Source organism: Hemiscyllium ocellatum, chromosome 20 (assembly GCF_020745735.1).
Source record: "Hemiscyllium ocellatum isolate sHemOce1 chromosome 20, sHemOce1.pat.X.cur, whole genome shotgun sequence".
Lineage (NCBI taxonomy): Eukaryota > Metazoa > Chordata > Chondrichthyes > Orectolobiformes > Hemiscylliidae > Hemiscyllium > Hemiscyllium ocellatum.
The window spans coordinates 17,128,439-17,238,061 of NC_083420.1; the positions used below are offsets into that span (position 1 = coordinate 17,128,439).

Below are 109,623 nucleotides of genomic sequence, written 5' to 3' on the forward strand. Positions count from 1 at the left end.
ACGGAATGTTGCTGAACAAAGAGACCTTGGAATGCAGGTTCATACCTCCTTATGGGGTTTGGTATGCTTTCATTTATTGGTCAGAGTACAAGAGTTGGGAGGTCACGTTGCGACTGTACAGGACATTGGTTAGGCCACTTTTGGAATATTGTGTGCAATTCTGGTCTCCTTCCTATTGGAAGGATGTTGTGAAACTTGAAAGAGTTCAGAAAAGATTAACAGGGATGTTGCCAGAATTGGAGGATTTGAGCTATAGGGAGAGGTTGAACAGGCTGGGGCTGTTTTCCCTGGAGCGTTGGAGGCTGAGGGGTGACCTTATTGTGTTTATAAAATCATGAGGGACATGAATAGGATAAATAGACAAGGTCTTTTCCCTGAGGTGGGCGAGTCTAGTACTAGAGGGCATAGGTTTAGGGTGAGAGGGGAAAGTTATAAAAGAGACCTAAGGGGCAACTTTTTCATGCAGAGGGTGGTGCGTGTGTGGAATGAGCTGCCAGAGGAAGCTGTGGAGGCTGGTACAATTGAAAATGTGTTGCTGGTTAAAGCACAGCAGGTCAGGCAGCATCCAAGGAATAGGAAATTCGACGTTTCGGACATAAGCCCTTCATCATGCATCTGGATGGTTATAGGAATAGGAAGGGTTTGGAGGGATATGGGCTGGGTGCTGGCAAGTGGGACTAGATTGGGTTGGGATATCTGGTTGGCATGGATGAGTTGGACTGAAGGGTCTGTTTCCGTGCTGTACATCTTTCTGACTCTATGACTCTTAAATTTTTGCCATAAGAAACAAATGCTGAAAATAAGAACGTACAGTACAAATTTGTTGAGTTTATTGATGAATCTTTAACTGTTGTTCAAACAGTAAAACAACCCACCAAACAAATTTACAAGACAACTTTGACTTTATTGCTTGATGATGATGAAGACTCAAGCTCAAGAGCAGCATTTCTATCCTGGATACTGCAAGGAAATAAGTACTTGTTTCACCAGAGAAGCTATCTTCGTTGGCACAAAGTGATGAGAATTCATTTGAAGAATTTAGTAAATGCCACAAATTTTTAATAATCATTGACCTTAATTTTTTCTGGACAGGTCCAGATTGCAGCATGTACGTTTGGAAAAATAGGATACAGGTTCCAACACTGGGGCTGGGACTCAGCAGCTGTCAATCAGATTGGCGCGCAGGCGCGGAGACGGCGAGGCCGGGAGTTGGTGATTGAGGAAGATGCTGACCGGGAAACCGTCAGTCTTCCTTTTAATGGTCAACGGGCAGATCGAAAGTGCTGATGTAAGCATTACTTTTATTTAAAGAAGGAGGGACGTTATTTTCTGGCCTTTGGCCGGTATGATGTAGTTTCTGTCCTGAAACTCACGCTGGAGGTGAATGGGCCTCGGGCCTGGTGGCGACCATCCCCTTGGCAACCAGCCTCCAGTCGGCGGCTCTTTACAATCCGTCTGGCTAGTCCCACAAAGTGTCCTTTGTGAATTGCCAATTTCAATTAACGTCCATTCGTTACTTTGTGAACAGTAACTAACCTACAGTTTTGCTGTAATAAATGCTATACAGAGTTCAAGAGCCTCCCTCAGGGTCAGGGGGAAGCAAAATAATTAGAAGTTCGAACCATTTAGTGTTGTACTTGGTGTATCTGCCAAGTAATTTTTTTTGTTCCTAGGAATAATATCTTAACTGCCACGTTTCATCATCAATGCAGTCACAAATAGACGGTCTACACTCCCCTATCAACCCTGTTCTTGCAGACCTGGTTCCCAGTTAAGTCATTAAATAAAAGAAAAATAATGCAAATTTTGGAATTTCTCTCGCCACCGAGACTACCAGATGTGCTGAGTTTATTCAGAATTTTCTATTTTTATCCCACTTAAACAACACCTTGTTTTCAATCCATCCATATCAGGTCTTGCCCTGTGTAAGTTATTCCTTCCAGTACCACAGCTCTCGTCTCGTAGCTACACTACTGTCATTCTGGTATGTTGAGCATGTCTTATTTTAATAATGTCATCATATGGTCATATATTCAACTGTGTAAGCCCTTAGCTTTGGAATACCCTCCCCATTTTGCCTTTCTTCCTTTTAAAGTCTCCTTCTGTGAACTGATCAAGTTTTGCTTCATACTTGGGATGTTTTGTTACATTAATGTCGCTTTATAAATAGGTTTATAGATTATTAGGTGCAGGTTTTTAAAAATTCATTCATGGGATGTGGACATTATTGGTTGGGCCAGCATTTATGGCCCAACCCTAGATGCCCATGAGAAGGTGGTGATGAGGTGCCTTCGTAGAATCCCTACAGTGTGGAAGCAGGCCATTTGTCAACCCTATCTCTGTAATCCTGCATTTCCTTTCGCTAATTCACCTAACCTACACATCCTGGGACTCTATGGGCAATTTAACATGGCCAATCCACCTAACCTGCACATCTTTGGACTGTGGGAGGAAACTGGAGCACCCAGAGGAAACCCACACAGATATGGGAGAATGTGTAAACACCACACAGACAGTCGCCTGAAGCTGGAATGATATTCATGCTAGACACTGTGCTGCCCTTCTTGAACAGCTGCAGTCCATGTGCAGTAGGTAGACTCCCAATGCCTTTATGGAGGCAGTTCCAGGATTTTGACCTCGCAACAGTAAAGGAACAGTGATAAATTGCCAAGTATGAACGTTGAGTGGCTTGGAGGGAACTTGCAATGGTAGTATTCCCATGTATCTACTGCCCTTAGCCTACCAAATGATCATTGTTGTGAGTTTGCGAGGTGCTATCTAAGGAGCTGTGGTGAATCGAGTGGACTGCTTTGTCTTGGCTGGCCTCAAGTCTCTTGAGCATTGTTGGATCTGTTCAAATATGTTGATGTTCATAGTTGTCCTCTACTGCCTCAGTCACACACTCAATTTTTTGATGTGGAAGTGCTGGTGTTGGACAGGGTGGACACCTGACAAAAGAGCAGTGCTCCGAAAGCTTGTGATTTCAAATAAAGCTGTTGGACTATAACCTAGTGTTGTGTGACTTCTGACTCAATATTTTGATGTGTGTTTGCGTGCCGACAGCAGGACAGATATGCATTCACATTTTGTGGTGAATTGTGTGCTCTCTGTGCTACTGCTGTGGCTTATGTGAGCAATAAGAGAATGGTCAAAGAAAGCGCAGGGCCGATCAGGGATAGCATAGGGAATTTGTGTGTGGAGTCTGAGGAGGTAGGGGAAGCCCTAAATGAATTTTTTGCTTCTGTCTTTACGAAAGAAACAAACTTTGTAGTGAATGAAACCTTGGAAGAGCAGGTATGTATGCTGGAATGGATAGAGATAGAGGAAGCTGATATGCTGAAAATTTTGTCAAACATTAAGATTGACAAGTTGCCAGGCCCGGACCAGATTTGTCCTCGGCTGCTTTGGCAAACGAGAAATGCAATTGATTCGTCACTTGCCAAGATCTTTGCATCCTCGTTCTCCACTGAAGTCGTACCTGAGGACTGGAGAGAGACAAATGTAATTCCTCTCTTCAAGAAAGGAAACCGGGAAATCCCCGGCAAATACAGACCAGTAAGTCTCACATCTGTCGTCTGCAAGGTGTTAGAAAGGATTCTGAGGGATAGGCTTTATGACCATCTGGAAGAGCATGACTTGATTAAATGCAGTCAACACAGCTTTATGAGGGGCAGATCATGCCTCACAAACCTTATTGAGTTCTTTGAGGATGTGACTAGAAAAGTTGATGAGGGTCGAGCTGTGGATGTGGTGTATATGGACTTCAGCAAGGCATTTGATAAGGTTCCCTACGGTAGGCTCATTCAGAAGGTCAGGAGGAATGGGATACAGGGGAACTTAGCTGTCTGGGTACAGAATTGGCTGGCCAACAGAAGACAGCGAGTGGTAGTAGAAGGAAAATATTCTGCCTGGAAGTCTGTGGTGAGTGGTGTTCCACAGGGCTCTGTCCTTGGGCCTCTACTGTTTGTCATTTTTATTGATGACTTGGATGAGGGGATTGGAGGATGGATCAGCAAGTTTGCAGATGACAAGGTTGGAGATGTCGTTGACAGTATAGAGGGCTGTTGCAGGCTGCAGTGGGACATTGACAGGATGCAGAGATGGGTTGAGAGGTGGCACATGGAGTTCAACCTGGATAAATGCAAGGTGTTGCATCTTGGAAGGTCGAATTTGAAAGCTGAGTACAGGATTAAGGATAGGATTCTTGGCAGTGTGGAGGAACATAGAATTTTGGTGTGCAGGTACATAGATCCCTTAAAATGGCCACCCAAGTGGACAGGGTTGTTAAGAAAGCATATGGTGTTTTGGCTTTCATTACCAGGGGGATTGAGTTTAAGAGTCGTGAGATCTTGTTGCAGCTCTATAAAACTTTGGTTAGACCGCATTTGGAATGCTGCGTCCAGTTCTGATCGCCCTATTATAGGAAAAATGTGGATGCTTTGGAGAGGGTTCAGAGGAGGTTTACCGGGATGCTGCCTGGACTGGAGGGCTTATCTTATGAAGAGAGGTTGACTGAGCTCAGACTTTTTTCATTGGAGAAAAGGAGGAGGAGAGGGGACCTAATTAATGTATACAAGATAATGAGAAACATAGGTAGAGTTGATAGCCAGAGACTATTTCCTAGGGCAGAAATGACTAACACGAGGGGTCATAGTTTTAAGTTGGTTGGAGGAAAGTATAGAGGGGATGTCAGAGGTATGTTCTTTACACAGAGAGTTGTGAGAGCATGGAATGCGTTGCCAGCAGCAGTTGTGGAAGCAAGGTCATTGACGACATTTAAGAGACTACTGGACATGCATATGGTCACAGAAATTTGAGGGTGCATACATGAGGATCAGTGGTCGGCGCAACATTGTGGGCTGAAGGGCCTGTTCTGTGCTGTACTGTTCTATGTTCTAATGGACTACAACATGGATTAGTACTTGGGCCCTAGCTGTTCACAAAATATGTCAATGATTTGGAGTTGGGAACCAAATGTTGAAATTTGTGAATGGTACAAAGCAAAGTGGAATGTGTGTTGTGAGACAGCAGCTACAGGAGAATTTGGCTTAGTTAATAGACAAGAACGTAGTCGGTGTAAGATAATGTGGAAAAATGTGAGGTTATATATTTTAGAGGAGAAACTGATGTGGATTGTATTTCTTAAGAGGCAGTATACTTACCTCCTTGTTGATAAGTAATTGAAGGGTAAAATGCAGGTTCAGCAAGCTATTCGAAAGGCTAAAAGAATGTTAGCCTTTATTGCAAGAATATTTGAATACAGGAGTAATTGACTCAATAGTATCAGTACTTAGACTGCACCTGGAGTACAGTAGTTTTGGATTCCTTATCTCAGGAAAGATATTATTGCCATTGCGGAGTGCAGCAAATGTTCACTCGACCTGTTCTTGGATTGGCGAGATTGTCCTATGAGGAGAGCTTGGTTCTGTATTCTCCAGAATGTCAAAGAGTGACAGGTAATCTCATTGAAATTTACAAAACGTTTGAAGGAACAGACGGGTTGGTGCAGGTAAGATGTTTCCCTGACTGGGGAATCTGAAACTAGGAGGCAGCATCCGAGGGGTAGGAGAATTGCGTTTCAGGCATAAGCCCTTCATCAGGAATGGGGGATCTCTAGCATCTGCAGTCCTCACTTTCTCATGAAACTAGGAGGACAGTTTAATGATGAGGCGTTGATGGGGTTCCACTTAGGTCTGGGATGAGAGTTGTGAAACTTTGGAATTCTCTACCATCGAAGGCTGTGGAAGCTTAGTCTTTGAGCGTGTTAGAGATTGATAGATTTCTAATTACCAGTAGTATAGGATTATGGGTATAGGGTTGAGTAAAAGACATTGAAGTGTTTGATAATCCAGGATTATACTGAATGGAAGGATTGGATTGATAGGCTGAACAGCATATTTCTGTTTCTTTTAAATGATAATTCAACCCCTACATTACAGTTTTCCAAGTCAGTAGTTTCCCTCCATTAAATGGTTGTTTCACTTCAAACTATCTATAATTATAAATATAGCACTTGATGTTCATTTGTGTGGCTCATTTTAATTGACCAGTTTAAGGGGCATATCTGCTCTTGGGTTTATTACTGTTTGGTGCCTGGTACTTGCAGAGAGAGGTTGTATAGGCAGAGGACTTCCAAACCCCCAACCACTTCCAATCAAAGGATAAGGGCAGTAGACCCGGGAAACACCACCAACTTCAAGTTCCCTTCCAGGCCATTCGCTGTCCTAACTTGGAAATATATCATTGTTCCTTCAGTGTGATTGAATCAAAGTCACGGAATTCCCTCTTTAGTGGTAATAAGTGTCTCTATGTAGCATTGGTTCAAGAAGGCAGTTCACTACTACCTTCTCAAAGCCAGCTAAGGAGGGGCAATAAATGCTGGTCCAGCTCATGACACTCACATCCAATGAGTGAATTTAATTAAAAAAATGCTGGAGCACATTCCAATTATGTGACTGCCAACAGCTGTTGGCATGAGATTGGTGGAGATTAAAGAAGCAAAAGTAAGGGGACCATTGCAACAATTACTTCAGTTGGAGAGATTAATAGACAGAGGAGAAAATAAGGTCTGTAGATGCTGGAGAGTCAGAGTTGAAAAGTGTGGCACTGAGAAAGCACAGTAGTTCAGGCAGCATTCAAGGAGCAGGAAAGTCAGTGTTTCGGCTATCAGCCCTTCATCAGGAATCAGATTAATGGATGGGTTGAGTATTGGCAGGAGGGACAACATAAGAATGACTTCTTGGTGTGTGTGTGTGTGTGTGTTGGATACAATGATGTAATTTGTTAAGTGTGTAAAACGTCAGGAACAGTTATTTGATACATCTTATTGCTTGAAAATTATTCTTTCTGCTAAAAATGAAGATTCACTGGATTTGAATGAAAGCTTTTTGGGAGAGCCTTCCAGTTTATGCAAAGAATATTTCAGCAATTATAGATTAAGGAAGAGGTTGGTAACATTGAGATTTTTTCATGGTCTCACTGCAGTGACCATTCTATTGTCAAAACTTAGACTCTAAGAAAGAATAGTTATAATGTTGATATGATGAACCTGAGAACAAGATTAGTATTGTTACAAAATGGCCTTGAAGTTAATTCCTTTGACTCAAATGTAAACTCGGGCTATGATTGCCATGTAATTTTTTTTTAGTTAGTAAGTGCATGTTTAGCACTATGTTTTGAATTAGGAGCAAAGTGTAACTTTCAGCTCAGAAATACAAGTTAAGGTTCTACTGGCGTAAACATCGACTTATGGGATCAAGCAGGCAATATGTAATGTGTTGCCACAAATGTGCATGGGAGTTTAAGACACCTTAACACAGACCTCACGAGACTGCAGACCAACGGAAGTGGGTCCTCCTGCATTAACACCTATGCTTAATTTATACTCCATGTTTAAGTTGGCCCCTGTTGAAAGCATATTTTGATTATATTGACTGACTGCACTGATAAATTCTTAAATGATAGTAGCCAGATTGTAACAAAAGTGATTATTCTTCAAATAATATTGAGCCCTTCAGCCTTAAACTGCTGTTTAAACTCAGGAGAAAATTATTTCTAATTATTGTCTCATTACGTGACAGTGAATAAGTCACAATGCCAGACTTTTAACAAAATTTGTATTTCTATTCCTATATTATGGTTTTGTAACTTTTTCCTGGTTGAGAACTTTGATTCTGTTAAAGTGTTCTATGAGATTAAAAATTAAAATCGTGCTTACTGTTAACGGTAGCTATAAAAATATTTATTATAGCTACTTTGAGTCTTTGCTGATTTCAAAATACTTTAAGCTCACTAATGTTAAATGAGAAACTTTAAAACTAAGCATATTATTAGCATTTGGAAAGTTTTGCAATTTTTGTTCAATTTTAATTTGTTTTTTTTTCCCCCCAGTTTCCAGAGTTTGATGAGCTGTATTGCAAATATTCCTATGTATATGGACATGACTGGGCTCCAACAACAGTGAGTATTGATGTTAGTTTGTTGAGTTCATTGTGGTTACAAACATTTCTCCTCCTATAATTAATAAATGACTGCAAGCTTAGTTACTATGACAATCTGAATTATTTTCCAGTGTGATACAGTTTGAATTCTATTCCCTTGGATATTGAGTCATTCCGGAATTACAGCTGCCTTGTAGCATTATTCTTGCATTACAGGAGCTAATTAAAATCATAAATCCAAATGAAATGTCACTTCAATGGTGATGCAAGCATAATGGTTTCTGTCATTATAAACCAGTGAACTTAATGATGGTGCTATATTTGTTAATCCAAATATTTAGAAAAAGATTATTTTTAAATGAAATAAATTGCTTGAAGATTTGTTTTGGAGCTCCCAAGAAGGTGTTTTTAAGGTTTTTGTTACTAAATAAAACTCTGACCAGAGACTGCACTTCTAACCTAACAATTTAAATATATTGTTAACAAGAGTGCAAGGTAGTGTGCTTTTTGTTGATTTTCAACAGTTTCCGTACACCGTGTGTTGTACAAAATGTTCTTTTGTAGAAAATGAATTTTAGAAATGCTGTTTTGAAATAACTGAATGGCTTGAGACACTTTCCTGACATTTATAGTGACTAAATTTCTTATGTCATTTAACTAATGAAATGGCTTAATGCATTGAGGAGAAAATAACATTCAGAAGCATCATAAATCTACACCCTGCAATGCTATCACAAGACTTTCAGTAAAGTGAAATGGTTAATGTGTGAAATTTTCGTGCTGTTTCTTTTGGTCTTTAAGAAATAGAAGTATAATAGATTTGTGTGGTAAACCAAAATTTCCTGCGAATCTTTTTACCATGACAGTGATGCCTATTGAGAAAAACTAAATTTTAGATTGGAATTAGAATAATTTTCTTGTAGATCATTTACGTCCTCTCTTCTTGCCTTGAAGTCTTTCCTAACTTAATAATTCAGCAATTGCCTCACACACTGAAAGCTTTGAAGGAAATTACATTAATACCTATTGTTATTATGAACAGAATTGGCACCTCTGTTCTCTCTCTCTCTCTCTCAGTTGTTCAATCTTATTGGTATCGTCAATAACAGTCAATGAAGAAATTCCCTACTACTTTTTAAATCATCAATCTTTCAGATACAAGCACAAGTAAACAAAAACATCGAGAAATGTTTTAGGGAAAACAGTTTAAAGCAGAATGCTGGTTTAAGTCTGGCTCTGTTTGAAAAGTCATCATTAAATTCATCGTTGCATTAATCTTACACACGGAGATTTCAGGTTTGGCTGTTTGTGATGTAAGTGAACTTGAATTTCACAAATAAATACTTCTTGAAATCAATCATGATGTGAAAGAGTTGTGACAATGTAATGGGGCTATGCCCATGTTATGCTTTGGATTAATTTATTGAAAATTAGTTGTTTTCTCCAGTCATTTGTGCCTTCTAAAATTGCTTGACTAAATGCCTTTAACCCTCTAGAATGTGATAATGCAATGCCAGGTTAATTGTTCGAACAGTCTTATTTAGAGAAGTTAGGTTTTTAGTTTTATTTCTCCTGCAAAAAAACAAAATATATTTGTGTTAATTCTGTTAGGTGTGTACCTGTAATCATTCTGAACTTCAATTTACACTTCATGGCCAATTTGACCAGAACTTAACATTGCTCATTTCTACAGCTGTTTGCACCAGTGTGTAGTTTCTTGATTGTGATCTGCTCATTTGCTGGAAACATGTTCAAAGTGTAGAAATGGGATGTTCACCTGTACCAATTTGCACCAGTGCTAAAATTTGTGTCATAATAAAGATTTCCCCACCACAATTTCATTGCTGATTTCTTCCATTAGCCTCCACACCAATGATTTCTCACTTCATTGATTACAATCTTCATCTCAAATTCTATTATTTTAAAAATAATTATGGAAAAGGGTAGAGCATATCTAAAAGTTGAAGTTCTGAATTGGAGGAAGGCCAATTTTGACAGTATTAGATGAGAACTTGCAAACGTTGATTGGGGCAGATATTTGCAGGAAAGGGACAGTTGGAAAATGGGAAATCTTCAAAAATGACATAATGAGAATCCAGAGGCACTATACTCCAGTTAGGATGATAGACAAGACTGGATGACTCAAGAAATTGAGGTTTTGGTTAAGAAAAAGAAGGAAGCGTATGTCAGGGGTATAGACACAGAACTAAGTGAACCTTAGAGTCTAAAGGCAGTAGGAGTAAACTAAGAGGGAAATCAGGAGGGCAAAAAGGGGACATGAGATAGCTTTGGCAAATAGGGTTAAACAGAATGCAAAGGAATTTTATAAATACATTAAGGACAAAACGGTAACTAGGGAGAGAATAGGATCCTTCAAAGATCAGCAAGGCTGTCTGTCTGTGGAACCACTGGGGATAGGGGAGACACGAAAACAGTATTTTGTACCAGTGTTTATTTGAAGGAGGACATGGACGATATCGAATGTGGGGGAATAGATGGTGACATTTTGAAAAATGTCCATATTACAGAATAGGTGATGCTGGATGTCTTAAAACACGTAAAAGTCAGTAAATCCCCAGGACCTGATCAGGTCTACCCTAGAACCCTGTGGGAAGTAGGGAAGTGATTTTTGGGCCCCTTGCTGAGATGTGTGTACCATTGATAGTCACAGGTGAGATGTGCCAGAAGATTGGAGGTTGGCTAAGGTGGTGGGTGTTGTTGGAGAGAATCCTGAGGGACAGGATTTGCATGCATTTGGAAAGGCACAGACAGATTAAGGATAGTCAACATGGCTTTGTGCATGGGAAATCATGTCTCACAAACTTGATTGAGTTTTTTGAAGAAGTAACCAAGAGAATTGATGAGGGCAGAGCAGTGGATGCGATGTGTATGGACTTCAGTAATGTGTTTGACAAGGTTCCTCATGGTAAACTAGTTAGCAAGGTTAGATCTTATGGAATACAGGGAGAACTAGCCATTGGATACAGAACTGACTTGAAGTAGAAGACAGAGGGTGATACTGGAGGGTTTTTTTCAGACTAGAGGTCTGTGACAGTGGAGTGCCACAAGGATTGGTGCTGGGTCCACTACTTTTCATCATTTATATGAATGATTTGGATGTGAGCACAAGAGGAATTGTTAGTAAATTTGCAGATGACACCAAAATTGGAGGTGTAGTGGACAGCGAAGAAGGTTGCCTCAGACTACAACGGGATCTTGGCCAGATGGGCCAGTGGGTTGAGAATTGGCAGATGGAGTTTAATTTAGATAAATGCGAGGTGTTGCATTTTGGAAAGGCAAATCAGAGCAGGCCTTGTACACCTAATGGTAAGATCTGGGGAGTGTTGCTGAACAAAGATCTTGGAGTACAGGTTCATTTTTCCTTGAAAATGGAGTCACAGGTAGATAGGATAGTGAAGAAAGCATTTAGTATACTTTCTTTCATTGGACAGAGCATCGAGTTGGGAGGTCATGTTGCGGCTTTATAGGATATTGGTTCAGCCACTTTTGAAATAATTGTGTGCAATTCTGGTTCCCCGCTTTCGGAAAGATGTTTGGAAACTTGCGGAGGAATGGGATTATGGGAGATGTAGAAGTTTGGATCAGTAATGGCTTGCTGAAAGAAAACAGAGAATGGTGGTTGATAGGAAATGTTCATCCTGGAGTCCAGTTACTAGTGGTGTACCACAAGGGTCGGTGTTGGGTCCACTACTGTTCGTCATTTTTATAAACGACCTAGATGAGGGCGTAGAAGCGTGGGTTAGTAAATTTGCAGATGATACTAAGGTCAGAGGAGTTGTGGATAGTGCCGAAAGATGTTGTCGGATACAGAGAGGAATAGATAAGCTGCAGAGCTGGGCTGAGAAGTGGCAAATGGAGTTTAATTCGGACAAGTGTGAGATGATTCACTTTGGTCAGAGTAACCGGAATGCAAAGTACTGGGCTAATGGTAAGATTCTTGGTAGTGTAGATGAGCAGAGAGATCTTGGTGTCCAGGTACACAGGCTGTTTTCGTTGGAGAGAAGAAGGTTGAGAGGTGACTTAATACAGACATATAAGATAATCAGAGGGTTAGATAGGGTAGACAGGGAGAGCCTTTTTCCAAGTATGGTGATGGCTAGCACGAGGGGGCATAGCTTTAAATTGAGGGGTAATAGATATAGGACAGATGTCAGAGGTAGTTTCTTTATTCAGAGAGTAGTAAGGATATGGAATGCTTTGCCTGCAATGGTAGTAGATTCACCAACTTTAAGTGCATTTAAGTTGACATTGGACAAGGATATGGACGTACATAGAATAGTGTAGGTAGATGGGCTTCAGATCGGCATGACTGGTTGGCGCAACATCGAGGACCGAAAGGCCTGTACTGCGCTGTAATGTTCTATGTAAGATTTACAAAAGGTATTGCCGGGGTTGGAGAATTTGAGCTACAGAGAGCTACATAGGCTGGGGCTGTTTTCCCTGGAGCATTGGAGGCTGAAGGGTGACCTTGTAGAGGTTTGTAACATCATGAGGGGCATGGATAGGGTTATCAGGGTGGGGGAATCCAGAACTAGAGGCCATCGGTTTAGGGTGAGTGGAAAAATTTAAAAGGGACCGAAGGGGCAACTTTTTCATGCAGAATGTGGTATGTGTGTTGCGCACTGAGCTGTCAGAGGAAATAGAGGCTGGTACAGTTACAACATTTGAAAGGCATCTGGATGGGTACATGAATAATAAGGTTTGAGAGGGATATGGCAAAAGTGAGAACTGCAGATGCTGGAAATCAGAGTTTAGATTAAAGTGGTACTGGAAAAGCACAGCAGATTAGGCAGCATCTGAGGAGCAGGAAAATCGACATTTCGGGCAAAAGCCCTTCATTAGGAATAAGAACAGGAATTGCTGGAGAAACTCAGCAGGTCTGGTAGCATCTATGGAAAGAAAGAAGAGTTAATGTTTAAAGTCAGTGATCTTTCAGAATGTTCACTGGACTAGAAATATTAACCCTGTTTTTTCTCTACAGATACTGCTAGGCCTGCTGAGTTCCTCCACTTGCTATTTTAACATCAGTACAGTGTCAGGACAAACATGGATTCTAGATTTTGTCTGTTCACATGATAATCTGAATGTTAGTTTAAAATTAAACTGCTTTGTTAATTGACTGTGTTTCATTTGGTAAATGAATGTAGTGACGATCCTTTGATATGTTTTGGATTTATAAGGTAGGGTTGTAGTTTCATGGTTAGACATGGGTGGGCATTTGATTCTTGTAAAGCCATTGTTTAAAATGGACATTTCATGTACAGTAAACGTTGTTTGAATCTGTACCCTTGATAAACTGGTAAAATTATATACTGGAAGGTTACTGCATTATCGTGATCTAATGCGATGTCCAAGGAGTCAGTTGAGGGTGTGAGTGAGAAGACGCTTTGGTAAGTTTTACATAAGGCAGAGTTTTCTTATTATTTGTGATATATGCTGTGAATAAACTATAAGTGATGTATAAACCCCCTGTATAATGGTTTTATTTCTTAGTGTGTGTTTTTACATTGATAAAGTGGAACTCTAGATCAACCGGCACACTCCTGGTCCCCTGGGTACCGGTTACGAAGGTAAACTGGCCAAAAATATAAGGGAGGATAATAAAAGCTTTTTTAGGTATGTGAAAGGGGGAAAAAATGGTTAAGACTAAAATAGGGCCCTTGAAGACAGAAACAGGGAATATATTACAGTGAACAAAGAAATGGCAGAAGTGTTGATTTGGTACTTCAGATCTTTATTCACTGGAGAAGACACAAGCAATCTCCCGGAGGTAATAGTGGCTGAAGGACCTGAACTGAAGGGAATTTATATTTGCCAGGAATTGGTTTTGGAGAGACTGTTAGGTCTGAAGGTTGATAAGACCTCGGGTCCTGATGGTCTACATCCCAGGGTACAGAAGGAGGTGGCTCGAGAAATCGTGGATGCGTTGGTGATTATTTTCCAGAGTTCGATAGATTCAGGATCAGTTCCTGCGGATTGGAGGGTGGCTAATGTTATGCCACTTTTTAAGAAAGGTGGGAGAGAGAAAGTAGGAAATTATAGACCAGTTAGTCTGACCTCAGTGGTGGGAAAGATGCTGGAGTCCATTATAAAGGATGAAATTACGACACATCTGGAAAGTAGTAACAGGATAGATCAGAGTTAGCATGGATTTATGAAGAGGCAATCATGCTTGACTAATGTTCTGGAATTTTTTGAGATGTAACTCAGAAGATGGACGAGAGAGATCCAGTCGATGTAGTGTACCTGGACTTTCAGAAAGCTTTTGATAAAGTCCCACATAGGAGGTTAGAGAGCAAACTTAGGGCACATGGTATTGGGAGAAAAGTACTAACTTGGATTGAAATTTGGTTGGATGACCGGAAACAAAGAGTAGTGATAAATGGCTCAATTTCTGAATGGCAGGCAGTGACCAGTGGGATACCGTAGGGATCATTGCTGGGACCGCAGCTTTTTATGATATAGAAGATGGTATTAGTAACAACATTAGCAAATTTGCTGATGATAATAAGCTGGGTGGCAGGGTGAAATGTAAGGAGGATGTTAGGAGATTATAGGGTGACCTGGACTGGTTAGGTGAGTGGTCAGATGCATGGCAGATGCAGTTTAATGTGGATAAATGTATGGTTATCCACTTTGGTGGCAAGAACAGGAAGGCAGATTACTACCTAAATGGAATCAATTTAGGTAAAGGGGCAGTACAAAGAGATCTGGGTGTTCTTGTATACCAGTCATTCAGAGAGTGTTGGCTGTGTGGAATGCACTGCCCCAGAGGGCAGTGGAGACCCAGTCTCTGGATTCATTTAAGAAAGAGTTGGATAGAGCTCTCAAGGATAGTGCAATCAAGGGTTATGAAGATAAGGCAGGAACAGGATACTGATTAAGGATGATCAGCCATGATCATATTGAATGGTGGTGCAGGCTCGAAGGGCAGAATGGCCTACTCCTGCACCTATTGTCTATTAATAAAATTTTTGCTTTACAACTTTCAGTTTCCAAATGTTCTATCTATTGGCCAGGTGCTAATTCTTGTTTGAGTGCTGCTCTGTAATTATTATTGGCAGTTTTCTAATACTCATTCAAATGGACTAATATGCCTGTATATACGTGAAACCTTACAGTAAGTATGGATTCACAAGATACACTTCTAATCCTGCCAGTCCTCACCCAGTACATGTGTGTTTTGTGGCGATCATTCAATAACATTCAGAAATTATTTTTCTTCTTCCTACTCCCCCACAACTAAAGATAGCCTCCGATCAGTAAGCCCTGCACCAACCAGAGATCCTTCCTCATACCTTCTGCAATATATTGCTTAATAGTTTTAACTTTCAAGGATACAACTCTCTTTTCACCACAGAAAATGTTGTTTTCCTTATATTTAAATGATATTTATACAATAAAAAAATAAATTTAGCATAATTTTATATCCCTATGCCCATATTATTTTGAATTTTGAAATGATTTCCATACCTGCCATAGTACACCATACTTGTTCTGGTGCTTTGAGAAATAAAACCAAAATAACAAATGTCCTATTGGAGCTGATTGAATGCCTAATTTCCCATTGCTAAATGATATAGCTTGAAAATCAGGTTAAAGAAAATGAAAATTCCTAATAATACTTTACATAGTACATTCTTCTGCAAATTACAGGTAAAATAGCCCCAGCCAATTCAGCCTCTCCCTATAGCTCAAACCCTCCAACTTTGGCATTGCAAAACTTTTCTGCATCCTTTCAAGTTTAACAACATCTTACCTATAGCAGGGAGACCAGAATTGATCACAGAATTCCAAAAGTGACCTAACCAATATTCTGTGCAGCCGCAACATTACATCCCAACTCCTTTGCAACAACCAATAAAGGCAACTGTACCAAAGACCTTCTTAACTATCCTGTCTACCTGTGACTCCACCTTCAAGGAGCAATGAACCTGCACCCCAAGGTCTTTTTGTTTAGCTACACTGGCCAGGACCTATGATTAAGTGAACAGTCCTGCCCTGATTTGCCTTACCAAAATGCAACATTGCGTTTTATTGAAATTAAACTCCTCTGCCGTTCCTTGGCCCATCTGACCGCAGTTCCGTCGTAAATTTACTAACCATTCCTCCTATTTTCACATCAATATCATTTATATAAATGACAAAAAGCTCCGATCCTTGTAGCACACTGCTGGTCACTGACCTCCAGTCTGAAAAATGACCCTCCATCACCACCTTCTGTCTTTACCTTCAACTAGGTAAAAACAATGACTGCAGATGCTAGAAACCAGATTCTGGATTAGTGGTGCTGGAAAAGCACAACAGTTCAGGCAGCATCCGAGGGGCAGTAAAATCAATGTTTCGGGCAAAAGCCCTTCATCAGGAATACAGGCAGAGTGCCTGAAGGGTGGAGAGATAAATGAGAGGAGGATGGGGGTGGGGAGAAAGTAGCATAGAGTACAGTAGGTGAGTGGGGGTGGGGATGAAGGTGAAAGGTCAGGGAGGAGGGTGGAGTGGATAGGTGGAATAAAAGATAGGCAGGTAGGACAAGTCATGGGGACAGTGCTGAGCTGGAAGTTTGGAACTGGGGTGAGGTGGGGAAAGGGGAAATGAGGAAATTGTTGAAGTCCACATTGATGCCCTGAAGCGTTCCGAAGTGGAAGATGAGGCGTTCTTCCTCCAGGCATCGGGTGATGAGGGAGTGGCGGTGAAGGAGGCCCAGGACCTCCATGTCCTCGGCAGAGTGGGAGGGGGAGTTGAAATGTTGGGCCACAGGATGGTGTGGTTGATTGGTGTGGATGTCCCAGAGATGTTCCCTAAAGCGCTGTGCTAGGAGGCATCCAGTCTCTTCACCTTCATCCCACCCCCATCCACCCATTATACTCTTTGCTACCTTCCCCCGACTTCTCCCTGACCTATCACCTTCATCCCCACCCCCATTCACCTATTGTACTTTATGCTACTTTCTCCCCACCTTCTCCCCACCTCCACCCTACTCCTCTCATTTATCTCTCAACCCATCAGGCACTCTGCCTGTATTCCTGATGAAGGGCTTTTGCCCGAAACATTGATTTTACTGCTCCTCGGATGCTGCCTGAACTGCTATGCTTTTCCAGCACCACTAATCCAGAATCCAGTCTCTACCTTCAAGCCAGTTTTGTATACAAATGGCTAACATTTCCTGGATTCTATGGAATCTAACCTTGCTAACCAGTCTACCATGAAGAACCTTGTCAAATGCGAGCTGAGACCTAATCAACATTTTATATAGTTCCAGCATAAACTCCCTGGAACTGTATAAAAGATCTTAAAGTAGTTAAAAGGCACAGAGTTTATCTGCTAGCCCACTACTTTTCAAGAACTGGTATGCATGCAGACCAATATCCTTTGATCTTCATCTTCAGCAGGTTTGGCAGTACCTGTGGAGAGAAAGCTGATAATGTTTTGGGTCCAATGACCATTTTTCAGAACAGTTCTGATGCTGCCAGACGTATTGAATTTCTCCAGCAGTTTCTGTTTTTCTTTCTGGGATCCAGAGTTGTTTGTTCCACCAGATATTTGGTACTCTTCATGTATTTCCTTGTCCTGCCCAAGTACATCACTGCACACTTATCCAGATTGAATTCCATTTGCCACTATTCAGTCAGTCTATATCATCCACACTATTTACCTCTCCATCTATTTAGTATAATCTGGAAACTTACTGATGCACCCTCCCATATTCATTGAACATATAACATTACAGCCCTCGTGAAACCAATCTGAAGCCTATCTAACCTACACTATTCCACTATCATCCATATACTTATCCAATGACCATTTAAATGCCCTTAAAGTTGGCAAGTCTACCACTGTTGCAGATAGGGCATTCCACATCCTTATTGCTCTCTGAGTAAAGAGCCTACCTCTGACACATGCCCTATATCTGTCACCCTTCATTTTAAAGCTATGTCCCCTCGTGCTAGCCATCGCCATCTGAGGAAAAAGGCTCTCACTGTCCACCCTATCTAATTCTCTGATCATCTTGTAAGTCACCTCTTAACCTTCTTTTCTCAAAGGAAAACAGCCTCAACTCCCTCAGCCTTTCCTCATAAGACCTTCCCTCCATACCAGGCAGCATCCTGGTAAATCTCCTCTGCAACCTTACCAATGCTTCCACGTCCTTCCTATAAGCAGCGACCAGAACTGTACGCAATGCTGCAAGTGTGGCTGCACTAGAGTTTTGTACAGCTGCAACATGACTTCATGGCTGCAAAGCTGAATCTCTCTACCAATAAAAGCTAACACACCCTATGCCGCCTTAACAACCCTATCAATCTGGGTGGCAACTTTCAGGGATCTATGCACATGGACACAGATCTCTGTGCTCATACACACTACCAAAAATCTTACCATTAGCCCAGTACCCTGTATTCTTGCTACTCCTCCAAAGTGAATCAACTCTTATTTCTCTGCAATAAACTTCATTTGCCACCCCTCAGCCCAGCTCTGCAACCTTTCTATGCCCCTCTGTAACTTGCAATATCCTTCCGCACTGTCCATAACTCCTTAGACTTTAGTGTCATCTGCAAATTTACTAATCCATCTTTCTAAGCCTTCCTTCAGGTCATTTATGAAAATGACAAACCGCAGTGGCCCCAAAACAGATTCTTGTGGTACACCATTAGTAACTGAACTCCAGGCTGAATGTTTCCCATCTACCACCACCCTCTGTCTTCTTTCAGCTGATCTAAACCACTAAATCACCCTCAATCCCATGCCTCAGTATTTTCTGCAATAGCCTACCGTAGGGAACCTTGTCAAATGTTTCAACTGAAATCCATACACACCACCTCAACTGCTTTACCCTCATCCACCTGTTTGGTCACCTTCTCAAATACCTCTAAGATTTGTGAAGCATGACCTATCCTTCACAAAACCACGTTGACTATCCCGAATCAAATTATTCCTTTCTAGATGATTATAAGTCCTACCTCTTATAATCCTTTTCAACATTTTACTCTCAACCGAAATAAGGCTCACTGGTCTGTAGTTACCAGGGTTGTCTCTACTCCCCTTCTTGAACAAGGGGACATTCGCTATTCTCCAATTTTCTGTCACTATTCCTGCAGACAATGACAACATAAAGATCAAAGCCAAAGGCTCTGCAATCTCCTCCCTAGCGTCCCAAAGAATCCTAGGATAAATCTCATCCAGCCTGGGGACCTATCCAGAATTGCTAACACTTCCTCCTTATGAACCTCAATTCTATCTAGTCTAATTGCATCTTCGTATTTTCCTCGACAACATTGTCTTCTTTCCTGCATAAATTCTGATGAAAAATATTAATTTAGCACCTCTCTTATCTCTTCAGACTCCACGCATGACTTTCCACTATTCTCCTTGACTGGCCCTAATCTTACTCTAGTTATTCTTCTATTCCTGACATACATCTAGAAAGCTTTAGGGTTTTCCTTGATCCTACCTGCCAAAGACTTCTCATATCTCCTCTTGGCTCTTCTTAGCTAAGTCCTTCCTGGCTAACTTGTAACACTCAACCGCCCTAACTGAGCCTTCATGTTTCATCTTTACATAAACCTCCTTCTTCCTCTTGAAAAGAGATTCAACTTCTTTAGTAAACCACAGCTCCCTCGCTTGATCACTTCCTCCCTGCCTGACAGGTACATACTTATCAAGGACACGCAGTAGCTGTTCCTTGAACAAACTCCATATTTCAATTGTGCCCATCCCCTGCAGTTTCCTTCTCCATTCTATGCATGCTAAATCTTGTCTAATCGCATCATAATTACCTTTTCCCCCAGCTATAACACTTGCCTTGTGGTGTATACCTATCCCTTTCCTTCGCTAAAGTAAATGTAACCGACTAGTAGTCACAATCACCAAAGTGCTGACCTACCTCCAAATCTAATATGCGACCCAGTTCATTATCCAGCATCAAATCCAATGTTGCCTCTTGTTGGCCCACTTACATATGGTGTCAAGAAGCCCTCCTGTACACTTTGGACAAAAACTGACCTATCTAAGGGACTCGAACTACAGTGTTTTCAATCAATATTTGGAAAGTGTAAGTCCCCTATAACAACTACCCTGTTACTTTTGCTCCTATCCAAAATTATCTTTGCAATATTTGCAATACTTTCCTCTACATGTCTGGAACTTCTTGGAGACCTATAGAAAACTCCCAACAGGGTGACCTCTCCTTTCGTGTTCTAACCTCAGCCCACGAGATATCATCAAATGTCCTTTTTGCCACTATAATACTGTCCTTGACTAATAATGCCACACCTCCCCCTCTTTTACCACTTCCCTGTTCTTACTGAAATATCTAAATCTTGGATGTATTGTCTCAGGATAACTGGTGTTCCTCATCATTTACTAGTGGTAGCTGGTCATGTCTTTTGGTGGCTAGAATTATCTTTGCTATTCTTTCCTCTACTTCTCAAGAACTATTCAGAGGTCTAAAGAAAACTCCCAACAGGGTGACCTTTCCTTTCCTCGTTTCTAACCTTAGCCCCCATACTACCTCAGTAGACAAGTCCTCAAACGTCCTTCATGCCATCTTCTCTGTTCTTTCTTAAACGTCTAAATCCCAGAACCTGGGCCAACCATTCCTGTTCCTGCTCTATTTAGGTCTCCGAAAATGGCCACAACATTGAAGTCCCAGGTACGAACCCATAATGAAAGTTCACCCACCTTATTCCGGATGCTCCTGGCATTGAAGTAGACACACTTCAAACCACCTTCCTACCTGCCAATACACTCCTACGATCTTGAAACCTTGTTTGCAGATGACACAACAAGTTGCAGATGACACAAAGATTGGTGTAGTAGAAAGCATAAGGGACTGTCTGAGAATACAGCAGAATACAGAAGACTGGAGAGTTGGGCGGAAAAGTAGCAGATGGCTTTCAATCCAGACAAATGTGAGGTGATGCATTTAGGCAAGTCTAGTTCTAGAGCAAATTATACAATGAATGGAAGAGCCTTGGGAAAGTTGATGAGCAGAGAGATCTGGGACTGTAGGTCCATTGTACCCTGAAGGTTGCTGCACAGATGGATAGAGTGGTCATGGCGGCCTGTAGTATGCTTGCCTTCATTGGATGGGGTATTGAGTATAAGAGCTGGCAAGTCATGTTAAAATTGTACAAGACATTGGTTCTACCGCATTTAAATACTGTGTACAGTTATCCCACTGTCACTACCTTGTTACTTCTACAGTTCTCTGAAATGCGCCTACATACCTGCTCCTCTATTTCTCTCTATTAGTGGGGACCTATGATACATTCCCAGCCATATGATTGCTCCTTTTTTGTTATTTTTTTTAAGCTCTACCTTTATGGCTTCATTTGAGGACCCTTCTAAGATCATTTCTGCTTGCTGCTGTAATTGATTCCCTGATCAATATTATGTCACCTCCTGTCCTGTCTCCGCTTAAGATGATTTCAAATCACAAGATTCTGAGGGGACTTAACATGATTGATTATTCTAAGTTGTTTCTACTCATGGTGTCATCTAAAATCATGGATCAAAGTTTAATAACAAATCATTCATTTCAAATAAAAATGAGAAGCAGGTTTCCTCGAGAGGAGTGAAAACTGAGTAACTGAATTCATTAAAATCTGTGATGGACAGACTCTTAGGGGTATCAGGAGTTATGGGAACCAGGTGTGAAAACGTAGTTAAGATCAACATTACTTATGATCTTTATTGAAAGGTTGAGAGACTGTCTGACATTGTGGCTCCTCATGTTCTTACTTTGCTTGACCAAAGAAAATATAAACAAGTTTGCATGTTGAAGTTGCAAATGAGTAATTGACATTGTTTGAATACCATGTATATGATACTTTACTTTTGCTTTAACATTTTGAAACTAGTAATGATTACTTTTAAGGAATGCAATGTACTTTTAATAAAAAAGTGTTGAAATATATACTACAGTGAAAAATGTTCTCAGTTGTATTTTTGTTATCGCACGTTGGAAAGCAGTTGAGAACCAGTAATGACATGATGTTTGCTAAGCTGCAAAGTTGATTTGCAGACTTTTCCTCCCCTATCTAGGTGACACTTTTTCAGTGCTTTGGATCCTCCTATACGGATCTTCTGGAATTTATTTGGTTCTGTTTCTGCTGCTCCTGGTTGTTCATTGTAGTAGCCGGTGTATCGGGTCTAGATCAATGTGCTTGTTGATGGAGTCCATAATGCCAGCATGACCTAGTCACCATATACCAGCCACTACAATGAATAACTGGAAGCAGCAGAAACGGAACCAAATAGATTCCAGAAGACACATACAGCAACACTTCACAGAAAGCTCCAAAGCACTGAAGGTGTCACCTAGATGGGATGAAACGTCTATAACTCAACTTCCCAGCTTGGTAAACATACCCACAACCACGACACAGCACCCAAACTACAAGTCTTCACACAAATCTTGTACAACATGATGATTACAAGCAAAGGATCCAGTACTATCCATCTGTTACTAAAACAATTAATGTAAGTTGAATTAGTTTTGTTACTGTCTTGTAGTGCAAAGTTCCAAAAATAGATTGTGGACAGATAGGATGCATGTAAAGGGATCACGCGATCAGTCATGGAATTTCAGCAGCTCCTTGGAGGTTTATCTTCAGTAAAATGTGTACTGCTCCTTATTGTAGCAATTGCTATTTTTGTTTTTTTTAGGGTCTAGAGGAAGGGATATCCCAGATCACCTCTAAAAATAGGGATAGCAATCAATGCTTTGTGTGGAACTTTCCAATGGAAATCACATTCAAGAGTACTAACCCATTTGGCTGTAAGTGTTTTTTCTTTATTAAATTCAGGAACCCTTTTAAACAAAATTACTCCGCTTTTTAAAAATCTTAAAATGACAACCTTAAAAACATTAAGAAATAGGAATACCTGCAAAAAAAGCTATTTTTTAAAATCCAGCTATTCAGATAGAATGTGATCCACATCAGGTAAGACTTGAATCAAACCTTTGACCATGATGTGGGGACACTACCACTGTCCTGTAAGACACTCTACTATTTATTTTGGACGTTACGATACTCCTCTGTGACTGACATCCTGATGTGGGATTTTGATCTGGACATTATGGCAGAGATGGAATGCCTTCAATAATGTCACATTTATTGTAGATATTAGTTATCTGAAGCATACACGGTTGCTGAGCACCCATCTTTCCTTCTCTTAAGGGCCACAGATAGTTATAAGTGTGTACGGTGCTGATCTGTTTGGAAATGATGTCGTCCGTGGCTATGGAGGTGTTCATGTTCCCACAACTCCTGGAAGGTGAGTTAGGTCTTTTTTTAAAAAAAAGAATTCATGGTCAGTAGTCCAGCAATTTGGAAGCATAGACCCAGTGAGGGAAATCAGGAGTGCACATAAAATAGTAATAATGGCAACTTCAGTTTGTAGATTCTGATCCCAGACTGAAACCTTTCTTGGTAAATCATATTTGTTTTTTCTGGTTTTAATGAGATGGTCATTCATGAAACACAAACATAAAATGTTGCAGATTCAGGTTTAACAATAAAACAAAGCTTATTACATAGGAGATAAAATAGAATGTCAAACCATGTAACACAAATTTGAAGATTCTGAAGCACACAGTAAAATACTTAATCTTATTAATCTCAAAAACCTTCTTTTTCACTACTCTCATCAGAGAGAATTCCCTTCTCTTTCATATTAATAGGGCTTGATTTAACTGCAGCATCTTGACAATCTGATAGCCTTTTTGTACAACTGAGCTTAGACCTCAGTTTCAAGTAACCTCTTCAGAGTTGGAACTATACACTTATGGTTTGAAAGTGTTAAATAGTTTACCTGTGTTAGTAGTTTAATTTAACTAACCTAAGCTACCTCCCTTTCACAGGAATAACTGTTTTACATATTCAGTTTCAACCAAGATTTCTGCACATTTGCTCCAAACAAACTAAAAAGTTTCCAAAAATTTCTAGAATCTTCTGAAAGCCTTCAATATATCTAAGCTTTTCATTGTGCCTCAGACGATGTGATAAATTCAATTCAAATGTTGCAGATGACATAAAGCTGGGTAGAAGGGTTGACCTGTGAGGAGGATGCAGAAATGGTTGAGTGTATTTTGTTAACGTTGAATGAGTGGGAAACTGCTTGGCAGATGATATAGCATAATGTGGATGTATGTGAGGTTATCCACTTTTTGGTAGCAAAAGTGAGATTTGACAGCCCTTAGACATATGCTGCCTTCATCTGCTGCTGCATATGTTATGTTGGCCTTCATAGTGGGGATGTCATGCTGCAGTTGTTTAGTGCCTTGGTAAGAACACCTCTGGAATACTGTGTGCAGTATTGACTATGGAATGAGTGCAGCATAGTGTTAGAAGGGGTAAATGGGTCTGTGTGGGTTGCACTTGTTGGGCCGAAGGGCCTGCTTCCACACTAAGTAATCTAGTCTAATCCCTCAGCCTCCAATGCTCGAGGGAAAATTGCTCCAGCCTATTTAGCTTTTCCCTATAGCTCAAACCCTCCAACCATGGCAACATCCTTGTAAAGCTTTTCTGAACCCTTTCAAGTTTCACAGCATGCTTCCTATAGCAGGAAGAAGAGAATTGAGCACAGTATTCCAAAACTGGCCTAACCAAAATTCAATGACATCCCAACTCCCGATACTCAATGCACTGACCAATAAAGGGAAGCATACGTACTGCCTGATTTGCCTTGCCAAAATGCAGGACCTTACATTTATCTAAATGAAACTCCATCTACCAGTTCTCAGCCTACTGGTCCGTCTGATGAAGATTCTATTGTACTCTGAGGTAAGCTTCTTGGCTGTCCGCCATAGCTTTAGTTTTATCTACAACCTTTATAACCATTTTCCCACTCATTCAACGTTAACAAAAATACACTCAACCATTTCTGCATCCTCCTCACAGGTCAACCTTTGGTGTTATCTACAACCTTTATAACCATACCCGTGTTCACATCCAAATCATTTATATAAATGGCAAAAAGCTGTGGACCCAGCATCGATCTTTGTGGCATAGCACTGGTCACAAGCCTCCACTCTGAAAAGCGGCCCTCCACCACCACCCTCTTTCTCCTTCCTACCTTTTGAGCTAGTTCAGTATCCAAATGGCTAGTTCTTCCCATATTCCATGTGATCTAATCCCAGCCAAGGACCAATACCAATCCAAACTAGAGACCCAGACGGATACCCAACGACTATGGGAAGAGCTGAATGTCATCACAGGTTCTAGAAGAGACATTGCATGATAGCAGGTGATGACACATACCTCCCAGATAGTCTCAGTGCCCTCTAGGCTTGCTTTGAGCAGAATTTCAGCGAAGGTAACACCTATTCCAACAAGTTCTGACAAACCTATCCCAACTGTTACTGCATTAGAGGTCAGATCAGATTTCCTTCATGTGAATCCAAGGAAAGCGATGGGACCAGAGGGAGTACCCAGCCATGCACGCAGGGCATGCGCAGATCAACTGGCAAAGGTCTTCTCAGACATTAACCTCTCCCTGCAGCAGGCCACTGTCCCTGCCTGTTTCAAGAGGGCCAACATCATCCCTCTCCCTGCAGCATGTCTCAATGACTACCACCCAGTAGCCCTAACTTCAGTGGTCATGAAGTGCTTTGAAAGGTTGGTCATGGTATTAATCAACTCCCGTCCCCCACTATGCCTGACTCACTCCAGTTTGCCTATTGGATCAACAGATCCACGTTAGATGCCATATCACTTGCCCTTCACTCTTCCCTAGAACATCTTGACACCAAGAACAACTACATAAGAATCCTACTCATTGACTACAGTTCAGTCTTCAACACTATTATCCCCTGAAGACTGATTGATTACTAAACTTAGTGATCCCGGACTAAGCCTCAGTCTCTGCAACTGGATCCTCAGTTTCCTGACCCATAAGCCGCAATCAGTGATGACTGGGGACAATAATTTATCCTCACAAATACTCAACATGAAATTCCCTGTGCATACCAGGCCCCTACTGAATTCACTTTATACCCTTGACTCTGTAGCCAAATTAATGCCATTTACAAGTTCATTGATGACACCACCATAGTCAGTTGAATCTCCGATGGCAATGAAACAGACTATAGACGGGAAGTGGAAGGCATGGAAAAATGGTGCATGGAGAACAACCTAGCTCTCAAAGCCAGCAAAACCAAAGAACTCATTATTGACTTTCGGTGGGATGTTACCCATGCCCCCTTACACATTAACAGCACAGAGATGGGATGAGTGGAGAGTGTCAAGCTCCTGGGAGTGGTCATCCACAACAAGCTTTCAAAAACATTCTGTCCGGATGTATCACTACCTGGTATAGCAACTGTACCATTCAAGATCGGAGATGGTTACAGAGACTGGTGAACTTGGCCCAGACAGTCACAAAGGCTAACCACCCGTCTATAGAATCCATCTACCAGGCCCGCTGGCAAGGAAAGGCCGCCAGCATTCTCAAAGATCCATCCCACTCTGGCGATGTTTTTCTACAACCTCGACCATCAGGGAGAAGGTACAGGAGCCTGAACACGCACCAGCCGGTTTCGAAACAGTTTCTACCCTACTCTTGTTAGAATACTGAAGGGACTAACTAACAGTTGCAAAAATAAAAACCCAGGTATAGGCAAATGTTAAAGTTTATCTATTATTTACTTATCTATGCTACTTGACTATGTGATCTGCCTTTATTGCTCACAAGACAAAGTTTTTACCTGTGCCTCAGTACACATGACAATAAATTCAATAATCGGTCTACCATGTGGAATTTTGTTGAACACCGCACTGAAGTCCATTTAGATCACACCCACTGCTCTGCCTTCATCAATCCTCTTCATTACTTCAAAAAACCGAGTATTATATTCACTCGAATTTAGAAGAATGAGGGGACTCTCATAAAAATTTAAATTTTAACAGGCCTAGACAAGGTAAACAGAATATTCTCAGTGACTGGGGAATTAAGACCTAGGTGTCACAGAGTAGACTACAGAGATGAGAAATTTCTTCACCCAGAGAGTGGTGCCATGGAAAACAGTTGAGACAAAAATTGAATGTTTTCAAGGAGATAGGTGTAGTTTTTAATGCCTATGTGGAGAAAATGGGAATGGGCTCCTGACTTGGATAATGAGGTGCAATCATATTGCATGTGGACAGAAAGACTCGTGTTCCTAACGTAAACAAACTCCCATTAGCATCCCCAAACACATACTGACTGCTTTGAGAAAACAATGACCATGGTTACTGAAATATATATAAATTAATCATTAAACTCATGTCCTCACACAAAGCTCATATACCACTAGGTTAAAATTCAATGTTGCAAAATAAATTATCTGGAATAAATATAAATCACATATCCTACATCATAATATAGACTGAGGGCTTTTGCCCGAAATGTAGCTTTTTCTGCTCCTCAGATGCTACCGGACCTGCTGTGCTTTTCCAGCACCACTCTAATCTCGATTCTGATCTCCAGCATCTGCAGTCCTCACTTTCGCTTAAACCTATTCAGTGTTTAGGCTACAGAGGATGAATTCCTGGACTGTGCACACACTGGTTTTTATATCAGTGCATTGAAGAATTAGAATTATCAGAGAAAAGGCTAATAAATAACCTTGCTGTAAAGGCACCTTTGGGAAGCAGTGAACATTTAAATTTACATTATTTGATTTCATTTGTGTTATTGTCGTCACATGTATCTTGTTACAGTGGAAAGTTTTGTTTTGCAGACAGCATAGGCAAGTTATAACAAATAAGAACATACAGATCGTAGGGTAGATTGGACAGAACAAGGCATACACAGAGTTACGACTGCACGGGTGTACAAAAGCAAGATCAACATTAGATTTGAAATTTGACAGGTCCAGTTAGCAGTTTAATAACAGGGAAGAGACTTATTTAATCTGTTGGTATGTGTTTAAGCTTTTGTATGTTCTGCTGATCGAAGCAATTGGAAGAGATTAGAACCAGCGGAGGAATCTTTGATAATGTTGGCTGCCTTCCTGCAGTAACGAGAAGTGTAGATAAAATGTGATTATGGTTCATTCTGAAACAAAAGTCTTTAACCTGAATAAAGGAACCTATGAAAGCATGAGGGCAAGTTGCCTATGGTGGATTGGGAAAATACATTAGAAGACTTGGTGGTAGACAAGCAATGATTAATATTTAAAGAGGTTTTACATGGTCTGCAACAAATATACATTCTTCAAAGACAGAAAAGTTCACAGGAAAGGTAAAATCAACTGTGGCTAAAAAAAAATTGCATTAGATCAAAGCAAATGAATTGTAAAGGTTGCCAGAAGAAGTGGTAAGCCTGAGAATTGGGAGCAATTTAGAATCCAGCAAAGGATGACCAAGAATCTGATAAAGGAAGGAATGAGGGAACACAAATGCAAAGTATGAAAGTGTGAAACTTAGAAGGTACACTGTAAAACATCTCTACGTATATGAAAACAAAACAATATTATCAAGGGTAAATGTGAATTCATTACAGGCAGAGACAGAAGAATTTATAATTGAGAATAGGGAAATGGCAAAAAAACACAATTACTGTTTTATTTTCAGATCAAATACAGAAAACCTCCCATAAGTATTATTGAACTAAGACATAAAAATGAGGAGCTAGAAGAAATTTAATATCAATTAAGAGTGGCTCTCAAAATTATTCACCATAGAGATAATAGATGCATTGGTGGTTATCTTTTAAAATTCTACAGATGTCAGGCAGGAAGCATTTGAGCGAGAGAGCCGTGATTTACTAAAGAAGTTGAATCTCTTGTCAAGAGAAAGAAGGAGTCTTATGCTAAGATGAGGTGTGAAGACTCAGGGCATTTAAGAGTTACAAATTAGCCAGAAAAGGCCCTAAACAGCCAAGAGGGGACACGAGAAGTCTTTGGCAGGTGGGATCAAGGAAAACTCTGAATTTTTCTTTAGGTATGTCAGGAATAAAAGAATGACTAGAGTAAGATTAGGGCCTAAAGTGCAACAATCTTCAGCTGTTTCACAACGAACTACCCTCCATAGTAAGGTCAGAAGTGGGGATATTAGAGGATGATTGCATAATGTTCACCATTCGTGATTCCTCTGATAATGAAGCAATGTCCAAATGCATCAAAATCTGGAGAACATCCAGGCTTGGGCTGAAAAGTGGCAATGACCATCTCAAGTAAACAATCTACTCACTGTCCCTTAATATTAAGTAGCATTACCATTGCTAAATTTCCCAATATCAACCACTGATGAGAAACTGAACAGGACCTGACAGACAAATACAATAGCTACAAGAGTTGTTCAAAGGCTAGATTATACTGTAATAAGGAATTCACTTCCTGACTCCCCAAAGCCTGACCATCTACAAAGCAGAAGTAATGTGATGGAATTCTCTCCAACTTGCCTGAATGAGCAACACCATTTAAGAAGCTTTTCAGTAGCAGCAGTGTGCACTGCATATGAGATGCACTGCAAAAATTTGCCAATGACTGTTAACCAGCATCTTTCAAGCCAACAGTCACCTCCAGCTAGAAGGATAAGGAAGCAGATACCTGGAAACACAATCACCCGCTCTTTTCCCTTCAAGCTCCTCACCATCCTGACTTAGAAATATCTTGATGTTCCTTCACTGTGGCTGGGTCAAAATCCTGGAAATTTCCACCACCCCCCCAAAAAAAATTGAGATTCTGGTCTACCTGCAGCAAGTACACCACAGCACTTCAAGAAAGCAGCTTATCACCACTTCAAAGGCAATAAATATTGTTGGAGTCAGCGACACCCACAAACGAATTAACGCCAAATCCTCAAAAATTAGTATTTTTATTTGAATTGTCAGAAACCTTTTGATAAAGTCCCACATGTGAGATCAATAAATTAGACTATGTAAGATGATACTGGTATGTATTGAGAATTAGTTAACTGACAGAAAACAGTGGAAATAAATTTCTTATTCTCAGGATGGCAGGCTGACACTAGTGGGCTATCACGGAAATCTGTACTGTAGCCACAGCGGTTCACATTCTGTTGAAGACAAAACCTCTGTAGAAGAGTTAAAATTGTGAGGATATAAGGAGGCATCAAATGGATTAGAACTGCATAAGCAGATAGAATATATTTTGAAAAATGCTTAGTTATGGTGTAATCTTGTACATGGGTGTACTTTTAAATATTAGCAATATTCATAGAATAATACAACTTTACAACAAAGCTTAAAATGAAATAAAGCTGCATTGGCAATGTGCTTTTATTTGTAGACATAAAAGAACTATTCCAATGTTTGTCCCAGAGTCTTCATCTAAGCTTCAAAAATTTACAAGGTAATTAAACTTTTGGATATCATTATTTAGTTGTCATCTCCAAACAGAATATTAAAATAATGGTTATTACAAGCTTGCAGAACTTTAAAATGTGAGCAGTTAAGTATATTATCTGATTAAAAGGATTGTGTTAACATTTTTATGCTTGTATTGTCATATCTATTTGACAATTTACAAGCATCTTCATTTTTGATAACAAATTATCAAAAACTTGAGGATTGATTTGTTACCTCCCATCTTTAGAGCTGCATCATTCCTCTCGTCCCTCCCTGGAGTTATTTCCAAACGAACAGTAACAATCACATCGCTGACTGCAGTGCCTCAAGAAAGTGGTCTAACAACATCTTTTGCAGGCAATTTAGAATGGATTAGCAGGAACAGGATACAGATTTGTACGGCATGCAGTGATCATACTGAATGGTAGAGCAGGCACATGGAACGGTTACATAAAAACTGATGCTGTTGGAGCAGCTCTCCATCTCTTGAGCACTCTGTACAATCAGACTGCCTGTCAATGTTTGAATTCAGCAACGTCTTTCCAGTAGTGTTGGAAATTGGTCTTCACAGAATCCCAAATGGACATTCAGAATATGGCAGGGTACTCCTCCACAATAATGGGTAACAACTGGGAGTTCTCTTTTTGCTGGATGACCAGCTTGAAACCTTGTGAGGTGTAAATGAATCTGAGTCCTAAATTAGCATTCAGGCTCCCAAGTAGATCGTAGTACTGCAATTTCTAAAATTCTGGGCCCCTGCATTGTTTCTCAATCTGTGTTTAATGTCAGAACAGTCCTGAGGCAGTACCCCTCTGATCATATTTGGTGATTAAGTTATATAGTTTGTTAAAATTCCACCAATATATTATACTATTTACTTAAATTAGAGAGAGATTGGAAAGCAATTGAAACAAGAAATTGAAAAGACTTGCTACAGGAAGGAATAAATTGGTGTACAGCTGGTGAAGCTGAAGTTTAAGAGGGTAACTAATGCGACCAGAGCTAAAATGTGTGTATGGTTTTGAAATGTGATTCAAGGATAATCTGTTAAAGGTAGCTCAGTACATGACTCAGTAAAATGGGGATAAATTAGGGTCTGGATTGCCAATGACAAACCTGTTTACCTCAATAACAGGTAGTTCCCGGAATTTTAGATTGTGCCGTAAATGCATTAAACCCTTGAGAAGAATAATCCACAAAATGGTCGTTACAACAATCCCAAATGCTGATGTTTAAAGCAGTGCTGATAGTTCCATTTAATCAAATCATGATTGCACAAACATCTGAATTTATTATACAAATGATAGAAATTAAAAATCTGGTGATCTGATTTATAGTTGTTACACCATCTTATAACATTTGATTCCTGCTGTCCATTACTGTGGGAATTATTAAGAACTTTATAACGACGCAGTCATGTTTTAATTCATTATTCCAATGTTGTCTTTCCATAACTAATTATTTTCATGCATTCTTTTATATTCCATTCTAGTTTATCCCCGTCCTTACACTGCTTGGTTTTAATAGCTATCAATTATATTTGGGACATTTGAGGTTCACAAAAGGTGCCGGTCTCAGCCAGGATGTATGCGCTCATGAGACAAGTAAAATTTTAGCAAGTGACATTTTTACTTTCTGCCTTCATAACTAATCAATGCATATTGAGTAACAGCCATGATTTGAAAGAACATGATCGCATCTGCAAATCCATATTGCTTATGTTTCTGGAGGCAGTTTGTGTGGATCTTATCACTTTTAGGGTAATAGAAGCTTGGATGAGAATCCTAACCGAAACTATAATAAAACAACTTCCTGTATTTTGAATCCTAGTTTATTTTTCCCAACAGTAATGCAATAGGGGGTTTGAACATGACTTGCATTGTTATTTCTTTTAAAACCTAATTTTCTAACTCTTAATTTTATTATGGGAATACAAAACATTCTCTAATATTTTTCCAAACTCATTACTCATTTTCGTTTCAATAGTGAATACTGCTAAGCTATTTTATTACAGGGTGTAGCACGTGATTAATTTGGTAAGTCACACATCGGGTTCAATTCTCAATTCAAGCCCAGGTGTGAATGGTCTTTGTGAAATGGCCATCTGAAATAGGTGATTCCTTTGGACTCATGATGCAGTGGTAAAGTCCCTACCTCTGAGTCAGGAGGCCTGCTTTCAAGTCCCACTATTTCAACTACTCAACAGGTTGATTTCTTTAAAACAAACACCATGGACTGTTTCTGTAAGAGGTACTCGGAATTCTATCTGCATGGAAGCTCAGTGAGCTAGCTAAATTAGAGTTTGCAGACCATCTCTATCTAGCTACAATGTAGCAGATATGTTTGAATCAGCGGAAGGAATGTTGTCTTCAGTTTCTGAAGACTGAACTTGCCTTGCATCATTATCAGAGATTATGACACATTATTTTGTTCCTTTTGTTTAGCTGGCTCACAGGAAGGCGCCCAGAATTTACAGATCCTAAAGTGGTTGCACAAGGAGAAGGAAGAGAAGGTTTGAGTCAGAGAATATTTTCAGTTTACATATTACCAGTGAAACTGCTCTGGTGCACAGGGCTAGTAATTTCATATGATTAAATCTGACAAGCAGTGACTTATGAATTCGTTACAGATTAGGGAAAATGATGCCTTTATAGAAAATGATATAGCATGCTGAATATCACAGTACTGGCTCAGATTTTCTTTCCTCACACTGCTTCCACCCTCAAACTGGGGTGAGGTTCACTGCACTTGTTTGCCGCGGTTATGGAACGGGCTTATCAGGCTACAGTTCAGGTTCCAGGGATTTATATGTCCTTACCAGATATACCTGGAACTTTGTGGGAAGCTAGGGTAGAGATTGCTGGACCCTTTATTGAGAGTATGTATCATCAATAGCCATGGATGAGATGCCAGAAGACAAGTGTTGTCATTATTTAAGAAAGGTGATAAGGAAAAGAAAAGAGCTATAAACTGGTGAGCCTGAGGGACACGATTTACATGCATTTGGAAAGGCAAGGACTGGTTAGGGATAGTCAACAAGACTTTGTGCATGGGAAATCATGTCCCTCTAACTTGAGTTTTCTGAGGTGATGACAAAGACTGATGAAGGCAGAGTAGCAGACTTTATCTATATGGGCTTCAGCAGTGATCAGATTTCTTAGACTAGTTAGCAAAGTTAGATGACATGGAATCTTGGGGGGGGGGGGGGAAAGGGGGGCGGGCAGGCTAGCAAACTGGTAACAAAATTGGCATATTGGCATGACTGTAGGAGATGGAGGGTGGTGATGGTGGAGGGTTGTTTTTCCGGTTGGAGACCTGTGACCAGCCGTGTGCTATAAGGATCAATGCTGCATCCACTGCTTTTTGTCAACTATATAAATGATTTGGATGTGAATATAGGAGGCATGGTTGGTAGGTTTGCATGATAACAAAATTGGTAGTGTTGTGGACAGCGAAGGTTATCTTAGAGTACAATAGGACTTGCATCTGCCACTCCTCAGGACACCTGATTATGGTGTTACGTGTAAAAAAGTGAGGTCTGCAGATGCTGGAGATCAGAGCTGAAAATGTGTTGCTGGTTAAAGCACAGCAGGTTAGGCAGCATCCAAGGAACAGGAAATTCGACGTTTCGGGCCAGAGCCTTTCTTCAGGAAGAAGGGCTCTGGCCCGAAACGTCGAATTTCCTGTTCCTTGGATGCTGCCTAACCTGCTGTGCTTTGACCAGCAACACATTTTCAGCTCAAGTGTGGTGTTACATTTGGTAAGACAAACCAGCACAGAACTCACACTTAATGGTAAGTTCCTGGAGGATGTGGCCAGACAAAGACCTGGGTGCAGGTAGCATTTGCTATTATTTGTCTTTATTAGTTATTGGTGCATTGAGTTGGAATGCCATGTTGTGGCTGTAGAGGACATCAGTGAGGCTACTTTTAGAAAACTGCATACATTGCTGGTCACCCTGCTTTTGGAACAATGCTGTTAAACTTCAAAGTGTTCAGAAAAGATTTAAAAGGATGTTGTCAGGAGTGGGAGTTATAGGGAGATCTTAGAGGTTTAGAAAATCATGAGGGGCATAGATACAAGGAAAGGAAAGGTCTTTTTTTTACCAGGGTAGGGGAGTCCAGAACTGGAGTAAACGGAGAGAGGAAAAGATTTAAAAGGGACCTGAGGGGCAACGTCTTCACACTATGTATCATCGATAGCCATGGATGAGGTGCCAGAAAGACAGGTGTTGCCATTATTTAAGAAAGATGATAAGGAAAAGAAAAGAGAGCTATAAACTGGTGAGCCTGAGGGACACGATTTACATGCATTTGGAAAGGCAAGGACTGGTTAGGGATAGTCAACAAGATTTTGTGCATGGGAAATCATGTCTCTCTAACTGGAGTTTTCTGAGGTGATGTAGTGTGTGTATGGCATAAGCTGCCAGTGGAGGTGTGTACAACATTCAAAACTCACCTGGATGGGTACATGAATAAGAAGGGTTTAGAAGGTGATATGGGTCAAATGCTGGCAAATGGGACTAGATCAATTTCTTCAAGTATTTAAGGCATTAGTTAACTGATAGTGACTCCAAGGAAGACATATCAGAACTGTTGTTAAAACATTCAGAGCATTTTCTTCTGCATTTTTATATATTAATTCATTGACTGGGTATGGGTATTGCATTTATTGCCCACCCATAATTGCCCTGAGAGCATTTGAGAATTAATCATATTGCTGTCCGTACATGGTCTGGCCTGCTTGTGATTCCAGACCCACAGCAATGAAGCAGATTGGCTTTTCTGGCAACAGTTTCATAGTTATCATTAGACTCTTAATTCCAGATTTTATTGAATTATTCAAACCCCAAAACATTAACTGGGTGTCTGCATCAACAGTCTAGCAATAATACCAATAGGTCATTGCTAATTCACTCTGTCCATCTCATCTCCACTAATTCCCTTCTTTCCTTGTAGAAATTAAACATGGTAGGAAGTGGGTATTCCTCTGCAAGTAAAACACTTGTTCTTTTTTATAACGAGTACTTCTTTAGATAAAATTATTCCTTCTATGTAATGTTTTCACCTTTTACAGCAATTGTTAATGGAAGCAAATGGAATATTCATTGTCTTCTTTTGCATATTTAGTTACAAGGGTATTGTCACAAGGCTACGTAACCATCTCTTTCAACATCGTCACCAAGGACTTGAAGAAGCTTGGATATGATTCAATCCCTACTAATCAAACATCTGACAATACAGGATTCTAAATGTGTCAGGAAACAAATTTAAATTAATTGTCATTATTCTGAAATGTTTTTAAACTATTGAAGTCTTATGCATTTTCTAAATATGTTACTGTCTATAGTCCACTATTTGCAAAATATCAGGATTAATAGTATTAGCTGCTACACACATTCTCTGATCAGGAAAGCATTAGTTAATTAGTATGGTCCAAGGCCAGTAACAGATCCCATGTGGATCGAGTTATAATACTTTATCTGTGATCTTCCAAAATAGTGATCATCTGAATAGTGAGTATATTCACAACAACTTTTCTGAAGATCAGAGTACTCTGCCTATTCCCAAGCCTACTAGCACTTGATGTCCTTCATAGGATGTGGGTACAGTCTATAATCATTCAATTGTTCTGTCCAACTGCAGTCATGTTGTATTTCATTCTTTACTGATTTGGAGAGAACAAGAAAAAATAAGATTGTCCACTGACCATTTCCATTCTGCATGTTGTTATCTGCAAATGTTGACCTCATTATGAACACATTAGAAAAATCTTCTCCATGCCATAAAGATTTCATCACAATCCCTCAATCTTTTCTGACTTTAGCTTTGGCTCAATAGTAGCATTCTTGTGGATGCCATACCAACCAGGAGGTGATGAAACATCCCATTTCATATCAACATTTTAAAGTGACAAAAAGGACTCCAATGACTTGAAGCACAAATGTCCAACAACACTCACCAATCAAACTTTGTTTCTTGATTTTTGTTTCTGGTATTTAAAAAATGCACTTGATTGAGCATTAAAAATGTTATCAATAATTATATAGTGTTGCATGGTGTATAAGTTAAGCTCTTTTTGGAAATAAATACAACCACAGAATTTGAGTTACTTTCTAATGATTTTACCATTTTAGCCATTATTAGAACTATTCTCAGATTCACACATCTGTCAGTAATGGCAACAGCAGTTAAGACTAAGGGAAAAGAAAATGAGGCTTTGAGCGAGACTGACAATTTTTTTAAAAATTTCAGAACATGGAGAAAACCTTTTGCCTTCTGTGAAAAGTACTCATGTTGAGTGAGATAGCAAAACTGCCAAGTATCATCAATATTAGGAGTCAATTGAATTATTCCAGAGTAGAGTACACCAAGATCTTTATAAATGGTTCATGGTACAATGAGCCCAAAGGGAAGTACAAGGGTTGCACTCAATGTATGATGGTGATTAAGAAGGTGTAGTGAATAACTTTGGTAACCAAATTTTCCCACCGAACCAGAAAGGTTTTCTCTTTCACAGAAATCAGTATTGTGTATACAAATTTCAGTCCAGGTGTAATGCCCAGTAAAGCCCAATGACCGATGATTCATATTGTGAAGGTTCATGACATTATCTAAAAATGTTGCGTGTTAAGAACGGAATGTCAGTTTGTTTTATTTTTAATGTTTAACGCTCTTTGCTGTCTCGAGATCTGTTAATAGGCAAATAAATGGCTGATCAATAAGGTATCCTATGACTTCATCACCCCCCCCCCCCCCAAAAAAAGAGCAGGCCAATTAGAAAGAAAAGATCTGTATAAGTGGTACTGCTAGTGAGCTGTCTCAAAGTTTCAGGCAAAAGTCCAAAGTGGTTTAGAAGTTAGTAAGAGAAAAGGTCAAAAAACAGAAGGTTTTAAAAACGTGTCTGTCAGGAAGCATCCTACAAGGCTGCTGAATGCAGGAGTTTCAGGAATATGTGTTCCTGAAGGTGGAGTAAATGTATTTAAAGATCACATGAAGAGCCTTTAACTAAAGAAATCACTTCAAGTAAACACAGACTGTTTCAGAAAATATGACTATCCTATCAATTTTTTGAGTGGTTTATGAAATTACCATGGCAGGTCACTTTGGTATTATGACAGTACAGGCTGAAATATTTTTTAAAAATCTTTCATTGGCCAGGATTTACATAGTGTAGTCTTTAAATTTTGTCAGCAACTCACCACATTGAGGATGTCTCACATCAAATCATAATAAATTATTTCCTTTGGAGTGCAATCACTATTGTATTTCATTTCCCCAAGCATAACATCTGTTAACGCCACTGTCTAACACTTGCAATTAATGTTCAATTGTCAATACTGCAGTTTTATGTATATAATGTGGCATTACATAATGAAGGTATAACAAATGTGGAATTTGCATAAAATTAGTAACCTTTAGCAATATAAAATATACATTTCTTATGGAAAATAAATGACATATGCAAACCATAGTAACAGATACCAACAATTTAATTTCATCATTTAAGCAACAGGCCCCTGGATCTTTTCTGCTGTTCAAATGGCATAAACAATAAGATTTTGTGTGAATTGCTACAAAACCATTACATAGAAAATAAAATACAGAACATATGTTACAATAGTACAAATGATAAATTATATTATACAGTAATGACAGTTGAGCACAATACCATAAAAAGCAGCCTGCTTCCAGCATCATGAATGAGTTTGGTAGATATACAGAACATAATACACGAGAAAGGTAGGTTACTCACCATGTGCAGTAGTCCTCATTCTTTAAAAGTAGTTATCCATTGCCTTAAAGTAAGCCAAATAACTGGAAAATTAAAACGTTTCAGTCCCTCCACTAAACACTTCAATGAAAGCCTCAATGATTTGCTTGCCTTAGTACTATACAAGTGTGTATTCCCTCTAATTCCTACCAAACAAAATTCTCCATTTTAAAAAAAAAGTGTAAATTTCAAGATAATGGTTTGGTGGTACTTGAAGAATGCATCAGCTCACAGTTAATAATTAGAATTAACAATGAATCCAACCTGTATTACAGCAAACACATACTAAAGTATTAACAATAGCACAAATAGCATGAATTCACTTGCTTGGAGTGTACAGTAACAGGAAGGCCGAAAAATTCATCAGCCAGATTAAATGGATTACTAACTCGTGCTGAATAAAGCGGAATTTTATTTTCAGTATGGAACTCTTTGAAACCAAGGCATGGAGATGAATCCTGCTATCGTGCAGAGGACTATACATGTGGAGTGCTATGTTTTGAAGGAAACCCAACGTTTTCAATTATGTATAAAAAAATAACATTTGCCATGTTATTCAATATATTCATTCAAAAAAGATCTGATATACTTGCATTTGAAGCATTTCAGCTGTTTAGGATTTCAATGTACAAAAGTATTCCAAGGCAGAGACACTAGTTTGCCACCAGGTCTGCAACTAACTTACTGTTTTCAGCTATGTCTTCATTCAGCAATGTGGAGTAGGTCACCCACAAGCACTTTTTTATATTAGGATGATGAACTCAGAGGCAGAATGCTTACATACTTTCTGGATGATGCATGATACATAACTTGAGACCGGAGAGAGAGAGGACGTGGTGAAAATGCACATCACATGCTCATAAAAGTTAAAAAGGTATATTTCCATATATTCTAGAAAGTGTTTTTATTCTTTGTTTTGTGAAATTTCTGCATTATAATTAATGCAAATCAACAGTGTAACTTTTCTGAATATGTGACTTTCATATCATTTTTTAGTAAAACATACTTCTTGATCTCAATTAAAAAGCTCTGCAAGTTGGTGTGAAGGTTTCTTAATAAGAATACAGAGAATGGAATTAAAGTAATTAAAATTAGCACATATTGTATCCAACACCAAAAAACCTCAACAGGAACTATTACAAATGATTTTTATTTGTGAAGGAGTGCAAACAATGAAAACGTACTGATGGCTGAGGTAGTTTTTGTGTGACTTTGTTGCTCAATGTGAGCACAAATCATTTCCTTTCTGCCTTCTGCTGGGGCAATTAAGTCGTTTTCTGGAACCTAGCTCCTATAAACATCTCCATGCAAAGTATTTTGTAGGAGCCTTTTCAGATTCACTAAAGTAGTCGACCACATTGTTCACACTTACCTAGGTTTTCTCCAATATAATCACGTATTTGGTGTAAATATGTAAATTAGCAAAATGTGGATACACAGCTATAAACAAATACACAAGGATGACCTTGGATGTTAAAAGAGCAAAGTAGTCATAGATCATTTGGCTTCTAAAGCATGTTTCACCATTTATAAGGTCATGGCTGATCCGATTATATCCTCAGCTCTACTTTTCTGCTTACCTCTAACTCTATTATGGGTCAAGAATATCTAATCACAGAAATATTATGTTTTGCACTTTGACTAACAAAGAGTTTATTCCTAAATGGGTCCATACCACCCATGAAAATTGCCATGGTCAGCAAATGTAAAATATTGCATTTTGGAGGAACTTTTAGCCTTGGAACTACTTTCCAGGATCTCCTAAAACCTGGTGAGAAACTGGGCAAGAACAATCACTCAAAGAGATCTCTAACTTCATGCTTTGGAGGAATGCATGAAAATGGGTTTGGCTTGATCCATTACAAATAAGTGAGTTACTACAGAAAACAGTCAAAGCTGAAGTAGCAACTGAAAATGACTGAAAAATAAATTAGAACATGTGAAAAAAGAAAGACAAACATGTGGATGTACAGTGTTAGCCTTCAATTCAGTAAGGGCGATTCATGTAGGTTTCAACTGTGTGAGGCCTCTCTTTGATTTTCCAGTTCTATGGCTTACTTAATTCATAATGTGGTAAGGATATTGAATAGTCAGGATGCGCATTTAGAAAGTATTAACTATGCTATTGACCAAATACCTACTGTACAGCTCCCGGTAGTAAAATACATAACTACAGTACATATGAAATTATACAAGTTGCAGATGACAGACTACATTTACACTGATGCAGTTATGTAATAGAATGACAGTAAGTTTTTACAGTACATAATGAAAACAGTTGTTGATACAAATCTTACCAGAAGCTTTGTATAAATTTTAGTGACTAAATGCAAGACTATACAAGTCGCAGATGCACTCTTAACATGCATACTCTTTCATACTTGCTAGAACTTGAAGAACACAAATTCAAAATATCTTGACTCATATAATATAAACATATGGCAGATTGAACAGGGTCACAATCCAAATGAATTTACTTTGCATGAAATATGTACATGGCATTTGTTTGGTATGCAGATCACCACTTTGATTAAAAAATGCATACGTGTGAAAGTAACTTGAGAAGCAATATTTGTATTTAGAAAACTGGAAAATTTAAAGTTATATAATTTCTCTACTTGTATTGACAGTAAGGACATTAGAAATATAAGGTGCACACTGTAGCCTGCATATGCTAAAACTAAAGAAATTAGTTTGACATGAACAATCATTCCACAACCATATTTTAAATAAAAGCAAATAATGCAATTGCTGAAACCTGAAATAAAAAGACCAAATGCTAGAGAGGCTTAGCAGGTCTGGGAGTACTATTGAAAGAGAAACAGAATTGGTGTTTCGAGTCCAACATGGCTAATTCTGTAGTATTCATATTGGACTCAAAACATTAACAGTTTCCCTCTTAACAGATGCTGCCAGTTATGAGTTTCTTCAGCATTTTTGCTTTTTATTCCATACTTTAAAATAGTTACTGTGAGTAGTTTCTTCTTCACAGCCTGTTGCCTCTATCTAAGCAAAACAAAATCAGTCGGATCTCTGCATTTCATTTCAATCTGGATGACAGGTAACAAAAAAAATTACTTCTGAATATAGATCTGAGCAAGCGAGAAAAAAAAAAGCAACAGATTATTTCGATAGCTATCCAATGGGGTGTGAAATCTTCTACGTGCATGTCAAGTGTTACTGGAAGAAATGTGAAGTGGAAATACATTGAACAAGTGTTGATCCTCACCATTATAATTCCAGACTGCTCATTATCCACTACCCTGTAAACCACTCCAAGACATATTTTTATTACTTAATAAATGCTATAAAGATGAAGGCTATTTTTTTTTTCTTATGGAAGTAAACTAATTTGAATGAGTAAACTAAATCCAAGCTTTTCGTTTTCCCTTTAAAACAATACTAATGTGTTGTTGGTCAAGTCTACAAAACTCATTACTTAGCCCACCCCTCAAAAAAAACTCAAACTCTGAAAAACTCTCGGTTGTCCTAACCCACTTGTCTTTGTAAGAGAAAAATCCTTATTCATTAAAAGCAGTGCATGGATTGATCACTGTAGTCAGCCCCTTTTAGTTACTAAAATACCAATCTAGGGCTATTTAATCTTCTCTGCATAGCAATTTATTCTTACATACACATCTGGTCATCCATATATTAAAAAAAACTTATTTTCAAATTTCATTATGAAACTTTATAAACTGCTATGTCCTTTGTGTTGAACCAACATGACACATTTAAAACAACAAATAAACTCTCATGACTGGATTCCTTTTTCTCTTTTTAAAATGTAGAGCTTAATCTTAACTCAACAATGAAGCAAAGATACAATTTGGACCGCACATTTCATGGCACCTGTCAACACAATGTTTTAAAGCAGATAAAAAACACGATTGCAAAATCTTACCAAAATCCCTACACAAAGATTAAAAATAGCATAAAACTTGTAAACTACAACATGGTTGCAAATTACAGACTCTAAAATGTGGCTATTTAACCCTTACATGAAGACTCATCTATTTAAAAAAAGCTGTGCAAAATATACAGGATTAACTGCATATACCAATGTTGAGTCTGAATTAGCTTAATGGTTGCTTTACTTAGTAAAATCTAAAAGAAATAAAACAAAATAAGCACCTAGATTTCAAAATTACACAGATGTACATTTTCTTTTTTAAATTCTATTTTACTAATCTCTACTCAGTTTCATTAACAATGGTGAATACTACAACCTTTCATGTAGACAAGTGTTTTTAAATATTCTAGAGAATAGCCATTGTCATCATTAGCAAATCTTAGATTTCAATAACAGAAAAAGACTAATGCATGCAGCTTTCTTCCACTTAAAAACAATCTCCACCAAGTTACTGTGTAAATGGTTTGTTCATCATTTGCAATGATATTTAATAATCACAATTTTACAAGGAATTTCAATCCTATCAGTACTATTAATACTGAACAATAACTGATACCTTCTGCTTAAATAGAATCTACTGCCAAGAATATTACTTCAAATAGCAATTAAAAGATGCATGCAAGAGTCCAAATTCTAAAGCAATTTTGTGACAGCCTATTCAGAATATAGCATGATTAAAAACGCCTTACTGCTATGAACAGGTGTGTAAAATTATTTTCAATCCATCAGCTAGGAAATCAGGATTTTGTAGGCTTGTTGATATTCTGATTTTGGTTAATTCCATATTTGCTTTTATGATTAGGAAGCAAATTTCTAACTCCTGAAAACAGTCATTGTGGCCTGTCGAACATTCTTTGAAACAGGTCAATAGTCAGGTGACTTGTGAAATATGCAAAACAGTGATTATACCACACAAAACACTATGTTACCTTTGGACAAACTATAATATGCACTTAAGGATTGGAGGATTCATTAGATGTGAATATTAAATCCACAATACTAACGTTCAACTACATGTTCAGTCACCATATGATACCTCCATTGGCAGCAAATAGCTTCTTTAGAAAATAGTGTAAAGTAACCACTGTAGATATACACTTCATGAAAATCAACACAGCAAAACCCAAACTTACTGTGAAGGTTTCCTCACCACAGCCATATTGCAGTCTAAAATACATTTAACTTAGCTAGCCACACTCCTATCTAAGGTTTTTCTCTGTAATGAAGATATTTCCTCTGGTATTTTATAATAGGAAAGGATTAGTCGTAGAGGTCTGGGATGTAGGTGGAGGGATGCCTGTTGATATAAGTGGCTGGGGCATTGTTCCAGCAATGTTCATCCCTGTACCCGTTCGACCAATAACAGGTACTGGAACCATTCCCATTGCCACTGGTGCTGACATCGAGGTGTGTGGCATCGGCTCCATACTGACTGCGGGTAAGCTGCCAAACGTAGTCTGTCCTGAGGCCATCAAAGGACTTGCTCGCATTTGGTTCAGTGTAGGAGGCTGTGGCTGATTAATTTGAAAGGGATTAATCTGAGCGACCTGGACTGGCGCTAGAAAAAGAAAATGAATATCAATAAAATGAATTTAGATTTTAAGACATCCAAACAAAAATAATATTAACTTACAATCTTTGCAAGAATTTCCAATCATTTTCTATCTTTATACTAACAAAATGGTCTCGCTTTTATTTGGCTTTACATTAATAAACAGAATTGCTAAATAACCTATCTTTTCTTGAAGAATTTAACCATTTCTGATTTTTAAATATACTGCAGATTAGAAGTACAAGAAACCCATTTGGGTTATAGTCACTCAAATCAGAATTTCATTTACATTGGTAATGCACTTTTGCATTTGTATTGAACATTGCAAGTTTACGAATTTCAATTCTCATCCACATACTTTGGATTATTTTCCATGCCTGGAAACACAAAGCAGAAGACAGGAAAGTGCAAACATAATTGTTAGAAAACTGGAAGTAGGCAATTTATACATTTAAAGTTAAAAGTTTACTGGGATCCAGTAATATCTACAGTCTGGTTCAGCCTGAGAAAATGGTCAATTATGGAGTAGGGAGAAATTGGTGGAAATAACACTGTTTGTTATGGAAGCCCAAATCCATTTCAGAATAAAACAGCAATCAATGCAAATATCCTTTACTTCAATTTGTCTTGAATGAAAAAAAAACCTGAATCATGTTAATACCCAGATTTAGAGTACATTCAGGATTGTCAGGCACCATAACATTGAGCTGAAAATGTGTTGCTGGTTAAAGCACAGCAGGTCAGGCAGCATCCAAGGAACAGGAAATTCGACGTTTCGGGCCAGAGCCCTTCATCAGGAATGAGGAGAGGGTGCCAGGCAGGCGAAGATAAAAGGTAGGGAGGAGGGACTTGGGGGAGGGGCGATGGAGATGTGATAGGTGGAAGGAGGTCAAGGTGAGGGTGATAGGCTGGAGTGGGGTGGGGCGGAGAGGTCAGGAAGAAGATTGCAGGTTAGGAGGGCAGTGCTGAGTTCAAGGGAATCGACTGAGACAAGGTGGGGGGAGGGGAAATGAGGAAACTGGAGAAATCTGAGTTCATCCCTTGTGGTTGGAGGGTTCCCAGGCGGAAGATGAGGCGCTCCTCCTCCAGCCGTCGTGTTGTTATGTTCTGGCGATGGAGGAGTCCAAGGACCTGCATGTCTTCGGTGGAGTGGGAGGGAGAGTTAAAGTGTTGAGCCACGGGGTGGTTGGGTTGGTTGGTCCGGGTGTCCCAGAGGTGTTCCCTGAAGCGTTCCGCAAGTAGGCAGCCCGTCTCCCCAATATATTGGGGACTCGGGCCGCCTACATGCGGAACGCTTCAGGGAACACCTCTGGGACACCCGGACCAACCAACCCAACCACCCCGTGGCTCAACACTTTAACTCTCCCTCCCACTCCACCGAAGACATGCAGGTCCTTGGACTCCTCCATCGCCAGAACATAACAACACGACAGCTGGAGGAGGAGCGCCTCATCTTCCGCCTGGGAACCCTCCAACCACAAGGGATGAACTCAGATTTCTCCAGTTTCCTCATTTCCCCTCCCCCCACCTTGTCTCAGTCGATTCCCTTGAACTCAGCACTGCCCTCCTAACCTGCAATCTTCTTCCTGACCTCTCCGCCCCACCCCACTCCAGCCTATCACCCTCACCTTGACCTCCTTCCACCTATCACATCTCCATCGCCCCTCCCCCAAGTCCCTCCTCCCTACCTTTTATCTTCGCCTGCCTGGCACCCTCTCCTCATTCCTGAAGAAGGGCTCTGGCCCGAAACGTCGAATTTCCTGTTCCTTGGATGCTGCCTGACCTGCTGTGCTTTAACCAGCAACACATTTTCAGCTCTGATCTCCAGCATCTGCAGACCTCACTTTTTACCATAACATTGAGTGCAAGTTAAAGATTTGAGTCAAGATGGTTCAAATGAGGCGATGGAGAGTTAGAGTAGCCAGGAAGGATTTAAGAGAGTTAAGAAGAGCAAGACTTTAGCAGGTAGAATAAAGGAGAAGCCTAAAGTTTTATATAGATATGTGAGCAATAAAAGGATGACTAAGGTAGGAATAGGCCTGTCAAAAGACAGAAGTGGGAAGTTGTGTGTGGACCCTGTGGAGATTGGAGAGGTGATAAGCGAATATTTCTCATCTGTTTTCACTCAGAAAAAAGAGAATATTATAAAGGAGAAGACTGAGATTCTATTAGACTTGACAGGATTGAGCTAAGTAAGGAGCAGGTGTTTCAATTCTAGAAGGTGTGAAAGTAGATAAGTCCCTTGTGTCTGATGGGATTTTTCCGAGAGTTCTCTGGGAAGCTAGGGAGAAGATGGCCGATCCTTTGGCTTTGATCTTTTGAGTCATCATTGTCTACAGGTTCAGTACCAGACAACTAGAAGATTGCAAATGTTGTGCCCCTGTTCAAGAAGGGAGATAGAGATGATCCAGGTAATTATAGACCAGTGAGCCTTACATCTGTTGTAGCAAAAGTTTTGGAAAGGACTATGAGATAGGATTTATAATAGTCTAGCAAGCAACAATTTGATTGGAAATAGTCAACATGGATCCGTCGAGGGCAGGTCGTGTCTCACGAACCTGAGTTTTTTGAGAAGGTAACCAAGCATGTCGATGAGGGTAAGGCAGTTGACATAGTGTACATGGACTTCAGTAAAAGCCTTTGATAAGGTTCCACATGATAGGCTATTGGATAAAATGCGGAGGCATGGGATTGAAGGTGATTTAGCAGTTTGAATTAGAAACTGGCTTTCTGTAAGAAGACAATGAGTAGTGGTTGATGGAAAATATTCAGCCTGGAGTCCAGTTACTAGTGGTGTGCCACAAGGATCTGTTTTGGGACCATTGCTGTTTGTCATTTTCAGAAACGACTTGGATGCAGGCAGAGGTGGATGTATAAATTTGCAGATGATACTAAAGTCGGAGTGGTGGACAGTGTGGAAGAATATTGCAGGCTACAGGGAGGATTGGATAAACTGCAGAACTGGGCTGAAAGGCGGCAAATGGAGTTCAATTCAGATAAATGATAGGTGATCCACTTTGGGAAGAATAACAGGAAGGCAGAATACTGTGTCAATGGAAAGATTCTTGGTAGTGTGATGTGCAGCAGAATCTTTGTGTCCATGTACGTAGATCCCTGAAAGTTGCCACCCAGGTTGACAGTGCTGTAAAGACGACATACAGTTTGTTAGGTTTTACTGGTAGAGGGATTGGAATCCAGAGCTGTGATGTCATGCTGCAGCTGTACAAAACGCTAGTGCGGCCTCGCTTGAAATATTGTGTACAGTTCTGGTCGCTCCAATACTTGAAGTAGGTGAAAGCATTGGAAAAGGTGCAGAGGAGATTTATCAGGATGTTCCTGGTCTGGAGTGAGGGTCTTATGAGGAAAGGCTGAGTGACTTGTGTCAGTTCTCATTGGAAAGGCGGCGGCTAAGAGGGGATTTAATAGAGACATACAAGATTATCAGAAGATTAGACAGGGTGGACAATGATAGTCTTTTTCCTAGGATGATAATATCAGCTTGCATGAGGGGGCATAGCTGCAAATTGAGGGGTGATCGATTTAAGACAGATGTCAGAGGCAGGTTCTTTACTCAGAGTGGTAAGGGTGTGGAATGTCCTGCCTACCATCGTAGTTAACTCAACCACATAGGGGCATTTAAACAGTCCTTAGATAAACATAGGATGACGTTGGGATAGTGTAGAGTGATGGGCTTACATTAATTCACAGGTTGGCACAACATTGAGGGCCGAAGGGCCTGTTCTGCACTGTATTGTTCTATGTTCTAAGTATAAATGGGTAAGTAGCCTCTGGCGATCTAAAATATATGCTAGGCAAACAGCTTTCATACAATTTAAAAAGCACAAACATCCCATAAGAAAGCAAACAATCCTACCTCCATATTATTCCAGCTTTGTGCTGACATGTGAAATTTTAAACTCTCAAAGCAGCAGAATTAGAGAAATTCAAGAATATCCTTATTAGTGCTCCAATTAATTGAAGCCACAACACATGTGGAAAACATCAACTTCCTAGACACCACAATATTTAAATTGGAACAAGTCAACAGGCACAAGTTAATATTTTTGACACTTCTATGCCCAAAAAGCGATCACCCTAAACATCTTTTGCGAGCTGGTGAGGTTACAGCTAATGCATTTTCAGTGCGCATGCACAAATTGGAATATTTCAATAAGGCATTAACAAACCTGCTTACTGTATCCTGGATTTTAATCTCAAATTTAAATTCAACAATTGACAGCATTCATCATTGTAGGGCCCACTACATTTTCTAAGTACTGTAGTTCTTGAGCTTAAAACTAGCCTTTGCAATTTTTTTTGTCAGGAATTCATTGCCTCAGCAATTTTAGGTTTTCCCAGGTAGTTGGCTTCATTCATTGGTTTGTTTAATGCTGTTTTTTCTTCTTTGCAGCCTCCCTCTTGCCCCTCACAACTCTTGCAGCCTCATCATCCCCTCTTATAACCTTGTCGAAACCCCCCCACCAAACGTCCTACCCGTCTGACACCCTCAACCAGATACAGCCAGGAGAACCCCTGGTTCTGACAAAAAGCCACTACAGCAGAAGGCTCTCCAGACCAGCCAAAATGGCTCTCAGCACCCACCATCCCCTTTAGAGCAACACAAGCCTCAAAAAAGTTATTTCCCTTACACTCTCCTCAGTGTCTACAGATATGCTATGGGTAGAGAATTTATGATTTCTTGATTTGGAAGGAACCAGAGCTGTTGTTGGATAAACATACCAAAATGTGTCTCAGATATGATGGAAAAAGACCAATATTTCTCAATTTGTGTAACAACACTATTGGAAGCCACCATACTGAAATATTGTTGAATGCTGGTATGAACTCTACAAGAACAAAAACGAAATCCTAAGATCTTCTCAAACCTCTCAGAAATAAAAGAAAACAAGCTCTGGATCAAAACCTCAAAACTAGTTTGGCAAAATCTTAAAAATTGTAAGCTGAAGAGCATCACCACTATTCCAGAATCAGTAGCCCAGTTCAATTTGCAAAAACATTTCTGAAATGCATACCTGAAGCCAGGAAAGGATTTGATATACTGGAAGGTTGCACAGGCTTGGATACCAGGGAATCCAGATTCACCAAAGCTGCATTAGGGCCCAGAAAGGACTCTGGTGTTTTTCGAGCTGTTGTTTGCTTTGATGGTGCTGAACTAGGAAGTGCTGAATCAAATAAATCTGGACTAACTGATCCACTGGGTTTAGAATTTTCTTCCAACATGTCACTCTCACCTGAAATAAAATAAAAATTGATCAACTTCAAAATTATAAAAAAACTTCAAGTCAATTATATAGTAGAGGATGCAGAATCATCAAATGCTAGGGTAATTTTTCAATTTTTGTTTTATATATTGCCATTGGTCTGTATATAACACTGCATTTTCACTATAATTCTAAGTTTTCTGCAGGTATTAATAAGGCTGACAAATATTACATGCACTACAAAGTACGGAATCAAACATTTAATCACAATCTACACAATACTTTGCCAGCTTCTATATTTAACTTGTGCTTAGTGATAATGACCATTGATCTTCTAAACGCAGAAACAGCATTTATGGTTGGAAAGCTGTACAGTGTAGACACTTTTTATAGTGAGAAATGCCAAAATTGTTGCCAAAATGCCAAAACAGAACTTCATTGGAGAGATTGTTTCTTAATAGTAGTTATTAAGAATAAAAATGTTCCCTGAACTTCAGCAGTCAAAAATTCCTCAACTTGTACAAAATTTGATATAACATTGATAATAACACTTGGACACCTTTAGCTTGTCATAATTGTAAAGACTGTTTTTTTGATTGATGTTTTTAACTATTGTGGATTGAAATGAGAAGATAGTATTTGAAAGCATAGCTGCAATTTTTAAAGCAAGTAGCCTGACACCCATTAACAACTGCTGAACAAGCAATAACTGAAACTGGAGCTGCAGATGATTTGGAGCCAACGGGGTGTACAGATGTAGCCTGTGCTGGGAACAAAAAGCTGCTGTGTCTATGGATCAGTAATAGTCAATAACAGAGATCTTTTTACCTGCTAAGAATTGAGAGATTTGATTCTTAGTAACTGAACAACTTGGAGCTGGAACAAGAGAGAGAGAAAGACAGACAGGAGAAGTATTCCATTCTTCCCCAGCTTGGGAGCAGTCTCTCCATTCTCTGCAGTCAAAACCTACTGTAAACCTGAAAAAAATTCAGTTTATCTTTGCTGCAACAGTTGCTGTAAGCTGTGACTTTTAACTGAAAGTTGAGAGACTTTTTAATGAGTGAACTAACCATCTTGTGTCTCTTACTAATGGAAACATCAGTGGAAGATAATTGAAGCAACGAGCTGGCAAATACAGAACACAAAGTAATCTCAGCCCGAGAATCTGGGAAAGAAGACTAGTAAGCCATTTTTTCCAGTTTTCCCTTTCTGAATGCCCAAAATGGAGTTGATAAGGGGATAGGGGATCAGAATTTCAATTAGAAATATTATATGGTGACTGTTTAACTGTAACTTAAGTCTAACTACTTATTATAAGTGAGAGTCTTGGATAGTACAGAAATCTGGTCCGTGTTTTCTACTAATTGGAATCTGAAAGTTAGGTAAATTGGGGAATTTTAAGCACTTTAAAAATCTTTAGCCTTTTGGAAGACACTAGTGATTTCCAGTGAGTCGTAATATAATTAGCATTGGAGTATATGAAAACCTTTTAATTCTAGAACAATTGCATAGGAATGTTCAATAGGCTTCAAATGTGTCATTTTTAAGTATGCAAGGAAATATTATACAACTTTAAAAGCAGCAAATATTGCTTATAGATGTAACATTGCATCAAACTATTTACATTATGTTTAAAGTCTGGCATGTAATGAGCACTTGCTTCAGATCCAAGTAATATTACCTATAGAGTTTTAAGAGTCATACAGTACAGAAAAAGACCCTTTGTCCAACTCATCCATGCTAACCAGGTTTCCCAAACTGAACTAATTCCATCTGCCTGTGTTGGGCCCATATCTCTCTAAATCTTTCCTATTCTTGTACCCGTCCAAATGTCTTTTAAATATTGTAATCTAATTTACTTCTGCTGGAGTCCTTCCAAATCAGTGAAATGGAGTGTTCTCCAAAGTGCCGCAAACACGTGTCGTGAAAATTCCGACATCTTGCCCACGCACCCTCTGAATGGTTGTCTTCATTCCTATTCTACTCCAATTAAGAAAAGCTAAACTTGCACCATGATGAACTAACTTTTCTAAATTGCTTAACAAACCTTTATCAATATTTTCTTAAAGGCACTCCCAGAAAAGCCTTAGGGAAGGAAATCTCCATATGCACAACACTATGTTTGGATCTTAAATTTCCTGTAAAATCAAATCAGCAAGGCACTCAGTTATCAGCAAACCACCATAATGTTAAAAAAATTGAAACCAGACAGACCACCTAGAGTTGACTGACATCAGAAATGACAGAAAATCCAGCCCTGTTAATTCTGCAAAGCCCTCCTTAATAACATCGGAGGGCTTCCAGAATTAGGAGAGTTGTTGCAGAGACTGATCAAACGACAGTCAAACATTGCCGTAATCACTAAATCATAACTTAGGTGTCCCACACAAGACCATCACAATCTCTGGGTATTTTCTGTCACACCAGCAAGACAGATCCGCCAGAGCGACAGCGTAGTGGAATACAGATAGGAGGCAGTTTCTTTGTGAGTACGTATTTTTCCACTCAAATGTACTCTGGGTGAGGTAACTTCAATTTTATAGCACCAAGACTCTTGGTCCCTACACTGCTGACCTGAGTTGGCCGAGTCTTTGAGGATGTAACTGCTATGTTGACTCAGCAGCAGGTGGTGAGGAAACAAGAAAGAGGAAAAAAAATCACCAACATCATCCTCATCAATCAGCCGGTCACAAATACAGCTATCTATACTAGTACTGGTAGGAGTGATTACTGCATCACCCTTCTGGAGACAAAGGCCTGTCTTCATACTCAGGATACACTTCATTGTATTGTGTGATCCTGCTATTGGACTAGATGGGATAAATTGCAAACAGATCCAAGAACTCAAAATTGTTTATCTAAGATGCATTGTGGGCCATTAAGCTGTAAAAGTATTTTGTTCAAACACAAACTTTATCCTTACAGCCCAGCATGTTTCATACTCCTCATTACCATTAAGCTGATGGAACAACCCTGATTCAATGAAGACTGCAGGTGGGCATACCAAAAGCGGAGATGATTCACCTCCAACAGCTATAACCAAAAGCAACATCAAGCATACCTAAAAGAGGTTTTATTTGGTGAAGATGCTACTCAGGAGTACAGCAGCATGTGACTGACATAACTGCGAGTTCTCACCTACTGATGAATCAGATTTAGATTCTGCAAACTTTCCTCATCCAGCCATAAATGGTAGTGGATAATTAATCAACAAATAAGAGGTGACTACTCACCAATATTCTCAATCTTCAGTGATGGGACATCTCAGCACTTCAATGCAAAAGCTGAAGCTGAGCAATCACAAACACATTCAACCATAAAAGTGCCAAGGAGATGATGATCCATCTTGTCCCTCTCATGAGGTTGCCAGCATCAGACAGTAGTCAGTCAGTCAATTTGATTCTCTCACATCAAGGAATAGTGGACACCAGAAATCAAGGGAAAGGGAAGCCAACTTCCAGCAATAGTACTGATGACTTTTGCTCCCCAGAGTTAGCCACACTTCTAGCCAAGCTATTCTGGTATAACTCCACAACTAATGTTTACCCAACAAATATGGAAAACTGTTCAGGAGTATCTTGTATGCAAAACATAAGACAAATCCAACATGGCCAATTACTATCCTATTGTCAGCAACTTGATTGAAGGGATTGTTGACAGTACCAGCAAGCAGCACTGTCTCATTAATAACCTACTTAAAAGTGCAGCATCAAGGGCCCCAGTAAAATCAGAATCGATGGGAATCAAGGGTAATCTCTCCACTGGTTGGAATCACAGCAAAGGAAGATGCTTATAGTCGCTGGAGGTCAATCATCTCAGTCCAAGGATATCACTGCAGAAGTTGCCCTGTGACTAGAAATTGAACCAAACCAGCCATATTGTACTGTGACTCCAACCACAGATCAAAGCCTAGGAATTCTGCAGTAAGCCACTCATTTTTTAAGTTGCTAAAACACGTCTATTTATGAAGTACAAGGCATGTTGGAATACTCCCAAGGAGCCTGGATGAGTGCAGCCCCAACATTACTTAAAAGGTTCCACATATTCAGAACAGATAACTCACTCAACTTGCACAGCATCTAACATTGTGAACATTCACCATTTCCAATATGGACACAGCTACAAAAGCTGCAATTCTGGATCAGTGGTGCTGGAAGAGCACAACAGTTCAGGCAGCATCCAACGAGCAGCGAAATCAACGTTTCAGGCAAAAGCCCTTCATCAGGAATAAAGGCAGTGAGCCTGAAGCGCAGAGAGATAAGCTAGGGGAGGGTGAGGGTGGGGAGAGAGTAGCATAGAGTACAATGGGTGAGTGGGGGAGGAGATGAAGGTGATAGGTCAGGGAGGAAGGTGGAGTGGATAAGTAGAAAAGATGATAGGCAGGTAGGACAAGTCATGGGGACAGTGCTGAGCTGGAAGTTTGGAACTAGGATGAGATGGGGGAAGGGGGACTTCAACAGCTTCCTCATTTCCCCTTCATTTCGCTGCTCGTTGGATGCTGCCTGAACTGCTGTTCTCTTCCAGCACCACTGATCCAGAATCTGGTTTCCAGCAACTGCAGTCATTGTTTTTACCTCACAAAAACTGCAAGTTTGTCCAGGTTTCATTTACTTGGGAAATTAAAATTCATGTTCAATGGTTTCTCAATAAGTTTTATTTTACAAGTGTATGTCAAGAACAAATTACTTTGAGGAAAGTGTTTTGGAAATGGTATGCTTGGGATATCTTCTGTGTTCATGTCCAATAATATAAATCACCATATGGGGTTATACACTCTACGAACTACTAGAATTACACACAGCAGGCTTACTTCACTCTCGCACTGAAACAAGAAATTAACATGTTTAAAAAGGGAAAACTGTGCTCGAGACAAGCAAGATAAATATCTTGTTACCTGTTTTTTTTGATGAAGCTCGAAGGTCTTCAAAATCAGCAAAGTCATCCTTTGCTGCACCATTTAATGTGCTAAATGGGTCAAAAGTTGCACTACCTACATTGGAAAGCAACAGAAAAGGGAAACCATAGTAGATATTCATTTAGGATTTACCACAAATAGCAATTCATTGGAGGATTCATTGACCCCACACTATATTAAATTTTGCAAATCATTCCTGAAAATCAATAATTAGAATAGTCAAAATCAACATGCCAACCTCTCTTTACATCCTAAATCTAACCAATTGATTTTCTTTTTAAAATTTTAATTTATCTTTAATAAATGAAAAGATAAAGTATTGATAAAAATTACAATGCAATATGTTGCTGTCAAGTATAAAATTGCTAAGCAAGAAGAGGGATGTGATTTCCATCGAAACATTCACACACATTAGCAGCTGCAGGACGACATTTGGCCCTTTGAGCCCACTCTATCATTTAATAGAATCTTAGCTGATAACCTTCCATCCCCTTGCTTATCCACCTTTATCTAAAAACACTAAAAGTTTCTGCTTTTCCATCATAATTTTAGGAAGAGTTCTAAAGGCTTACGAGCTTGAGAGAGAAAATGTTGCCTCGTCTGTTTTAAATGAGCAACCCCTTATTTTTAAACCCCTTATTCTAGATTCACCCACAATTGGAAACATCCTTTCCACATCTATCTCACTGAAACATACAAGACCCTGACAAGTCTTAATTCAGGTCAGCTCACTCTTCTAAACTCCAGTTAATACATGTTTTGACTTATCCAAACTTTCCTCATGAGACAACTCGTTTCAGCTTTAGCAATCTGCTAAACCTAATAAGTTATAGGAACAGAATTAGACCATTTGGCCAAGAAAGTCTGCTCTGCCATTCAATCATTTCTTTCTTAAACCCATTCTCCTTACTTCTCCCCATAATCTTTGATCCCCTTACTAATCAACAAGGTTCTGAGCTGCTTCCAACACATTTTGTCCTTCCTTAAAATACAGAGGCCAGTGTACACAGTACTCCAGATATGGTCTCACAAGTCTCCTGTATAACAGAAGCATAATGACTTACTTTTAATGTTCTGTTTCGCTCACCAAGAACAATACATTCCATTACCTTTCCTATTACTTGCTATACCTCCATATTAACCTTTTGCAATTCATCCATTGATGCCCAGATCCATCTGAATTTCAGAGTTCTGAAATCTCTCATTTAGAGAATAAGCTCTCTATTTTTCCTGTCAAATGGCAAATTCTATATTTTTTAATATTACACCCCATTTGCTAGATATTTGTAAACTTGCTTACTTATATCCCTTTATAGCTTCCTTATGTCCTTTTCATATTTTAGTTTTCTACCTACTTATCCTTGTCTCATCAGCAAATTTAGCAACCATTCCTTCGGTATATTCATTCAAATAATTTATATAAATTCTATACCAAATTCTTAATGCATTTGAAATAAGACCGAAAAAGACTCAGTTGTGTGTATTTTGGTTTCCTGGTGACTTGGCAATTTTCTATCCAATGTGTTATACAGTACACTGTGAGCCTTTACTTTCCGCAACAACTGTTAACATAGCAACTGATCAAATGCTTTCTGAAATCTAGGTATAGTACAATTTCCTATTATCCACAGCACTAATTGATTAAACAGGGCTTCCCTTTTAAAAACTACGTAGACTCTGATCTGCTTAAATTTTACTAAATGTCTTGCTGCGATGGCTTGAATAAAGCTGCTAACATTGTAAAATTTCAAGCTTAACCTTCAGCCCTGCAAGTTTAAATTGACAATTCTAAAAATTATGTGGATGAGTACAGAAGTTAGATAAATAAATGTAAAGCAGAAAACAATAATGATATACCATCCTTAGATGTCTCTGTAAATAAAGTACATTTGCAAAATATTTAGTTGCATCTATTACTGCATTTTTTTTAAAGAAAGACAAATTCATACAGCTTAATGATATCTTAAAGTATATCAATATGTGCAGCTGGGATTGAATTGAAATATGAAGTTTGTTGCATGGCTAATTTTTAGGTCCTGGACCTACAGATAAATCTGTAGCTGTTTTCCCTTTACAGCAACCACCTCTGAAATTTTCAATTTGTTAGTATTTCTTTGAAAATCAAAAAGAACACCACAAACAGATTTTGTTAAAAGTTGAAATCCTTTCAATTTGGCAGAATGGGTTATATAATAGGGTTGCCAATTGCCCTTCAATTTCTGGACACCAGCTTGAATTTTGCCCAGACTAATACAATAGCATACAACAGCAGAAATAAATCTGCATTCCCTGCATATCCAATAGGTAGCAAATAGCTACTCCCGAGTCAGCACGAATATCTCTCTTTGGAAATTATCAAGTTTTAATCAAATACTCAAAAACGCATTGGTGCAGAGAATACTTTCAAAAGGTATGAAGCCACTTGCAAAATCTTTAGAAAAAAAAGCACAAAACTGTGGATACTGGAAATCAGAAACAAGAAAAATCTCAGAAGGTTAGGCAGCACCTGTGGAGAGAAAGCAGAATTTAGCTTTTGAGTCCAGTGATCCTTCTTAAGAACAAGTATGTTAACTCTGCTTTCTGTTCACAGATACTAAGTTTTTCCAGCAATTTTTGATTTCGCAAAGTCTCTACTTGCATCTTCTTGTGTGATGCCTCTGCTTGGAGTGCATGATACTGACAAACTGGAAAATTATAATTTCATCTTTACAATACACTCACCCAAAACAGAATCAGTTGAAGGACCTGGTCCCCATGGATCAGCTGAAGACCTCAGAACAGCAGAGGTAGTATCTGAAGTCCATGGGTCAACATTTTTAGGAAGTGCCTGTGTGGCAGATAACGTTGGAGCACCCCAAGGATCAACAGTAGCAGTTGACTTGGTATCTAGGAGCAAATAAGACTAAAATCTTAGTAACATTTTAAAAAGAAATATACTTTTAATGCCAATTTCATCAGAATAATCAACTGATCACGGAATCCATGTACATTAAAAACAAACAAAAACAGAAACAAGAGGAGAGTTTCAGCAGATTTGGCAGCATCTGTGGACAGAAAACAGAGTTAACGTTTCTGTTTTGTTTGTTTCAGATCTCCAATTGTTTGTTTTATTTAACTGGTATTTGAAATTGGGTTATCTACAAAGGATGGATATTGTCTGTTTCTGGTCATGCTATTAGAAGAAAACAAATTGATCGCAACCTAAAAGTAACAATTAAATAATTATTTTTAAAAAACATTGTTAAAGATATCTAGTACTGATGAATTACTAAATGCTCATACATTCTGTAGCATAACCCACAATACAGGTTGTGATCACACACAAAGGAAAATATTCTGACATTTGGCTGATAGTTTCTTGTTATTCATTCACTCTTGGAATGTAGGTTTACTGGCTGAGTTGCCCATTCATAGGTGTCCTTGAGAAGATGGTGGTGAGCTGCCTCCACTGATCCAATGCAAATCTATAATGGTGTTGGGGAAGGAGTTCCAGGATTTTGACCCAGCTGACGCCGAACGAATGGTGATATATTTCCAAGTCAGAATAGTGAGCGTCTTGGAGGAGAACATGCACCTGTTGGCCTTATCCTAGTTGGTAGTGGGTTTGCAAGGTGCTGTCTAAGAGAACATGGTGAATTTTCGCATTGCGCCTTGTAAGTACACACTACTAATGATCACCAGTGGTGGAGGGAATGAATGTTAGCAGATGTAATGGTAACAAAGTAGGCTGCTTTGTTCTGGATGGAGTCAAGCTTCTTGAGTATTGTTGGAGCTACATTCATTCAGGCAAGTGAGCAATATTATATCACAATTTTAACTCATGTTTTATAGATGATGGCATAGGTGAGGACTGCAGATGCTGGAAATCAGAGTTTTGATTAGAGTGGTGCTGGAAATGCACAGCAGGTCAGGCAGCATGCAAGGAGTAGGAAAATCAGCCTTTGGGAAGTTAGGATGGAGGTTACTTGCTGCAAGATTCTGAGCTTCTAATTTGCTTGTGCAACTACAATAGGTACATGGTGAGTCCAGTTCGGTTTCTGGTCAATGGTAATGCTAAAGATTTTCATTTGGAAGGGGGATTCGGTGATGATATTCTACTGAATGTCATGGGACAATGGTTTGTTTCTTTCTGGTTGGAGATGGTCACTGCCTAGTACTTTGTCACTTGTTAGACCAAACCTGGATATTGTCCAGGTCTTGTTGCATTTGGACATGGACAACTTCAATATCTGAAGAGTTGCAAATGGTGTTTAGTATTGTACACTTATTAGCGAACATTCCTCATTCTGACTTTATGATGGACGGAGCTGATGAAGCAGCTGATTACAGTTGAGCTGAGGACACTATCTCAGGAACTACTGCATAAGTGTCCTGGAGCTGAGATAAGTGATCTCCAAAAGCCAAAACCATCTTCCCTTGTTCAAATTTGTAGCTCGGGTGCTTGTTGTTGCAGTTCTGTTCGCCGAGCTGGGAATTTGTGTTGCAGACGTTTCGTCCCCTGTTCAGGTGGCATCCTCAGTGCTTGGGAGCCTCCTGTGAAGTGCTTCTGTGATCTTTCCTCCGTCATTTGTAGTGGTTTGAATCTGCCGCTTCCGGTTGTCAGTTCCAGCTGTCCGTTGCAGTGGTCGGTATATTGGGTCCAGGTCGGTGTGCTTATTGATTGAATCTGTGGATGAGTGCAATGCCTCTAGGAATTCCCTGGCTGTTCATCTTCCCTTGTGTCAGGTATTATTCCAACCAGCAAAGAGTTTTCCCCTCTGATCCCATCAGTTCTAGGTTTGATAGGATACACACTGTCAACTATGGCCTACATGTCAAAGGCAGGCACCCTCACCTCCTCTGTCCACATTTAAATTAAGGCTACAGTGAGGTCAGGAGCTGAGTGGCCCTGGTGGAACCCAAACTGAGTATCAGTTTGAGTGAGCATGTTATTGCCCAGTAAGTGTTGCTTGATAAGATTATTGATGACACCTTCCAGAGATGATGAGATGATAATTATTTAGTTAATTTATCTTGCTTTTTGTGTACAAGACATAGCTGGGCAATTTTCTATATTGTCAGGTCGATGCCAGCATTGTTGATTCACTGACAACTTGGCCAGGGTACAGCAAGCTCTGGAACACATATTCAGTACTATTGCCAGAATGATGCCAAAGTCATAGACTTTGTAGATTCCAAAACTCCTAACCATTTGTCGGTATTGTGTGGGGTGGACTGAATTAGTTGAAAATCTGTAATGCTGGGGGCTTATGGTAGAGACAGAGATGAAGCATCCACTCAGCCCATGGCTAAAGATAATTTTTTTTCCCTTCAATGAGAAGTTTTATTGACCCCCACCATTCACGACAACGTTTGGCAGATCTGCAAAGTTTAGGTCTGATTTGTTGGTTACAGAGTCGCTTAGCTTTGTCTATCACTTGCAACTTAAGCTGCTTGGCACACATTTAGTCCTGTTTCATAGCTTCACCAGGTTGTCACCTCATTTTAAGTGTGTCTGGTACAAGTCCTGACACACACTTTGCACTCTTCATTGAACCAGGGTTGATCCCCTGGCTTGATAGTAATGGGAGAATGGAGGATATGAAGGCCGTGAAGTTGTAGATTGAAGTTGTTAGAGTATAATGTGGTTGCTTCTAATGATCTGTAGCACCTCCAGGATGTCAGTGTTGAGTTGCTAGGTCAAATGGAAATCTATCCTATTTGGCATGGTTACAGTGCCACACAAACATACTGGAGAGTATCCCTGATTTGAAGAGTCCTTTTTCTCCATAAGGACTGTGGGGTGGCATGTCTTACTCATACTACACCAGCAGCTGGTAAATCAGTGAGGATGAGGTCAAATATGTTCTATATCTTGTTTAATCCACCACACCTGCTGCAGATCCAGGCTAGCACATTTGACCTTTAGGACTCAACCAGCTTGGTCAGTAGTGATACTGTCAAACCACTGTTGATGGATGACATTGAAGTTCCTCATCCAGGGTACATTCTGCACCTGTATCACAAAGTTTCGTCCTAATCATGTTCAACATGGAGGACAGCTGATTCATCAGCTCAGAGGCGGTGCAATGTGACAATCAGTAGATTTCCTTGCTCATGTTTGACCTGATGCCTTAAGATTTTGCAGGGTTTACAGTCAATGCTGAGGGCTCCTAAGACAATTCCTTCCCGACCGTATGCCACTGTGCCGCCACCTCTACTGCTGCTCAATGGTACAGGTCATATTCAGGCAATATGATAGTTCCGGGTGCTCCAGTTTCCTCCCACAGTCCAAAGATGTGCGGGTCAGGTGAACTGGCCATGCTAAATTGCCCGTAGTGTTAGGTAAGGGGTATGTGTTTGGGTGGGTTGTGCTTCAGCATGTACGTGTGGACTTGTTGGGCCAAAGGGCCTGTTTTCTGTACTGTAAGTAATCTAATCTAATGTTTTTGACATTTTCTGTAAAATAGGATTCTATGAGTCAAACCATTTTTTAAATCGTCTGTGAGCTCTTCTAATTTTGGAACGTTAGTACAACGTTACTAAAGAGTACTTTGTAAGGTTGGCAGTGCTGTGTTTGCCATTGTGATTCCAAGTGCTTTAGTCAGTGTCAGGTGGCCTGTCCATCTATGCTAAGCCATTTCAGAGGGCAGCTAAGAATCAATCACACAGCTGTGGATTTATAGTCACACAGGCCAGACCAAGCAAAACATTTTTTTTCCTTTATTCATTCCTGGGATGAGGGCATAACTAGCTAGTACAACATTAATTGTCCATTCTTAATTGCCCAGTTCAGAGTCAACCAGATTGCTGTGGGTCTGAAGTCACATGTAGGTCAGACTAAGTAAGGATGACAGATTTCCTTCTTAAAGGTCATCAGTGAATCAGATGGGTTTTTTCTGACTATTGACAATGGACTTATGATCAACATTAGACTTAGTTCCAGATTTTTTTTTACTGAATTCAAATTCCACCATCTGCCATGAAGGGATTTGAATCTGGGTCCTCAGAACATTCCCCGAGTTCTGGATGAATAGTCCAGCAATAATATCACTAGGCTATTATTGACAGATTGCTTGGTGAAACAGAAGGGATTTTAATGACAATCGACAATAGTTTCATGGTCATTTGACTTTAAATTCCAGATTTTCAATGAATTCAAATTCTACCAACTGCCATGGCTTCAAATCTGGATCCCCAGATCATTATCTGTGTCTTCTGAGTTACTAGGCCATACGTTTTAAGCCATACTGTATTCTGGTTGCTTGATACCTTATGGAAGATTAGCTATCTCTGCAATTCCAATATGTTAATTTGGGATGATACGTTTCATATTTAAGTATTAAATAACTAAAAGTTATTTGTAGGATAGCCAAAAGTTAGCAATGAAAAACAAAAGGGAAACATTCTGGAATAAAAGTTAACATAATTTGCAAAAAAGGGATTTAGTACCAAAATTTAAATTTATTAGTTAGATTAGAAATTAAAGGACCCGCAATGTTATTTTTACACACAATGCAACGGACAGTACAAGTAATCTTACCAACAGATTGCCATGGATCTGATGCTACTGGACTGCTTGCTTCTCCCCATGGGTCATTTTTTTCTATAGAAACAGGTCGAACAGATACTCCCCACACTACAGGTTTTTGTGTTGCTGCAGTTGGCAAGGGATCCATGAGAGTAACCATGGATGCCTGTTATTTAATTGGGAGAAGGGAAGAAAAGAAGTAAGTTATCCAACAAAAAATACTACAAAAAAATGCCAGAGTGAAATATGAAGCAATTCTGACCTGGGATCTATTCAGGTTGATACATCAGAGTACTTTTAGTAGATTTTTAAGGATTATAAAATGGAATACATTTTTAAGAAGTGTTTCCTCTGTGCACTTACCACTTTTTTGTTCCCAAATATAACTTTAGGTTATGCAATTGATAATCTTAGGCTTGATTTTATCCAGCTGAAAATTCAATTCATTTTCAGATTTAAAGTTGGGTCCTTACTTTCAGGACTGAAATTTATGAACAATGTTTTTTGGGAAGGATGCAAACAGCACAAAAAACTTCCCTTCTGGTATTTCTTCCCTGTACTGTCCACAAGTACAAGAGTGAGCGAACTAATTTCTCCCAATGTCACTTTCAAGTAGCTGCAGAATCTATGCAAGGAGGATAAACTAACTTTTTTTTTGTGTAAAGTCTTCATCATCTGACTTTCCTCTCCCATAACAGCATAATTATGGTGAGACATCAGGAAGTGGAAATATTTCCAACCTCCATGACACAATGACAATCAACACCGTGATCTAGCAGCTGGATCATTTTCTCTTAAGTGTACATTTAAAGTAGACTTCACACCCTTACTGCTAAGTAATTCATTTCATCAGTCTCCAGAAAGGTAAACAACAATTCCGAAAGGACAGTAGCACACATGATTAGCAAAAAATAACATTTTAAGCCAATACTATTACAGTGATATAATATTTTAAAAATGTTTTAATTATATTGGCTACAAAAGTCAACCATATATTCTATTGCCAAAAAAAATTAAAACAGGCCACTGAATCACAAGATACTCTAAATATTTATTACTACTGAATCAAAGTTCCACCTTCCCAATATTAATTCCCAAAATTAATTCAAAGCTAAAACAAACTTACAGGCCTTGAAAACTGATTTAAAAAACCCCTAGAAAATATAAAAAGAACAAAAGCAGGTTGTTGGTCCTAATAGGTCATTGTTAGTGTTTATGTCCATTAGTCTTCTTCACATTTCATTCAATCCCTTTGGAATATGTTCCTATTCTTTCTTCACTTGCTTGCCCACCTTCCCATTAAGTGCATCCTACACTATTCAACTCAACAATGTAACAGCAAGTTAACCACCTTGTGATACTGATGGCTTCCAGATTATATTCAGAAGCAGCAATCATAACTCTCACCTTTTTCTTCTTTGGAGCTGTGCTACCCACTACTACAGCTGAATTTCTGCGGCTCTCCTCCAAGGCCATCTGAAGTCGAAGATCATCACCACGGCGAAGACGATCCTCCTGATGAGAATTACAGTGCAAAGTTATAAAGCATTCCCTTTGTATGCAGTGACAGGTTAATTAGGGTACATATTGACAGATGAATTAATAAGACCAAGGCATGACAGCAACTTCAGAAAACTCAAATCTGCCTAAAGAGAATAAAAGAATAAAAAGACATTTGTCACACAAATTTCAAGACAATATGGGGAAAGAAAAGGGAAAAATTAGAATTTCCAGAGAGACAATCTGAACATATGCAAACAATATCCAAGTTAGATAATCTCCTGTTAAAAGATTATGGGTTGCAAGCGAGAACAATTTGCTCACACAAATTCTGCATTAATTGAGTACATTTCTTTGCTAGTTATCTCAACATGGAATGTATTCAACGTCATGCTACTCAGTTCTAAACCAAATACAGTAACCAGTAAAAGCTACTCGGACAATGAATGTACATATTTTCTCTCAGATCAGAGGCAGTGTTTAGCACTTCACACGCTTCTCTCAGCAGTAGCAATCAAATACAATTGTCTACCTAGGAACTTCCGTGTCACTAGTCATGGGCTCTGTGGGTCTTTACGTGGCTGATGAGCTCAATCCTAGAGTTGCACCTTTGACTACACATTTGGGAGGTGGAATTGGTCCCTGGCCTTGTAATTGTTGCCATTCATTTCTCTAGTTTCTCTTCTGTACTCCCTCTTGCCAATGTATGTTCTCAAAGAATTGTGTCCTTTCACACTGGCGCTTGCAACAAGTCGGCTTCTTCTGAACAAGGTCTTTCAAGTGCTGAAATCTATAATGCATTTCTTGAGGGAAGCCTTGAGGTAGTTTTTGAAATGCTTCCTTTGTGGTCCTCTCATTAGAGTGCGTTCCTGGAAATGCATAAAGATGATCTTCTTTGGCAGTTGGAACTCAAGCATCCTAAGCACATGATCAACCCAGTAAAGTTGGCTTGAATGATCATGGCCTCTATGCTGCTGTCACTGTTGCTTCAAGAATGCTGGCATCAGAGAAGGGCAGACTTCTCAAGATAGGTCAATATTGCATCTAATGTTGGTTACTATTTTGTGAGCTTTACAAGTGAAAATGTACAAAGAATTACAGAGGTCTTGGTGCACAGTGCCTGGAAGAACAAAATTGCTGGGACTATTTTTCTAAACTTGACAATTACATGACCGAGGCATCATAATGAGATCATGTAGAATTAAAATATAATTTGTGTCACTTAAGGCAATTCCTTATGTTGTTATCAAGTGTTGCATCTGGTGCCCCTGAAAACCTTCAATAAATGTACAAATTGGTTTTTGCTCATTAGGAATGCACAGGACTGGTAACATTTTCAGTTTCCTTCACAACAGTATTGATTGTTCAATTCCATTTGCCTTCAAGAAGATGGTAGTCCCCTTCAACTCCATTTTGATTTAGCCCTCTCTATACCTCTCCCTTACCTTTGATGGTTTTCATTGCCCTTAACAAGCTTTGCACGTAAATTATTCAATTATAAACACGGGTGATTTACTGGAGGTGATTAACAGATGAAAAAAAACCACAGATAGTTTGGTGACAGGGCGAAAAAAAAAAGTTGCATCTAACAGCATTCCTAGATGTAAAAAGAGCTGGATTATTTAATGGTTAATAGATTTACAAAGTATTACCGATGATGAAAAATAAAATCATTCACTTGCATGTAAGAGAATTTCAGGATATGAAAAAAAATGGCACCTCTTTGAACCACTTGAATCCATTCAGGTGCACTCATTGTGCTGTTAGGAAAAAAATTTCAGAATTCTGACCCAGTAAGAGTAAAGGGACAATGATACAGTTTCAAATCAAGTTGGTCCTTGGTTTGGAGGGGAACTTGCAGATGATACTCTTCCCGTGATCTGCTGTACTTATCCTCCTAGGTGGTGAACATAAGATACTGGATGAGCTGTTGCAGTGCATCTGTGGGTGTCTTGTATGGTTTCTACTGTATCCTCTAGTAGAGGAAGAAAGCGTTTAAGCTGATTAATTGGAAATCAATAAACAGCTGCTTTGTCCCGAAGTGTCCAGCTTGTGAAAACACAGTTGGAGTGGTCACAATCATCTAGGCAAGTAGAATATTCCATCACACTTGTATCTTGTGGAATGTAGAATGTTTTTGGGGAGTCAGGTTCACAGTTAATTGGCACCAAATTCCTCCCTCTGACCTTCATTTGTAGTCAGCTTATTTGTATGGTTAATCCAGTTAGGTTTCTGGACTCAGTGACGGTAATGCCATTGAACATCAAGGGCAGATAGTTACACCTTCTCTTAAAGGAAATAACATTAATTCCATACAAGTGCCAGATAATGGCCATTTGTCACTTATCAACCAAAATCTGAATTTCATCCAGATCTTGTTGCATTTAGGCAAAAACTATGTTGTATCTCAGGGTACTGGAATGGTATAGAACATAGTGCAATAATCAGAAAACATTCTGACTTCTGTGAAAAAGGAATAACTTCCAACAATAACCATATTCCTTTGTGTCAGGTAGTACTTCAACCCATGGAGAGTTCTGCTCCTGATTTTCGGTGACTATTTTGTTCTTTGATGCCATACCCAGTTAAAATGCAGAAATTATTCTAAACTCTGCTTACGTTCAGCTCTTTTACCAAAGCTGGAATCAGGTCGGGCACTGAGTAGTCCTGCAGAATGAACACGGAGCTCTGATAAATAATTATTGATATATCAGAAGCCCCTCAGAAAACTGTCAATGATACCTTTCATCAGCTTTCCAATGGTCAAAAGCAGATTAATGAGATAGTAATTGTGTGGGTTAGATTTATCTTGCCATTTTTGCTGGACTGGATAGATCTAAGCAATTTTTCAATATAGTAGATGCCAATATTGTAGCTGTACTAGAATTGCTAAGCTAGGAGAATGGATAATTCTGCAGCACAATTCTTCAGTGTATGGCAGTTGCATTGTCAGGATCCATGGCCTTTGTAGTATCCAGCGCTTTCAGCTGTTTTGATAGTAATTGAAGTGAATCAAATTGGACGAATGCTGGGACTTGTGATAGTGGAGATCAAAAGGGTGGCTGAGAAGGATTATTAACTCAACAATTATTTGAACATGGTTGGAAATGTGTCCACCTTGTCTTCTGCATTGAAATATTGGAGGACCCCAATAATCGAAGGGAATGAGGGGGCTAATAATAAACAAGCTAGAAGCTGCAATTTCCATCGACTCTGGTGGGATGCCGCCACCACCAACCTCTCATTCTTCTCCCTTCCCTTGTCAGCATTTCGCAGGGATTGTTCCCTCCTGGACATCCTGGTCCACACCACCTCCAATGCCAATTCTGCCCCATTCCTGATGAAGGGCTTATGCCCGAAACGTCGAATTTCCTGCTCCTTGGATGCTGCCTGACCTGCTGCCCTTTAACCAGCAACACATTTTCAGCAATTCTCCCCCATGCCAACTTTCTATAAAATCACAAGGTGCAACACTTTCCTCTTTATCTTCACACTATCCAAGTCTCCAAACACACCTACCAAGTGAAGCAGCAATTTACCTGCACTTATTCAATCTTGTCGCTGTAGTCACAGTTCACAATGTGGTTTCCTCTACAGTAGGAAGACAAATTGCAGGATAAGTGACTGTTTTCCAAAGCACCTAGCATCCATCCACAAAAATGACCCTGAGTTCCAGTTGCCTGCCACTTCAACACACTGCAGTGTTGCCGAGTCAACATTTTTGTCTTGGGCCTGCTGCAATGCTTATGGGATGTTCAGTGAAAGCTAGAAAAATACAGTGCTCAGTGGTTAACACTGCTGCCTCGCAGCGCCAGAAACCTGGGTTCGATTCCTGCCTCAGGAAGTGGAGTTTGCACATTCTCAGTGTCTGCAGGGTTTCCTCTGGGTGCTCCGGTTTCCTCCCACAGTCCAAAGATGTGCAGGTCAAGTGAATTTGCCATGCTAAATTGCCCATCGCGTTAGGTGCATTAGTCAGGGGTAAATATAAAGTAGGGAAATGTGTCTGGGTAGGTTGTTCTTTGGAGGGTCAGTGTGGACTTGTTGGGCTGCAGGGCCTGTTTCCATACCGTAGGGAATCTAATCTAAACAATCTAAAATAGCACCCAATTTTCTACTTGGCTGCCCTACAGCCTTCAGGGCTCAATACAGAGTTCAATAATTTTAGAACCTGAACATGTCCTGCTTTACCCATCTCCAAATCACAGGCCCTGGCATGACATGAACTGTTTCTAGCACATCTCCCCCAACCTATTTTCATCTACTTATGGTGCCTTTTATCAGCTTTTTTCTTTCTCCTTAACATACGATCATCCAATCTTTTGTCTGCCTGTCATTTTGGTGTCTCTCTGGGCTCCAACTCTCCCTATCCATTCATTATTTCTGCCCTGACCCCTATCTACAGCATATATACCACCTTTTCCTAGCTATCAGTTCTAAAAAGGGTCACTGGACTTAAAAAGTTAACTTTGCTTTCTCTCCACAGATGGTGCCAGACCTGCTGAGTTCCTCCAGAAATTCCTGTTACTGTTGTTGATAATCAAGAGCTAATTGGGTTTAGAATGTTTCTATAAATATGATTTGGAGATGCCGGTGTTGGACTGGGGTGTACAAAGTTAAAAATCACAACACCAGGTTATAGTCCAACATGTTTAATTGGAAGCACACAAACTTTCGGAGCGACGCTCCTTCATCAGGTAATTGTGGAGGGCTCGATCGTAACACAGAACTTATAGCAAAGATTTGCAGTGTGATGTAACTGAAATTATAAATTGAAAAATTGATTGTTTGTTAAGCCTTTCATCTGTTAGAATACAGTAATAGTTTCACTTCTTTCACATGTAAATCACAAAACCCTGCTTTTTAAAGTTGCATTCTCGGGTTAGCTGCTAACAATGGTGATAGCTAGACAATATGTTGAAGGTGTTAGCCCCTTGAGTTCTCTGTCTGTGACCTGATGTTTAGATTGATTCTAATCTAATAAGTGAGATAACAGTTTTACATAAATTCCTGCAGTTTTTGAGCTCAGAGTTCTACATGAATGTATGCAGTTTTTGAGCAAAGTGCAATGTAACTCTGCAATACAAATTCACCCCACAAAATATATGTGTGCATGTGGGTCTTTGTCTGTGTGTGTGTTTGTCTGTCTGGGGTAGGGATTGAGAGTGTGAGAAAGTGTTCACTTCTTTCATGTGTAAATCACTTATTAGATTAGAATCACTCTAAACATCAGGTCATAGACAGAGAACACAGGGGGCTAACACCTTCAACACACCCCCACCGACTCCCACAGCTACCTGTATTACACCTCTTCCCACCCTACCTCTTGCAAAAATGCCATCCCGTATTCCCAATTCCTCCGCCTCCGCCGTATCTGCTCCCAGGAGGACCAGTTCCACTATAGAACACACCAGATGGCCTCCTCCTTTAGAGACCACAATATCCCCTCCCATGTGGTTAAAGATGCCCTCCAACGCATCTCGTCCACATCCCACACCTCCGCCCTCAGACTCCACCCCTCCAACCGTAACAAGGACAGAACACCCCTGGTGCTCACCTTCCACCCTACAAACCTTCGAATCAACCAAATCATCTGCTGACATTTCCACCACCAGGGATATATTTCCCTCCCCACACCTTTCCGCCTTCCGCAAAGACTGTTCCCTCCGTGACTACCTGGTCAGGTCCACAACCCCCTACAACCCACCCTCCCATCCTGGCACCTTCCCCTGCCACCGCAGGAACTGTAAAATCTGCGCCCACACCTCCTCCCTCACCTCTATCCAAGGTCCTAAAAGGAGTCTTCCACATCCAAAGTTTTACCTGCACATCCACTAATATCATTTATTGTATCCGTTGCTCCCGATGCGGTCTCCTCTACATTGGGGAGACTGGGCGCCTCCTAACAGAGTGCTTTAGGGAACATCTCTGGAACACCCGCACCAATAAACCACACCGCCCCATGGCCCAACATTTCAACTCCCCCTCCCACTCTGCCGAGGACATGGAGGTCCTGGGACTCCTTCACCGCCGCTCCCTCACCACCAGACATCTGGAGGAAGAACGCCTCATCTTCTGCCTCGGAATACTTCAACCCCAGGGCATCAATGTGGACTTCAACAGTTTCCTCATTTCCCCTTCCCCCACCTCACCCTAGTTCCAAACTTCCAGCTCAGCAGTGTCCCCATGACTTGTTCTGACTTGTTCTACCTACCTAGCTCCTTTTCCACCTATCCACTCCACCCTCTCCTCCCTGACCTATCACCTTCATTCCCTCCCCCACTTACCCATTGTACTCTATGCTACTTTCTCCCCACCCCCACCCTCCTCTAACTTATCTCTCCACGCTTCAGGCTCACTGCCTTTGTTCCTGATGAAGGGCTTTTGCCCGAAACGTCAATTTCACTGAACTTTGGATGCTGCCTGAACTGCTATGCTCTTCCAGCACCACTGATCCAGAACCTTCAACATATTCTCTAGCTATCACCATTGTTAGCAGCTAACCCTTTAAAAAGGGTTTTGTGATTTACATGTGAAAGAAGTGAAACTATTACTGTATTCTAACAGATGAAAGGCTTAACAAACAATCAATTTTTCAATTTATAATTTCAGTTACATCACACTGCAAATCTTTGCTATAAATTCTGTGTTACGATCGAGCCCTCCACAATCACCTGGTGAAGGAGCGTCGCTCCGAAAGTTTGTGTGTTTCCAATTAAACCTGTTGGACTATAACCTGGTATTGTGTGATTTTTAACTCTAAATATGGCAGCTAGTAATCAATGGGTTGAGTGTTTCATGAAGTATAGGTAACTGAAATAATATGCTGAAATAAGAGTGCACCTAATTTTGTTTAAAATCATTTAAAATTAAAAGAATAAAACTGTTTTAGAATTTAATATTGGTAGCAGGGGATGGTTGAGTCAAAATAAAGTTTTGGGATATAATTACTGAAGAAGGGCTCATGCTCGAAACGTAGATTCTCCTGCTTCTTGGATGCTGCCTGACCTGCTGTGCTTTTCCAGCAACACATTTTCAGCTCTGATCTCCAGCATCTGCAGTCCTCACTTTCTCCTAGAAGATATAATTACTCACCCAGTTTTCTGACAATGAGCCTTATGACAAGTGGAAGAATTAAGTTACAATGTGGGCCTGGTTTACTTATTCACTAAACAGGAAGCAAAATATGGCCTTTACTTGCTTTGGAACAGAAAGACAAGCGCCAAGAAGCAAAAGCTTTTTTTAAAAAAAGAATTGAAACTTGGCCTGAACACAGATGAAGGTTTGGATAGATAGCTAACTTTCAAGGATAAAGTTAATCAAAAAGATGATTTATTCTCTGCCTGATGTGTGTGGTCAGATTTTCACAAATTCAGACAGACTGAAGGTAGTGCTATAGTAGAGTCCATAAAGGAATTTAATAGGTTGTACACGAGACTGCAGAAATTTGATTGGAAACTCTCTATTCATGCTGACATATACATTTTTGGACTGTGCTGAAGTATCAAATATGGACTGACTTTATTTTTACAATATTTAAAAATTTATGCATAAACATACACAAGAACAAGTGTCAAAATCACAAAAAAAATTTCTTAGGAAAGCATTCCTTCCCAGCAACATTCACTGCACAAAGTGGACCATCAGTGATAGGACAGAAAAAGAAGGACACAATGTTATCTAATAGGTGAGAGCAACTATATACAGGTCATAGGCAACTGTATGAAAGGAAAACTTCAAAACAGAAATTAGATAATTTTAAGAAGCAAAGTAAATTTGGGGTGTAGAAAGAAGTGCCTATGGGACAACCAGTCTTATAACCGAGGTGGTTATGCATCAGAAATCACCAACAGAACTTGTAAGGCTAAAGCAAGGCTAGTTGCATGAAGTTTTGAAGAAAAACTTAGATCAAGATACAAAAGTAGATTTAGCAACGACAGGATAGCATTGACATTTTTTTGGCTTCATTTACTATGAGTCCTTGGAAGAGCAGTTCAATTGTGTGTTTCTGTGCTGTACATCTCTAGAACCCTAACTGATATTGAAGCTGCATTTTCACAGTGAAGTCAGCTTAAGAGGAAGGGTTTCTTCATTGTCCAAAAGAGGTACCAAAAGTAGCGGGGATACTCAAAGTTATTTAACTGTATATATGGCCCTAATGATGCCTCTATAGTTTGGTACTTCCAATTAAGGTGTCTCTTACTAAAATTGGGCTGTTTTCAGTTAATAGCATACCCGGTCATGTTTTACTGGCATCATAAGGGGCAGCTTTCAGATATTTTTATGAGACATATAAAATTTTTTTTAAGGTGGGGTAAGGAGTGAATTTAAAGATATCATCTTAAATGGCCTTAAAGCAGAATTTAAATTTGTAAGTCATGGCTTCTGGGAGATTAAGTACATTGGATTGGAAGTCAGGCAGAATGGATCAAATATCACTTTCATCGATAATCTTGTTTAGAACACTCAGGACCTATTGCTATTATTCAAAATAGAGCTTCACAAAAAGATGCACTGGTTTCCAAAACAAAAATAGAAGAATTGCAAAGTCTCATTGGATAGCTGAATTCCCTGGCACCCAAACAACACCACTTGCCAGTTTCTGAAGTATTAGCATTCCATACAACTACAAAAGAAATCCCAAGGCAGAAGATGCTATTCAAACAAACAAGAAAAAAAACAAAATAAATTAGAAACTGAGCAACATGTTTTGAAATTTCCATATTTGGAAGATACCAAAAACAAATTAGATTAAAAAATTGACTTGATAGTAAAGACAAGAGGGTGGTGGAAGATTATTTTTTTGGACTGGAGGCCTGAGACTGGCAGTGTTCCGCAGGGATTGGTTCTGGGTCCACTCTTGTTAGTTATTTATAAAAACAATTTGGATGAGGAGAATTTAGGAGGCACAGCTACTAAGTTTGTGGATGACACCATAATTGGCGGTCTAGTCGACAGTGAAAGTAATTACATTAGATTACTTACAGTGTAGAAACAGGCCCTTCAACCCAAGTTCACACTGACCCTCCGAAGACCAACTTAGCATGGCCAATTCACCTAACTGCACGTCTTTGGACTGTGGAAGGAAACCGGAGCACGCGGAGGAAACCCACGCAGACACGGGGAGAATGTGCAAACTCCACACAGACAGCTGCCCAAGGTGGGAGTTGAACCCGGGTCTCTGGCACTGTGAGGCAGCAGTGCAAACCACTGTGCCACCCCATTGTGATCTTGATCAATTGAGCCGATGGGCTAAGGAGTGTTGATGGAGCTTAATTTGAATAAATGAGAGATATTGCATTTTGGTAAAATAAACAAAGATAGGACTTATACAGTTAATGGTATGGCCTTGGGCATTGTTGTACAGAGACCTAGGGGCTCAGGTATGTAATTCTTTGAAAGTTGCATCACAGGTAGGTAAGGTGATTAAGATGACATTTAGCAGATTATTCTTCATTTTTCAGAATAGTGAGTATAGGAGTTGGGATGTCATGTTGAGATTGTACAGGACATTGGTGAGGCTACTTTTGGGGTACTGTGTACAGTTCTGACTACCCTGCTATTGGAAGGATATTATTAAATTGGAGAGGGTTCAGTAAAGATTTGCCAAGATGTTCCCAGGTCTGGAAGATTCGAGTTATAAGGAGAGGCTAGAAATGATAGGAATTTTTTCACTGCAGCTAGGTTAAGGGGTGACCTTATAGAGGTTTATAAAATCATGAAAGGCACGGATAAGGTGAAGAGCTAAAGGCCTTTTTCCCTAGGGTGGGGGAATTCAAAATTGGGAGGCATACTTTTAAGGTGAAAAGAGACGGATTTGAAAAGGGACCGGAGAAGAACCTTTTTCACAGAGGGTCATTAAATATGTGGAATGAAATGCTAGAGGAAGTGAAAGATGCAGATGCAGTAACAACATTTAAAAGGCACTTGGGCAAGTACATTAATAAGAAAGGTTGAGGAGGATTTGGGCCAAACACAGGCAAGTGGGACTAGTTTAGTTTGTGAAACTTGGTCAGCACGGACGAGTTGGACTGAAGGATCTGTTTCTGTGCTGTTTGACTTATGAATCTATGAAGCTTGTTTTTCATGATGCTTCTTAAGAATCTGACAGATTTGTATAAATGGAGAGTCTTGCAAAGGGAAGTAAATGATGGTTGGGGAGGCAGAAAAGTCAGCAGATCTAGTGAACTAATAGATATGGCATTTTTCTTCAGTGAAAATATTGTGATAAATCCTTTTAAAATGGACTAAGCAGCAATACCAATGTTGCTACCTCTATGGAGTCTGTTCTGCCAGTGGCGCAGGGTCCATCTAGAGATGGTAATGAGGGGTCTAGGAAACCGGATAGAAAGTGAGGACTGCAGATGCTGGAGATCAAAGTCAAGAGTGTGGTGCTGGAAAAGCACAGCAGCTGAGACAGCATCTGAGGAGCAGGAAAAGAGACCTTTTGGGCATAAGCCTTTCATTGGGAATGAGGCTTGTGGGCCATGGGGTTGAGAGATAAATGGGAGGTGGGTGGGGCTAGAGGTAAGGGTAGCTGGGAATTCAACAGGTAGATGAAGGGGAGGGATAAGGTGATAGATCGGAGAGGAGGGTGGAGCGGATAGATAGGAAAGGTGGTGGACAAGTCAAGAGGGCAATGCCGGGTTGGAGGCTGGGGACTGAAATAATGTGGGGGGAGGGAAAATGAGGCAACTGTTGAAATCCACATGTGGTTGCAGGGTCCCAAGGCAGAATATGATTTGTTCTTCCTCCAGGTATCAGGTGGTAAGGGTTTGGCGATGGAGGTGGCCCAGGGCCTGCATGTCTGTGGCAGAGTGGGAGGGGGAGTTGAAGTGTTCAGCCACGGAGCAGTGGGGTTGGTTGGTGCGGGTGTCCCAGAGATGTACTCTGAAACAATCCGCAAGGAGGCAACCTGTCTCCCCAATGGACAGGAGACCACATCGGGTGCAACGATACAGTAATGACATTGGTGGAGGTACAGATAAATCTCTGTCAGATGTGCAACTGTGAATGCCCACTGAGCGCATCTGTGCATACCATGACACTGTCCTGTCCCCCTTAGTCGAAGAATTCCCTACCTACATTTGAAACACCACCCATGCCCTTCACCTCCTCCAAGATTTTCGTTTTCCCAGCCCCCAACACCTCATCTTCACCATAGACATCTAGTCCCTATACACAGCGATCTGCCACAACGAAGGCATCCAAGCCCTCCACTCCTTGACCTATCAATCACCTTTCCCATCTATCTGCTCCACCCTCCTCTCCTATTTATCAGCTACCTTCCCTCTAGCCCCACCTCCACCCATTTATCTCTCAGCACCCCCCGGCCCACAAGCCTCATTCCCGATGAAGGGCTTATGCCCAAAACGTCGACTTCTCCTGCTCCTTGGATGTTGCCTGACCAGCTGTGCTTTTATAGCACCATATTCTTGGCTCTACGAAACTGGATGCAAAATATATTGCAGTGATCAAGTCTATTTCAGGCTGTTGCTTGATTAGTACACAGGACAACTCTTAAATTTCAGTCTTAGACCCCAGATGTTGGTAAGAAAACATTTTCAGGGACAGCTGGGTATGGCATACCATTATCGTCCCTGATCCTAGATTTATGTCGGATATTCTGTGCTATTTTGTTACCTTTTGACATTACTCTTGCAGTTTTATACAACTGAGTAGCTTGCTCAGCCCTTCAGAGGGCAGCTCAAAGCCAAATGCATAGTCTATAATACTGATTGAGGATGATCAACCATGATCATAATGAATGGTGGTGCTGGCTCGAAGGGCAGAATGGCCTTCTCCTGCACCTATTGTCTCCTGTCTATTACATTTATGGGAGTTTGAACTCACGTATGGTCTGGCCAGATAAGGGAGGTAGATTTCTTTCCCAAAATGACATTTGGTTCACCAATGGTTTTCATGACAATGCAATAGTTTCATGATCATCATTACTGAAATTAACTTCTAAATTTAACTAAATGAATTTTTGAAATTAGAAGTTAAATTCCACAAGATGCTGTTATGAGATTTGAATCCCTGTCTCTTCAGGATTAGCCTAGATTAGTTTTAGCTCTGGATTAGTCCAGTAACAGTATGTCTAGAGACCTCACAAAAAAAGTGTTACAATGCTCAAGAAACTTATTTATACTGCTTACTATGATTGGATTGATAAAAGCTTTATCTGTACAAAATGCACTGATGGAACAAAAGTGTATTATGATGTTTATATGCTATGGTTAAAATGCAAGGCTTTCCAACTTAATTAGTTGTGATGCTCACCATGCTGCTTAAGGGGAGTATCAGGTACCAAATTTCATTTACAAGCTCAAATCTTTTCCAGTTTGTTATAGTCAACTAAAGATTATCCTCCTTGTGCACAGGAATAATCATACCACTCCAAGATTAAATGCTTAGGCATATCGTTCCAGCAGCCAACTCATTATCCAAATTTTGCAGATCTGCAGTATTCTGATGATATATCTAGCCTGGCCCACTAATGTAACCTGTACAGCTAGCTGTCACCTGGGCTGGTACTTTTCTCACTCAGCATCAAATAATCCTCCACATCACCATCCTAATAGTCAGCAGGGAAAACTTACCAAGTTGTAAGAGCCAGAAGTTGAGTAAAAGAAAATCCAAAATAAAAATTAAGAATCAGAGGAAGAATGCAAACAAAATGTTATACTCTTCTTTATCTCTTATAGCAAAGATAAAATTGATATCATTTTCCCTCTTTTGGGTGCTGTTGCATTACTGTACTACATGCAACCATGTGAAACAAAGCCTCAACACTTGCTTATTTCATTTCAAAAAGGAAAAGGTTAGTTTATCTTCTCCTGAGATGATGCAAGGGTGTTCATCAGATTTAAAGTTAGGAGATCAACTGAACTAGTCTATATTAAACTGTTCTATGAATTTTTAGAAGACAAATAGATTTTGTAAAGTCTCCAGACTATCAAACTTTAGAGATCCTTTGTTTAAACATAACGCATTCCTTTAAAAATATACAAACTTAATATATCAGATTACAGATATCAACAAGCAATTGCCTATTGTGAACAGATCACAATCTGATTTTGATAAGTAACATACAAGGAACATGGAGCAAACTATTCATAAATGTACCTGTTCTGCTGCTTCCCGACTCATGGCTAAAGCCAACTGCAGCTGAAGTTCTTCTTCTCCACTGGTTTGTGGTCTAGCCTGTTCTAATTCTGATGAAGCTCGTGGAGACGTTGCTAAAACAAAAAAAAAGCATCCATTAAAACTGAAAAGATCAAAAAATGTTTACGCATTCCAACTTTATTTCATGACACCTTCAGAGTCACAAACTGAAGATACTTATAATATCAACAGTATCCACTACAGAGTGTACTAACTGCAACTGGCTACTCTGGCTACTATTAGAGTAAAAATACACCCACTTTCAAGAAAGATGAACACATTTCATAATGTAGCTTAATTCTGACAGGTACATTTGACTTTAAACGAATATCAACTTTCCACATGCACTTTGGTTTTGATAGCAACTTGACTGTTAAGTCTAGTGTTGGCCATTGAAAAATAGAGTAAAGAATAAAGAACATTTAATTTTTTTACTCCATTTCTCAATACACAGATTGCAGACGTTTGGTGGCATGGTTCAAAATTTGCATTTTAAAATTGCTAACAAATACATTTATGAAAATTTAAAAGATGTATTGAACAAACTTCTATCCAACTACAACTCATTTCCCCTCAAATTATTCTCGCACTCTGAATTACAAACTGAAATCCTAGTGAGCACAGCTTTAAAGATTATAGAGGAGCTGAGCAAAACACTGTTAAACAAGGCAGTGTCAGGGACATTAACTTGGCCTACTGTACTCAAGTTTGAGAATAGTGGTGTCAAACATAGCATTAAACTCAGTTATTGAACACTAGTCTTCTCTACATTTCTGTACAATACAAAGTGCTAAAAGGGGTGGTGATTCATCAAAAGTTAGATCTTCCAATCAATACAAGCAGCCATCAAGTGATACAGAAAGCTATTTGAACCAACAAAACTCCACCTCCTCTACTGGCTGACAACCCAAGTCTTCATTGTGAAGGAACCTGCAAGGCTAGGATTGGGCTTCTAAGCCATCTAAAAATCCATAGCCAACACTAATAGCTTACTCCTACCTAACTTTCTGCCAGTAAAGAAGCATTTTCAACAAAGATACTGACTGGCAAAGGTTCAGTCTTAAAACGTTTTTAACAGAAAGAATTCATTCATAATTCAGCCAATTACCAAAAACAGAGATTGAATTATTGTGTGGTTTCTCTGCAGCTGTCTAATACTGGTAGAAATACATTACACTAGTGAATTATCTTTAAGAAAATTTCAAGTTTCTTCACTGATGTAGAAGACTGATGTATCAACTAAAATGCAAGAAATTGGATGTGGGAAATAGTGACAAGTTTTAACCTTATCAGAGAGATTTGGATGGCAAATGAAGAATTGACCACAGAAGCCCACCAAAACTGCAAGAGTCATGGTATTCATTTCAAATTTCCTTCTTGAGCATTTGTATTGGAAGCTAATTAAGCTTAGCAAGAACAGGTGATACCAGGATGTAATGTGAACCAAGATAGAGGCAATTAGGTTTTGGATAAGTTTGAATGTATAAACATTAGATAATAGACGGCTAGAAAAGCAAGTCTAAAAATGAGTAAAGCACAGTAGGGGTTTCAGAGTACGGGAGATGAAGTAGTTACAGAATGGGCAACGTTATACTGGCAGAAACTGGTCATCGCAGTGATGAATAGGACACAAGGAATACAAGCTCAAATCTTATCAGGACACAGCAACTTGCTTCAACTCTAGCATAAGCAGCATGGGAGGTTGCAATCATGACAAACATGTTTATGATAACATGTTGTTCTCACTGTCAAGCTGGAAGGGAGACTGGTTAGCATGGTTAGATCTCATGGAATATAGGGAGAAATAGCCATTTGGATACAGAACTGGCTCAAAGATAGAAGACAGAGGGTGGTGATGGTGGAGGATCGTTTTTCAGACTGGAGGCCTGTGACCACAAGTATCAGTGCTGGGTCCACTACTTTTCATCATTTATAGAAATGATTTGGATGTGAACATAGGAGGCATAGTTACTAAGTTTGCAGATGACACCTAAATTGAAGGTGTAGTGGACAGCGAAGGAGATTACCTCAGATTACAATGTAATCTTGATCAGATGAGACAATGAGCTGAGAAGTGACAGATGGAGTTTAATTTAGATAAATGCAAGGTGCTGCATTTTGGAAAAGCAAATCAGAGCAAGATGTATACACTTAACAGTAAGGTCTTAGAAAATGTTGCTGAACAAAAAGAGACCTTGGAGTACAGGTTCATAGCTCCTTGAGTGTGGAGTCGCAGATAGATAGGATAGTGAAGGCAGTGTTTGGTATGTTTTCCCTTGTTGGTCAGGAGTATTGAGTTGGGAAGTCATGCTGTGGCTGTACAAGACACTGGTGAAGCCACTGTTGGAATACTGTGTGCAAATCTGGTCTCCTTCCTATTGGAAGGATGTTGTAAAACTTGAAAGGGTTCATAAAAAGATTTACAAGGATGTTGCCAGTGTTGGAAGATTTGAGCTAATCGGGAGAATCTGAATTGGCTGGGGCTGTTTTCCCTGGAGCGTCAGTGGCTGAGGGGTGACCTTATAGAGGTTTATAAAATCATAAGGAGCATAGATAGGATAAATAGACAAACTCTTTCTCTGGGGTGGGGGAAGTGCAGAACTATAGGGCATAGGTTTAGCATGAGGGGGAAAGATATAAAAGAGACCTAAGGGGCAACGTTTTCATGCAGAGGGTGGTACATGGATGGAATGAACAGCCAGAGGAAGTGGCAGAGGCTGGTACAATTGCAACATTTAAAAAGCATCTGAATAGGTATATGAATAGGAAGGGTTGAGAGAGATATGGGCCAAGTGCTGGCAAATGGGACTAGATTAGGTTAGGATGTCTGGTTGGCATGGACGAGTTGGACCAAAGATCTGTTTCTATGCTGTACATCTCTATGACTACTGTATTTAATAACATATTGAGCAGCGCAATTTGACAAATTGACAATGAATCAAAAAGTGACAATGAGATTTAAAAAATAATCATCAGAAATCAACTGGCTCTTGGGGAGACTTGATTTGTAAAAGGCTGATTTGACTTCATATATCTGAATATTTGGATAAAATGACAGAGGTGATGAGGCAAATATAGTAGAACCAACTGGATTGTTATATAGATGGTGATATGGACTTGACTAGCCAAATTAACACCCCCTATGATGCAATGAAAGAAAGACAACTGGAACGAGAGTCAAATAATTATCAATGTCCCAATGTCTGGATTTAACTGAGGGTTAACACATACTTAAAAGAAATCAGAGACCTTTTGGGGAACTCTGGAGGAGACACTGCACATTCAGGAAGAGAAGCCATTGCTAGAGATGCTCCAAATTAAAATGAGGTCCATTTTAAACAGTTAAAATTTAACTTATTGGGCGCCCAAATTTGGCTGTATTTCTACCCATCATACCAAACAGATGAGCAGACATTTTTATTAGTTTTAGTTCTTGCAACTGGTCTCTTTAGGAGTTCTAAGGTATGACTTCTGATGTCAGCTGTGTCCATCTTCCCCTCCTCCAACGACCCCCCACCCATCACGCTAATTCAACCTTACGCAAACAAAAGAACACTTACACATTTAATTTTCCAATCATATTTTACATACATGTTCCTCTTTTACTATATTGAATTACAACTGGTAACAATCACATTGCTTCTCGTTGAATTATCCAAGAAACAGAACTATTGAAAGTTTCTCCTTTAATCATCTTTGTTGTCTACCCACCTATTAAAAGAAAATGTGGGAGTGGAGGCAGATTTACTAAAACAATGGGAACATTATATAAAATTAAACATACATAAATCAACAGCAAAGGCTTGAACTATACTGCGTTAGACTAACATTTATTGTATTGTGTGCTGTTTCCATCAGGCACCTAAAAATAATTAAAATTCACAAATGCATACCCCAAGATAAATTTAAATGAAAACTGAACAAAGCTTATGTTTGGGCCTTGCTATTATGAAGGGTTTATTTATTACCATTTTAATGCTAAAGACCATATTCCAACTGTGGTGGTACACTTGTCTCATCCAGATATCTTGAAGAGACATTTCTGGGATCAAACATCTGACAAAGTATAGAATTTCACTTTTTAAAATGTGTAATTGGCAATCTAAGCAAATGTAAGGCAAAATTTCTATATATTATGATATCAAAAAGTCAGCAAAATAGGAATTTGCCTGGAATGTGTTTGAAAACATCTAGAATTCCATTTAAAAAGCAGAAGTTTGCTCGCATATCTATTACATCAGGTTGTAAGATTCCAGATGGACACAAGCTGGTGAAAGGGGCTCATAAATGACAACTGAAATTTAAAGCAGAGAAGTGGCAAACATTATTTTTTTCGCAGGAGGAATGAGGAGAGGTAATACAGACTTAAAGAGTACAATTTTAAACAGAGTCCTGGGACTGTATACAAGGAACCTCAATTATCCGAATATCAGATTATCCGAAGGGGATCTCGAGGTTCCGATAGAAACATTTCGTCAAAAAGCTGTTTCAACCCTGATCGCACCTTTTATTAGACCATAAGACATAGGAGTGGAAGTAAGGCCATTCGGCCCATCGAGTCCACTCTGCCATTCAATCATGGCTGATGGGCATTTCAACTCCACTTACCAGCGTTCTCCCCGTAGCCCTTAATTCCTCGAAACAACAAAAATCTATCAATCTCGACCTTGAAGACATTTAGCGTCCCAGCCTCCACTGCACTCCGTGGCAATGAATTCCACAGGCCCACCACCCTCTGGCTGAAGAAATGTCTCCGCATTTCTGTTCTGAATTGACCCCCTCTAATTCTAAGGCTGTGTCCACAGGTCCTAGTCTCCTCGCCTAACGGAAACAATTTCCTAGCGTCCACCTTTTCCAAGCCATGTATTATCTTGTACGTTTCTATTAAGTCTCCCCTCAATCTTCTAAACTCCAATGAATACAATCCCAGGATCCTCAGCCGTTCCTCATATGTTAGACCTGCCATTCCAGGGATCATCCGTGTGAATCTCCGCTGGACACGTTCCAGTGCCAGTATGTCCTTCCTGAGGTGTGGGGATCAAAACTGGACACAGTACTCCAAATGGGGCCTAACCAGAGCTTTATAAAGTCTCAGTAGCACATCTCTGCTTTTATATTCCAACCCTCTTGAGGTAAGAGACAACATTGCATTCGCTTTCTTAATCACGGACTCAACTTGCATGTTTACCTTTAGAGAATCCTCGACTAGCACTCCCAGATCCCTTTGTGCTTTGGCTTTACTAATTTTCTCACCATTTAGAAAGTAGTCTATGCTTTTATTCTTTTTGCACTTGCTCGCGTTAAATTCCATCAGCCATTTCCTGGACCACTCTCCCAACCTGTCTAGATCCTTCTGTAGCCTCCCCACTTCCTCAGTACTACCTGCCTGTCCACCTAACTTCGTATCATCGGCAAACTTCGCTAGAATGTCCCCAGTCCCCTCATCCAAATCATTAATATATAACGCGAATAGCACCGAACCCTGCGGGACACCGCTCGTCACCGGCTGCCATTCTGAAAAAGAACCCTTTATCCCAACTCTCTGCCTTCTGTTAGGCAGCCAATCCTCAATCCATCCCTGCAGCTCACCTCGAACACCATGGGCCCTCACCTTGCTCAGCAGCCTCCCGTGTGGCACCTTATCAAAGGCCTTTTGAAAGTCTAGATAGACTACATCCACTGGGTTTCCCTGGTTTACAGGTACAACGATTAAAAACAAACTCGGCTCACAGAAATGCTGCCAAGAACAATCCTGGACAGTCCAGGCGCAGTCTCTAAATGACTGACCTCCCTCCCTCTCTCCCCCCACGCTTTCTACGCAGGGGTGAACCCTAAACCCAGTCTTCCCCAAATAATCTCTCCAACATTGTCCTGTACAGGGCAAAGATGGAACCTGTGAAAAAGTTGTGCGTGCGCGCTATTTGGAGAATTACTCCACAAAGTCTTCCTGTTGGTGTACAGTCCGACTGCCCCGGAGAGGTGGGATCAGACGGGCGGTGTGTGTGTGTGGGGGGGGTCAGAGAGTGGGTGGGAATGACAGGGGTGCAGGGTTGGGGCGGATGGAGGTGATTTTGGAAGGGAGATGGGGTTGGGAGTGGACGGGGGTGACGAGGTCTCGCACAGTGTGCTTTTGCCTAGTCTTCTGAACTGGGAGCAAACTTCACAGAAAACTGCAAGCCCCAGAGGAAATCAATTAACCAAATGATTGATTATCTGAACAAAATAGTGCCCGCTCATCATGTTCAAATAATCAAGGTTCCTCTGTACTTTTAGAAAGGAGAATATCACAACCTTTGATTAACTAGAATAATATAAGAGATGTAGTTATGTTATTCTTCATTCATTGGATGTGTGCAATGCTGTCTGGGTCAGCATTTATTACCCATGTAAACAAAACTATGACTTTTTAAAAAAAAAATGAAGAGAGGTTGAGACAGAGATATCAAGTAGTTTGTTCCAGACCAATAAAGTAAACAACTTGAAGTTTTGGGGTTTTTATTAAAGTTGGATCAATAGAAGCGAAACGAAGGAGTGAGGTCAAGCTCCCACAAAACCAGAATTTAAGTTTATCTTTCAGTAGCTGTTGAGATTTGGAAGCTGCTATACATCTCTCCCTGCTGTCGTAAAACACTGAAGTTCTCTCTCTCATGCATGCAGTTTCCTCTGTGTTTTTTCCTCCTAGATGTCTGACACGCAATGTTTCACAAAATCTATTTTACTGAATCTGCCTCCATCAAGGGTACGTTTATAGGATGTTACTATCTTGGACCTGACAATCAGTGGTAGCTAACATATAGCTGTATATTATTAATTTTTCCAATCAAGTTATTCAAATTCTTCTTCCTTTAGTTTGTATTTTAATGCTAATGTAAGAATGAAGTGTATTTTAATTCAAGCCAGGTAGTTTGACCAATCAAATCACAACCAGAACACAAAATCTTACACTTGCCTTTTAAAAATAATAAAAATTTAGGGTCTGGGCTATCTTCTTAATGTATTTTGGGGTGGTTTACTCTGGTCCATAGCACAAACTTATAACTGCCCCCAGAGAAGATGTGGTGGATTGCTGTCTGAAAACGTTGCGGTCCTTGGAGTGTAAGGACATCCATGGTGCTACTTACTTGGTGTAAGTTTAAAAGGTTGACAGTTCATTTTTAGGTATGCTTGGTGCTAGTCCTGGCATGCATTCCTTCACTGAACCAGGATTGATCTTCTGACTACGGGCATTCCAATAGGCGTTGGGATCACAGTGTGAAAGCAGTTCTATGGCTACTAAGGCCCACGGCACCTTTTGAATAACCAGTTTTGACTTGCTAAATCTGTTCTAAATCTCTCCCATTTAGGACAGTGGTAGTACCATATAATACAATGGACAGTATCCTTAATGTGCAGATACTAATTTGTCTCCACATGGACTAAGTGTGCTCACACCTTGTGATTCTGTCATGGACAAACGTACCTCCAGAAAGCAAACCTGCAAGAATAAAGATAAGACTGTTTTTCACTTTTGTGGGGTTCCGTTGTCACCTGCAGTAAGCCAGGTCTAGCACCAATGTCCTTCAGGACTCAACCAACTGCTGCTCAAAAATACATCCAGGAGTACATTTTGCACCTTGCCATCTTTAGTACATGCTTCAAGTCAAGTTCAACATGGAGAGTACTAATTTATCAGCTGGATTGGGGGGGGGGTTAAGAAGTGGAGAGTTAGGTGGTAGTCAGCAGGAGGTACTGGACTCAATGTTGTGGATTCCAGCACAACCCATATACGACTGTCTGCCATAGTGCTGCTATCTCTTCTTAATCTGTCCTGCCAGTGAAACAGGAAACATCTAGGGATGGTAATGCTAGTGTCTGGGACATAGTCATCTTTCAGAATCACAGATTCCAGAAAACATCAGGCTGTTCCTTTACAAGTGCGAGAGACAGCTTTCCCAATCTGGTTTCATTCTTTTGAAACTAGATGATTACAAATGAAACCTCACTCTATTGTGCTGAAATCCTCATAAGTTTTCCAATTGATTTATAATTTGGGAAAATTTGGATATGAATGAGATTTATCTTAGTCATGCTGTTCAAGTAGGGTGCAACATGCACGCTCATTTGAAGTAATCAGCAGATACATCCTGATAATAATCTTGACTCATCACCATCATGTCATTTCCTCAAATAAATCCATTTTTCAAACTGGCTAAATGAAGCTGGTTTGATTTTTCAATTTGCTTGAATCATCTGAATTTTGGTGACAGGTGGCAAACATAGCCAGCATTCAAAAGAAAAGCATAAAATGTACATTTGGTATTTGGCTGCACAGAAGCCTTCAGAGAATATACTGAAAATTTCAAAGATAGGCTTTTCAATTTGCAACCTTAGAAACCAAGAGATCATCAAAATTGCACCTGATTTTCTATTTATAAATTCTGACTCTCACCTGGCAAAGTAACAGCATATTTTTGTCTTGAACCACATCAAGCTGTGAATCTCAACTTCCACATTGTATATTTGTCAAAGCTCACTGCCATGTAACAATGTACAGTAATAGGGTAGGGGAATTGTTCTAGGTGAGTTACTCTTCAGAGGATTGGTGTGGACCTGTTGGGTCAAATGGCCTGCTTCCACACCACAGGGATTCTATGATTTTCTATGATTCCATGAATACTCTCTCAATATTCCCTAAACAACCTTACAGCATAGAGTGTTGTTAACTCCTTTAAAAAGAAAAAAACATTTTGTTTTTCCACAAGCAACATTTTCAAATTTTTAGTGCAGTTGCTGAGAATAATTGCTAATTTTTCATCTTGACCCAAATACTTGATTGTGGGTTGCCAGTTAATGCTTTTTCTTAGATCAAGTCATAGAGTCAGATGCACAGCACAGAAATATCTTCGGTCCAACTCGTCCATGCCAACCAGATATCCCAACTCAATTTATTCCCACTTGCTAGCACCTGGCCCATGTACCTCCAAAACATTCCTATTCATAAAACCATCCAGATGCCTTTTAAAAAGGTTGCTATTGCACTAGCCTCCAAAACTTCCTCTGGCAGCTCATTCCATACACGTAACACCCTCTGCATGAAAAAGTTGCCCCTTGGGTCTCTTTTATATATTTCCCCCTCACCCTAAACCTATGCCCTCTGGAATGCCTTTTTAAACAAATGTATATGACATCTTAGATTTCCAAAATATCTTCTTTCTAATAAAGTTAAAAATCACAAACACCAGGTTACAGTCTAACAGGTTTATTTGGAAACAGTAGCTTCCGGAATGTTTCGCCTTCATCAGGTGGCTATGGAATACAAGATTGTAGGACACAGAACTTATAGCAAAGATTTAGTGTGGTGTAACTGAAATTATATGTTGAAAAAGACCTAGATTGTCTGTTAAGTCTGTCATCTTTTAGAATGGGCATGTTGGGTTCAGTTCTTTTCTATGTAAATTCCAGAACTCTCTTAAAAGTTACATTCTCAAGTGAACTTTAACACTAGGGGCCATGTTGGCCCAGATAATGAATTGAAGGTGTTAGGTGCCCTGTATGAAGCTGTCTGTACCCCAATGTTCAGACTGATTCTAATCGTAAAAAAAGGATTTCCAGACTTTAACATGGTTGTGTGCAGTTTTTGAGCAAAATAAAATGTAATTCTGCAAGTACAAATTCACCCCAAACTTATACGTAGGTCTGCGCAAGAGGGGGGAAAGAGATGGGACGTGGTGGTATGATTGTCTGTGAGTGAGTATATGTAAGTGTGTGAGTGCGAGTGTAAAAGGGATAAAAGTCTCTGAGAGGGTCCATTTGACAGTATATGTGTGATTGTATGAGAGAGTGCTTCTACATGAGTGTCTCTGTCATCTGTAGGGAGTGTGTGTCTCCGTGTGTAGTGCAGTGAGGTCACCTGTAGTATGAAATGAATCCAAGGTCCTGGCTGAGGCCACTCCGAAATTGACTATCAGCCTCTGCTCAGTCACTTTACATTGTTGCCTGTCCCGAAGTCTGCCTTGGAGGATGGTCACTCATTCCCGGTCAAACATCCCACACCGCTGAAGTGCAGGCAAAGATGCCCTCAGGCACGGTACATTGGCGAGACCGATGTCTACGGCATCTACGGCAACAGATGAATAGACACTGCATAACCATCAACAGACAGGAGTGTTCCCTCCAAGTCAGAGAACACTTCAGCAGCCTGGGACATTCAACTCGGATCTTCAGGTGACCATTCTCCATGGCGGACTTTGGGACAGGCAACAACTCAAAGTGGCCGAGCAGATGCCAATAGCCAATTCCGGCACCTATGGGGGATGGCTCCAACCGGGACCTTGGGTTCGTGTCACATTACTGGTGACCCCACTGCACTATACACACACACACACAGACTAACACATTCCTACAGACCCATACACTCACGCAGACCCTCTCCCATACACCAGCTCTCTCTCATACACTCCCACACACATCCTCTCACAGACCATACCCCTTTACACTCTCACACATACACCCCGCCCCACCACACGCGCACACATTCATATGCACACAAATCCGTGGGGTGAATTTGTACTTGCAGAATTAAATTTTATTTTGCTCAAAAACTGAATAAATCCATGTAAGATTCTGTAAATCATTTTTTAGATTAGAATCAGTCTGAACATTGGGGCACAGACATTCTCACACAGGGCACCTAACACCTTCAATGCATTATCTGGGCCAACATGGCACCTATTATTAAAGTTTGCTTGTGAATGTAACTTTCAAGAAAGTTCTGAAATTTACATATGAAAGAACTGAAACCAACATGCCCATTTGAAAAGATGAGAGACTTAAATGAACAATCCAGGTCTTTCTCAATATATAATTTCAGTTACATCACACTGTAAAACTTTAATTGTAAATTCTGCATCCTACGATCTTATACTCCATAACTACCTGACGAAGGAGCAACGCTCCAGAAGCTAGTGTTCCCAAATAAACCTGTTGGAGTATAACTTGGTGTTGTGTGATTTTAACTTTGTACACCCCAGTCCAACATCAGCACCTTCAAATCATTCTTTCTAATACATGACATTGGTACTTACTGCTATTCTCTATATTTCTCAAAAAGATATGCTTTTTGAAAAAAGATGGAAAAAAATCACAATCTATCAGGTACACAAGATTGTAAATTTTAACGACTTGAAATGGACCTGCTCGAAAAAAAAATCATATTTCTTAAGCAAATCTCAATTTCTGAAATCAATGTTGCTGCTTATAATTATTTTCTTCAATATGTTGTTAGAGATTTTATCTTTAACTCAGAATCCCAAATACAGACGGTAAAATAATCAACTTGAGATATATCAGGTTATCTTCATCAACATTTTGAAAATGATATTATGTTGATCAATTTTCCACCACACATCTGCTCTCAACAATATTTGCTATATAATGCTGAATGTGCAAGGACATCCAATTTAGGACTGCCAATCAGACCTACAGCATGGTGTACTTTTGCTTGTATCAGAAATTACATGCACGTAGGACCCTGACCTTGACAGATTGAAAGAACATGTACACACACAACAAAATAAGTGTCAGTCACTCACCAGTTCGTTACTCAGAAGAATGCCCTGACTAATTATTCAATCTGTCTTGGTTTAAAACTTTAGTAAAGTCTGGCTGCTAACATTTTTTTCAAAATAGGTTGTTTTCGAGGGTTATGTCTCTGGAGTAGATGGGACTTGAACCTGGGCTTTCTAGCTAAGAGGTAGGGACACTCCCAATGCACCATAAAGGTCCGTCTGGCTCTTAACTATCAATCAACAATAACGGATGCATATTCCAAGGCAGTATATCTATAAATGAGCATTCTCCCCACATGCAATACAGTCATTTGTGTTTCCCTTCAATCTGTATTCATGCAAAATGTTGAATATGACATGAAAATGTATCTTTTTCCAACAAGACAAATTCTAGATCAACAAATGGCTATTAATATCATTCTTGGAATTTTGATTCGATCCATTTTTGTCACGTACCTGGGTACAGTGAAAAGTTTTGTTTTGCATGCAATACAGACAGACCATAGGGTAACAGAAGAGTGAGGAATACAACCTTACGACAGCACACAAGGTGCACAAAAACCAAGATCAACATTAGATTTAAAATTTGAAAGGTCTATTCAGAAGTCTAATAGCAGGGAAAAAGCTGTTCTTGATCTTGTTGGCATGAGTGTTTAATCTTTTGTATCTTCTGCCTGATGGAAGAGGTTGGAATAGATTATAACCAGCGTGGGAGGGGCCTTTGACGATGCTGGCTGCCTTTCTGAGGCAGTGAGAAGTGTAGATGGAGTCAACAGATAGAAGGTAGGCTTGTGTGATAGACTGGGCTATGTTCACAACTCTGTAGTTTCTTGCCGTTCTCGGTTGCTGAATCAAGCCATAGTGCATCCAGATAGATGCACCATACAAAGCATTTTATATAAAATTGGTGAGAGTGTCCTTATGGACATGCCAAATTTCCTTAGCCTCCTGAGGAACAACAGGAGGATTGTGCCTTCTTGACTGTTGTATTGCGGGTAGTCCAGAACAGATTGTTGTTGATCATCACTCCCAGGAATTGGACGCTCTCAACCATTTCCACCTCAGTTCTACTGATATAACTAGGGGTGTGCCCTCCTCCTTGCTTCTTAAAGTCGATGATCACCTCTTTAGTTTTGCTCACATTGAGGAAAAGATTGCTATCTTTACACCACATCACCAAGCCCGCTCTCTCTTTCCTGTATTCGGTCTCGTCATTGTTCGATATCTGGCTTACAATGGTGGTGTCATTAGCGAACCTGTAAATGGCGCGCAGATGAAACTTGACCATACAAATTGTACAGAGTGTACAATAAGGGACTAAGTTCACATCCTTGCGGGATGACAGTGTTGAGGATTGTCATGGAGGAGGTGCTGTTGCCTATCCTCACTGCTTGCAGTTTGTGGGTCAGGAAGTCAAGGATCTAGTTGCATAGGGCAGAGCCCAGACTTAGGCTGGGACTTTCGAGATTAGTTCAGTTGGGATTAGAGTGGTGAAGATGGAGCTGGAATTAATAAGTAGAAGCCTGAAGCATGTTTATTTTTATTATTCAGATGTTTCAGGGATGAATGTAGGGCTAGTAGACAAATTGTAACGGATCCAGGGTTGGAAGGCTAGAGTTGATATGAACGATTACTAACCCCTTGAAGCACTTCATAATTATGGAGGCCACAGCCACCTGGCAGTAGTCATTGAGGCATGCTGCATTTATTTTCTTTGGTGCCAGGATGATGGTGGTCTTCTTGATGCAGGTGGGGACATCAGATTGCAGTAAAGAGTTGTTAAAGATATCAGTGAATACTCCCAACAGTTGGTCCATACATGATCTGAGTTCATGGACAGGGACTCCATCTGGACCAGTTGCTTTCTGTGTGTTCTGTGGATTTCAAGACAGAGGCAGGTGGATACGGTGACTTCAGTGAGGCATTTTCCTTTAACAAACAAGGTCAAGGTTGGAAAAGCATTTAAATCTAACATTTCGTTGGAGAGCAAATGACTGCGTACTCCGGTGGTATTAACCAATGGATGCTGATACTGTTAAGTTTACAGCTGATGGAGTAAATATGCATGGCCATTAACTTTATTTTCAGTTCAGATAAATCTAAGATGAGGCAATTTTAAAAAATGTTAATTCAGAAGATTGATGAGTTTAGAAGTGAGTTTAGTTTCTTTTCTCTAGGAGGATTCAGAGTTATTCAGGACACAAGCAGGAGGATTAGTTCCTGAAATTTCAAAACAAGGAGAGTTTGAAGGTGATTGTACTGAGAAAGTTTAGGCTCTCAGATTTGTGAAGAACAAAGCTAATGTTGACAGATTTGGAAAGCACTCTTGCAACTGTTTCCATAGTCCACTGGAAAGAACCTGAAAAGGAGTCAGTTAAGCAGAATCCTCAGGTAGCATAATTTTGTATGATGAACTTTTGTTCAAAAAAATCTGTAGCTTTACGTGAATGTGTCTTAGGTTCAGTCCCACTTGATCCGAATATATATCATCCCTAATCACCACATTAATGTAGACAAAAAATAAATCCATCAAATATAATTCTGGAACCTGAATTATTCAGTTGTACTCGCAGTTGGAATCATAACAGCCCTGCTCAATATAAGATCTAACCTAAACTTTTTATTTAACATTTTGTTGGAATTGGGCCTGATCAGCAGCAAATGTAGAACAGAATCAGATGGCTACAGAGGCAACTCCTCACAGATTCTATCACTTGCAAATACAGCAGTAAGTTTTCACTTATTAATCACCCCAGGTTGAATTTTCCCCAGGTGTTTTGGTGGATTTTCATGGCAAATGTAGCCTAAGTGTATGAAGCTGCTCATGGAAGGTGACACATTTTTAGGAATTCTATTCCTTTCTCTCCATTTACTTCTTTTTTGTCACAATGAGTAGGTAATTAAATACCAAGTGACCATTTATTATCCACCCCAAAAATTTTCCTAACTGCACTCAAACTTAAGTACTGCCTCAAATAATCAATTCCCCTTACCTAAATTCTCACAGTACTGCACAACGTCCCACAAACATATTACAGAGAAACCTCGAGTATCTGAAGGACACGGGTGGGCAGAATTTCATTTAGTTAATTGAATTCTGGATAATAAAATGTCAGATAACATAGTTTAGCCTGATAATCCGATAATCATATACCGAATAATCCAGATTCCTCTGTACTTGCAATTCACCAGTATGTCCAAGACTAGTTTAGAGTGACAATGAACTTAAAAGGAGTCAGGAATACTTGTCGCACTCGTTAAAGGCCTTTGTCACTACTGCAATACCTCCAATTACTCCCTAGCAAGTGTATCCACCACCTATATTTTATCAAAAACTGTAAAATTTGGAAATAATCAGTAGGTCAAACAGCATTGTAAAGAGAATCAAAGTTAATGCTTCAGATCAATGACCCTGCATCTGAACACATTTCTCTAACTCAATTACTCAAAATCAGTTCACGAAAGACTGTTCTTCCCGGTTCTTCAAAACCTTTCCATACATTAAGATTTAATATAAACCACATTAAAACAGCACAATTACAATTCAGAGTCATCATAAAGCACTCATGGAACCTGACCTATTTTACCTTACAAGCAACATGAGAAATGCACTAGTAAGTTCTATTGAATTGTTGTGGACATGTTGCAGGTTGTGCTTCTGATGTAGCAGGCTCATTTGGGCATCTCATCCCACTTTCTGACACTCAGTATCTCTGTGCTTCTCTTACAGCCACTATCATCTTCCCAGTTAACACATTCCTTTAGATTATCATCCCAACTTTATTGAAGGCAGATCACTATCTCAAATTCCTTCTTCATACCAATCTATTGGCCGAAGTACCTCATATAATTTTCTTCCAGAATTTTAATATAAGACAAATTATAAAATTATGCTTTACAGATGAAAGCAGAGTAATCAAAATGTACCTATTTGGTTTTCCCAAAAAAAACCTGCCATTGTCATGATACTTGGTTAAAGATTATACACAATTTCAAATTTTACAATTACCATTGAACACTAGTCCTAAAGTACTTTGTTACAGCATAAATAAGAACATTCTTAAATAAATTCCAAGATTAATATACCCAAATCACAATTCAATAATCAAGACAAAACACAAAAATTATTTTAAAATGATTTACTTACAACCATGATATGATGCAGGCGACCCTCCTGACTTTCCATACTCATGTTCTGAATAGCTTGTGGATAGATTAGGTTGACTAGACCCACGACCAAAAGTAATTTGATTATTGCTTCCTACTCCTGTGGCTACTTGAGCCATACGCTCTTTTGTCTTAAGTGCCTGGACTCTCTCAGACTTCAGCCGTTCATCATCCTTCAACAAAGCAACCAGCTGCTTTGACTTCTCTCTCACATTTATGCCTTGATCTTTGCCATCTCTATCAATATACTGGAAGTCTTTCAGAGTCTGTATGGCAAATATGTTTTCCTTGCACTGTTGTGCAACTCTTTCTGATCCAGTTTTAATCATATAGTCGAGCAGTGTAAGAGCTTTGTAAACATGTCGCCAATTTTTGCCATGGTCATTGAGACGTTTCCAAATCATGCTCATTATTTCAGAGAATGCTACTACATTATATGTTAGATCTGCAATTTCAGTCATTAAGGAACTAGAAGGTCCCCAAGGGTCATTGGAGGTTGCCTCGCGTACTTTAATTTCAGCTTCAGAATAGTTGTTTACAATGTTTTTCATTTGCCTTCTAATAGCTGACGTAGTCATGATGAACCCAGACAAAAGGAAAGCTCACAGAAAAGGCCACCTTTAACAAATGAAACAGTACTACTGATTTTTAAAACCAACAGGTACTGTTGGGAATACCACTTAGAATCTTTGTATTTTTCAATGCTTGTTGAAAAACGTCTTCTGGTAAAATCATTTCCTCTCTTCAAACCGAATGTTCATTTTTGGGCCGATTACCTGCGAAAGGACACAACATTGAATAAGAACATTTATGGCTACAGTATTTAAAATTGTCTTTCAAAAACCTACATGAATCAACTCTCAAAATTCAACCCACAAAGATTTTCTGCATATATCAAGTAGCCACAGGGTAGAAGCAGGCTATTCAGCCCATCAGGTCTGCACCACCATTTAATGAGATATGGCCTATCGGACCATCCTCAAATCCTTTCCCACCTTTCCTTATAACCCTCAATTATTAAAAAAAAGTCTATCTCAGCCTTCAATGTATATGATTAACAAGCTTCAACAACAGTCTGTGGTAAAGAATTCCACAGGTTCACAATCCTCAGAAGAAATTTGTCCTCATTTGTGTTTTAAATGTATGACCCTTTACTCTAAGATTATGCGCTCTGGTCTTGGACTCTCCACACAAAGGGAAATAACCTTTACACATTCATTCTGTCAAGTCCTCAAATAATCGTATGTTTCAACAAGATTGCCTCTCATTCTCCTATATTCCAAAAGCTATAGGCCCAATCTACTAATCCTCTCCACCATCCGTATCAGTTTGATGAACTCTCTCAGGACTGTCTCCAATGCCAGAGAATTTCTTTCCCTAAATGAGGGGTCCAAAACTTCACAGAATTCCACCTGTGGTCTGATTAATGCCTTGTAGTTTCAACAAAACCTCCCTACTTTTATACTCCAACCCCTTTGAAATAAAGGCCAACATTCCATTTGCCTTCTCTATTACCTGTAACTTGAATGCTAGCTTTTGATAAATGTAGGTGAGGATTCTATAATCCCTCTGTTCTATAGTTTTTCTGCTGGTCTTTCTCCACTTAAAAAAATATTCTGATCTCCTACTGTTCCTGCCAGAGTGCATAACCTCACATTTTTCCATATGACATTTCATTTGCCAAGTTTTTACCCACTTCCGTAATCTGTCTATATCCTTCTGCAGACTGTGTAATCTTCACCACTTGCCTTTCCATCTATTTGCCATTTGCAAACTTGGCTATAGTATATTCACTTTTCTCAACCAAGTCATTAATGCATATTAGTAGAAAGTGAGGACTGCAGATACTGGAGATTAGAGTAGAATATGTGGCACCTTACCAAAGGGCCTTTTGGAAGTCTAAATAGACCACATCCACTGGGTTTCCCTGTCTAACCTACTTGTCACCTCTTCAAAGAATTCCAACAGGTTTGTCTGGCAGGAGCACCCCTTACTAAATCCATGTTGACTTGTTCTAATCCGACCCCACTCCTCCAAGAATTTAGAAACCTCATCCTTAACAATGGACTCTAGAATTTTACCAACAACCGAGGTTAGGCTAATTCGCCCATAACTTTCCATCTTTTGTCTTCATCATTTCTTGAACAATGGGGTTACAACAGCAGTCTTCCAATCATCCGGGACTTGCCCTGACTCCAGTGACTTTTGAAAGATCTCAACCAACGCCTTCGCTATTTCCTCAGCCACCTCTCTCAGAATTCTAGGATGTAGCCCATTGGGGCCAGGAGATTTGTCAATTTTAAGACCTTTTAGCTTTTCTAGCACTCTCTTTTGTAATGGCAACCATACTCAACTCAGCCCCCGACTCCCTTTAATTGTTGGGATATTACTCATGTCTTCCATGGTGAAGACTGACGCAAAGTACTTGTTAAGTTCTCCAGCTATTTCCTTATTCCCATCACTAGCCTTCTAGCATCAGTTTGAAGTGGCTCAATGTCTACTTTTGCCTGTCGTTTGTTTCTTATATATTGAAATAAACTTTTACTATCATTTCTAATATTACTGGCTAGCCTACCTTCATATTTGATCCTCTCCTTCCTTATTTCTCTTTGTTATCCTCTTTGTTTTTGTAGCCTTCCCAATCTTCTAATTTCCCAGTGCTCTTGGCCACTTTATAGGATCTCTCTTTTTCTTTGATACATTTCCTGACTTCCTTTGTCAGCCATGGCTGTCTAATCCCTCCCCAGATAACCTTTATTTTCTCGAGAATGAACCTCAGTACCGTGTCTCAATTTTACCTGCAAACTCCTGCCATTTTTGCTCTGTCTTCCCTGCTAGGCTCTGCTTCCAGTTGATTTTCATCCGTTCCTCTCTCATGCCCCCGTAATTACCTTTGTTTAACTGTAACACCATTACATCCGATTTTGCCTTCTCTTTCAAACTGCCTCTTAAGTATACTCCTACTGCGTTTATACTGTAAGGATTCACTCACTATCCTGTCTATACCTCACATGCTTCCTTTTTCTTAACCAAACCCTCAATTTCTTTCGTCATCCAGCATTCCCTATATCTGTTAGCCTTTTATCTTGTTATCTCATTTCTGAAGGCTTCCCATTTTCTAGTTGTACCTTTACCCGAGAACATCTGCCTCCAATCAAAGTTCTTGTCTAACACCGCCAAAATTAGTCTTTCTCCAATTTAGAACTTCAACTTTTAGATCTAGACTATCCTGTTCCATCACTATTTTAAATTAATAGAATTATGGTCGCTGGCCCCAAAGGGTTCCCCCACTGACACCTCAGTCACCTGCCCTGCCTTATTACCCAAGAGTAGGCCAAGTCTTGCACCTTCAACCCCAAGGCATCAATGTGGACTTCACCAGTTTCCTCATTTCCCCTTCCTCCACCTCACCCCAGTTCCAAACTTCCAGCTCAACACTGTTCCCATGACTTGTCCTACCTGCCTATCTTCTTTTCCACTTATCCACTCCACCCTACCCCTCCCGACCTATCACCTTCATCCCCTCCCCCACTCACCTTTTGTCCTTTATGCTACTTTCTCCCCACCCCCATCCTCCTCTCACTTATCTCTCCACTCTTTAGGCTCTCTGCCTGTACTCCTGATGAAGGGCTTTTGCCCGAAACGGCGATTTTCCTGCTGCTCGGATGTTGCCTGAACTGCTGAGCTTTTCCAGCACCACTCTATTCTAGATCCTTGATCCTGGCACCAGGGAAGCAACATACTATTCTGATTTTTTGCTGCTGGCTGCAGAAACATCTATCTGTACCTCGGATTACAGAATCCCCTAACACAGTTGATCTCTTGGAACCGGACGTACCTCTTGTTGCTTTAGAGCCAGTCTCAATACTAAAAACTTGGCTGTTCATGCTACGTTCCCCTGAGAATCCATCACTGCCCCCCCACCCTACATTTTACAAACCAGCATACTTGTTTGAAATGGGTATAGTCACAAAAGACTCCTGCACTAGCAACTTCTCTTTCCAATCCTCCCACTTCCTCCAAACTAAAGGAGTTGCCATGGGCAGCTGCTATGCCTGTCTCTTCGTAGGATATGTGGAACAGTCCATCTTCTGCAACTACACTGGCACCACCCCCCACCTTTTCCTCCGCTACATCGATGACTGTATCGGCGCTGCCTCATGCTCCCACGAGGAGGTTGAACAGTTCATCAACTTTACCAACACCTTCCATCCCGACCTCAAATTCACCTGGACTGTCTCAGACTCCGCCCTCCCCTTCCTAGACCTCTCCATTTCTATCTTGGGCAACCGACTCAACACAGACATCTACTATAAACCGACTGACTCCCACAGCTACCTGGACTACACCTCCTCCCACCCTGCCCCCTGTAAAAACGCCATCTCATATTCCCAATTCCTTCGTCACCGCCGCATCTGCTCCCAGGAGGACCAGTTCCAATACCGTACAGCCCAGATGGCCTCCTTCTTCAAGGACCGCAGATTCCCCACGGATGTGATCGACGATGCCCTCCACCGCATCTCCTCCACTTCCCGCTCCTCCGCCCTTGAGCCCCGCTCCTCCAACCGCCACCAAGACAGAACCCCACTGGTTCTCACCTACCACCCCAACCAACCTCCATATACAGCGCATCATCCGCCGTCATTTCCGCCACCTCCAAACGAACCCCATCACCAGGGATATATTTCCCTCCCCTCCCCTCCCCTCCCCTATCAGCGTTCCGCAAAGACCACTCCCTTCATTACTCCCTCGTCAGGTCCACACCCCCCACCAACCCAACCTCCACTCCCGGCACCTTCCCCTGCAACCGCAGGAAATGTAAAACTTGCGCCCATACCTCCTCCCTTACTTCCCTCCTAGGCCCCAAGGGATCCTTCCACATCCGCCACAAATTCACCTGCACCTCCACACACATCATCTATTGCATCCGCTGCACCCGATGTGGCTTCCTCTATATTGGGGAGACGGGCCGCCTACTTGCGGAACGCTTCAGGGAACACCTCTGGGACGCCCGGACCAACCAACCCAACCACCCCATGGCTCAACACTTTAACTCTCCCTCCCACTCCACCGAGGATATGCAGGTCCTTGGACTCCTCCATCGCCAGAACATAACAACACGACGGTTGGAGGAAGAGCGCCCCATCTTCCGCCTGGGAACCCTCCAACCACAAGGGATGAACTCAGATTTCTCCAGTTTCATTTCCCCTCCCCCCACCTTGTCTCAGTCGGTTCCCTCGAACTCAGCACCGCCCTCCTAACCTGCAATCTTCTTCCTGACCTCTCCGCCCCCACCCCACTCCAGCCTATCACCCTCACCTTGACCTCCTTCCACCTATCACCATCTCCATCACCCTTCCTCCAAGTCCCTCCTCCCTACCTTTTATCTTAGCCTGCCTGGCACACTCTCCTCATTCCTGATGAAGGGCTCTGGCCCGAAATGTCGAATTTCCTATTCCTTGGATGCTGTCTGACCTGCTGTGCTTTGACCAGCAACACATTTTCAGCTCTGATCTCCAGCATCTGCAGACCTCACTTTTTACTTGAATACTTTTGTGATGAAGGCCAACATACAATTTGTCTTCTTTACCGCATGCTGTACCTGTGTGCATAGCTTCAGCAACTGGGCCACAAGGACATCCAAGTCCCACTGCGTACTTCATTCTCCCTATTTTCAGCCAGCCATTCAGGTAGTAATCTGCCTTCTTGTTTTTTGCTTCCAAAGTGAATAACCTCACATTTATCCAACTAGTCCAGGTCACGACAAAGGATTTCTGCAACCTCATCACAGTTCACCCTCCCACTCAACTTAGTATCATCTACAAACTTTGAGATGTTATATTTTGTTTCCTCATCCAAATCATGAATATATATATTGCGAATAGCTGAGGTCCCAGCACTGATACCAGTAGCATCCAAAAGCCTGCCAATTCAAAAAGGACCCATTAATACATCTCCCCCAAACCCATGCGCTTTAATCTTGCGCAATAATCTCTTATGTAGGACTTCGGCAAATGCTTAGTGAAAATCTAAATATACTGAATCGACTGGTTCCCCCTTGTCAACTCTACGAGTTGCATCTTCATAGAATTCCAATAGATTTGTCAAGCATGATTTCCACTTCATAAATGTATTATGACTCTGTCTGATCCTGCCACTGCTTTCTGAATGCTCAACTATAAAGTCCTTGATAATGGATTTGAGAATTTTCCCTACTACTGATAGGCTTACTATCTTTCCCTATTTTATCTCCCTTTTTGAATACTGGAGGGACGTTAGCTACCCTTCAATCTGCAGGGACTGTCCCAGAGTCTATAGAATCCCGGAAGATGACCAACAAAGCATCCAGTATTTCTAGAGTCACTTCCTAATGTATTCTGGGATGTAGATTATCACGCCCTGGGGATTTATCCTCCTTCAATCCCAACTTTCCCAGTACCATTGCTCTACTAATATTAAAGAGACTAGCCAGCAGCATGATAGAATGATCATAGGTAATAAAAGCACGAGCGAGGATTTCAAGACACAGGGCAATCTGTGGCAATGTTACAAAACAAAATGAAAAAAAAAAGCAATCTTAGTGACGATGCAAATATGCAGCCACAAGTTAATCTTTGAGTCAAATCTAGAAGCATCAATATATATATATTTATGCATACACATACTTATAATCTATTCCAATAAAATCTTATTCAAGGCTCAACTGAATCTTGTTTCAAATTTATTTTGAAACAGCAATTTTTTTAAAAAATTGCTTCGGATTAAAGCAACAGTGCTTGCAGCACTATTTCAAAATGCTGTCCCCTTCCTAAAAGTCCAGACGGTATCTCTAAGTTGCAGTAGTTGGCCTAGAGGTGCTTGGGGCTCACTGAAGTTTCAAGAACTGTCAATAGCTGACAGTGGAATAAAGACGGAAGCACAAGTTGGAATCGTTTGTCACTGTTGAGTAATTTTGGAGCCAAAAAAACCAAGACCGCGTCAGTTAAGTGATACTAGTTGTTAGCAAGAGAATTAGAACTGTGCTACAAGAATGTGCTTTAGTGCACTCCATTTCAGGCAATCGGATGAAAAAACTCAGGGAGAGAGCTGTTAGTCAAATACATTGAGAGTCTGGAAATAATATTGTAGGTCAGACTGGGTATGGATGAAGGATTTCCTTTCCTAAAGGGCATGACTGAACCAGGTGTTATTTTTTCAAAACAACAATTGATATCAGTTACCTGGTTGTCATTAGGCCAGCTTTTTATTCTGGATTTTTACTGAGTTCATATTTCACCACCGTGGTGAGCTTCAAACCCATGGCCCCAGAATAATAGCCTGGGGTTCTGACATTACTACTAGATCAGTGCCTGTGGTTAAGGTCAATGATTCTCCTGTAAAGTAAAATCCCAAACTACGTTGCATAGCAGGAATTCATGTAGACCTTATTATTGGGGAAGGTAGGAAGTAACTAAGTTTCAAGAAATAAAACTCTCTAGTGGCTTTAGGAAAACACAACAAAAATATTCTGGTTCAATCAATAAATTTCTATTAAAGTACAGAGAATTCTTTACCAAATTCGTTTCCTTCATCTCATTTCCAAAGCAGATTCTGAATAACTATTTACACAACTATTGTATGTCTTTGCTTCCATAATTTTACCATTTTGATTTTAAAAATTTTATAACAGTTCTCTGAAGATTCCAAAAGAGCAAACTCAATAAAATATACTTAAGATTGATTGCCATTTTCTTCATTAAATATTTGGTCTGAGATCTCAGAAATCTGTATCATTTCAGTATAATTTCATTCTTAGCTCAATATTCAATTAGAATAAGTAACAGCTGTTGTACATGATTTGCCACAGTATTTTGTTGGTATTTTTCCACCACTCAAACAAATATCTTGTATATCCAACAAGTTATTTTTGCCATTTGCAGCAAAAAGGCACATACAGATAATTAAAAATTCAATTTCCAACGTTTTTTTAAAAATGCATGATTTCATACATAGTATTCAAATACAGTAGTGAATCATATTCTCAGAATACATTATATTTCAGTTACATTAATAATTACATTGTTATTAAAAACATTTCCACCGTTTAGCATTTAAAAATTAAAGCCATTTCCGATCTACAATAATGTGCTGTACTGTCACAGATTTATATTACTTTATTGAAATCGCCCAAATAACATTTTCATGTTACAATTAAATATTGTTCCTTATTACATCTCCATGATGTAACTCCCTGTACTATGGAGAATTTTCCATGCTCCTTCCAGCTGTAATACTTTGATTCCCACATAGTAAGCTGTCAATTCAGTTACATTTTGCTTAAAATCAAAGAGATACATGAAAATAGAAAGGACATTTTTAACTTTAAAACAAAGACCAAATGATGTCTGTATGCTGTGTTCTGATCGTTGCAGGAAAAATATAATATATTGATATTCTGTTGCTATGCTAACATCTATTTTTTTTTCTTAAAATCACAAATTTGATCCTTTCACAGTCCATATGTTGTGTGTACCTGGTACAGGTATCAGTATTCCTCCACACTTTAACTCAAAGGATTACATTGCATGCTATTCTTTCACTTTCCAGAGGCAACTCATTCGTCACAACATTTGACAATCCCCTTTAGGTTAACCTTAGCTTTAGTAAAGCATAATTATGACATTTTATATCAATAATACTCATTAATACATACAATCATTCAAAAGCACAGGATGCATACATTAGCTGTGGTTTTCAAGCAGAAAAGTAATTGATTTAACTCAACAAAAATGAATCCAGAAAACAGTTTACTCAAGAACTAAGTGAATTGAAATGGTAAAGTTCCAATTATACAGTTCACAGTGAAGCGCAAATATACACAATGCATAAAAAATGATGTCTTCACAGTAGAAGATAGAAATAACATTCCAAAATTAATAATTAATCAAGGGGCAAAAGGAGGCGAGGAATAGAGAAAAGAGAAAAGACATTATCGTTAGAGAAAAGACATTAGAAAAACTATAGGGTTAAAAAGTGTTAAGTCCCCTGAAACTCATGGCACGCATCCTAGCTTATTAAAGGAAGTGGCTACAGAAACAATGATTGCACTGGTAGTAACCTTGCAAGAATCCTTAAATTCTGAAGAAGTTCCTGGGCACTGGAAATCTGCCAACAGGACAACCTTATTGAAACAGGGAAAGAAACAAAAAAGGAGAAAGTGAGGACTGCAGATGTTGGAGATCAGAGTGAAGCGTGTGGTGTTGGAAGCATCTGAGGAGCAGGGGGGGAAAAAAAAAAATCAATATTTTGGGCAAACGTGCTTCGTCAGGAATGAGAGGGTGGCCTAAGAGGGTTGACTGATAAATGAGGATGGGGTAGCTGGGAATGTAATTAGTAGATGAAGGTGGGGTGAAGGTGATAGGTGGGAAGGAAGATAGGAAAGGTGGGAAGGTAGGACAGTGCACAGTTGGAAAGGTGGATCTGGGATAAGGTGGGTGGGGGAGGAGGAGAAGAAGAAGAAATGAGAAAACTGGTGAAATCCACAATGATCCCATGTGGTTGGATGGTCCCAAGGCAGAAGATGAGGCATTCTTCCTCTAGGGAGCAGGTGGCTAGAGTTTGGCGGTGGAAGCAGTCCAGGACTTGCACGTCCTTGGCGGAGTGGGAGGTAGAGTTACCAGACGGGATCAAAATGGATTTCACCAGTTTCCTCATTTCCCCTCTCCCCATCTTATCCCAGTTCCAACTTCCAAGTTGGCACTGCCCTCCTGAACTGTTCAACCTGTCTATCTTCCTTCCAACTATCCACTCCACCCTCCTCTCTGTCCTTCCACCCCTCCTTCATCTACCTATCGCATTCCCATCTACCTTCTCCCCAGCATTTCGCACCCCCCTATTTGTTTCTCAACCCCCATGGGCCACTGCCTAATTCCCCTAGAGCTTATGCTCGAAATGTCGACTCTCCTGCTCCTCGAAAGAAACAAAAAAAAAGGTAACTACAGGTGACTTAGCTTAAGGTGTTAATTTAAGTTGTTTGAGACTATTATAAAGGATCAAGAGCTTTTAGAAATACGTAACATGTAAAAATTGAGGTCTGCAGATGCTGGAGATCACAGCTGAAAATGTGTTGCTGGTCAAAGCACAGCAGGCCAGGCAGCATCTCAGGAATAGGGAATTCGACGTTTCGAGCATAAGCCCTTCATCCTGATGAAGGGCTTATGCTCGAAACGTCGAATTCCCTATTCCTGAGATGCTGCCTGGCCTGCTGTGCTTTGACCAGCAACACATTTTCAAATACATAACATGATCAAGCAAAGTCAATATGGCTTTATGAAGGGAAAATTATGCCCAAGAAAGCACAAGAATTCTTTAAGGTAACAAACAACAGGGGAATCAGTGGATGCAATATTTTTGGATTAATAAACGGTGTTTGGTAAGGTACCACACATTAGAATACTTCAGAGCCCAACAGGAAAGTCCCAACATTATCAACAAAAAAGTAAAAAAGGTAACTGGTAGAAAACAACACTTTAAAAAAGAATCAACACATTGAATGTGAATCAGCCAATATAATTAGTTTTCAAATTAAATATATAACTCAAATTAAATATCTAAAGATAAAACTTTTAGAGCCCTATCCTCAAATAATTTTTTAAGAATTCCTACTAGTGAAATGTTTTCATCAATAACTGTTCAGGACAAAAAGAGATGCTACTTGGAATCAAAATTTAATTACAATTCAATTTTTTTTAAAATTATGAGCCAGTATATTTACAGCAGCTGAACTGGAGGCCTGATTCAATGACCTGATAACAAAGGAGAATAAGTTAATGAGTTGCTTGAAGTAATCAAATTTCTTTCTGCCAACACTTGAGGGGTGGGAGAAGTAGTAATTATGTAAGGGAAGCAAAATAAATATCTGACTAAATTGAGTACAGTAGGCTACATCAATTAAATGATCAAATTATAGATGGAGTTTTGGCATCAAAAATATTTTGTAAATAGGGCCTGTGTTGTCATAGGCTGATATAGTATAGTGGTACTAATATGCCTTAGGAAGAAAACTGCATACAGGCTAATACATTTGAATACATTATCTGATCTCACACTGCTCCCTCCACTTATATTTTATCACATAACTGGAAATGTTCTACTCAGTCGTAACCCAGGCTCCCAAGCCTGTTGTAACTGGACTCTTGGGTATTTGAATACTATTCATGGAATATGTAGATTGTCTATTTTTCTGTTCTGTACATATCATATTAGTTTGCATTAAAATTCAGCTCTTTTTTGTTTTTTTTTAAATTTCATGTTGCCACTGAAACTAATTTCAGATGATTTCAAAGGAAAAGAGGAATCATAAGGACATAAACCAAGAATTGTACTACCGAGCATTTTTAGTTCGCGACAGAAAGCAACAAGCATTTCATACACTTACCATTATGTTTTAATAATGAATCAATAGCAAGATGTTGCTTATTGTAATGTTACCAAAATGCAGTCTAATTATCCTTAAAGGTTTTCAGTTTTCATGAACCACCTAAAATTTCATACAGCAAGAGGAAAACAACAATTTTTAGTTAACTATCAGACCATGTATGCTCTTGGACAAAAGTTAAGGAACCTGCCAAAAATGATAATGCTCCAAGGCTAGAGTATGGATGAGATAATTGTCTTGGCAGGTACACCCAGAGATATCATTCAATCGAGGAAGGGGGCTGAAAGCCTAAAGTCAATTAACATATCTATACCACCTGGTATTGCTAGGTTTCCAAACCACATATTCTGGATTAGTGGTGCTGGAAGAGCACAGCAGTTCAGGCAGCATCCAAAGTACAGCGAAATCGACATTTCGGGCAAAAGCCCTTCATCAGGAGTAAAGGCAGGGAGCCTGAAGCATGGAGAGATAAGCTAGAGGAGGGTGGGGGTGGGGAAAACCAGAATCTGGTTTCCAGCATCTGCAGTCATTATTTTTACCTCTTCCAAAGCACATAGTGGTGGTCAGATACTATAATATAAAAAGGTACTATAATCAAGAACAATGTCAAGAAATTAGTCAATTTTATAATTTGTTTTTAAAAAAAAATGATAAAATAGTACAATGTTTGATTTCATTAACGAACAGAAAATATAATCCAAAGTGGGCTTAGACATAGTTCAGGTATTATAATATAGTGATGTATCAAAATACTTGTCAGGCATAGATTTATGACACTAATGAGCCAAAAATGAAGAATTCTAGCCTCACCACACTTTTTTCATTATAATATTGTACGGGATTGCTGAACTGACTCATCATTTATAGAAAACACCTGAAAAGCATAGCTGCTCTTTTTGCTACCTAATTGCAAGATGAGGCTTTTATTTGAAAGCTCCAATTTTCACGTGCATTGTATGGAAAAAGTTCCGAGGTGATTACTCTTTTCCTTTGGAATCATCTGAAGTTTGTTTTCATTGAAAACATCAGAAAATTAATATATTTCACAAAAAGAAAATGAGATGAAGTTTAATGCACACAAATGTGTTACGCACAGCACAGAAAAATAGACAACCTACATATTTCACAAATAGTATTCAAATAGCCAAGAATCGAGTTGACGAGACTTGGGAAGTCTGAGGTTCAATGCCAAATATGAAGAGCTAATAGAAAGTGCAACTACATGGCCAAAATTTATAATACATGACTGGGAATTTTTAACTGGGAAAAGAGGTGTCAGAATTTCAGCACAATTTTAGGATAAACATTGAACTAAAATATATCTTTCAATTAAACTGTGGAAATAGAACTTGGTGACACAAACAAAGATCCAAACTGGTTATTAGTTCGTCACACAGTGATCAACATTTGGAATAAGTGCAAAGAGAGCCATTTAAGAAATAAATTCTATATTACAGGGTGGATGAGGAGAACACATTAAGATCTCACTTACTGAACAAATGGAGAGAGGCTGAAATGGTCTTCCATATCGGTGATTTGAGATTCTGGGAAAGTGAAATTTATTACTAAATGAGTCAAGACTTGCTCTTTCTCCTTCAACCACTTCGTAGGATTTTACAAAAATTATGGTGCTAAAATTCTGAACTTACGACATTGTTATACAGGAACATTCAAGGGAGTAAAATAGGTTACTGACGTCAAATCTATTTAATTGTTTCAGCTAATAAGTACTGGACATTTTAATAGGGAGTCAGTTAGCAAGACAGCTGGTTTATAATATAGGAAAATACCAAAATCTGGGTTCAATTCTACACCAGTTGAGGTCATCATGAAGGAGAGTCTTTCTCAACCTCACCCGTGATGTGGTGATCCTCAGGTTATGCTACCACTTGTCATCTCTCTCTCTCACACACACACACACACACACACACACACACACACACACACACACACACGAGGGAACAGTCTTGGGATTTCATAGATCTATGGAAACTTTAACTTTATTCCAAATTAATAAAATAGCTTACTCTAAAAGTTATAACCTTATAACTGAATAGCAACACTGACTAAGATTTTTTATAAAAATCGCAGAACCCCCTCCCTTAACAGTATTGCAATGGTGCCTACACTAAGCAGATTGCAGCAATACAAGAAGGCAGCTCACCACCACCTTTACAAGGACAATTAGAATGGACAATAAATGCTGATCCAGCATGAGAACCTACATTCAATGAGTGAATTATAAAAGAAACAGCAGGACCAGATTTTATAATTGCTAGTGCAAATGGAATATTATGTCAAGTTAACTCAGTTCCTAAGACTCTAGGTTTGAAGGTTCTGGTTTAAAAGCAAGTTCAGTATGTATAAAGCAATTCTACATTAACATCTATTGGATAATACCCTGATAAAGAAAGGAACTCCTGCCAGGTATTGGTTTTAACTTCCATTAGATTAATTGCTTCTGTGAAGAGACAGACTATGTTAAAAGTACTGCACTATATAAGATACAAGTCCTTATTTTTGTTGATCCACATTGTCACACAGAAAATATTACTAACTGAAGAACCAGAATTTTCTTAAATGTAGATCAACATTGCACCAACCAGTCATTAGAACTTGATCATTCACCATTCGTGATCTTGATGTTCACAAAAATTAATGCAATTGCATAAACTACAAATGATCTTTAGAAGTTATTTGCTGTATGCTACTCTTGAAATGTAATGACACATAATATATATGAAAAGCTTGGTGTACACAAGTATGCTTAAGTATTGTAACAAATATTTCTGCCATAAATTCTTGTCGACCCATGGTCCAATTTAAATCATAACATTTCTTCCTCCCAATGTCTAGAGGCAACACATTGCATTCTCAGTGTATCTGAAAATTATATGATAACCACAGTCTCAAACAGGGAGGCACTGCAGCACCACTCGAAAGGGGAGTGTCGTTAAGTAAGACAAGTTAATACAGGCAACTTATATTATAAATACAGGTAACGGTATTGATGAAAAATCTTACTAGAAGTGCATGTTGATTTAATCCTTTTAAATTATTGCTTTATGAGTATGAGTATCAAATGCCTATTACATTGCCTTCCATTGGTTATTCGTTATCAGCATTATTGCTGAGAGTCAGAAACAGTTGCATTTTGGACACCAGCTTAGTTGATTGGACTTTTGTCTTAGTTACTGAAGCTTGTGGTTTAGAGCTCCCATCTGAAAATTGGGTATATAATCTAGACTGACATCAATGAAGCATTATAAAACTGCTGCACTGTCAAAAGGCTTAAGCTTCAAACGAAGGGTGTTAAAAAGGTGCAACTAGAATTCAGTACAATTCCAGAGACTGAATTTGTGGAGCCAACAGGTGCACAAAGACAAAATAGCTTATTACAATGTGCAGCACAATCAAATTTATGATAAATTTGATATCAGATTTGCTCAGTTACATCGCACTTGTCACAAAAGTCAATCCACTGCTTGACGACGTCAAACTGAAGGATAATCCTTATTAATAGTCAACATTCACCAGCATATACAATGCTCAATAAAACCACATGTAGGAAAACAATGTTGCTGCTGGTTGAGTTCCAAAGTACAAGATTTTATTTAAACAGATTGATTTTAACTCCACTTACTAACAGAGGAAGATTATGCTTAGGAAGATTAGTAGATTAGCTGACATGCACCAAGTGCAAAAGGCATTACACAAAATGAAATGCTTCGAACAAGAACCAAGTTTAGAAAAATTACATACAAATAAAACTATGATAAATAACCCATGATAATGAACAAGAGTTGAAAGCTTTTACTTCCTTGTTCAATGGGTGCTAGCACTTTCCACAAATAAATAAAACTAAGTAAATCAGAAAATAATATGTAATATTTTATGCCATCATGTGTCTGAACAGATTCTATAAAATGTGGAAATACACACCTTAGTTATTGTTTAAGGTGTGTCAGAATGAGAATCTGACTGACCAAGCAAGAATTTATTCAATAGTAAAAAGCAAATACTTCTGTGCATATTTACAAAGAATTCTTAGAATCTGAGACTTCATTAACGTCACTGATATCCTAACTCACCACAGCCCTACCAGCAGCTGCTCAATTTAAAATGTGAATCATCATTCTTGGGTAATTTATGCACAGTAGAATTATGTGCACTAGTACCAGCAAAATATATTCTCCAATATCATTTTAAATTTTACATGAATTACAAGATTTCAAAAGTACTTTACAGTCTATAAAGCATTTTGAAATGCCTTGAAGTTATTCAAGATGTCATAAATATCATAAAATAATCTAACTTCATACATTGCTCAATGTCAATGTCTTAGTTTCATCCACAATCATTATTTCCTTGGATTACCTTAACTTTCCCAAAACACTTTTTTTCCAGTACAAATACAACAGGTCTACTGGTTTACAACAACCAAATAAGTCTTATTACAAGAGATTCTAGAGTTACCAGTTATTTGGGACATCAAATTCCCTAATCTAATCAACATTTTGGTGAAAACCATAAATGTTAAATGACAGCTGGAAAAAGATGTACCTTGCAACACTCAATACAACAAAAGGAGGGGAGGGACTGTATCCAGGAGAGTTAAACTGCTTACAGAAATAGATGAAAGCTAATCGACACACAGGGTGTTTTTTTAAAAAAAATAGCATTCCTTGTACAGTACATGACTACGATGCAGAAAAAAAACTTACAGGTATGGAAGAATGTTTTAACAATATTTTAAAAACACAGGTTTGACTTTTAAAAGCAAAAAAATGATTCTATTAAAGTAACTACAGGAGGATATATTTTACATTCACGGTAGATTTGGGAAATGAGTCGACAGATCTGCTTTTGAAATAAGTACTATAAAAAACGCACCTCAGTCACATTGACAGCTTACAGTCACTGACCGGGGGAGGGGTGGGGGCACAGTTAGTGGCTAACAAAAAGCAACAAGGTGCAACATATTCCAAACCCTCTTATTCCTCCCGGGAAACCTTTAACGAGAGAAAACTATCATTTCTCTGTCGGAAGGGAGACGCCAGCGACAACAAATAATAGAAACAGATTTAAAGCACGGACAGGCCTGGCTGCTGGCTGAAGCCTGCGCCACTCCTCCCGGCCTTCGTGTGGACGAGGACGACATGGAGGAGGTTGTGTAGGGAAAAGGGCGTGGAGGGAGAAAGAGAATCTGTTTACCTTCCCGCAACTCCTGAAGACTCTTTCATTGCTTGCTCTCTGTCTCTGTCTGCACGATAATAATCGCTCCCCTTACCTTCATGGCAGCTCCACAGCCGCACCCGCGCGCCGGCGCCTAGAAGCTTCTGGGCGTTTCCCCCGCTAACGGCCGATCGCTCTGTCGCTCGCGCTGCTGCAGTCCGCCCTTCAACAACATGGCGGTAGCGCCAGTACGAGCATCACACACTGATGGAGGTGTGGTTTCAAAGATTGAGAGAGAGACACACACACACACACACAGAGACGTGCAGACGAAGAGCAGCACGGAGAGGAGAGCGACCTCGGGTAAACAAACCCTTTCATTCCTTTAAACCTCACTTCTACGCCCCCGCATTTCCGAAATAAACAAACCTTCTCATTTAAGTATCGCCTTTCACCCAAGCATCCCAAAGCGCATCACAGCCCACAAAATACCTTTTGAAGTCCACAGCCATGGACTGCGGAAATTATAGAGAACGTCGACGGGTTAATTTGGCGTACAGTAAGATCCCACAGGCGGCCGTGAGGTAACGATCTAACCCTTTGCCTACCTCATCTGAAACTTTTCATTCATGATTTGGTTAGATCTCGACTTGAATGTTCCAAGTTTCCCAACACACTCCTGGCTGGTCTCCCACATTCTCTAAACTTGACGTCATTTAGATGTCTGCTTCCCATGTCTTAACTTGTACCAAGTCCTTTACCGCACTCGGGTGCTTTTGGCTTAGATTGGCTCCCAATCAAGTTGAAGTCCTGACTTTATTACTCATAGAAACGCCCCGTTACAAGAGCAAACTAAGGTCATGGTGTCCATCATGTCTGCACAGGCTATCCCATGAGCGTTATGACTTGGTGTCATTCTTCTGCCTTTTCCTTTTGCCCTTGCATATTCTTTATAGTCAAAGATGAATTAATGTCCTTTTGAATGTCAAAATTGAACCTGCCTTTACCACAAACGAGTGGTGGCAATAGGTGAACTTATGTGAAAAAGTTTTTTTTTCATTTTGCATTTGTGAATCACTACATCTGAGCCTCTCATTTTTGATCCTTTGGCAAGTGAGAATCTATTCAGATCTCTCGTGACCTCACTTTTTCTACCACTGTAATCTCCTCCTGGATATCTGCAGTCCTCTAATTCAGACCTCCAGGTCCCAAGATCTAGAATGCCAGCCCTCCACCTGAACCATCTCTTTTAAAGAAGAGGAATGTAAAACAAGAAAGGAGGATTAAGATATTGTCCCCCTTATAAGCCTGCTCTGCCGGTCAATACATTAATCAGAGATTTGATGTGGTCTTAACTACACTTTCCTGTGTCCCCCCAAAAAGTATTAACTCCCTTGTCAACTATACGACATCCTTAAAACTTGAGAAAAGTTATGTTGTTCTGTGTCAATCTTTGTTTTATAAAGCTTCTGTGAGTATCCAGATATCACAGAACTGTTACACTGCGGAAGGAGGT

The 109,623-nt window shown here is 39.7% G+C and overlaps 2 protein-coding genes across 6 annotated transcripts; one reads left to right on the forward strand and one right to left on the reverse strand.

Moving 5' to 3' along the window:
- Nucleotides 1-1,190: 1,190 nt before the first annotated feature.
- On the forward strand, nucleotides 1,191-36,361 carry b9d1 (B9 protein domain 1). Of its 2 annotated transcripts, XM_060840539.1 has the most exons (7): nucleotides 1,191-1,288; nucleotides 7,891-7,959; nucleotides 22,626-22,737; nucleotides 23,141-23,237; nucleotides 30,196-30,258; nucleotides 32,699-32,766; nucleotides 35,384-36,361. In XM_060840539.1, the coding sequence occupies exons 1-7, from the start codon at nucleotides 1,226-1,228 to the stop codon at nucleotides 35,503-35,505; spliced, it is 594 nt and encodes a 197-aa protein (XP_060696522.1). In that variant the 5' UTR covers nucleotides 1,191-1,225; the 3' UTR covers nucleotides 35,506-36,361. The 2 variants fall into 2 exon arrangements, with proteins under 2 accessions (XP_060696522.1, XP_060696523.1); XM_060840540.1 differs by lacking the exon at nucleotides 32,699-32,766.
- A 1,367-nt stretch (nucleotides 36,362-37,728) lies between these two features.
- On the reverse strand, nucleotides 37,729-108,805 carry epn2 (epsin 2). Of its 4 annotated transcripts, none has more exons than XM_060840538.1 (9): nucleotides 108,716-108,805; nucleotides 91,497-92,292; nucleotides 75,765-75,877; nucleotides 62,547-62,654; nucleotides 61,152-61,305; nucleotides 56,351-56,515; nucleotides 53,609-53,704; nucleotides 48,526-48,744; nucleotides 37,729-43,498 (listed from the first exon to the last, which is right to left on the reverse strand). In XM_060840538.1, exons 2-9 carry the CDS (start codon nucleotides 92,092-92,094, stop codon nucleotides 43,185-43,187), a joined length of 1,767 nt encoding a protein of 588 aa, XP_060696521.1. In that variant the 5' UTR covers nucleotides 92,095-92,292; nucleotides 108,716-108,805; the 3' UTR covers nucleotides 37,729-43,184. The 4 variants fall into 4 exon arrangements, with proteins under 4 accessions (XP_060696521.1, XP_060696520.1, XP_060696519.1 ...); XM_060840537.1 differs by lacking the exon at nucleotides 108,716-108,805 and adding an exon at nucleotides 108,600-108,704; XM_060840536.1 differs by lacking the exon at nucleotides 108,716-108,805 and adding an exon at nucleotides 108,223-108,355.
- Nucleotides 108,806-109,623: the final 818 nt, after the last annotated feature.

Bases quoted from the DNA above. Each gene is read 5' to 3' on its own strand.
- b9d1 (XM_060840539.1), top strand. From the start codon at position 1,226: ATGCTGACCGGGAAACCGTCAGTCTTCCTTTTAATGGTCAACGGGCAG. The intron at 7,960-22,625 runs GTGAGTATTGAT...TGTTTTTTTTAG, and splicing joins ATGACTGGGCTCCAACAACA to GGTCTAGAGGAAGGGATATC. The intron at 23,238-30,195 runs GTGAGTTAGGTC...TTTTATTTGTAG, and splicing joins GTTCCCACAACTCCTGGAAG to ACATAAAAGAACTATTCCAA.
- epn2 (XM_060840538.1), bottom strand. From the start codon at position 92,094: ATGACTACGTCAGCTATTAGAAGGCAAATGAAAAACATTGTAAACAAC. The intron at 62,655-75,764 runs GTACATTTATGA...AATTCTCATCAG, and splicing joins GTCGGGAAGCAGCAGAACAG to GAGGATCGTCTTCGCCGTGG. The intron at 48,745-53,608 runs GTAACAAGATAT...ATTTTATTTCAG, and splicing joins AGCTTCATCAAAAAAAACAG to GTGAGAGTGACATGTTGGAA.